At 44.4% G+C, this 129,012-nt stretch overlaps 2 protein-coding genes across 2 annotated transcripts; both read left to right on the forward strand.

The window, feature by feature from the left end:
- Window positions 1-265: 265 nt before the first annotated feature.
- On the forward strand, window positions 266-26,425 carry LOC141116731 (CD48 antigen-like). The gene is made up of 5 exons (XM_073609128.1): window positions 266-365; window positions 10,223-10,543; window positions 18,048-18,329; window positions 20,266-20,358; window positions 25,610-26,425. The coding sequence occupies exons 1-4, from the start codon at window positions 317-319 to the stop codon at window positions 20,352-20,354; spliced, it is 741 nt and encodes a 246-aa protein (XP_073465229.1). The 5' UTR covers window positions 266-316; the 3' UTR covers window positions 20,355-20,358; window positions 25,610-26,425.
- Window positions 26,426-57,222: 30,797 nt separating this feature from the next.
- On the forward strand, window positions 57,223-96,017 carry LOC141117770 (uncharacterized). Its single transcript, XM_073610798.1, has 3 exons — window positions 57,223-57,557; window positions 71,109-71,414; window positions 95,467-96,017. The coding sequence occupies exons 1-3, from the start codon at window positions 57,281-57,283 to the stop codon at window positions 95,523-95,525; spliced, it is 642 nt and encodes a 213-aa protein (XP_073466899.1). The 5' UTR covers window positions 57,223-57,280; the 3' UTR covers window positions 95,526-96,017.
- Window positions 96,018-129,012: the final 32,995 nt, after the last annotated feature.

The raw sequence follows: 129,012 nt of genomic DNA on the forward strand, positions 1-129,012 counted from the left end.
GGAAAACTTAGACGAGCAAAAAAAGGCTTCACAAAGTATTTTTCCTTAAATAACAGTCAGGTGCGTTAGTAGGAATTGAGAGGGAGGGACGAATATGCTTTTTGCTTTGCCTAAGAATGTTCTTTAAAATACATACAGCAACTGGTTTCATTTTAAAACACCACGTACCTTGTTGTGAATTGAAACCAGATTCAAAAATATTCCATGCTTCTCATATATAAGTGTATTAGGCCACATGACCAATCTGTGGTTTTGCTGTGTACTTCTACCTAAGCGTAGAGAGGAAATAACATTACACATAAATCTGAGTAGAAAGATGAATATGCTTTCCTTTGTATTGCTGGTAGCCTTTCTCCAGGTTTCAGGTAAGTTGAACAAAAGTTAATCTATTACAAAACATATATCTGCATTTTGTACTATAACATATATAACAAAAATATAGATACCTTGTGCCATGTAGTAGTGTTGAAGTTTTATGTAAGTGTCTCTAGTCTATACTTTTCCATAGACTTAAAGTGAATTTATGCCTTGAATACGAAAGTTAACTTGGGTGCACCCTCCTCTTCTGCAGCTTCCCTTTGCTTTGTTGCTGCTCAATTTCCACCTCTGAGACTAAAGAAAAATGCCCAGCATTAACGGGTATGTGGATCATATGTGGCTAACGCCATTTCATCCCACATGACAATCCTTATATTTGGTAATTGGTCATTTAGGAAACCAGGGCTGTCACATAAGAGCAGAGAGAGAGTCCTCAGCTCTGTGTAAGTGAAATTAAGCTTACATAGAGTTTCCTACCAAAGCTGTGAAGTGGGGAAAAAATGAAAAGGTAATTTTATGCTCCTTGAGAGGATGGTAGTTAAAGTCTATGTATAGTAAAAATGTTAAACAATAATAATAACATCTGGAAAAATTAGACCCTCTGTCAAGTTTTTTTTGCTGTCTTTGTCACAGCTACATAGGTTTATCCTCTCGCGCTTTCTTGTCCTGATGACCATTGCCACTGAAAAAATGATGTGAAATAAAAAATGTTTTGGCTTGTCACCAGAATAAGAGGTGGGGGTAAATGGGGAAACCTTTTCTAGTGACAGATGTCTAATAGAGAAGTTCTCCTCACTTTTGTACATATTTTTTCTCTCTCGCGCTTTTTGGGACAGGAATTTAAAGTAAAGTAAAATCTCCCCAACAGAAACAACAACAATGGTCTATGCATACTTCTTAGGGCTCATGTATGATCTCATCTATCTATCTATGTGCAGAGGCCCCTTGGTGACTTTTGGTCTTCTCACCACATGCGCAGATTATTAATTAAGTGAAGTAAATGGATTCTAGACCTCTGTCGGTTACAATACTGGATAGATCCCAGATCCCAAGTAGACAACATAAATATACAGTAAATTGAAAAACACACCAAAATCTCCTTTGCAATCATACATCTTATTCAAAAGTTGTGATAAGGTTGGACCCAAATGTAACATTTTGGGTACTGTTTTACTAGCTTATTCCCAGTGGTGTTTGAATAGAATAAACACCTTTCTGGGAGTTAAATTCTGTTTAAGGTAGATTTTAAGATAGGTACTAGGTTTTAATAGAAGGTTAGGTGTTAAGGGTTCAGCAGATGGAATATCTCAAGCCAAAGATTTTTTATTTTGGGTTTGGATAACATATGGAAAACTTAAAAATCTTGTCAGCCTTTAATTTGCTGTGTTCCTTTGGAAAGATTTACTTACACTTCCTGTCTGGAAAATAAACAAGGGAATGAAAAGAAATTTCTCCAAAGTGAGGGCATATACCTTCTTAGGGCCAGTGTTGATGGGATTCAATGGGCAAATGCAGTGTGATTTTGATATCAGTTCAAGAGGCTTCTGAGATCATTAAGAGTTCAGTACAGGTGCAGTTTACCTGCAGTTGGCCTGGCTTTGACCTGCTTCAATTGCTTTTGAATTCCAATAGAATTGTATTTAGGAGAAGTAAATCTAGAATAATAAAAAAAAGCCAATAAAAAGAGGCCAATGGAAATGCTCCTTTCTATTCCTGTTCTAGATTATGAAATGTGATTTTTAAAGCATTTGTGCACTTTTTACACCCATGACAGGTCAGAACCATATAAAGTCTACAGAAAAATGTATATATAATCCAGTGTAGCACTGACCCCCGCAGGAGCTGCTGTATTTTAATTGGGCCTGGACTCTGCTTCGTTTCCCCTTTGATTTCTCTCAGTCCCCCTGACACAGCTGTGGTGTAATAGTGTGCAGTAAAGACTCTAAAGACAATTTCACAATATACAATGTAATATACCTTTTTATCTTTACCTTTGGTCTCCACTTGGTCGATAATGCAAAGGAAAACAACACTCACACAATTCTACTTAAACAAGAACTTTGTTTACTGTATTTGCTTTAAAGTAGAATACTACAATAGTTGTACTGTCAGACCAACGTAATCTGACAGTCAACTGACTTTAGCTTACAAAGATATTATACAGATGTAAAGTGTTTGAAATAACTTGCTAGTAATGTGCTAAGGAAAATAAGACAAATGGCAGAATGACTTGATTTCACTATGAGCACTGTCCTATCCTTTGCACGCTTTGTAACTATAAGGAAATCAAATGCTTATTTAATAAAGTATAGTACAATATTTAGGGAGCTCCCATTATCTGATATCACAGTAACACTTAATATGGCAATGAAACACAAAGCCTTGTGTTTTATTAGACAGTCCTTCTTTTCTTCTTTCTTCTGCTAGCTATGAATAAAGTGAATTTGTAATCCAATGGTTAATGACTCCTGATAAAAGCAAGCTGGATATTTAATCAAAGTTATGATAAAGCAGTACTGCAGCTATCTCTAATGCCAATGACACAGTACCAGATCCTCAATGAGACACAGGCCCGGGGCCTAGTTTTAGCTCAGTCTAATCCTCTTGACTTTGCTTGTGGGACTATGGATCCCAGCAACTCTGTATTGTACAGATAAATGTGTAAAAGTGCATCAAGAAAACTTTTTGGGCAACAGCCCTCTCACCGAACCAGGACAGTGTTGTCAGAAAGTTCCACTCTGGTGTACAGGGTCCTGTCTCCAGCCGGCCGGCACCTCTGCGCTGCTCCGCTCCATACAACGAGACGCTCCGACACTCAGATGTCTCCGACGGGCTCCTTTGGCCCCTTCCCAGTCTTGCCCCGCCGTCAGCCCAGCTCTCTGGTGTGTCACAGTATCGCTGCTCGGATTGCTCTTCCGTGGAGGTAGGCCACACTGCGCTGGAGACCTCACACAGATCCTCCCAGGCTGGCCATGCGTTTCCAAGAGAGCCAAGATGGCTGCGTCAAGCTCTTTCATAATCTTCCCACAATGCAGTTCTGTTCTCCTGATGTTCATGGGAGTTAATGGGCATTATGGGTAGGTCAAGTTAATGTCCAATGTAAACAAACAAACACTTCCATGTTAACTTCTTGAACGATGAAAAATAAAGATGCAGTCCTTTCATATTTTGGCCGCTAGATGGCGCCAGATGCTAAGCTATAACATACATTAAGTTATATATCAAAAATGTGACCTCTACACCAGTACATATCTTGAATGTTCTAGCAGTTCCCGGCAGGAGCCCACATCATCTGACAGGGGTGCAGAACAAATACTGCTCTAGGCCAGCACAAGCCTGGTAGTAGAGAGATGAGTCTTTTATGTAGAACATGTAGTTCACTACATTTAACATTTTGGTTGTGAGCAAAGGAAACCTTTTCTGAAAAAACATGGAAATCCCCATTCCTTCTTTTTATCAAGAAAGGTTTACTTTACATATTTCTTGCCTACTAAGTGATTCAAATGCATAATTATCTGGTCATTTCTAATGGTATAACCAAAAGCAAAATGAAAATATAGGAAATAAGCTTTCACTTACGCACTCATTGCTGGGGATTTTCTGAACTCCAGCCAAACAGATAAACACACAAATAAAATACATATATGGTCAGTGGTTGACTTGTCAAAGGATTTGCATTTCTAAAGAAATAAAAAGAGAGAGGGGCGCACCGGCCATGTGCATTATCTTTTGTAAAACATTTATTGAATAAAATGATAAAAGAAATTACTCACAAGCAGTAGTAAAATCTGGTGTCATAAAACTCGAGCAACAACAAGCAGCTTAGTGGTGATGATGAGCGAAGCCTTCCAAAGGTCTTAGAGGAACATGTAAGCTTCACTACTAGCTGACGCGTATTATGGTTGCAATACATTATTGTTCAGAGGGAACGTAATCTAGTTAAAATTCGTGCTGCTATTAATACCTTGCAAGAGAACCTGTCCACATTCTTGGATGTGACTACTTTTGAGAGTTGGGATCTCAAGATCAATGAACAGATGATGGCCTATGAAACTAGCCTTATCAGCAAAAAGTCAGGGAAGTTTGAGCGAGACAGGTTGGACTACCTCAACAATAGGGAGTTCAGCTGGAAGAAACCCAGGCTTCCTGCCGATAAGGTCAAAGGTCCAATTAATTCCAATAATAGGCCCGACAAGAGTAACAATACTAATACCAACAAAAATAAAAACAAAAACAAAAATTATAAAATCAATAGAAATAATCACATCAATAATGGGCTCATACATCCCACCATTTCATCTCAGGCTGTACATCCATCCCAGCCTCAGCGTACTGGGTACACTGATGACCCTAGTCACACCAAGAATGGTAAACTACACAGTAAGATTAATAAACATTCGCTCATTAAGAGCAACCTAAATGTACACAACAGACGTCAACCGTCCACTAGGGATTGCACAAATGGGAATAAAGACTCCCATTCAGCTTCATTTTCCAACCTAGCTGGCCCTTCGATAGCGGAAGGTCCAGACATTAGACCTACCAACCCCTCACCTCTTGGGAGAGAGTATCCTGTTACTTGTGCAGTCGCACTACCGCCCCCTACTAGTAGGCCTGGGGTCACCCCTTTAGCTATTGACTGTGGGATAGTGTTTGATCCGTCCTTAACCACTCATAATCCCTTCACTATTCTGGAAAATCTAGAATCTGACCTCAACAGTGGTAGCATAGCAAATGTTACACCCCCATTGACTTTTTTAGAAATGGAAGTTGCAAGAATGGAGGGGCCTGCAACGGAGAACGAGATCTTGTACCCTCCGCCACATGTTCTGTCAACAACAAAAAAGTCAAGGAAACGGGAGGAGGAACAAGAAGGGGTAGAAGAGGAGGAAAGGGGCATAAAAAGAGGCAGAGTTTAAAGTGCACTCATGCCACTATTAAAATCTATAATTTGTCTAGTTCCGTGTTTACTGATGCTGAGCTAGATTTGCTTAAAAAAGGTCTCAACTATGCTCCTCCTAGCGTTCCCAATTTATTTGAGCTATTTGTCGATCTCAATAAGTATATACGTAAACTTACCCTCCAACGGTATTACTTATTGAAGGACAATGGCAAGACCTCTGCAACCATGAATAAGATCGCTGAGTCATCACCCTGTTCCTCTACGAGCAGGGATATAGAAGATGACTCTGCCCTGGATATCTTAGAGGAACTATATGCAGAGGCAGAGCATAACGAGCTACCACCATCCCTCCATAAGCATCCTAGCGATACAGCCATAGTCCACACCTCCTTTGCACCTAAATCCTCATTCTTCCCACATTGGGCCAAAGGCAAATACATATCGACCTTTTATGATGTGGTCTTTGAATCTTTTAAAACAAGATTTCATAACACCAATACCAAAGGTAATAAATTCAACAAACATCTTGATCCGCTGGGGCTATCTGTCAATAGCCTTAAACAGAATCAAGATGTCATCATTCGGAAAGCCGACAAGGGCGGTAGCCTGGTCATCCAGAATAGAGAGGACTATATTGCCGAAGCAATGAGACTATTGGGGGACACGGATACCTATGTCAGACTCAATAGAGATCCCAGTATTGAATACACGAAAGATCTGAAACTACTCCTAGACAAGGCCCTACTGGATGGGGTCCTTACCAAAAGCGAGTATCACTTCCTCTACAACAGACATGCTTTAACCCCACATTTCTATCATATACCTAAGGTGCATAAGAGTGAGGTCAATCCTCCGGGTAGGCCTATTATTGCAGGTATTGATAGTATTACAAGCAATGTGGGGTGCTATGTCGATCATTTCTTGCAGGGAATAGTGACCAGCCTTCCATCTTTCGTCAGGGATTCGAGCCATATGCTGGAAATACTGTCCCATTATGTTTGGCAACCTAGGTACAAATGGCTTTCCCTAGATGTAGCCTCGCTCTATACATCTATTGACCACATCTATGGCCTTAGGGCGGTCAATCACTACCTGTCCAAAGAGGGTGCACTCAATTCAGTGCAGGCTAAATTTGTACTCGACTGTGTTGAATACTCCCTCACGCACAACCACTTTTCTTTTCTTGGAGAGCACTATTTGCAGAAGAAGGGCACTGCTATGGGGGCCAGGTTCGCCCCAAGCTATGCTAACATCTTCATGGGTTATTGGGAAGAACAGTTCATTTGGAACAATAACCCATATGGGGCGAACCTGGTCCTCTACTCCAGATATATTGATGACATCCTTATCATTTGGGATGGGTCTGATCAGGAATTAAATCTCTTCCTTGACCACTGCAGAGAGAACCCTTTCGGGATCAGTTTCACTCATGTCATCAGTAGTGAGAGCCTTGTCTTTTTGGATCTTGAACTTAGGAGTGACTTTGATGGTAATATCCTCTCTAGAACACATTTTAAACCCAGTGGTGGTAACTCCTTCTTGCATGCTGATAGCAATCACCATCCTAGATGGATCAGAAATGTCCCGTTTGGACAGTTCTGCCGCCTGAAGCGTACTTGCACTAAGAAAAGTGACTACTTAGAGCAGAGCAAGGTCCTTAGTAATAAGTTCTTAGACAAGGGATATGATCCCACCCTCATTGAGACTGCCTTCAATAAATATGCTCTTTTGTATGATGAAACTGCGATATATGATCCACCATCTGGTCCCACCATCAACCAGGACACCATACAAACCCGGTTTTCCACACAATACACCAACAAAGCCTTTGAAATACAAAGTATTTTACGGAAAAGCTGGAGTATTTTAAAGCGTGATCCAGTGCTAAGTGAGTACCTTTCTGATGGACCAAATATAGTATATAGGAAACCACGAGACCTGAGAGGCCTTATAGCCCCTAGTATGGTGAGGGAACCCATAAATAGGTCCACAAACGCATGGTCAACTATTTTTGACCAAAAGGGCAGCTACAAATGCAGTGTCAAGAACTGTGGCACATGTCAATACATGTGGCACAGAAAAAAGACAGTCACTGGCAGAGACGGGAGGATCCACCATTTGAAGCAGTTCATCAACTGCGGGACGGACTACGTAGTCTATGGCATTCTTTGCCCATGCGGTCGCCTTTATGTTGGCCGCACTTCCCGCCCCATGAGAGTACGCATTGGCGAACACAAATGTGACATCACGAATACACGGGTCAAGTATCCAGTCCCCCGGCATTTTCAGGAAGTCCATCAAGGTGATCCGTCAGGTATGAAAGTATTTGGGATAGAGTCCATTGGAGGTAGCCTCGATAGGGGTAGAAGACACCAAAGGCTTTGCAAACGCGAAGCCTATTGGATCTTCACCCTCGGGAGTATGACCCCCGGGGGCCTGAATGAGGACCCTGAGGTCCATAAAATCACGTGATTCCGCAGTGCCCACCCATGATGCTACCATATGCCACTGCCATTCTCTCCACACACACTCATACATACACACCTTTCCGTGCCCCTTCTGTCTTTGAGATCAGGTCGGCTTTGTCTGTTGGTATCTACTAGGTTTTGTAACCAGTGTATTATATTACTCATGTTCTAGTGATCTATGATTAGTGTACTACCATTAGTGTTTTCTAGTTCTCTACTCATTTTTACTAATATAATAACATCATTGCTGTGTTACCTTTAGTGATATGTTTAGCATCAATATGATAAAGGTATTCTTTTGTTAGTGACAAGTCTGTCACTCTGCATATGTTGCACACAGTGGTGAGGAAGGGGCCGCTTGGTATTTTGCCCATGCTAGGGTAACACGGTCCCCCCCCCCCCCCTCCCCCTCTCCTGTGGGGTTTATTAGTATTATCACCTGCATACTAATACCAAGCGGTCATCATGCCAGCTACTGGTTGTGCCACATGTGTCCACTCCTTCGATACCACCCCTGTGTACATATACATATATATTAATTTCCCTTGATTTACACAACCTCCTCATTCACCCGGGGTTGGTTCATGATATGTCAGTGATATGGGCACGTACATGTGCTGATTGGCATATGGAATGTGCACCTACATTAATTAATGTTTGATTTATCTATACACATTATATGCGTGTATATATATGTATGTGCATTTATATGTATAATATCAACAATGGTTTCAATGCTATGTGTGATATAATTTAGTATTTATTCACTTTCCCACTTCTCTTCAGGTGCATACTCTGCACTATACAAGAGAATGAACTATGCATAGTGTATTTTCTGTATGATAGTGGCGTCCTTTACTTCATCAGTACCTCTAGAGTTTTTGTATGTCACACTTTTGGCAATGGGTAGCGCAGCTACAGTCAGTGGGGCGGACCTATGGTTGGGCTGGCGTCGGGTTGATTCTGCGCTGTGCCAGCCCCTTTTCCATTGAGTGTTTGCCCCCAGTAACATGGCGCCGAACGACTCATTGCCGCTTACGTCACTCGCAAGCGACAGCAGGCGCGGAGGAAGTGACGCGCACTGCCTCTTCCTCCTGTCTGGAACGCAAGCACACTGGCGTGCGTTCCAACATAGAAAAACACGCGGAAACGATCGGCGAGCGGCTCTCATACACAGAGCCGCTCACACAGAGATCAGGATCGGGCATGGAAGGTACAGCGCCTTGTTACATTAAGTTAGCCTGCTATCTACAATGACTACTTCCCCTGCTAAAGGTGCACTTTCCCCGTGCCACTCTGGACATTGTGCCGCTATCACTGTATGTCATGTGTACTTCTGGTTTACTTTTGCTGTGGTTTGTTGACATTTTCAACCACATTGACACCCTTTTGATTGTAGATTATACATTTATATCCTACATCATTCTCAATTCCTTATTTACATTCATTTACTATGTATTATTCTTTATTCAATCTTTTACATTGAATTTAATTTAATTTTAATTTTAATTTTAATTTTATCTCATTTTATTTATTTATTTTCATCTATTTAGCATTTATCACCATCTATTCACTTGCACAAGTGAGTTGCCTATGAGGGAGGGATTCTTCAAGGGGGAGGGGCCCCACAAGTCCGCCCTACTCCACTGACTGGGCCTTTTGGCACATACACTATATATATATACAGGGAGTGTTGAAGGAGGGTTCACTGCTGAGCTCTGATGAAGAAGGGACGTGCCCTTCGAAACGCGTCAGCTAGTAGTGAAGCTTACATGTTCCTCTAAGACCTTTGGAAGGCTTCGCTCATCATCACCACTAAGCTGCTTGTTGTTGCTCGAGTTTTATGACACCAGATTTTACTACTGCTTGTGAGTAATTTCTTTTATCATTTTATTCAATAAATGTTTTACAAAAGATAATGCACATGGCCGGTGCGCCCCTCTCTCTTTTTATTTCTTTGTTTGTTAGGATTCCCCATCCTTGAGGGCAGCAAGGCCTGTGTCGTCCTTCCATCCATCTGGTTGACCACTTGTGCGCAGGAGTCTATTTCTTCTTTTTTTGTATCGATTTGCATTTCTAGTCTGGAGATTTAGACAGTCCTGACAGTGCAGCCAGTCTGGAACAAAATTGGTGCTAGGCACTGTACTTAGATCCTAATCCTGTAAACAACAACAGCAGTAGAACTTCATGCTCGAGCACAAAAATGGAGATTATCCCAAAACGTAGGACCAAAGAGTAGAGCTAAAAAGACCATAATGAAATTAGCAAACAGTGCACTGATCTAAAAATCCATAATCCTTTATTGTTGGTGACAATGAGACAACAAGAGAACAAAGGTAACCAATGCGTTTCACGGACCAGTTTACCCTCCTTCATCAGGGTCTGGGCTTAATGTTAAGGTTTCCCAGATGGACTCTATAGAATCTCCAGTAATCTCCCTTAACAGAAGTAAGCATGCCATTGCCTTTTTATATATATGCCTGAAATTTAGCTTTGCTTAATGTTTTATAAGATTCTGTATTGTTTTCTGCAGCTCAAGATCATGCCACGGAGAAAGTGTTTGGACTTCTAAACCATTCTGTCCAGCTTTCCAGCCACCAGACTCTGACAGCCCCTACAGAAGAATTTGTGTGGACATTTACATCTGAAGGGAAGACAGTCAAGGTGGCAGCAATAAAAAATGGCAAGCTGGCTAAATACGCTGATCAATTTGCTGACCGTATAAAGACACTTCATAATGGAGCCACACTGGTTATTGAACAGCTGACACTAAAGGATTCTGGGAAATATATGGCTGACATCACACTTACAACTAAACAATCCCATGAACAGTCATTTATTCTCTCTGTATATGGTAGGTATTTACTTTTAACAGATATATAAAGTGCAGGGCCCAAACAAATTGGCATTTCTGTCTCCCTTTGTGGCCTCACTGGTAGCATATGCTCTTTGCGTTTTAATACTTTTCCTCTCTGAAGTCTTTAGGCCAGTCATGGGACACTGCAGAGTCTTTTTTATCTTTGACTCTTCTTTTGGTTGGGCAGTCCATACTGATATAAAGAGGGGTGCTGATTTATGTCAGTGACGCTCTCTGCACCAGTAAATTACAGTATGAATGAAGGGTATTGTAGTGCCAGGATGCCCAGAACTTACAGCATGTGCTCAGTCTCCTGGGTTGAGTAAGACTGGGGTTCATCCAACGTGGACATCCTGTGGTGAAGTACAGCAGGGAACAGCTCCAAACAGAAGGTGCGTATTGCAGCCTAAGCTTTTTCTTCTTCTTGCTCAGGCTGGGGGACATGAGCAATACAAGTTTAACCCATAGTTAGGCTTTAGGAGTCTGAAGGAAGAATTGTTCTACTTGAACACAGCAACCAATATGGTACCCTTTTACCTTTCAGTAAAACTTTCAAATGTTTTGCTCAAAATGAAAACATACTTGATTGGCTTCTGTCGGTACCAAAGAAAGTTCTTGTTTTTAGATATTTTCCACTCAGAGGTGTAACAGTGCTCTTTGTACCTACAGTTCACTCTGAGTCCACCTATAGCTAAACTGCTAATATGTGTAATGGGGTGGCTGGATGGAGAGTTTTATACCCTTCAGATGTATACAGCAATTCTTTGTTTGTTGTATATAGCGCGAAAGTTGATAATGCAGAAATGGTTCCCCCAACTTACTCTTTGTGGGTAAAATCAGTAAATGAAGTTTTGCAAAGCGAACATATGGTTTATTAATATAGGGGATGCCCATATAAATTTATAAAACTCTGGGGCAAATGGTTAGACACTCCATGGCTGATTTCATCACAATTAGAGATAGGTTGTAGCACATAAACAGGACTCTCCTGCGCCTTTTTTTTCTTCTTGGAATTGGAGGGGAATAATAAAGTACACAGAAGCGAATGAATGGAAGTTTGTAAGATTATCACACATGTTAGGATTGGTGGAGGTGTTAGGATATACTATACAAGGAGATTTCAAAAATGATTTAATACTAAATGGAATATGGGAAATTGTGGAGAATCTCTCAAATATTTAGAGAGTCATACATATGTTATATTTATAAAATATATATACTATATATATATATATATATACATACTGTGTGTGTGTGTGTGTGTATATATATATATATATATATATATATATATATATATATATATATATATATATACACACACAGTGGGGACAGAAAGTATTCAGACCCCCTTACATTTTTCACTCTTTGTTATATTGCAGCCATTTACTAAAATCATTTAAATTCATTTTTTTCCTCATTAATGTACACACCCCATATTGACAGAAAAACACAGAATTGTTGAAATTTTTGCAGATTTATTAAAAAAGAAAGACTGAAATATCACATGGTCCTAAGTATTCAGACCCTTTGCTGTGACACCCATATATTTAACTCAGGTGCTGTCCATTTCTTCTGATCATCCTTGAGTGGTTCTACACCTTCATTTGAGTCCAGCTGGGTTTGATTATACTTATTGGACTTGATTAGGAAAGCCACAAACCTTTCTATATAAGACCTTACAGCTCACAGTGCATGTCAGAGCAAATGAGAATTGTGAGGTCAAAGGAACTGCCTGAAGAGCTCAGAGACAGAATTGTGGCAAGGCACAGATCTGGCCAAGGTTACAAAAAAATTCTGCTGCACTTAACCACTTGCCGACCGCCTCACGACGGTATACGTCGGCAGAATGGCATGGGCAGGCAGAATCACGTACCCGTACGTGATCTGCCTCCCGCTGGCGGGGGGTCCGACCGGACCCCCCCGGTGCCCGAGGCGGTCGGCTTTTGTCCAGCGGCGATCGTAGGTGAGGGGGAGGCCATCCATTCGTGGCCCCCCCCCTCGCGATCGCCGCCGGCCAATGAAATCATTCCTATGCTGCTGTATGGTAAACAGCAGCAAAGGAAATTATGTCATCTCTCCTCGGCTCGGCATTTTCCGTTCCGGCGCCGAGGAGAGAAGACTGTAATGTGAGTGCACAACATACACACAGTAGAACATGCCAGGCACACAATACACCCCCGATCTCCCCCCGATCCCCCCCCCCCCGTCACACTGACACCAAGCAGTTTTTTTTTTTCTGATTACTGCATGGTGTCAGTTTGTGACAGTTAGTGTGGTGGGGCAGTTAGTATTAGCCCCCTTTAGGTCTAGGGTACCCCACTAACCCCCCCTAATAAAGTTTTAACCCCTTGATCACCCCCTGTCGCCAGTGTCACTAAGCAATCCTTTTTCTGATCGCTGTATTAGTGTCGCTGATGACGCTAGTAAGTGAGGTAAATATTTAGGTTCACCGTCAGCGTTTTATAGCGTCAGGGACCCCCATATACTACCTAATAAAGGTTTTAACCCCTTGATTGCCCCCTAGTTAACCCTTTCACCACTGATCACCGTATAACTGTTACGGGTGACGCTGGTTAGTTCGTTTATTTTTTATAGTGTTATATGCGTTGCCCCAGGCAGTGTCAGATTAGCTCCAGTACCGTTAACACCCACGCACGCACGCAGCATACGCCTCCCTTAGTGGTATAGTATCTGAACGGATCAATATCTGATCTGATCAGATCTATACTAGCGTCCCCAGCAGTTTAGGGTTCCCAAAAACGCAGTGTTAGCGGGATCAGCCCAGATACCCGCTAGCACCTGCGTTTTGCCCCTCCACCCGGCCCAGCCCAGGCCACCCAAGTGCAGTATCGATCGATCACTGACACTTACAAAAGACTAAACGCATAACTGCAGCGTTCGCAGAGTCAGGCCTGATCCCTGCGATCGCTAACAGTTTTTTGGTAGCGTTTTGGTGAACTGGCAAGCACCAGCGGCCTAGTACATCTCGGTCATAGTCAAACCAGCACTGCAGTAACACTTGGTGATGTGGCGAATCCCATAAGTGCAGTTCAAGCTGGTGAGGTGGCAAGCACAAGTAGTGTCCCGCTGCCACCAAGAAGAAGACAAACAGGCCCGTCGTGCCCATAATGCCCTTCCTGCTGCATTCGCCAATCCTAATTGGGAACCACCACTTCTGCAGCGCCCGTAATTCCCCCATTCACATCCCCAACCAAATGCAGTCGGCTGCATGAGAGGCATTTTCTTTATGTTCTCCAGAGTACCCCTACCCAACGAACCCCCCCAAAAAAGATGTTGTGTCTGCAGCAAGCGCGGATATAGGCGTGACACCCGCTATTATTGTCCCTCCTGTCCTGATAATCCTGGTCTTTGCATTGGTGAATGTTTTGAACGCTACCATACACTAGTTGAGTATTAGCGTAGGGTACAGCATTGCACAGACTAGGCGCACTTTCACAGGGTCTCCCAAGATGCCATCGCATTTTGAGAGACCCGAACCTGGAACCGGTTACAGTTATAAAAGTTAGTTTATTGTTAACCATTTTTTTGTCTTCAGGTACGCCATTCACGACTTTGAGTGGTTATACCAGAATGATGCCTGCAGGTTTAGGTATCATCTTGGTATCATTCTTTTCAGCCAGCGGTCGGCTTTCATGTAAAAGCAATCCTAGCAGCTAATTAGCCTCTAGACTGCTTTTACAAGCAGTGGCAGGGAATGCCCCCCCCCACTGTCTTCCGTGTTTTTCTCTGGCTCTCCTGTCTCAACAGGGAACCTGAGAATGCAGCCGGTGATTCAGCCAGCTGACCATAGAGCTGATTAGAGACCAGAGTGGCTCCAAACATCTCTATGGCCTAAGAAACCGAAAGCTACGAGCATTTTGTGACTTAGATTGTAAACAGCGCCATTGGGAAATTGGGAAAGCATTTTATCACACCGATCTTGGTGTCGTCAGATGCTTTGAGGGCAGAGGAGAGATCTAGGGTCTAATAGACCCCAATTTTTTCAAAAAAGAGTACCTGTCACTACCTATTGCTATCATAGGGGATATTTACATTCCCTGAGATAACAATAAAAAGGATTAAAAAAAAAAATGAAAGGAACATTTTAAAAATAAGATAAAAAAGCAAATAAAATAATAAAGAAAAAAAACAAAAAAAAACACCCCTGACGCCCCCTGCTCTCGCGCTAAGGCGAACGCAAGCGTTGGTCTGGCGTCAAATGTAAACAGCAATTGCACCATGCATGTGAGGTATCACCGCGAAGGTCAGATTGAGGGCAGTAATTTTAGCAGTAGACCTCCTCTGTAAATCTAAAGTGGTAACCTGTAAAGGCTTTTAAAGGCTTTTAAAAATGTATTTATTTTGTTGCCACTGCACGTTTGTGCGCAATTGTAAAGTATGTCATGTTTGGTATCAATGTACTCGGCCTAAGATCATCTTTTTTATTCCATCAAACATTTGGGCAATATAGTGTGTTTTAGTGCATTAAAATTTAAAAAAGTGTGTTTTTTCCCCAAAAAATGCGTTTTGAAAAATCGCTGCGCAAATACTGTGTGAAAAAAAAAAATGAAACACCCACCATTTTAATCTGTGGGGCATTTGCTTTAAAAAAATATATAATGTTTGGGGGTTCAAAGTAATTTTCTTGCAAAAAAAAATAATTTTTTTATGTAAACAAAAAGTGTCAAAGGGCTTTGTCTTCAAGTGGTTAGAAGAGTGGGTGATGATAAGCTTCTAAATGTTGTGCAAAAAAAATGAGGACAGTTCAAAACCCCCCCAAATGACCCCATTTTGGAAAGTAGACACCCCAAGCTATTTGCTGAGAGGCATGTCGAGTCCATGGAATATTTTATATTGTGACACAAGTTGCGGGAAAGAGACAATTTTTTTTTTTTTTTTGCACAAAGTTGTCACTAAATGATATATTGCTCAAACATGCCATGGGAATATGTGAAATTGCACCCCAAAATATATTCTGTTGCTTCTCCTGAGTACGGGGATACCACATGTGTGAGACTTTTTGGGAGCCTAGCCGCGTACAGGACCCCGAAAACCAAGCACTGCCTTCAGGCTTTCTAAGGGCGTAAATTTTTGATTTCACTCTTCACTGCCTATCACAGTTTTGGAGGCCATGGAATGCCCAGGTGGCACAACCCCCCCCCCCAAATGACCCCATTTTGGAAAGTAGACACCCCAAGCTATTTGCTGAGAGGTATAGTGAGTATTTTGCAGACCTCACTTTTTGTCACAAAGTTTTGAAAATTGAAAAAAGAAAAAAAAAGTTTTTTCTTGTCTTTCTTCATTTTCAAAAACAAATGAGAGCTGCAAAATACTCACCATGCCTCTCAGCAAATAGCTTTGGGTGTCTACTTTCCAAAATGGGGTCATTTGGGGGGGTTTTGTGCCACCTGGGCATTCCATGGCCTCCGAAACTGTGATAGGCAGTGAAGAGTGAAATAAAAAATTTACACCCTTAGAAATCCTAAAGGCGGTGATTGGTTTTCGGGGCCCCATACCCGGCTAGGCTCCCAAAAAGTCCCACACATGTGGTATCCCCATACTCAGGAGAAGCAGCTAAATGTATTTTGGGGTGCAATTCCACATATGCCCATGGCCTGTGTGAGCAATATATCATTTAGTGACAACTTTTTGTAATTCTTTTTTTTTTTTTGTCATTATTCAATCACTTGGGACAAAAAAAATGAATATTCAATGGGCTCAACATGCCTCTCAGCAATTTCCTTGGGGTGTCTACTTTCCAAAATGGGGTCATTTGGGGGCGTTTTGTACTGCCCTGCCATTTTAGCACCTCAAGAAATGACATAGGCAGTCATAAACTAAAAGCTGTGTAAATTCCAGAAAATGTACCCTAGGTTGTAGACGCTATAACTTTTGCGCAAACCAATAAATATACGCTTATTGACATTTTTTTTACCAAAGACATGTGGCCAAATACATTTTGGCCTAAATGTATGACTAAAATTGAGTTTATTGGATTTTTTTTATAACAAAAAGTAGAAAATATCATTTTTTTTCAAAATTTTTGGTCTTTTTCCGTTTATAGCGCAAAAAATAAAAACCGCAGAGGTGATCAAATACCATCAAAAGAAAGCTCTATTTGTGGAAAGAAAAGGACGCAAATTTCGTTTGGGTACAGCATTGCATGACCGCGCAATTGGCAGTTAAAGCAACGCCGTGCCAAATTGTAAAAAGTGCTTTGGTCAGGAAGGGGGTAAATCCTTCCGGGGCTGAAGTGGTTAAGGTTCCTAAGAGCACAGTGGCCTCCATAATCCTTAAATGGAAGATGCTTGGGACGACCAGAACCCTTCCTAGAGCTGGCCGTCTGGCCAAATTGAGCTATCGGGGGAGAAGAGCCTTGGTGAGAGAGGTAAATAAGAACCCAAAGATCACTGTGGCTGAGCTCCAGAGATGCAGTCGGGAGGTGGGAGAAAGTTGTAGAAAGTCAAGCATCACTGCAGCCCTCCACCAGTCGGGGTTTTATGGCAGAGTGGCCCAACGGAAGACTCTCCTCAGTGCAAGACACATGAAAGCCTGCATGGAGTTTGCTAAAAAACACCCGATGGACTCCAAGATGGTGAGAAATAAGATTCTCTGGTCTGATGAGGTCAAGATAGAACTTTTTGGCCTTAATTCTAAGAGGTATGTGTGGAGAAAAACAGGTACTGCTCATCATCTGTCCAATACAGTCCCAACAGTGAAGCATGGTGGTGGCAGCATCATGCTGTGGGGGTGTTTTTCAGCTGCAGGGACAGGACGACTGGTTGCAATCAAGGGAAAGATGAATGCGGCCAAGTACAGGGATATCCTGGACGAAAACCTTCTCCAGAGTGCTCAGGACCTCAGACTGGGCCAAAGGTTTACCTTCCAACAAGACAATGACCCTAAGCACACAGCTAAAATAATGAAGGAGTGGCTTCACAACAACTTTGTGACTGTTCTTGAATGGCCCAGCCAGAGCCCTGACTTAAACCCAATTGAGCATCTCTGGAGAGACCTAAAAATGTCTGTCCACCAACGTTTACCATCTAACCTGACAGAACTGGAGAGGATCTGCAAGGAGGAATGGCAGAGAATCCCCAAATCCAGGTGTGAAAAACTTGTTGCATCTTTCCCAAAAAGACTCATGGCTTTATTAGATCAAAAGGGTGCTTCTACTAAATACTGAGCAAAGGGTCTGAATACTTAGGACCATGTGATATTTCAGTTTTTCTTTTTTAATAAATCTGCAAAAATGTCAACAATTCTGTGTTTTTCTTTCAATATGGGGTGCTGTGTGTACATTAATGAGGAAAAACATGAACTTAAATGATTTTAGCAAATGGCTGCAATATAACAAAGAGTGAAACATGTAAGGGGGTCTGAATACTTTCCATCCCCACTGTGTGTATATATATATATATATATATATATATATATATATATATATATATAATATTTAAAATTAACTGATGTTTAACAGCTTTTTTTCTGATTGCAGAGCCTGTCCCAGCCCCATCTTTAGAACCTGAATTGGAGAAGAAAACCGACAACTGGTGTAATATGACTGTTCATTGTTCTGTCCCAACAAACCTTTCAGTAGTGTCCTATATCTGGAAATACAGACATGGAGGCTCTGCTTATCAACAGTATAATAGTACTGGAGACACAGTTCAGATGTCACTACAGCCTGAGTCCTGGGACATGGACCTCCTGTGCATAGTACACAACCTTGCGGACCAGAAGAATGTTACTTTAAATTTACAGCCAATCTGTGTACTAGGTAAGACAATGGGAGGGTAAGCCAATTTCACCCACTAGTATGACCAATGTTGTTAGATGCTGGAGAGATGGACCACCCAACAATTTAATTTATTTCCTATGGGCACAGAGGGCATTGTGCTCAGATCTGAATGCTTACAGAGGAGTGGCACATCCTCTATCCCTAGTTTGTGCGAACACACCTTTGGAAAATGAGGCAGGAACTATGGTGGGGAGATCTCGCTGCTGGAGTTCTCAAAACAAAAAGAAGCCCATGGGGGACTTGGCAACTGCTCATTGTGGAGAGTGGGATGGCCTTTAAAATTTGATGCTGTGTTATAACTGCTAATTAAATTAGGAAACGTTTGGTTTAATTCTGCTCTCATTTAATAACTTCATACTACAATCTATCATTGTCACCAGCTAGGAAACACCCCTGCAAAAACTGCTGATAAAAGCCTATGTGTGCATGGACACATAGGATAACATGCTGGGGAGTTTATTGACTGCAGAAAAAAAACGTCTGAAGCCAAAAACAGCAGCTGTAAAAACATCCAGTGTGCATGAGGCCTAAGACACACTCATAGTTCACATAGACTTCCAACTTGTAAAATTTCTGTGCCATAGCACACTAAAAATTGAAGAAAGCAGATGTCTCCACACATGCTATATCAGCTGAGACACAAGATAAAATGGTTAAAGGATCTATTGGGTCTGGAGTTAGCACCAGATACTGGCCAGAAGGAACTTTGCATTTTCAGTAGGTGGGCTGGCTTACTATATAAATATTTGAAAATGTGAATTAGGATATATGTATAGAGGGACATAATTTATTTTAGGCAAGCACAATGTCCTGTTGTAACCCCATGATCTTGCTCTGAACTCTAGTCCCAACGAGCTGTTCCAGTTTTTTGGGATCCACAATATACCAGTACTGGCACTGTCATAAGGACTACAGCTTTTAATGTGCAAAACCTAACTTTTGGAAACCTAATTCCAGCTCTATGAGGCACATCAGTCATTCTGGGAAAGCATAACATCCTGTTGTCACTCCATAATGCTTGCTCCACACTCTTGTTCCAACAAGGTAGAATGGTCTTTTAGAATTCACACATTGCCTGTTTTGATATTGTCACAAGGGCTACAACTTTTGGCATGCAAAAACATAGTAGAAACCCAACAATTAAAACCTTAGTGTTGGCTGTTGGGGTTCACAACTTCAAATAGTTGAAAAACACTTTCCCAAGCAGTTTACTAATATAAAATTACCATTCCTTCCAAATTTGATATTTCAGTGATGGGTAAAATTACTGTTGGGCTGAATCACCCATAGTTTTCTGATATTTTGTAGTGACTCCAGGGAGGGGGTGTCCTGTCTCATTGCCTTCTTCTGTTTAAAAGGTGGGAGGAGATGAGAACTCTCATAGGGAGATCTAATCAGAGACTCTCAACTGTGGATTTTTGTTCGACGGATGTTGGCTTCAACTTGTCTTGCATACACACGGCCACACAAATGTTGGCCAACAATTACGAACGTAGTGACGTACAAGATGTAAGTGATATCTCCATTACAAACGCTTCTTGATTCCAAGCATGTGTGGACTTTTGTCCGACGGACTTGTGTACACACGATCGGAAAGTCCGACAACAAACATTTGTTGGCAGAAAATTAGAGAACCTGCTAGCTAACATTTGTTTGTGGAAAGTCCGACAACAAATGTTCGATGGAGCATACACACAATCGGACTTTCTGCCAACAAGCTCACATCCAACATTTGTTGTCAGAAAATCCGACCGTGTGTACGGGGCATAAGAAATGAGATGCCAAATGATGTTGAGTTATCTGCGTCTGGAAAAAAGAGACAGTATTAATTCAGGGGAACAGAAACCCTATCAGCTACATTACATTGTGGTTTTTGCTGGCTCAATTTCTCTTAAATTCATTTTTTTTTTTCTAGGATGTGCATTCTATTTGAGATTGGCCCTGACAGCAACATATCTGGTATTAAGCATCTGCTTTATATGTCTGTCCCACAGATATAAATAGAAAGGTAAAAATCACTATCACACCATAAATATCTTATTGTTGTGTAATGCTGGCCAAACATGAAGATATTAGAAAAAAAATGCCAAGGTTGCAGTAGTAGCCATTGTAGATCATTGGGCTCATACCATTGTTCTCTCCAGTCCCATTTGAACATTTCATTTAACAGTATTAACAGGTTAAGGAGGTGCTTTGTCCATGAAGGGCAAAACAACAGATCAAGTTTATTTTTGTAGAGGCGAGGAGCCTTGGGTAAGCTTCAATTTGCCATGTTAGGAGTCCACATAAGGTTGAATGCCAAGCAAACAGCTGAATATACAGTTGAAAGATATGAGAGCTCTTTTTCATGGTAAAGAATTTTTACTTTTGTCCAACCATGGCTCTGCCAGGCAGCAGAGATAGATTGGTGAACTGACTTTCCTCTTCCGTAGTTCTGTAGTAAAGCCTGGCCACTTCCCCACCCACAGCCTGTGACTTGACAATCAAGAAGAAACAGCATAGGACAGGACAGAACAGTATGATAGGCTCATAGTTTCTTGCTATGGTGGCATTCAGTGTGGGAGGAAGGGGGTCAGGAGCACTAGTGGGGGACTGCAGAAGAAGAGGATCAGGGCTGCTCTGTGCAAAACCATTGCACAGAGCAGGTAAATATAACTTTTTTTTTAATTTTTTTAATAAAATGTAATCCTTAACAATCACTTTAAGAATAATTAGAGTTAGCCTTTACTACCACTTTAAGGACTCCCTCATGTGCCTAAAGCTATACTTAAATGATGCCCCTAAACTGTTGTTGATGTTTAAGTGTAGACAACATTTTATTAGCTTTGTACAGAATAGGATTGAATTAGAACCCCTTTCAATTGTTTATTGATGTCTGTGTCCCTGTTATATAAATTCCTCTCTATTTTTCCTGGTACTTATTGTCACCTAGACGGTGAGCGTTGGAAAATCCAGCATTTTAAAAAAAAATTAATTTATTGATGATTTTACATTACAAAGATACGGTGAGAGTGACAGGGAACAGGGACAGGGATTCCATGTCACCCGAAATGATTTTTTTTTACAGAGTGCTGTTTACAGAAGGTTAAACAATAAAAATAATAATGATAACAAGACCCTGCCATTAGAGTCTTAGAGAGTTAGTAAGTAGGTAATTAAGTCATTAAAGCGGAGTTCCACCCAAAAGTGGAACTTCCACTTATTTGATTCCCCCCCCTTTCCGGTGCCACATTTGGCACCTTTCGTGGGGAGGGGGGACCTGTTTTTGACAGGTCCCTGTCCCCACTTCCAGGAGACGGTGCCATGGTGGTGTCCCTCGGAAGTTCGCCCCCCTCCTCCTTCCTCTGTCGCTGGGCCAATCAGAAAGTTCAGCGCGCATGTACAGTAGGGAACCGGCCATGAAGTCGAAAGGCTTCACTGCCAGTTTTCCTTAGTGGAGATTGCGGCAGCAGCACCCGACAGTTGATCCAAATATCGGCTGGGGTGCCGACATTGCGGGCTCCCTGGAGTGCACATATAGTAAAAGTCAGTGGCTACAGTATTTGTAGCTGCTCACTTTTAATTATTTTTTCCTCAGGCTGGGCCTCTTCTTTAAGTAAATAAGTAAATCCAGCATATTATAGTTTGCACCAGAAAAGGGGTGAGGAAAATGTTTTAATGGAGAAACTTGCCTGTTAAGATGACAGCTAAGAGCAGACTTCCCCATCACTTTGTAGAGACTTCCTCTCAATTCCTGTTGTGTCTCTGTGACAGGAAGTGAAGGGAAATCTCCCCCAAAAGGGAAAGACTCAACACCTAAACTTACTGTACAGGTTGAGGCGTAACTACAGATCATGGGGCCCCATAGCAAGATTTTGATGGCTCCTGCCTATTAATCTTCACGTAAAGTATGTCATTGGCCCATTCACAAGTAAATATCTCCTATGTTTAGGAGATATTTACTGTACCTACAGGTAAGTTGTATTATAGGCTTACCTATAGGTAAAAATCAACCATGGGAGTTTACTCCCACTTTAATCTTAATTTTTCAGCTAATGTCCTCAGTAGCTCACCAGCCTTTTTTAGCATGTCAGATCTCAGAACTCCATGTAAATTCTAAACACACCATACCTTCAATTCTAACTGAGCACCACTAACTAAAAACACTATTTATTTCTTTTTTAATATTCAGAGCAAACTCACCCATCCATCCATGTCTCCGTGCTTTATTTTGTTGAGAAATCATTTTGAAAAACACCCCCCCCACCACCACCACATTTCTGGCTGTGGCCATCTTGAGTAAGGGCAAATGATGTGTGTAGTGTTTACTTCCTGGAATTCATCTAACCTTAGCACAGGATATGCAGGCAGGAGGGTGTGCTTAGCTGAGAAAATCCCTCTTCCCCTCCTCCAGATGAAAAAAAAAGTTCCCATGTAGACTTATGGGATATATGACATAATTTTGGCCTTGGCCAGAAACCAGGAAGCAACTGAATAAATGTAAAAAAAAAAAAAGTGTAAATATGATGTACCTTTTATCTATTTACTAATGCTAGCAGTATAAGGATTAAGAAAAACAAGTTATTGTTGATTCAGAGAGTTTAGTTCCACTTTAATACAAAGTTCTTCAAAATGTGGGGCTTTTTTGCAGAACTACTGTACAAACAACTATCAGTATTTAGCTGAGGAGACACTGGGATTTGTTTTTAAGGAAGGCTGTGTTAGGCGTACAGGATTAATTACAGTGTTGGCCCGGATGACCAGAAGCTCAGAAGTCACAAAAATCTAAGCCCCAAAAATCCTGCCCTCCGCATGTAAAAATATCAGGCATTTCTTCTCACTGTCTATTTTTGCAGCAGTTGTATTCCCCAAACAGGCCCCCTATTTCAACTTGCCACCAGCGTTTATGGCCATTAGTCGTATTAGTCCTCCTAGATGTAGTTGGAAGAAGGTGAAGCATGCTTGATTATGTTATCGGCACAGCACCCAGTCACAAACCACCCACATGCACAGCTATCAAGAGACAGCCCTCATTTCCACCTGCATACGTGCCTATCACGCTCAGCATTTTCCGGGGTGTCGGGGAAATTTTAAGCTTCTCCCTATAAGCATATCATTTCTTTGCGCTTAAAAGCACAAATACAGCTCTCTCATATAATGCCAGGAAAGCGCACTTGTTTATCTCTCCAAGTAACACAATCAGATGCTGGTATCACCTTGAGCTCAATATAATACTGAAAAGATTAGCCAGGCTGCTTTTATTTATACTAAACACATGGATAACAAAAGAAGGTGGTGGCTTCAGAATCAGCCAATCAGACACTTGTATTCATTCAAAAGAACCAATCACACACATGTATATATTCAAATAGAAATACGGTAGTGACGTGTGCAGATGTTCGTTTGCATTGCCATGCGGCAAGCACATGATTCTGAACATGATCGTGTGCATACTCCCACTGCTACCAATGACGCGAGCCATACCCTATCATGGCTCAGTGGGCCATAATTTTGCATGGTTATGCTATGGTTCCCATGTACGCAGATCTGCCTAATAAGGAGTTTAAATGCGGTCGCCATGGAGTGGCCAGTCCCTTGGTGAGGCATAAACAAACATACTTAAAAGAGCAAACAGATCTGCCCTGTCCACGGGAAGGTTTCTGCAGCCAATGGTCTTCCACCAACGTCTGTATGTGTGAATATCCTCACATGAGCGTATTACAGCAAAACTGACACTGTGGGACATCTAACAACATACATTAATAAAAATTTCCACAACAATGGGAAATTTAGTTCTCTTTCCTCAAGCCAATACGACATGCAACAAAGAGCTTATGTCTTTCACCTTAGTGCCTATAAACAGTACATTTATCCTAAGAAGTTGATGAAGTTGTTAAGATGAAAATTGTTTTACACAAAGGGTCCTCTCAGGCTTGCCTGTCGGTTTTCAGATGGACCTGGTTAGACCCTCTATTCACCCCTATGAATGGATGGAGGTAAACGGACTTGTGTCTTCCTGTTATTCCTCACCCCCTTGCTGGAAACTCTCCCATTGATGTAATGCAAAGGAAATGACATTTCATAGCCCAATATGTTTTAAAAAAGCTGTATCTTTAATAATAGCAGTGCAGATTTTCTACAGTAAAATCGTATTAAAAGACGCACAAAACAGTTTCCCGAGCAGACAATCTCCAAACGCTATTGTTCCGGCAGTCAGATATAAAGACATCACGTGTAGGCCCTGTCCGACATATGTTTCGTCAAAGAATAACGTCTTCAGGGCAATTGTCCAAATTCCCCTGAGGATGTAATTTTTTGACGAAACATGCAGACATGAAATCTGAACAAAGCACATATTTCTATAGTGTTTACTTGCTTCTCTCCAAAGCAATAAGTGACATTTCTCTTTGCTGTCTAGTTCCTTTGCTATCAGCATAAGTCAATTCTGACAAGTTTTCCTGACACCAAGAGCTAAAAAGGTGTCAGGGGAGGGATCTCCAGCACACAGCCTGTGATTGCAAGCCTCAGCTCACTTCTTGTAGGCTGTGTGAAGAGGAGTGTGTTCCTTCCCTCCAATCAGTTCTCAGAGGCTTTGTATAGTATGTAACTGCAGCTCGCTGCCCCCTGCTTTGTGAGCCTGTGAAAAAACCTTTTTCATCTCTGAGTTTTACAAGAATGTACAGGACAAATGGCTTCAAATAAACAGGTACAAATTATGTAGAAGGATTGTTTTAATCTCTGTGTATCATATGAGGCCAGTCACTTCACTGGGTGTATGTAAGGGTTTACAATCACTTCAAATGTAATGTGTTTCACCAGGTACCACATCTCAGTAGCTTTGAACCAGGTGTGAAGACCACAACAATATTCTTGGAGTGTGTACAGGAGTTCAGTCACATGATAGCTCAAGATAATGAATAATTTTCTGTGAGCTTTAGACACCTTTTCATTTACTTTCCTGAGAGTGGTTCTCTCCGCTCCTCTGTCAGTTGAGAGAGGCAATATGTCTACTTGGACAGAAAGTCCGTGACATAGGAGAGTTTCCTTGTATTTAATAGTGTTGAGGTAGCTCTCGGTTTCTCTACGGTGTCTATTGCCTATGTTGCGAGTGATGACTCCTGGTACTTCTGTATACCTATTTTGTTGCTGTCTTGTTTGTTTTCCTTGTTTTTATTATTTTCTGGTCCATTTTTTTTATTTGTTCTCCCACAATGCTGCCTAAAATAAAGATAATTTAAAAAAATGTAATGTAATATGTTTCCTTTCGATCACTTTCCCAGATTCTTTGTCAGTGTCAAGCAATAACCTGTTTACCAGTTTGGGTGTCAAAACTATGACCGAAAAAAAAAACCCCATAAAACACTGAAGATAGCTCTGGGGGATGCGTCCATCCGACATCAAGATTGGCTGTGTTCTGAAGGAGCTGCATCCTAGCTACCTGTGAAGCGAGACTGCTCAGAATTAAGAAGGCCTCTCGGCTCATTCAGAGCCTGCATGACCCACTGTCATCCTCAGTGATGCCAAAGAAGGGAAACCTGTGGTTACAAGCTGATGGATTTCTTTCCCTTTACCTTGACCATGACATCTAAGATGGTGGCAATCTCCCCATGTGTTCTTCCTGGATAAGAGACTCTTGGCCTAATGACATCAGCTCATCCTCTTGCCAACATTAGAGCAATTATCTGCATATCCACTGCCTGTTTCTGTATCTGACCTAAAAGATATGTTGATTTCTCTTAGAGACTCCTTGCATGCGGATATGGTGACTATTATGACGTAAGTTAACACCTCAGTGCAAGATTTACACCAGAGAGTTTTACATATTGAAACCAAGATGGTTGATGCTTACAAAGCATATTCTGATCAACAATCTGATCTGCACGCTATTAAATCCAAACTTAAGACAGCTCTACTCTGAAATGGAAGTGAGACTGGGATGCTTAAACCAGTAAACTGAAACCTCATCGATCATAATTTTAAAGTGGAGCTTTTGGGGTGCAATGGAACCAATCCCCCAAAGAGCCTCTCTGTTAACTTGGCAGGGAGATCTTGCCATCTCAACTGAAAATGAAGCTGCTGAAAAGAAAAAGAGCAGCGCCATCTAAGTGCAACAATGATATAACATTTTATTCCAAGGATATATGATAAAACTCACAAGATCACAATGATATCATCGCACATGTAGTGATGTACTGGGTTCATCCACTTCTGGGGAGGACAGGCTGCGGTAAGGGATGATGCTGAAACTGGTTCTGGTGGCTCCCAATGCTTCCAGGGACTCGAGTACACTCAGACAGAGCCGCTGTTGTCACTTCCGGGTTGAGGGTGGAGTGGGCAGTGCACGCGTTCGGAGCATGTGTGCTCCTTCGTCAGGTATACATCGCCCACTCCACTCTCAACCCAGAAGTGATGCCAGCGGCTCTGTCTGAGTGTACCCGAGTCCCTTGAAGAGTTGGGGGCCACCAGCGCAACCGGAACCAGTGGCAACCTCATCCCTTACCACAGCTCATCCTCCCCAACAGTGGATGAACCCAGTATATCACTACATGCTCTTATAGCATTGTGATCTTGTGAGTTTTATCATTTATCCTTGGAATAAAATGTTATATCATTGCTGCACTTAGATGGCGCTGCTCTCTTTCTTTTGTGCATTTCCTACAGAATCCCTTCTAGCTCTTACCAGAACCTGCACCTCTCCCCCAGAGACTATTCCTTTTATGAACCTTTATTTTATGAACTTTCATGTTAGAGACTCTGATTGCCCATGCTCTTCCTACCCCGCTAACCGTGCGCTCTTGAGTGTGTTTTTTTTGTTTTTGAAAATGAAGCTGCTCTCTGTGCCATCCCAGGGTGGGGAGAGGTCTCCATGCCAGGTTAATTGGTGAAGAAAAATAAATTATGCCGTCAGAAGTGAAAAGCTCACCTTAGAAGGAGTTCCGCTTTACTGCTACTATGCAATATCATAGACACTATCATCAAAAATATTATATTTATTTGTACATGCTGGAGAAATAGATTTCTGTTATTACCCAAGCTTTTATGGAGTTTGTGCCTGGACTAATCCCAATCATTTACTTTTGATTTTGTATATTATTATATAATATATACTGTGTGTGTGTGTGTATGTGTCTATCTATCTATCTATCTATCTATCTATCTATCTATCTATCTATCTATCTATCTATCTATCTATCTATCTATCTATCTATCTTTCTATAGATAGATTATAGATATATCTATATAGATATATAGATATCTATATATATAGATATATATAATCTCACAAAAGTGAGTACACCCCTCACATTTTTGTAAATATTTTATTATATCTTTTCATGTGACAACACTGAAGAAATTAAACTTTGCTAAGTAGTGAGTGTACAGCTTGTATAACAGTGTAAATTTGCTGTCCCCTCAAAATAACTCAACACACAGCCATTAATGTCTAAACCGCTGGCAACAAAACTCAGTCCACAAACACACCTCCAAGATGACCACTACCTTGCTAAAGAAGCTGAGGGTAAAGGTGATGGACTGGCCAAGCATGTCTCCCTATTGAGCATCTGTGGGGCATCCTTAAACGGAAGGTGGAAGAGCTCAAGGTCTCTATCATCCACCAGCTCCGTTATGTCATCATGGAGGAATGGAAGAGGACTCCAGTGGTAACCAGTGAAGCTCTGATGAACTTCATGCCGAAGAGGGTTAAGGCAGTGCTGGAAAGAAATCGTGGCCACACAAAATATTGACACTTTGGGCCCAGTTTGGACATTTTCACTTAGGGGTGTACTCAATTTTGTTGCCAGCGGTTTAGACATTAATGGCTGTGTGTTGACTTATTTTGAGGGTACGGAACATTTACACTGTTATACAAGCTGTACACTCAATACTTTACATTGTAGCAAAGTGTCATTTCTTCATTGTTCAGATATACCTTATTTATGTATATATATTTTTGATAACGGATCGTAATTCTGAAAGTCGTTTGTTTATTGAATCCATTAACACACACACACAATGACAATGTCTCTTCTGCTGCTTCTCAAAACTCGTCTCCTCTGCTCAAATGCAATACAACACCCTTCTCATCAATGCACCTTACCAGTGGTTGTGCTGTATCACTGCTGCTGGTATCAGGAGAAACTTAAAGTTTAGAGCTTGAATCCATTAACACACACACACACACACAATATCTCTTCTGCTGCTTCTCAAAACTTGTCTCCTCTGCTCAAATACAATACAACACCCTTCTCACTCAATTCTCAGGAATGCACTTTGCTAGTATTCCAACCTCCAGCACAAAAATAATCAGCTGATTGAGCTGTAAAATTTACTCTGAGTTGAACTTTTGTTTCATTAGACCTTTAATGAATTAACAAATCATGCCGAATTCATTCGTTATTTTCGTTATCATTTCTTTCGTATTCGTTGAAATTCGTTATTTTTTTCTTCGGACATTCGGATGAATCTCCGAAAGATGCAAAATCCGTCCGAATTTTTATTCGTTACGAAACAAATTGCACATGTCTACTACAAAATCAAAGTGCTTGCATTAAAAAAAAAAAATCAGGATGCGGTAATAAATACAAAGCAGTAATAATTTGTATTGCTATAACAATCAAAGTGTCTTCTATATTTTTGGTAGCATGTCCCATTTTATTTTAAACCTAGAGCAGTTAGTATGGGATTGAAGTTTAGATGCTCTGGCTTATATTTCGCACCTTGCAAGTGGTGGAGCAAACTAAACCACTGGAAAAAACTCAGACAAACCTTGTACATCATTCAGTGGAAAATCTTACTCAGAATTTACAGGAACTTCTAATGTTCTAGTGACCTTTGAAGGTGGCACAATCTGATATATATATATATATATATATATATATATTGTCACATAAAAAGATATAATAAAATATTTACAAAAATGTGAGGGGTGTACTCCCTTTTGTGAGATACTGTATAATATATAGATAGATAGATAGATAGATAGATTTGTGTGTTTTCAAATTTGTGATAAAAGTTCAATCCACTGCTGGTCTGGAGTTCAGGAAGCCATGCTTTGTCCATAGATTCATATCTGCCTCCAGTTAGGACTGCATTTACCCTAGTAATGCACTTACTACAACAGCAAATATGAAGGATTACAACTTGTGATCATTTTTTCTTTATTTTGTTTCCCCTCTTTTGACCACATCTGGAAACGTGTGGCTAAATTTAGGATGACAACTGTAGAAGGAAATAAGTGTAGAAGGAAATAAGTGCGGGGGGATGCGAGAAGAGTCAGATGACTCATTATTAAGGTGACCAGATTCTTAAAACAAAATCCAGAGACACTCTACTGACAGGGTCACTTATACCACACTCACAAAATCCCACCCCAATTTGTAGCCACAACTACTAATCCCTGCCCCTATTTTTTACATACCCTTGAAAAATTGGTCAGAAACTTTTGTAACAAGAGGCAGACAATCAAGTGTAGCACCCGCCTAGTTAGTTTAGGTCGTTAGGTAAATTTAGTTTGGCTCCTCTGTAGTCAGTGGAGCAGGGGTTGATTACTCTGTCCTGCTCAGTGCCCCACAGGCAGTTGCTCTGATTACCTCTGTATTCTAGAGAATTCTAGAATTATAGTGGGAGAAAAATAGGAGAAGCAGCCTGAATATTTATGAGCAGCCAATTCCTGGGGTGGCATGCACAGAAGGCGCCTGGAGAGCATATAAATAGCATGAAGCCTGAGGCAGGGGATTTTTGGGTCTAGTCCTGCCAGAATAGACCCCTGGGGCAGGATTATTGGAAGTCCCAGCTGGAGCTTTAGCTGGGGGGCCTATTTGCCAAATCTGGTCCTGGAGTCCATTTGGGTCTGAAGAAACTCATTGGAGAGTACCAGGAACAGTACCAGGAAGATGGGGGGAGAGTGTCCAGCTGTCCTGTGGTAGTGTGAGTCTGTGTCTCCCTCTCTAAAGAGCGCCCGGTGGATTTTGGAAGGTGGTGGCAACCAATGATCCTGCGGCATTGTGAGTAGATGACCCAAGTGCTGGATGTTAGTGACTGTGTGTGTAGCTCATTGAAAGAAGTCATAATCACCCATTGTTATATATATAAATATTCCACGCTTGGGACAGATACCAATATGAACTGCAGCCCCCCCAAAAAAGGAAAACACCTAGGTGAAGTAAAAGTACTAAAAACTAAAAAAGGGAAATTGGCGCTGTTCACTATTCAAATAATGATAACATATCTCACCATCAGGAAATGCATGTGCAACAAAGTGTATCATCAAAATCAGTGAAAAATACTGAAAAAATGTGTGTAATCACATAAATATTAAATGTGCTAATCACCCCAAAAAATACGTAAGAAATAATAAAAATTGCAAAATTACTATAGGTGTGGCTAAAACACCAATAATCATAAAAACTGCTCACAAAAAAAAATAAAAATAAAAATAAAAAATATTAAGACATCTGAGAGCAACCTAAAAAAACATTAAATTATAAATCGAAACAGTCCAAATTGTGTTGTAAAAAATGTATATATTATAAAAATATAAAATTGTGTGTCTGTAGCAAGAGTGAAAAAATAATGAAAATTTAAAAAAAAAAAGATATTAAGTGATGTTTATCTGTGCAAACAAATACGGTACTTCAAAGGTGTAATATATATGTCCAAAGATTGTCCTATGTGTGAAAAAAATCCTTGTACAAAAACATAGTGTGCATCCAAGCGATCCCAGATAGGTCTGCTGTGGCTGGTATAAACCGTCCCAGGTGGAACCCCCACTTGTGCCCTCACTCATCGGAGCACCCAACCCCTGCAGGGGTAATGGGCATGTGAATGTAGATCCAGTAGCCGGATATCCAAACGATCGATGTCCCCCTCACCGACTCCTTCCCAACTGTGTCACCGAGTGCAGCCAAATGGTGGCGCCCAACCTAGGATCCAAAGGAAGAAGAGGGACAAAGATGATCATCTCACCCGGGGCTGAGGTGAGGAATCCCATCCAAGCCAGAAACAGCAGCCAGGTGAAACCACATGGTCACCTGGTCTTCACCTGGCTGCTGTTTCTGGCTTGGATGGGATTCCTCACCTCAGCCCCGGGTGAGATGATCATCCTTAACCGCTTCACAAAAACTATAAAAAAATGTATTTAGAGAATTTTTAATATAATTCGAGTGGAGTGGATAGCATTAAAAAACGTTTATATATTGCTTTAAGGGGGGTTTAACCTTTATGTATTGCTTTAAGGGGTGCAGATTAAGTATTAAAATCCACTTTAATTCTAGAATGCCCCAATGTACAAAACAAGATGTCTGCTGTATATACAGAGGAATTTTTTAATTTCACAAACCAGCAAATTAGAGAAAGCAGAGACAGGATCATGCTTTCTGAGCTATAAAGAGTAGGATGACCAGCCATTCCTGATTTATGGGGACCGTCTCTGAGGTTAGGAGGTTGTCTCTGGATAAAAAGTGTCCCCATTTTTTAGTAATAGAGTCCCTGGCCTAGCTGTGACATGACTAACTCCTGAAGTGACAGCTAGATCTGCCACAGCGGGGATGTAGAGTACTACAAGCACTACATTTTTCTTCTCAATACATTCAAGGACTCCCTCCTAACTATGCATGTATATCTTGGCGCCTCTTATTTTAAATCTGTTTATTTTGTTTCTATATCTTGTGTAGTGGTGTAGCACATCCCCTAAGGAGCCGCTGGTAAAACTGATGCTTTCCCCCCAAGATTAGTGCACTCTTCTCTTTCACACTGAGCTGCACAAAAGGTCCCATGGGTGACTATAAGCTAAAAAAGGGAAATTGGCGCTGTTCACTATTCAAATAATGATAACATATCTCACCATCAGGGAATGCATGTGCAACAAAGTGTATCATCAAACTTGGTGAAAAAAAAAAGTAGACCTCTATTCACCGCTAGTGGAGCCTTGTTCTTCACTGGGTGTATCCCATTGTGTCTCCATATGGAAACTGCTTTCAATCAGGACAGGGGGGCTGGAATGTGAACATGTTAGCTTGTGAGGATCAGTATAGAATTGCAAAATAGACTTGTGCACAGCAGAAAATTTTGTTTTGTTTTCATTCATAAAATACATAATTTTGTTCTGTTATATTCGTTATGTTACGTTAATTAGTTTTCGGATAATACCTTATTTCTGTAGAGTATAGATATTCGTTATAACAAATTGATCTGTTTAATTGTTTGGTTTTCAGTAGGGTTGTCCCGATACCACTTTTTTAGGACCGAGTACAAGTACCGATACTTTTTTTCAAGTACTCGCCGATACCGATTACCGATACTTTTTTTTAAATGTCACGTGACAGTGTGTTTTTTTTTTTTTTTTTTTAACAGTGCTTTCTTTTTTTGTGGGGTGGGGGGGTGGGGAGGGGGTGAACGGTGTATGTGTGTGTGTTTTTTTTTTTTTTTTTTATTATTATTTATTTATTTACAATTTTTATTTTTTTAAATAATATTTTTTTTTATACTTTATTGCAATATGTGTTTTTTTTTTTTTTTTTTTATCAGCCCTGTTGGGGGGCTTTGGTGAGATATCAGGGGTCTTAACAGACCTCTGATATCTCCCCCTTGAGAAAGAGACAGAGGATAGAGATTCCCCAGTCCCTTTCTCTGCAGCCTCAGCTGCACTGAGAATGAATGGAGAGAAGACAGCGGCTCCTCTCCATTCATAAACTGAGACATCGTAATCACAGAAGATTACAATTTTTCAGTTATGTGAATGGACAGAGTCAGCTGACTCTGTCTATTCACAAAGCAAGGAGGAGGAGGACAGCGGAACGGAGGGGGAGAACGGAGGGGGAGAATGGAGGGGGAGAACGGAGGGGGACAGAAAAGGAGAGGGGATCGGAGGTGACAGTCACAGCGGAGAGGCACAGAGAAGGAGAGGGGATCGGAGGTGACAGTCACAGCGGAGAGGCACAGAGGAGGAGAGGGGATCGGAGGTGACAGTCACAGCGGAGAGGCACAGAGAAGGAGAGGGGATCGGAGGTGACAGTCACAGCGGAGAGGCACAGAGGAGGAGAGGGGATCGGAGGGGACAGTCACAGCGGAGAGGCACAGAGGAGGAGAGGGGATCAGAGGGGACAGTCACAGCGGAGAGGCACAGAGAAGGAGAGGGGATCAGAGGGGACAGTCACAGCGGAGAGGCACAGAGAAGGAGAGGGGATCGGAGGTGACAGTCACAGCGGAGAGGCACAGAGGAGGAGAGGGGATCGGAGGGGACAGTCACAGCGGAGAGGCACAGAGAAGGAGAGGGGATCGGAGGTGACAGTCACAGCGGAGAGGCACAGAGGAGGAGAGGGGATCAGAGGGGACAGTCACAGCGGAGAGGCACAGAGAAGGAGAGGGGATCGGAGGTGACAGTCACAGCGGAGAGGCACAGAGGAGGAGAGGGGATCGGAGGGGACAGTCACAGCGGAGAGGCACAGAGAAGGAGAGGGGATCGGAGGTGACAGTCACAGCGGAGAGGCACAGAGGAGGAGAGGGGATCAGAGGGGACAGTCACAGCGGAGAGGCACAGAGGAGGAGAGGGGATCGGAGGGGACAGTCACAGCGGAGAGGCACAGAGGAGGAGAGGGGATCGGAGGAGAGGGGATCGGAGGGGACAGTCACAGCGGAGAGGCACAGAAAAGGAGAGAGGAACGGAGGGGGATAGCGGAGAGGGACAGAGGAAAGGAGGGGACATGGAGGAGGATGCAGTGACAGTCAGCGGTGAGCGATCACCGCTGTGTCACTAAAGCAGCTGAAAGCCGGCGGGGGGGAGAATCTTGTAACTCCCCCACCGCCGATCACAGCTGTCCTCCAGGTATCGGGTGAAGCATCGGGAGCATTTGCCCGAGTACAAGTACTCGGGCAAATGCTCGGTATCGGTGCCGATACCGATACTAGTATCGGTATCGGGACAACCCTAATATATATATATACATACATATATACATACACAGTATATATATATATTTATATATATATATACATACACTATCTCACAAAAGTGAGTACACCCCTCAAATTCTCAAATTCTTGTAAATATTTTATTATATCTGTTCATGTGATAACACTGAAGAAATTACACTTTGCTACAATGTAAAGTAGTGAGTATACAGCTTTCTTGTGCATCATCTTTAGAAGAGGCTTCCTTCTGGGATGACAGCCATGCAGACCAATTAGATGCAGTGTGTGGCATATGGTCTGAGCACTGACAGGCTGACCCCCACCCCTTCAACCTCTGCAGCAATTATCGCAGCACTCAGACGTCTATTCCCAAAGACAACCTCTGGATATGACGCTGAGCACGTGCACTCAACTTCTTTGGTCGACCATGGCGAGGCCTGTTCTGAGTGGAACCTGTCCTGTTAAACTGCTGTATGGTCTTGGCCACCGTGCTGCAGCTCAGTTTCAGGGTCTTAGCAATCTTCTTATAGCCTAGGCCATCTTTATGTAGAGCAATAATTCTTCTTTTCAGATCCTCAGAGAGTTCTTTGCCATGAGGTGCCATGTTGAACTTCCAGTGACCAGTATGAGAGAGTGAGAGCGATTACACCATGTAACACACCTGCTCCCCATTCACACCTGAGACCTTGTAATACTAACGAGTCACATGACACCGGGGAGGGAAAATCATTAATTGGCCCCAATTTTGACATTTTTACTTAGGGGTGTACTAACTTTTGTTGCCAGCGGTTTAGACATTAATTGACTGTGTGTTGAGTTATTTTGAGGGGACAGCAAATTTACACTGTTATACAAGCTGTACACTCACTACTTTACATCGTAGAAAAGTGTAATTTCTTCAGTGTTGTCACATAAAAAGATATAATAAAATATTTACAAATATGTGAGGGGTGTACTCACTTTTGTGAGATACTGTATATATACTGTAATATATATATATATATATATATATATATATATATATATTTTACAACTGGGCCTTTTTTGGCAAGTTTTGATGTGACCAAGGCATTGAAACACCTTCTGTTTCTTATAGATATTGGCATAGCTCCCAGCTGTCCCTGATTTCGATGGATTGTCCTTGATTTGGAGCAATGTCCCTCCGTCCCTCATTCTTCCTCATTTGTTTCTCATTTTGGTCTGATCTATATAGATGTATATAAAATGCACTTTTTATCTATCAAAAGAGAAGTTTGGGAATAGTGATATTTTGGAGTTGTCAATAGCCATAGCACCACTCATGGTTCTAGCATCCATGTCCTTGTAATTCAATAGTTTGCACAGAAATGGGCGAGGCTCGTTGCCTGGTGGCAAAGGGCGTGTTGGGACTCTATGCGCCCTCTCAACTGCACACAGGTGGGAAAAGGTATATTCACCCCTTTAAGTTCATCAGCAAGGGCAGAGATAGACATATTGCAGGATGTTACAGCAGAGAATATATCACGTAGAGTGGCCTCTGGTTCTTCTGCATCTGGGGAAGATGCATGTGGCACAGCAAAAATGTCCCCAGGAGTACTCAATGTGTTCCACTCAGGGGGCAATCTGCCTGCATCCTCCAGTGAGACGGTGTCATCGGCCTCCAATTGACCCCCTGAGACATCTCCCTGGGCAGAGGAGGAAGTCAGGTGTTCTTTAGGAGTCCTCCTGCCAAAGAGGAGCTTCTGAGCAGCCTTCTGAGCAGAGCATTTCTCCGTGGAGGAGCATTGCGACCAGGCGCCATCTTGGCCAGGATCCTCCATGAGGCCTCAGTTGTCTTTGAGCCGTTTTGCCATATCAGCAGTGATATCGGAGTAGCAGGAATGTGGGTGCTGGGATGTAGGTACTGTGCACTGGGGTCCATAGAAGAACGATTTCAGGTGGGTTCAGGATAATAGCACGGATTTTCGTAGGAGAAGGAGACAGATGCGACCAGCTCCATCCTCTGCTCAGCCACACCCCCATCCAGCATCATCCCGCTCTTCTTCCCCCTCAGCCTTACTGTCCTTAGCCTGCCTCTTTCAATTATGGAGGTACAGCATTACATGTGGGCATTACGTAGGGTGGTCTCTATGCAAAGTCTGCCTAGAAGCACCCACTCATCCAGACTGACATCCACCCATCAAGGAATTGTGATACCTAACTCCTCTCAAGAACCATAGCTTCCAAATGTCCTGATTTCAGGGGACTGTCCCTGATTTGGAACAAAGTCCCTCTGTCCCTCTTTCCTCCTCAATTGTCCCTCATTTTGGTCTGGTCTATATAGTTGTATATAAAATGCACTTTTTATCTTTCAAAAAGTGTTTCCCAGTGCTAAACCTTTCATCCAAATTCTAAATTGTTTCATTTGTAAATTCCAAAAGCCAATATAAAGGAATAGTAGTGGTAAAAAAAAAGCACTTGTGGGATTAAAAAATCATTTTTTTTGTATATTTCTCCTTTAAGGGGGCATGGTAGGGGGTGTGTCATATACAAAATAGAGAATACTTTATTAATCCCAAAGGGAAATTGACAAATTTTTGTGCCACAGACACACTTAGCAAAGACAACACAAGATCACAACAATGAACAGAACAATATACAAAAACACAACAAAATCAAATTAAAACTACACTACAAATAAAAGCATCAATACAATTAAAATACAACATATTACCACCTGATTGCCACCTATCAGTGCCAATCAGTGCCGCCTATCAGTACCCATTAGTGCCGCCTGTCAGTGCCCATCAGTGCCGCCTGTCAGTGCCCATCAGTGTCGCCTGTCAGTGCCCATCAGTGCTGCATATCAGTGCCCATCAATTCTACATATCAGTGTAGACTACATGGCAAATGAGGTTCAATGTAGAAAAATGTAAAATAATGCATTTGGTGGCAAAAATATGAATGCAATCTATACACTGGGGGAGAGAACCTCTGGGGGAATCTAGGCTGGAAAAGGACCTGGGGGTCCTAGTAGATGATAGGTTCAGCAATGACATGCAATGCCAAGCTGCTGCTAACAAAGCAAACAGAATACTGACATGCACTAAAAAGGGGATTAATTCCAGAGAAAAAACAATAATTCTCCCACTCTACAAGACTCTGGTCCGGCCGCACCTGGAGTATGCTGTCCAGTTCTGGCAACAGTCCTCAGTACTGTACTGGAAATAGAGCGAGTACAAAGAAGGGCAACAAAGCTAATAAAGGGTCTGGAGGATCTTAGTTATGAGGAAAGGTTGTGAGCACTGAACTTATTCTCTCTGGAGAAGAGACGCTTGAGAGGGGATATGATTTCAATATACAAATACTGTACTGGTGACCCCACAATAGGGATAAAACTTTTTCGCTAAAGGGAGTTTAACAAGACACGTGGCCACTCATTAAAATTAGAAGAAAAGAGGTTTAACCTTAAACTATGAAGAGAGTTCTTTACTGTAAGAGCGGCAAGGATGTGGAATTCCCTTCCACAGGCGGTGGTCTCAGCGAGGGGCATCGATAGTTTCAAGAAACTATTAGATAAGCACCTGAATGACCACAACATATAGGGATATACGATGTAATACTGACATATAACCACACACATAGGTTGGACTTGATGGACTTGTGTCTTTTTTCAACCTCACCTACTATGTAACTATGTTAGTATGTAAGTACCTCCTCATCAATGCCCATCAGTGCCACCTTATCAGTGTCAAATCATCAGTGCCCATCAGTGAAGTTGAAAACAACATTTTATGACAGAAACGAAGAAAAACTTTACTTTTTTGCAAAAAGTAGTCTTTTTTTAGTTTGTTTAGCAAAAAATAAAAACCCCAGAGGTGATCAAATACCACCAAAAGAAAGCTCTATTTGTGGGAAGAAAATTATAAAAATGTAGTTTGGGTACAGTGTTGCATGACCGCGCAATTGTCATTCAAAGTGCAACAGCGCTGAAAGCTGAAAATTGTCCTGGGAAGGAAAGGGTGAAAGTGCCCGGTATTGAAGTGGTTAAACAATGAAATAACCAATTTTTTTTAAGTTATTAAAAATTTTCTGTGTTAACAATGTTGGAAAATGTCAACTGAGAAATTAATAAAAATGTAAAGTTGAAAAAAATAAAAATCAAAATAGAATATGATTTTTTTTTTTTTTTTTAAGAAAAAAAAAGTTTTATTATGTTACCATCAGTTCCTCATAAAACATAGTTTAGTCTCATCTTCCTCTTGCTAGGATTCTTTATGAAGTCTTATCTAAGTAAAGAAGAAAGGAGAAGTTATACTTTCAATATGAAGTATTAAAAATAATATTTCTATATACTATAGAAATAACCAGAGAAGGGGACTTTACTTCACCAGTCCACAATACTTCCTCTCTGGGTGATAAACAGCACTAAGACCCCTTTCACACTGAAGCGCCGCCGCGTTTTAGAGGTGCTTTCCGGATGCTAGTGAGGTGTTTTTTTTTTAAGGTCACATGACAACGTGACCTTAAAGAAGTCCAAAAAACACCCGTTTGCGGTGCTTTTGAATCGCTTTTAAGGCGCTTCGGAAGCACTGCCCATTCATTTCACTGGGCAGGGCCGTTTTTGGAGCACTATTACAGCGCTCCCAACCTGCCCCAAAGATGCTGCTTGCAGAACTTTTTCTAACACCCCGCAAGTGCACCGCCCCAAATCTGCCTCAGTGTGAACGGGGTCTAAATTTGTTAAAAATAATCACTATTTACCACTTGCCCACCAGCCGTCGCAGTTTTACTGCAGCAGAATGGCACGGCTGGGCGAAACGACGTTATGTAACGTCACAGAAATAGAGAACCGACATGATGGATTGTATCGGTACCAGAGAGGAACTTTTTATACCAATTAATTAAAAATAAATTTATTATAACAAAGTTTATACATATAAAAAACACATAAAAACATCCAATTCAATCTGAGGTTTAATACAATAGTTACAAAAAGTATCACAGAGGTTGACGCGTTTCACTTATTAGCTTCTTCAGAACCGATTATTCAGTGATTAGTAACATCAGGTTATGTAACGTTGCTTCGCCTTGTGGCCACTAGGGGCGCGCGCCCCCTGCTTGCCCCCGGAGCTGATATGAGTGCTCGGCGGTCGCAATGACCAGGCTCCCGCGATCGTTGCTGACACACCGAGAACCGGGATCTTTGTGTGTAAACACACACAGTTTCTGGTTCTCTGAGGGGAGAAGAGACAGATCGTCTGTTCATACAGAGTATGAACAGTGATCTGTCATCTCCCCTACACAGTCCCCTCCCCCCTTCAGCTAGAACACACACTAGGGAACACACTTAACCCCTTGATCGCCCCCTAATGGTTAACCCCTTCCCTACCAGTGACATTTTTACAGTAATCAGTGCATTTTTATAGCACTGATCGCTGTATAAATGTCACTGGTCCAAAAAATGTGTCAAAAGTGTGCGATGTGTCCGACATAATGTCGCAGTCCCGATAAAAATTGCAGATCGCCGCCATTACTAGTAAAAAATAATTGTAATAATAAAAATGCCATAAAACTATTCCCTATATTGTAGATGCTATAACTTTTTCGCAAACCAATCAATATAAGCTTATTGCGATTTTTTTTTTTTTTTAACCAAAAATATGTAGAAGAATACATATTGGCCTAAAATGAGGAAAAACATTTTTTAATATATTTTTGGGGGATATTTATTATAGCAAAAAGTAAAATATAATGCGTTTTTTTTCAAAATGTTCGCACTTTTTTTGTTTATAGTGCAACAAAAAAAAAACGCCGAGGTGTTCAAATACCACTAAAAGAAAGCTCTATTTGTGAGAAAAAAAGGACGTCAATTTTGTTTGGGTGCAACATCGCACTACCGCGCAATTGTCAGTTAAAGCGATGCAGTGCCGAATCGCAAAAAGTGCTTTGGTCAGGAACGGGGTAAAATCTTCCGTGGCTGAAGCGGTTAAATAAACGAAAAAAGTGTACCTGTTCCATAAATGGCCATACACACTACAATCTTATTGTACAACCTCCTTTATATCTATTATTAACTACACAGTACAGGGGTATGCCTGATTGGATACTAATTGATTTGATTGTTTAGATTTGTCTTCATATCACATAGTTTTGGTAAAGTTAAAGGAGATTGTACAATCATATTGTACAGTGTATTAGCTTTACATTTAACAAAACTATGAAATATGAGGACAAACCTAAACATTCTGATCATTTTGTATCCAATCACACATGCCCTTATATTACATAGTTGATGGTAGATCTAAGGGTCACCATACACGTTACAGTCTGGCCATTCAATCTTTGTACAATTAACTTTAGATTTACCAAATCTTTGGAAACTGAACGGAAACTGAAGGGAGCACCGACCCTCACTTCACTTCAGGAAGTGAAGGGAAATCTCCCCACACAGATGCAAATCTTGGGCACGAGAGCCAGAATGGGGATGTGTGTGTGTAAACACGCACATCTCCATTCAGTCAGGAGAGGAGAGACAGATTGTCTATTCCTACTAAGTAGGAACAGTGATCTGGCTCCTCCTCTAGTAAGTCACATCCCCATACAGTTAGAAACACACAGTGAGGGAACACATATAAACCCTTGATCGCCCCCTAGTGTTAATCCCTTCCCTGCCAGTGACATTTACACAGTAATCAGTGCATTTTTATAGCACTGATCGCTGTATAAATGTCAATGGTCCCAAAATAGTGTAAAAAAAATGTCCGATCTGTCTGCCGCAATGTCACAGTACCGCTAAAAATCACAGATCGTCGCCATTACTAGTAAAAAATATATATATATTAAAAATGCCATTAATCTATCCCCTATTTTGTAGACTCTATAACTTTTGTGCAAACCAATCAATATACGCTTATTGCGTTTTTTTTTTTTTTTTACCAAAAATATGTAGAAGAATATATATCGGCCTAAACTGTTGAAGAAGTTTCTTTTTTTACATTTTATTATAGCAAATAGTATAAAATATTATGTTTTTTTAAATTGATGCTTTTTTTTGTGTATAGCGCAAAAAATAAAAACCGCAGAGGTGATCAAATACCACCAAAAGAAAGCTCTATTTGTGGGAAAAAAAAGATTGTCAATTTTGTTTGGGTACAACGTCGCACGACCGCGCAATTGTCAGTTAAAGCGATGCAGTGCCGAATCACAAAAAATGGCCTGGTCATTAAGGGGGAAATTCTTCCGGGGCTGAAGTGGTTAATACAATAAAATGTTGTGCTCTGTTCTGCAAATAAGTATTTACTTTTTCAGATGCTAAGTACATTGTTCTCCCATCTCTGTCCAGCAGATGGCAGAATGTAACCAGTGTTGGAAGCACACTGGTTATCTGGAAACTCACAATCAAGCACTTTCGGCTTTGTTCTCTTCCCACACATACACTCGCTTTCACTCTTGCAGAACACTGAGCTCCAAGGGCCGATTCACAGCATATTTGTGTAATCCAAATGCTTTTCTGCATGCACTGTTCTGATGCATTTTGGATACATTTTAGATGCATTTTTAATGCTTTCCAGTTTCCCTGTCACTTAATATGGTCCACAGGATCACCGCCCCCTCCTATGTGCCAAATGCTGCGCTCACAGACCTACCCCTCACTGACAGCTGCTGCTTAAAATTCAAACAGTGCAAAAATAATAATAAATGATTCACTAAAACCTGCCCTTACCTCACGTGAAATCAAATAGCAGCGCTAAAAATAGCAAAAAAATGTGTACATGTGTATATCTACCACAATAAACTAAAAGGTGACAAATTTACTAAAAGGTTAAACTAATTTAAACTAAACTAATTTAAATTTAAACTAAAAGGTTAAAATTTTATAATTTTTATAAAATGTTTTATTAGATGACACTCTATACCTGCAATATAGAACACACGCGAGTATGATTGGTTATCTGCACTGCCTATAAGATGGTCTTGCGGGACTACCAAGCAGTTCTCTTGCAGATATATAGGGGCATATTTAACATTTGCAGTAACAGAAGATTTTAAATGTATGTTGACTTGTGCACACAAAGCAATGTACACGTATGGTGCGAGCGGAGACACAGGGAGTGCGCAAGCGCGGTGTCATCATTACCGCGCGTCATACGAGAGAGGGGGGTATTTAAGAAAGATTGCCAGATAGTGCAGCCAATCCCATGAATAAGTCCCTTGTGACGAAACATGTCGGGGCGTGGCTACGAGGCAATCTGACGCGCTAGACGTAGGACGCTGTGACAGGAGGCGCCATACGAGAAAGCGGGGAAGCGGCTCCAGGAGACTCGGGGAACGGGTGAGAGTGTTTCCGAACACCTAGCTGCCTGGGTCCGCTGTGACCACCATACTCCCGTATACCATTTGGAGAGTGTTTTTTGGTGATGACCATGTTTGCTGTGCTATTCTGCTTGATTCAAGTTTATAAAATGTGAGTTCAATGGTGGAGGAGAGTGTTGCTTGTATTAAAGTTTATTGCGTTACTGCACTATTGGATTGCTTTTCTTTTTTTCATGTGGAGAGTACGCTTGTGTATATACTCTGGACATCCAACAGGGATTGAGTGGAGGTTATCACTGTACCCCCTACTGTGTGGGAATAGCCTGTGAGCCGAACACGAGAGTGTAAGGCAAAAGTAGCTGGTGAGTTTGCTCGCTGAAGGGGAGTGGAGATCACAGTTCACAGCGGTGTGGTGGAAGATTTTTTTCACTGAAGATCTATATCATATTATTTATGAATCATCACTCACATCACTACGTCACTGCTTATTGGACTTTTTATGTTACTAACCTAATATATACTGTATGAACTTAATAACACTAGATTATTTTTGATTATTTTTGAGTGATACTTAATAGGTTGTCACCTTTTAGTTTATTGTGGTAGATATACACATGTACACATTTTTTTGCTATTTTTAGCGCTGCTATTTGATTTCACTTGAGGTAAGGGCAGGTTTTAGTGAATCATTTATTATTATTTTTCCAGTTTCCCTGTCTTGTTTTTTTTTTCAAAGTTTCCTGGGTTTTGGTTGTTAGGAGCTGGCATCAGCTCCCCACTGACAGCAGAATGTAAACAACATAGCCATCATTAAAAAAAAAAAAAAAACAGCACGGGACACCCCGCCCCCCAATCCATACCAGGCCCTTCAGGTCTGGTATGGATTTTGAAGGGGATCCCATGCAAAAAAATCCATACCAGACCCACTGGTCCTGGTGTGGATTGGAGGGGGACCCCTGCTTCTTTTTTTTTTTATGAGCTCCGCTTTAAGCTGGCCGTCCACAAGCAGAATTTAGTTTTTTTTTTTTTTCATTTTAAGAACATTCTATCTATTTTGTAAACATTAGTTGAGTCAAATCGACATTCGTTTTTCAAGAAGACAAGAAAATTTGAAGGAGAATGAAAGTTTTTTCTCAAATGAATGAATTTCTAACAGCAAATGTGAGCTGATGGGGAAACCTGTCTTAGTGGAACTTCCAGGTGCCTCCACCCTACCGGGTTTTGTGTTGGCTCTACTAATGAGCCTCTAAGTGGGGGATTCCTAATATAATAGTGATCAAATAGCTCTATCTGGTATCTAGCAGGCTATACCTAAAGGGTATGTGAAAGGGACACTTTTGTCTCAGTGGATTTTTTTAAGGTTGTTCCCATCTATGACATTCAGATCTGAATTGATGGGTTCAAGTCATTTACTCCACAGTCGCTACCTTGAGCTAGTTAGATACCTTATTCTATCCACACCATATACACTGACTATTTTGTCACGGTTACCAGAGAGGGTGGAGTTTGCCGAACCTGGGGTCCTATATGGGTTTGCAAACAATGATAACCTGTGAATTTCTAGCCCCGTAGTCCGTCTTGTGTGGTGTTGCCCATTACCCAATGTTCAGGGTCAATCAGCACCTACCCATTTTTGTCCTGAGGAAGCAATTTAATGCGAAACGCGTTGACTAACAAGTTTGGAGGAGTTCATGGGCCCTATTTCTTGATACACGTATATATTTCAGAATGGATTGCTTTATAATTATTGAAATTAATCCATGCCTTCTTGTTTGATATTTGGGTATCTGTTGACCCTGTCCAGTTGAGGGCATTGTTGTCTGTCTTTTTCCTTGTCAAAAGAAGTTTATTGAGTATACAATATTATAAAGATACATAAAGTAAGTTTACAAGGATCTATAAAGTAAGCTCATTGTTTTACAGTAGGGTTTATATAGGTAAATATCATGAAATTTCAAATATTAAACATTGGGTTCACGTAAACCTAAATTAAAGATATATATCATTTCCTTAGTTACTTTTGTAGGTATTTAAATGATTTATACCTACTATACATATTGTTTACAGGTAGAGTGTATATAGGTCAAATAAATTCTGATAATGAGCTTTAATCGTAAGGTGGAGAAAAGGAAAGAGAAAGAAGAAAAAGGGTTGAAAGGTAGAGGTATGGTCCACAAGGTTGTCCCGCTCGTCAGTTTATTATTCTTTTTAGGTCTATCTTTTTATGTCAATTTTTGTCTGTGTATTTTTTGTATTTTTGTAATAAAGACATATATTTATATATATATCCTTTCTGCCTCATGTTGTGCCCACAAAGTCCTTTTTTTTTTAGAAAGTATTTACTGTCTCAATCCCTTTCATATAACAGCAAATGTTGCTTTCCATTTATTCCAAAAACTGAATGTTAACCTCCCTGGCGGTATGATTATTTCTGATTTTAGGTGCTGAAAGCGGTACAATTATTTTGCACAGAAATTTGGCGTTTTATATTGTAGGCCTGTAATTCTTAGGAATAGTTCACTTAAATCTGTCCAAACAAGAGTCTAGTAGATATCCCGGGTATGATAAAGTTTGAAAAACGAAATAAAAAATTATAATATAATAAATAACTATAAATAATTATAACAAATAATAATATAATAATAATAAAAATTATATAATAATATAATCAAATCAAAAACACTGAAATTTGCTCAGTTGCAGAATTTTAGCTTTCGTTACTTTAATGCCGCGTACACACGGTCGGACTTTTCATCTACAAAAGTCCGACAGCCGGTCCGACAGACTTTCGTCGGACTTGCGGCGGACTTGCGGCGGACTTGTTGCAGACTTTCTAACGAACGGACTTGCCTACACACGACCACACAAAAGTCCGACGGATTCTTACGTGATGACGTACACCGGACTAAAATAAGGAAGTTGATAGCCAGTAGCCAATAGCTGCCCTAGCGTGGCTTTTTGTTCGTCGGACTAGCACACAGACGAGCGGATTTCGGGGTCCGTCGTAGTTACGACGTAAAGATTTGAAGCATGTTTCAAATCTAAAGTACGTCGGATTTGAGGCTAAAAAAGTACGTTGAAAGTCCGGAGAAGCCCACACACGATCAGATTACCAGCCAGCTTTAGTCCGTCAGCGTCCGTTGGACTTTTGTAGCTGAAAAGTCCGACCGTGTGTACGCGGCATTAGTGTTTGATGACGGATCTCCCCACAAATCACTATCGCTCAATTCTGCGAGTGATTCTAATTTATTATCGCTTTTTTCTAGCTGCTCTAAAACCACTTTTGATGTAAAGAGACAGTTTTGGTTGCTATGGACAATCTCCAGTTTCCTGGCAGAAAGAACAGTTTTATATATATAAAACTGCATGCAGGACACTGGGCAGACCACTAGGGACAAAGGGGATGTGTAGTTATTTGATACAGTACTGTAATCTGTAAGATTACAGTATGCTGTATCTATACTGTGTGTTTCACTATTTGAATTTCCCGCCGAACTCCGTCCCCGTGCGTCGCACCGCTCGCAGGGAACGGAGCCCGTCACTGTGAATCGAGCGAGACACAGCGGCTCGCCGATCACAGCGGGGAGACATCGCAGGATCCAGGGGACAAGGTAAGTATGCTCTTCCTGGATCCTGCGATGCAAGCCCGAGTCTGGCTCGGGGATACCGCTTTTGGTATGTAAAATCCAACCCGAGCCAGACTCGGGAATACCGCCAGCGGGGTTAAAAGCAAATGAGTTTTTGAACGACATTCGTCAAGTCATTAAATGTACTGAGAATTTTTATATGAATGTCTGTATGAACATCTATTAGAAAATCTACTTCTGTGCGGCCAGCTTTAGTGAGTGGGTTGTGAACACAAAAGGAGTCACGGAGACAAAAAGTAACAGAGGTCATTGTTAAAGTGTCGGTAAACTCCCATGTATGATTTTTACCCAATAAGACTTACCTATATTTCCATTAAATGTCTCCTAATCCTGCACCATTTAGGAGATATTTACTTTAGATGCAGCCGGTGATGTTACCGGCACATGCTCTCTGAAGGAATGGCATACCCGTGCCGTTCCTTTAGGGCTGTGCCGTAAACAGCGACTCCTGCACGCATGCGTGGGAGTGACGTCTTCGCTGGCTCAGCAATTTACATCACCGTTTTCACCGTCATAATACAGTATGCTAGTAAGCGATGCATACTAGTACATTATGACTTAAAATTCCCAGGGCCTTTTTTTTTTATGTGGTTCACCACCGCTTTAAGGTTATAGAAAGGATAATATGAAAACAGCTGCATTTGATTAAGTGAGAATAGTTGATGTAGAGGAGTGGATACACAGAGATGAGGGCTGTGGTGTGACAATGTGGTTTTAATACTGCATGAGAGAATATCTATCATTAACTTTCCACAGTATCTACTGTATATATACATTCTTTGTTTCACAAATACATTTAAAATACAGGATGAACCATAGGCGTGCACACAGGGTGTGCCAGGTGTGCCTGGGCACACCCTAATCCCCCTGTGTGATGCAGATTCCCCCCTTTTAGACCCCCCCTGATATTTCACCAAAGCCCCCTAACTGGACTCCTAACAAATTGTAAAAAAATTATAAAAAATTGAATAATAAAAATAAAAACGACTGACACCGTCCACTGCCTTACTGACACCAATCACTGCCCTACTGACACCATCAGTATACTGTGTATACACATGCACACACACACGCATATGTGTTTGAACTTTGGTGTGCACACCCTAATGCAATAGGCTGTGCACACCTATGGAATGAACCAATGACTCTCCTCATATGGATAAAATTTAGCATGAGCTATTGGTCTCTGTAAATAATTGTTTTTTGTTTTTTTAAACAGATCACCAAAATGGAATCCTAGAAAACATGAAAAAAGAGCCTAATGGCTGCATCTTAAAACACATTTTAAAGGGCACCCAAAGGTAGCATGAGTCTATTTAAAGTGGAACCAAGGAAGCCAATGAAGCTGCCATTTTAGCTTCTGTTTGATCTGCAATTGCTATGGTGCTGCATGTGTGATCAGTTATTACACCATATTTCATGGCTTGACAGTGAGTAGAAAAGCAACTGTGACAACTGTGACAACTATCATACATGTATGCCTTGGATTTTTTGAGAAACAGTTAAATTGGTGGGTTTAGTTTGACTTTAATTATTTATCCCACCAGAGTCCCAGATCTAACACAGTTTAGCAATAAAACTGATCCGGTACTGTTAAATGTGTCAAGCTTTATAAAGAATTGTTTGGGTGAGAAGCCACCTTGCTATCTCACACCATTCTTTTTACCCTTCTGAAAGTCCAGAGCAACAGTGGTTTAACCAGACCAGTTCACAGACACATCTGACATCTTGCTAGATATAAGCCCATTCATTGAGGTTTGTGGTTGTGATAGATTGTTTGCTAAAAGGAATTTGGTCAAATTTCCAAGAAATAATGAAACCATTCAGCAAATAAAAACAAAACTGCCATTAAAAAAAAAGAAAATAATAAGCATTAGGGCTCAGTCCACCCAAAACGATATTATAGTTTTGGGTGGATGCTAGAGAGTTAAGATACCTGACAAGGTTGGTACTTTGTTGGTCTGCACACCTTTTGTGGCCGTTATGAGTGGTTTCCACCCTTCCTATCTGATTTTTTCATTTTTTTGGGGGGGGTGGAAAACACAAGGAAGAAGGAAGAGTGTTAAGACCATAATGGGTTGATTTACTAAAACTGGAGAGTACAGAAACTGGTGCAGCTCTGCATGGTAGCCAATCAGCTTCTAACTTCAGCTTGTTCAATTAGGCTTTGGCAATAAAACTTGGAAGCTGAATGGATTCTAGGCACAGCTGCACCAGATTTTGCACTACTAGGTGGACAGGACAGCACCAGGAATTATAGCATTTAGATTCCCCAATGGTGAAAACAAAAATGGGATTTTGGATGAAACATTAAAGGTAAAGCAGGACAGCAGACAAGCTGGAAGTGGATGAAAAATACAAAGAGAAGAGGACTGTGAGCCTTAGGCTGGGTTAACATATGTGCAGCCACGGTTTGTAGCCTGGTACGTTTCTGTTCACTGGTTCGGTGCCATTCAGGTCCAAATTTTTGCCTGAATTTGTACCTGAACCGGACCCAAAAATGCACAGGACCCTTTTGGAAACCGCACCGTGGCCACCCCGGACATGTGTGAACTGACTCCATTGAGAGCCGGTCACATTCACATGTCATGCAAATTGGATGCAGTGAAAACCGAATTCCAATTAGCACATATGTGAACCTGGCCTAAATAGAACAGGAGAATGACCAGACAGAGTGGGTATGGATAAAAGAGATAGGGAATGATGAAAGAGAAGAGCTGGCATGGATGGAAATGAAGGCGAATGACCAGAGAAGAAAGTGGGTATGGATCAGTGGCGGCCCATCCATAGGGGGCGCCTGGGCACCCCCCCCCCCCCCCCTCCTGTAGTCACCAAAAAAAAAAAATGGAAAAAAAAACAATTTTTTTTTTTAAACGGCCCCTTTAAGAAAAAAAAAACGAAAAAAATGTCCTTTAACTAAGTGCACGGTGTTCGGCCGCTAGACACAGTGCACTATGGGAAGCGCCCCATCAATACAATCATGAGATTGCAGACGCGGCGCTTCATTGGGGTGGGGTTTGGAGCTGCTTTGTGGCGTAATCTATTGCGCCAAGCAGCACCTGCCCGGCCGGGTGTTTTGTTCTCAGTGTGAGAACAAAGTCTCTTCCGGTGGGCTACAAAAAGATGGCCGCCGTGAGGACTAATAGTAATCCCCTTGTGTTGTGAACACACGGAGAAAGCCAGGAACTAGCACAGATGCAGCTTGAAGGAGGGCTGTGCTGCCGGGGACACAGATGTGAGGAGGATCCTGCTGCTCCACTGGGGACACAGATGTAAGGAGGGGCTCCACTGGGGACAAAGATGTATGAAGGGGCTCCGCTGGGGTCACAGATGTAAGGAGGGGCTCCACTGGGGACACAGATGTAAGGAGGGGCTCAGCTAGGGACACAGATGTAAGGAGGGGCTCTGCTGGGGATGCAGATGTAAGGAGGGGCTCCACTGGGGACTTAGATATAAGGAGGGGCTCCACTGGGGAAACAGATGTATGGAGGGGCTCCACTGTGGAAACAGATGTGTGGAGGGGCTCCGCTGAGGACACAGATGTAAAGAGGGGCTCCGCTGGGGACACAGATGTGAAGAGGGGCTCCGCTGGGGACACAGATGTATGAAGGGACTCCGCTGGGGGACACAGATGTAAGGAGGGACTGCACTGGGGACACAGATGTAGGGAGAGGCTCCGCTGGGGACACAGATGTAAGGAGGGGCTCCACTGGGGACACAGATGTAAGGAGGAGCTCCCCTGGGGGAACCTCATGTAAGGAGGGACTCTGCTGGGGGCACCTGATGTAAGGAGGGACTCTGCTGTGGGCACCTCATGTAAGGAGGGACTCCGCTGTGGGCACCTGATGTAAGGAGGGACTCCGCTGGGGTCACCTGATTTAAGGAGGGACTCCGCTGGGGGCACCTGATGTAAGGAGGGAAAGGAGGGACTCTGCTGTGGGCACCTGATGTAAGGAGGTACTCCGCTGGGGGCACCTGATGTAAGGACGGACTCCGCTGGGGGCACCTGATGTAAGGACGGACTCCGCTGGGGACACCTGATGGCATTTGGTGGCAGGCGACATGGCAAGTGACACTGATTCTGCATTATGGTGAGTTGAATGATTTAATTTCATATTACAATGTAATATTAGAAATAATGCGCTTCAATCATCCTGACACCATAACAACCATGGTGCCGGGATGATTGAAGTGCTAACACCAGGTGTTTGGAGTATCTTTATCTGTTGATTGTTAAACTTTCTAGAATACACATATTTCTATTGTTGTGCAGGATCTGGGCCTGCTGTCCCTCCCTCCCTTTCTCCCTCCCTCTCCCTCCACACCACCTTAGAGCCACGCCCCCTATTTCACTGAACCCATGCCCATTTTCACCAAGTGGGAGGGGTCAAAAAGGAAAGGCGGGGTCTGGTGCCCCCCTATCCTAAAACTTCACCTGCCGCCACTGATCTTGGGACTAAGGAACGTTGAAGCAGAATCACTGAGAGCACAGAGAGTTTGAAATACAGAGTCAGGGAGAAAATGACAGCCCAGCATAAGACAAAGAGCAGGAGTGGAACCATAAGGGTGGTGAGGATGGCAGCACGCAACTTGCAACATGAAGCCAGAAATTACCATGGAAAATCGGAATGGTGTAAAAGGCAGCCATCGGAAGAAGGAGCCACCCTGGAGGGGCATGGAGCTCTCAGGATGATAACGCCATGCCCCACAAGCAGGGTTGCCAACCTTCAGTACATTTACGGACAGTTTGTAAAAATCTGTGATTTTTTACAACTGTCTGTAAATATCAGGGGCTAATAATTTGTCATGCTGGGTTGACTTTTTAAGTGTAAACCAGGCAAATTACTTGCTATGGGTATTGTCAGTATTTCCATAATGTGGTTATACTATTTAAATATCGGTTGTCTTAATTTTTAATCAGAGTTTTTTAGGTTGTCAGTAAAAATTGTGCTCCGTGAGTAAACTTTCCAGTAAAAAAATGCTTCGGGAGGTTGGCATCACTGCCCACAAGGTGCAGGAGAGGAGAATAGAAGTTTAGGAGAGGAGAGGAGAAGTGGAGGAAGTTGAAAGAACCCTCAAGTACTCCAAACAGGAAATCTAAACTACCCTTTTATCTTTATATTATACAGGATAAAGGATGTAGGATTCCAGCTCGAGTTGTGATCAACCCTTGTCAAGAGGTGAGTTTAGACTTGTAAGAAAAAAAATGAACCATATAACTGTCATTTAATATGTTTAAGATGTTTTTAATTAATAGCATTATAATCTTTCATTAAGAGAGCATGTGCATTATTATATCTTCATAGGTTTATCAATACTTTAATACACCTCTCCACCATTTTCTATTGTGCGCTAATACAGTGGACCTAAACTTTGATTGTAGGTCCAACTTAATATCACTTTTTTATTATAGTTTTATATTAACAATACAGAAGTATATGCAGCTCTTTTGACTTCATATCGTTTTTATTCAATTTATGTAGCATGGACTAGTTTGTGTTCTGCTTTTCTTTTTCTTTTTTTTTTCTCTTTTTTTTTTTTTTAAGAGGAGGAGTTTTTCTAAAGAGTATGTCTAGTAAAAGTAACATTTCCGGGGTGGAAAATGTAATAATTAGAATTTACTGTGATGGTTTACAACACCTTCTCTGCTGATGAGCTATGCATCTCTTTTACTTGTTTCTTATTTTTGAAGGTAAGAGCTATAAGGCAGTCAAACGTGCTACTTCTAATGAACACCTAGTAATGTTCTGTGGTCACGTGGTTTAGTTGGGCATTCTTAACAAATGTTTAAAATATATTTTGCAGACTAAGGCTATATACACGTATAAATGAAATATATGGGTTCCCATTGCTGATTCCTGCTTTTGACAGTGCCGACCACCTTACAGTCATTGGTATCATTATGTTTTATAGTCACAGCCAGACTCATAACCCTTACAGGATAAAACTTAAAGATGATGATGATTATATGAATTTATAAACAGTTGCTTGTTGCCAGTTGCCAGTTTTTATTACTACCCCATAACTGTATGTAGATACATACAGTTGCGGGGTAGTAATAAAAACTGGTACTACTGGTAATATAAAGTAGTGGTATTCATAGTTAAATAACATGTGTAATCTGATTTCATTATATATATATATATATATATATATATATATATATATATATATATAAATTTTTTTTATATAGAAAATATATTTTTGTATGCTAACACTGCTGAATCATGTGTTAATACGTGAACAACAAGGAGGTTTAACAATTCAACAAATTAACTTTTTTTTTTTGGTTTGCCAAAAGTTAGTTAAACTAAAACTTCCTTATTGCTGTGATCCCTTCAATTTAGGGATAATAATATTGATGCAGATACTTCTAAATGATAGGTAATCAAATGTTATATATTTTTTTAACCACTTCAGCCCCGGAAGGTTTTACCCCCTTCCTGACCAGAGCATTTTTTGTTATTCTGTACTGCGTTGCTTTAGCTGACAATTGCATGGTCATGCGACATTGTACCCAAACAAAATTGACGTCCTTTTTTTCCCCCACAAATAGAGCTTTCTTTTGGTGGTATTTGATCACCTCTGAGGTTTTTATTTTTTGCGCTTTAAACAAAAAAAGAGCGACAATTTTGAAAAAAAAGCAATATTTTTTACTTTTTGCTGTAATAAATATCCCCCAAAAATATCTAAAAAAAATATTTTCTTCCACAGTTTAGGCCGATATGTATTCTTCTACGTATTTTTGGTAAAAAAAATCGCAATAAGTGTATATTGATTGGTTTGCACAAAAGTTATAGCATCTACAAAATAGGGGATAGATTTATGTAATTTTTTTTTTTTTTTTTTTTTTAATAGCAATAGCAGCAATCTGCGATTTTTTTTTTTTTAATTGTTTGTTTATTGAAAGTTTACCATGTTATACAATGATATAACAATATACACACATATTAAATGGAATAACATAAGAAAGAAGTCTATCTCAAGGAAACCACTTCATCACATTCTATGAATAAACAAGGGTAGGAATAGTATAACTAGTGATTGACATATAAAATATACACATCTAGTGTAGGAGAGAAAAAAAAGACCAGCATTAAATTATTCTAGGTATTGGTTAGCTACATGAACATCATGTCTGATTGGGTTTCTCCAAATTATATTCAGAAGCATCCCACGGTTCCCATGTTTTATCGAAACTAGGAAGGGTTTCTTCAATAATAGCAGTAAGATGTTCCATCCTACGAATATCACCTGTGTTATTTAGAAATTGAGCAAAAGTAGGGGGAGCTTTGGTCAACCAGCATTGGGGAATGGCCCGTTTAGCTGCTAGTAAGACGAAAGCCATCAAGCGATCTGCGATTTTTATTGGGACTGCCACATTATGGTGGACACATCGGACACTTTTGACACTATTTTGGGACCATTGTCATTTATACAGCGATCAGAGCTACAAACAGCCACTGATTACCGTATAAATGACATTGGCAGGGAAGGGGTTAAACACTAGGGGGCGATCAAGGGGTTAAGTGTGTCCTAGGCAGTGATTCTAACTGTAGGGGGATGGGCTCACTACAACATGACAGAGATTACTGCTCTCGATGACAAGTAGTAGATCCCTGTCATATTGCTAGACAGAACAGGGAAATTGTTTACATAGGCACCTCCCCGTTCTGCCTCTCCTCGCCACAATTGCGGGCCGCCGGCAAACATCGAGTTTGTGGGACCTGCGGGCACGCTGAAAGGCGGCAAATTCAGAGGGACATACAGGTATGCCCATTTGCCTACCTGTACCATTCTACAGACGTATATGTGTGTGCGGCGGTCGGCAAGTGGTAATTTTCTCATTCAAATACTTTTTTATTATAGTAAGTTGAAAGATTTCTTCTATTGATTGTATATATGTTTTGTTGCTTACAATTGCGTGTTATTAGTTGTTTGTTTTCCACAAACAAACCAATTACCATCTGTAGTCTAGTTCAGAGACATTCCCTGGGTCCTAAAAGATTCGTGGCAACCTGAGCACCTAGACTAGGCACCGGTTCACACCAGAACATGGTGCAGGAGAGGCGCACAGGTGAAAGCTCTACACTTGCAATCTGCAATCCAATGTGTTGTTAATAGCGGCACAAACGCAGATCACTGGGTTGCATTTGTGGACAACAAGGCACGTGGTACCGGAGTACCATTTAGTGCGTTGTTAAAAAATTGTGTTCACGCTACTCTTTCCATGATCTAATGCCTTTTGCAGCTCATTTAAATGAATAGGCTGTCAAAACGCAGTGCACGCAAACGCGCGTGTTCTGGCATCAACCAGCCCCTAATTGCTGTGGAGGTTATAGTAATAATATAATGAAAAGCGAGCGAGGCTGTTTCTTGTCCCCTCAAATTACCACTTTATCTACCTTTTTTGTTTCTTATCGCTGTCCTCTCTACCTTTGGTGTCTTGTCTCTTGCCTATATTCTGCTGTTCTCCCATTGAATAGAACCATTATAATATAGCTGTGGCCATTTGTTAAACGTGCTTTGCAGCCAGAGAAGCATATCTCCCAATTGTATGTTGTAACACCACTCCTTCCTTCACACATAGGAATTGGAATTAAAATTGGTATTAAAAAAAATTCCTTAGTGTCAGGGCTGGGTCTAAGAATAATATATGAATTGGTCTTGAAAAATCAAAAGGGTCATTTTATAAATATGGGTGGTATCTTCAAAAAAATATATTTGCTTAAGAAAAAAATATAGCGTATGCATAGCCATTTTCCAGTTTAGTAGGGAAGGCTAAAGGTTTTTTTAGGCTGGCTATGTCCCACTGAGGAGATTTCCCTTTTGTTCCTGTCCTGGAAATACAACAGAAAATTACAACATAGGTCTTTTTTTACATCTCATCGTGATTTAACAACATCCACTTCTCAAGCCCTGAAGAAGGGGGAGGCCTTTCCCCGAAACGCATTGGGTATATGTCAGAGACCGATGTGACCAGAAATATGTGGCCTGTCACAGAAAATGCCAAGCCCAGGTTCGGTAAGTAAATACACAAAAGTGATATGGCAAACAATATGGCAAACAGTGTAACAAACCAACAACCAAAACCACAGTGACACACAACAAATAACCTACCTAAACCAAATGTACATATAGATGTGGGATACAATCGTGATTGTAGCAAGCCGGGGCCATACACGGGAGATCAAGCAGATAGGGCTGGGAGCAAGACAGGACAGGGAGAGGGTGACAGGAGACAGAAAGAGCAGACAGGAAGGGATCCGGCTGCAGGGCAGGGGTCCAGGAGCGGATGCAGGTGACAGGTGGGATAGCTTCTTGCAGGAGGAGTTGTTGTCGGCACTCTCTCCTTGAGCAAGTCCATCTCCCTTAGCAAGATCGGCACCACAGAGGTCCCCAGCCTGTACACAGGTACGGAAGAGGAAGATTTAAGAGAAGTGCACACAAGGAGTTAGTGCTAGGTGCACGGCAGGGCTCCATACTGTTACTGGGAGTGAGGTAGTGGCGATACGCTGGACAGGTGAAGAGTGCATTGGCTCCAGGCCCGGACTGGCCATACTGCAGACCAGGCGTTTGCCCGGTGGGCCGAGGGCCACTGGGCTGCCAGGTCGCATGTCTTAAAAAGAGCTGGCAGGGCCGGCTGCAGAACAATATGCATGCATATTCCTGGTGATGGTGGGAGGATCAGAAAGTCTCTCCATTCCCCCGCCCACTATGGCAACTGAAAGCCGCAGTTTGCGCATGTGCCCTGCAGTCACCAGTCACCTGGCAACCAGGACGCAAGGGGAGGAGGAGGGACAGAGAAGCCGGGGCCATCACCTTCCCTATATGCGGCCGCAGCACCTTGCTGGCTTAAAGTGCGGGAGGCGGGTCTCATATTCGCCTCCTGCGAATGAAAGCTGATGAGGTGCTGCGGCCGCATATAGGGAAAGCAGTGCACGCCCACTCCTCTTCCCGCCTGTGAAGGGATTAGATCTGATGCTCCAGGGCAAGAGAGTGCTCCTTTCCTTAATGGTAACTATGATCTTTTTTATACTTGGCTCTGTGAGTAATAATTTGTACCTGGCTCTTTGAGTAATAATTTGTACCTGGCTCTGTGAGTAATAATTTGTACCTGGCTCTGTGAGTAATAATTTATACCTGGCTCTGTGAGTTAATAGTTTATATTGTACCTGGCTTCAACACACAAATCAACACATCCTGAAACCCCAAATCACTAACCGCCCAGACCCCCCCCCCCCGCCGTGAACGCCTCCTACAACCCCCCCCCCCCGCACGCGAGGGCTGCTCAGTCTAAAATGCCCAGGCCTTTTTTTGGGCCCAGTTTGGGCCTGATTGGCTCTGTGTGTCCCTTCTAAATGCATCAGTAACCGTGGTGATGTACAGTATATTACATTGAGAAAATTTAATAGAGATCAGTTGTCTGTTCAAGTAAAGGTACCTCATGTATAAGGCAGTGACCCTGTTCAAAGTGGCTAGCATAGCCCAGAAGAACCCACCCAAGGTAGGCATCTCATGTGACCCTTGCTTGGCAACCAACGAGGAGAAAGTGTCACCCGCCTACCCCTTACAATTCCATGTAGTTATGCCTGAGTAGGGCTTTATTATATCGCAAAGAATTGCCAGAGCACTATGAGTTATCTAAAGAAAAGTACAATAGAATCTACCTGCCTTGAGGCTCAATTTCTCTGTCTGAAATCTGTGAATGAGCTTCCCATTAGGAGATGGGTCTCTTCTCTGACTCGTTTATGCATGTGCTTTTGAGCTCTGTGAAGAATAGACTTTTTTCTTACAAGTACAAAGCAAATAAAGGAAACGTGAAAAGGAGCCTTTTTTTAAGCTACCTGCTGGCTGAATATAAGGATACAAAAGATACAAAATGTTTTTATGGTTTTTTTTTTAGATTTAGCTGACTTCAAAAAATGTTTTTTTTTTTTTTTAAATATGTATTTATTTATTTGATTATTCCTGACCATTATATAGAAAATATAATTAAACCACTTTTTTAACTAGAAATGAAGCAATAATGACTAATATACGGTTAATTAATTTTATTTTACAGGAGTAGCTATCAAACTATGTCATCCTTACATATTGACGTATGCTCCTTCTGGAGGCATGTTGAATATTTCGTGTTTGGTCAACAATGACTCACTAAATGGAACTAGAATGTTCTACTGGTTTCGGAGGACTTGGAGGGACCCTAAAAAGCTGGAAAAAGTTGCATTCTGTAGACGAGGCAATTCATCTGAGAAGTACAACTGTAAGCAGGAGGACACTGGCCCTGTTCTAGAATTACACAATATAAGCATACAGGACTCTGGAAAATATTACTGTTCCCTCATTCAGAAAAATAATCTTATATTTGGCAATGGAACAGCTCTTATTACTGGAGGTAATATATTTTTACTTTTTGGTTTTTTGCTTAATCCAGGTTTATGCTACATAAAAAATGTTGTGTTCCATTTTATATTCTCTGGATCACTCAGTTTGCAGCTTTCACCCTATAAACATTGTAGAATACAGCTAAACATATCTATTGTAGACTCCTTCTATCAAAACCATGTCTTTTATTCTTACTGAAAAGTGATGGAGGTTTTGCCTGTAACAGACACCTAAGCAGACTGTATACTTTTAAAGTAGATTTTAGTTTGGTATTGTGCATTAACAATTTGACAAAACACAGATGGGGTGGGGTGACAGGTAAGGTAAATACCATTGTTACAGAAGTAGGCAATACAGTTGTGAAACAGTGGCGTGAGTAACCATACAAATATCAAAGTCCCAAAACTAAATACAAGGCACCACCCTATATCTCTTTCTAAACTTTTTTTGAATGTATTTATAGACATACAGTATCTCACAAAAGTGAGTACACCCCTCACATTTTGGTAAATATTTTATTATATCTTTTCATGTGACAACACTGAAGAAATTACACCTTGCTACAATGTAAAGTAGTGAGTGTACAGCTTACATAACAGTGTAAATTTGCGTTTCCCTCAAAATAACTCAACACTCAGCCATTAATATCTAAACCGCTGGCAACAAAAGTGAGTACACCCCTAAGTGAAAATGTCCAAATTGGGCCCAAAGTGTCAATATTTTGTGCGGCCACCATTTTCCAGCACTGCCTTAACCCTCCTGGGCATGGAGTTCACCAGAGCTTCACAGGTTGCCACTGGAGTCCTCTTCCACTCCTCCATGACGACATCACGGAGCTGGTGGATGTTAGAGACCTTGCGCTCCTCCACCTTCCATTTGAGGATGCCCTACAGATGCTCAATAGGGTTTAGGTCTGGAGACATGCTTGGCCAGTCCATCACCTTTACCCTCAGCTTCTTTAGCAAGGCAGTTGTCGTCTTGGAGGTGTGTTTGGGGTCATTATCATGTTGGAATACTGCTCTGCGGCCCAATCTCCAAAGGGAGGGAATGCTCTGCTTCAGTATGTTACAGTACATGTTGGAATTCATGGTTCCCTCAATGAACTGTAGCTCCCCAGTGCTGGCAGCACTCACCCCAGACCATGACACTCCCACCACCATGCTTGACTGTAAGCAAGACACACTTGTCTTTGTACTCCTTACCTGGTTGCCGCAATCTAAATCAAATAAGTTTATCTTGGTCTCATCAGACCACAGGACATGGTTCCAGTAATCCATGTCCTTAGTCTACTTGTCTTCAGCAAACTGTTTGCGGGCTTTCTTGTGCAATATCTTTAGAAGAGGCTTCCTTCTGGGACGACAGCCATACAGACCAATTTGATGCAGTGTGAGGCGTATGGTCTGAACACTGACAGGCTGAACCCCCACCCCTTCAATCTCTACAGCAATGCTGGCAGCACTCATACATCTATTTCCCAAAGACAACCTCTGGATATGGTGCTGAGCACGTGCACTCAACTTCTTTGGTCGACCATGGCGAGGCCTGTTCTGAGTGGAACCTGTCCTATTAAATGGCTGCAGCTCAGTTTCAGGGTCTTGGCAACCTTCTTATGGCCTAGGCCATCTTTATGTAGAGCAACAATTCTTTTTTTCAGATCCTCAGTGTTCTTTGCCATGAGGTGCCATGTTGAACTTCCAATGACCAGTATGAGAGAGTGAGAGCGATAACACCAAATTTAACATGCCTGCTTCCCATTCACACCTGAGACCTTGTAACGCTAACGAGTCACATCACACCGGGAAGGGAAAATGGCTAATTGGGCCAAATTTGGACATTTTCACTTAGGAGTGTACTTACTTTTGTTGCCAGCGGTTTAGACATTAATGGCTGTGTGTTGAGTTATTTTGAGTGGACAGCAAATTTACACTGTTATACAAGTTGTGCACTCACTACTTTGCATTGTAACAAAGTGTAATTTCTTCAGTGTTGTCACATGAAAAGATATAATAAAATATTTACAAAAATGTGAGGGGTGTACTCACTTTTGTGAGATACTGTATGTATGCCATGCATAAACCCACTTGTCTACACTCCAGAAAGGGGGGAGACAACATGGGTCTCCAGTTAAATATTAGATAAAGAATAGTAATTACATGCCCCTGTTGAACAGGGTCAGAAAAAATTGGGCCTTTGGTGGTGGACGGTGTGGTGGTGTTGCCACAACACTGTAAGGCCTCACAGTTACTCTTGGTGGGTGCAGAAACAGGTCCTGCTGTGAAATATTAGATCAAGAATTGTTATTACATGACCCTGTTAAACAGGGGCTGAAAAATTGGGCCTAAGGCACTGGTGCTGTTGCCACAACACTGCAATTCCTCACAGATACTCTAGTTGGAGCACAGGAATGAGCCCTGCTGCAAAGTATTGCATCAAAAAGTGTAATTACACGCCCCTTTTAAACAGTGGCTGAAAAATTGGGCCTTAGGCACTGGTGCTGGTGCCACAACACTGCAACCCCTCACATATACTTTAGTTGGAGCGCAGGAATGAGCCCTGCTGCAAAGTATTGCATCAAAAATTGTAATTACACGCCCCTTTTAAACAGGGGCTGAAAAATTGGGCCTTAGCCACTGGTGGCAGTGCCCAGAACCAAAAATGTTCTTACAAGCTATCAGCATGAACATTGAGGAGGAAGAGGATAGTCACTCAGCATAACAGGATAGTCACTCAGGTGCTTGGTAGCTGGTGATCCAAGACTGATTCATTTTTATGAAGGTCAGCCGATCGACCGATTCGGTGGACAGGGGCACCCTGTGATTGGTTACAAAGCCTCCAGCAGCACTGAATGTGCGTTCCGAAAGAACGCTGGATGCAGGACAGGCCAGTAGATCAATTGCATACTGTGCAAGCTTTGGACAGTGATCCATCCTCAAGACCCAGTAACCCAGAGGATTTTCGATGGGAAAGGTATCCAAGTTTGATCTTGCCCCTAGGTATTCCTGCACCATGTGAATCAGACGCTGGAGATGGTTGCTGGAACCGATCATACCTTGGGACTGCGGACTAAAAAATTGTCTGAACGCATCGGTCAGACGGCCACCTTCTCCACGACTCCTTCTGTGACTGACCAAAGCCTCAGCAACACGTTGTCCAGGAGGACCAGGAAATTGTAACCTCCCAGGCTCTGGAAATGCGTTGCACAAACCTTTCTGCAAGGCCCCCCGAAGATTTTTCATCCTCTGCTCCCTCTGCGACGGCAAGATAAGGTCCGCAACCTTACCCTTGTAACGTGGATCAAGGAGGTTTGCCAGCCAGTAATTATCCCTCTCCTTGATACCACAAATATGAAGATCCTTCCGCAGGCTTTGCAGGATCAGGGAGGCCATCCAGTGTAGGTTTGCTGAGGCATTCGGTCCGGAGTCCTCTGGGTCACTAAGAACGACATGATCTGCAGCCACCTCCCCCCAGCCACGTACAAGTCCATGGGTTTCTTCAGACTGTAAATGATTCCTTGAAGACTGCTGCTGATGCTGAATGCTAGGCTCCACCTCCATGCTGACACAATCCTCCTCCTCTTCCTGTGTGATCGGCGGGCACGCAGGAACACTATCTGGATAAAGGGGGCCTGGAGAGCTAAGGAAGTCCTCCTCTTCCTGCCTCTGTTCTGCCTCAAGTGCCCTGTCCATTATTCCACGCAGCGTGTGCTCCAACAGGTGGACAAGAAGGAGGGACAGTGTCACTGATGCATGCACTGTCACTGCTCACCATCCTCGTGGTCTCCTTAAATGGTGACAGGACAGTGCATGCATCCCTGATCATGGCCCACTGGCGTGGGGAAAAAAAACCAAGCTCCCCTGACCCTGTCCTGGTGCCATAGTCGCACAGGTACTCATTGATGGCCCTCTGCTGCGTGTGCAGCTGCTGCAGCATGGCCAACATTGAGTTCCACCTGGTGGGCATGTCACAGATTAGGCGGTTCTTGGGCAGGTTAAATTCCTTTTGGAGGTCAGCCAGCCGAGCACTGGCATTATATGACCAGCGGAAATGCACACAGACTTACCTGGCCTGCCTCAGGACATCCTGTAAGCCTGGGTGCCTGCCCAAGAACCGCTGCACCACCACGTTACGGACGTGAGCCAAACAGGGCGCATGGGTCAGTTGTCCCTGTCAGAGGGCGGAGAGGAGGTTGGTGCCATTGTAGCAACCCACCATTCCTGGCTTAAGCTGGCGTGGCGTCAACTACCTCTGAGCCTGCCCCTGCAGAGCTAACAGAATCTCTGCCCCAGTGTGGCTCCTGTCGCCCAAGAACACCAGCTCAAGCACCGCATGGCATCTTTTTGCCTGCGTGCTTGTGTAGCCCCTTGAACACCTACGGAGCGCCGCTGGTTCCGAGGACAAATCAGCACAGGAAGAGGCCATGGAGGAAGAAGAAGAGGAGGGGGTGGAGGGGAGAGGTGTGGCAGAATCACCACTAGTAGAATTTTGGAGGCGTGGTGGCAGAACAACCTCCAACACTACTGCACCCTGTCCTGCATCCTTTCCAGCTGCCAGCAGAGTCACCCAGTGCGCGGTGAAAGATAGGTAACGTCCCTGTCCATGACTGCTGGACCATGAGTCAGCGGTAATATGCACCTTACCGCTGACCGCCCTGTCCAGCGAGGCATGGACATTGCCTTCCACATGCAGGTAGAGAGCCGGAATCGCCTTCCGTGAAAAAAAGTGGCGTTTGGGAACCTGCCACTGAGGTACCGCACATTCCACAAACTCACGGAAGGGGGCAGAGTCTACCAACTGAAAAGGCAGCAGTTGAACTGCTAGCAATTTAGCCAAGCTAGCATTCAACCACTGGGCATGTGGATGGCTGGGAGTGAACTTCTTTCGCCGGTGGAGCAACTGGGGTAGGGAAATCTGCCTGCTAGAATCAGACGTTGGTGTATGGATAGCAGATTGCCCACAAGTACTTGGCAGTGGCACACCTGATTCTACACCTTCATTCCTCTCAGTGCAGGTTTCTGAGAGGACTAAAGGTATAGTGGGGTTGGAGATCCCAGCTGATGAGGAGGAGCAAGGAGAGGTCCGCTTTGTTCTTTGGTGTGAGTCTTTTAGGTAGTGTTGCCAATGGGCTGCATGGGAGCTCGACATATGTCTGATTAAGCATGTGGTGCCCAAGCGCTTGCTGTCTGGTCCACGCTTGATACGCTTCAGACATATGTTGCAAATAGCAGCGGTGCGATCTGCTGCACACGTCTCAAAAAAGGCCCACACCAAAGAACTTTTGGAATAAAGTGCAGAGACAGCAGCGCCCTACACTTGCGGAGCTATGCGGTGGGATGCAGTCAGTTGGCTGCCCTTAAGCTGGCCCCTGGAGGACATCCTGCCTCATTGGAGATGTGCCTCCTCCTCCTCCTCCTCTGCCTCCTCTCTCCTATCAGGCACCCATGTAGAGTCGGTGAGCTCATCATCCCCTCCCTCCTCGTCACTGGAGCAAACCTGGCAGTTTGCTGCAGCTGGGGGAACATGACTGCCAGTTTGTTGTCCTTCTTGGGCAACCCCTCTCTCTGGGCTCACGTTACTGCCTTCCTCAAGCTGGGTACCATCATTGGAGCCTTCAAAACTCTGCACATCCTCCTGCAGCATGTACCCGACACTGTGGTCGAACAGTTCGGGGGACTCCTCTGGTGGGGCTAGGGAAGGAGTAACTGATGATGACCTCGAGTCCAAGGAATAGGCCACTTTGGCACCTGCATTGGCAGCCAAGGTAGCCTGGGTGACAGAGGATGAGGAGGATGAGGAGGATGAGGACGGCTTGGTCATCCACTCTACCAACTCTTCGGCATGTTGTGGCTCAACACGGCCAGCTGCCGAAAAAAAGGACAAGCATGCCCCATGGCCACGTGCTGATGAGGATGCACCGTGTCTACAACCAGCACTGTTGCCTCTAGACACAGAGCTTGCCCTCTTTTATTGGCCTGTGACTGTCTGCCTCTCTGGCCTTCCAGACATACTGTCTTTGATGTATTGGAACAGGTACACAAGGAATGGCCTGCAGTTAGATGTAGCTGTACAAAGCTGGGATGTATATATGTACTGATTATACTGCAGCTAGCTGAATCGCCTGCTTGCCTGTAGTTTTATTAGGAAGAGAACACCAGCAATTGTCTGCAGTTAGCTTTAGTTGCACACTGTGCACAGGATACAGTACACTGACTGAAAATACTGCAGCTGCCTGCCTGTGGTATTATTAGTAAGAGAACACCAGCAATTGTCTGCAGTTAGCTTTAGTTGCACCCTGTGCACAGGATACAGTATACTGACTGAAAATACTGGAGCTGCCTGCCTGTTGTATTATTAGGAAGAGAACACCGGCAATTGTCTGCAGTTTGCTTTAGTTGTACACTGTGCACAGGATACAGTACACTGACTGAAAATACTGCAGCTGCCTGCCTGTAAGTATATTAGGAAGAGAACACCAGCAATTGTCTGCAGTTAGCTTTAGTTGCACACTGTGCACAGGATACAGTACACTGACTGAAAATACTGCAGCTGCCTGCCTGGGGTATTAATAGGAAGAGAACACCAGCAATTGTCTGCAGTTTGCTTTAGTTGCACACTGTGCACAGGATACAGTACACTGACTGAAAAACTGCAGCTGCCTGCCTGTAAGTATGTTAGGAAGAGAACACCAGCAATTGTCTGCAGTTTGCTTTAGTTGCTCACTGTGCACAGGATAGAGTACACTGACTGAAAATACTGCAGCTGCCTGCCTGTGGTATTATTAGGAAGAGAACACCAGCAATTGTTTGCAGTTTACTTTAGTTGCACAGTGTGCACAGGATACAGTACACTGACTGAAAATACTGCAGCTGCCTGCCCGTGGTATTATTAGGAAGAGAACACCAGCAATTGTCTGCAGTTAGCTTTAGTTGCACACTGTGCACAGGATACAGTACACTGACTGAAAATACTTCAGCTGCCTGCCTGTAAGTATATTAGGAAGAGAATAACGGATCTAGCTAATCTGAAGTTTGACTCGAACATCGGCCGTTCGACCGTTCGTCGTGTGTGTGTATATATATATATATATATATATATATATATATATGTATATATATAACACCTGGGATGCATATATATACTAAATACACTGACTGCAGCTAACTGACTCGCCTGCCTGCTATATCTAACTCAAATGAAATGACACTGTCTCTCTCTCTCTCTCTATCTCTCAGCACGCTGGAACACACTACACAAGGCCGACTTCCAGGCGGCCTTATATAGTGTGGGGCCTGTACTAAATCCCCTGAGGCATAATTGGCCAAAGCCACCCTGCCTTTGGCCAATTATGGGTCTCCGTTCTTACCGCGCTGTGATTGGCCAAAGCATGCGGGTCATAGTGCATGCTTAGCCAATCATCAGCCAGCAATGCACTACGATGCCTCAGTGAATTATGGGCCGAGACGCGCCACTCGAATTTGGCACGAATGGTCCATAATGTTTGTAATTCGACGAACGGTCGAACGGCCGATGTTCGAGTCAAACTTACGTTCGACTCGAACTCGAAGCTCATCCCTACTCAAGAGGTAGTATAGATATATCTTCCTTTCTCCTCCACCGTCCCTCAATCAAAATGAATAGGCATCCATTGTGTAGTATTAAAACTTAAGACCTTTTTTAAACAGCATGCACTTACATTTAAACGCGTGTCATCACTAACACATTAACACATTACTTCCTCAGGGGTCCATGAGGAAGTCACAGTTTTGGTGGAGAAAAGTGTGAAGATCGATGAATTTGTCTTATCACATATGAACTTTGTTTGAATATCATTAGACAGACTTTATGTTTAACACTTCAATAGATGAGCGGATACATTTTTTGATGTTGCAAATTTTTTGAACAAGCGCAACCAATAGACAATTATACATTCAGTATAATATCAAGTTGTGGGAACACAATTACTTGGTTGCAGCTGTTTAATGTTAGTTTTTAAAATGATAGCGTGGGATCACACATTGGTTTATTTTATTTTAAATTACCAGAATTATGATATATTCTTAAGCCCACTTAAGACTGTCAAATAAGACCTGACCTTAAGAGCTAAGGGAATAGCCCCATCTGTTTTATGGCATGTGCAGATAATGTCTGAATCCTCAAAAAACTGTAACAGTAAACCTTGGGTAGTCCCTAATGAGCTGTCTATCAAAAGAGACCAGATGTTCTGAAATGTTTTTGAAGTACCGCAACCCATGTAAGTCAATTTCTGAAATGATAGCACAACATCTTTGCCAGCCCCTCTTCCAGGGTGGATGGAGGATGCCACATTAATTTTCATGCAGTAAAAAGGGCCCAGGATACCACGATTAGAACAGAACAGGGCAAGGAAGTGTTGAGATGTTTGAGTATCCTAAAATACAAGTAAGGGAGTTATTGGCAAGATTTGTATTGAATACCATATTCACATATCATATTACTTTGTCCCAGTATTTCACCAGATTTGGACACCTCCATATTAGATGTACTAGATAACCCTGCTCTGCTCTGCATTTAACGTATCTTGTGTCGCCTGTCAGTGCCAAAATTCTGAATGCCAGTTATTCACTAGGGGGAGAACTCCTTGGGTAATAAAAGATGGATCACAGGCTCATAGATCACAGACTCAGCAATAGCATGCAATGCCAAGCTGCAACAAGCAAGGCTAGGAGACTATTAACATGCATTAAAATGAATATTTACTCCAGACATAAAACCATAATTCTACTACTTTACAAAAATCTGGTTTGGCTGCATGTTGAGTATGCTGTCCAGCTTTAGTCACCAGTCCTTTAGGAGGGATACGATGGAACTGGAGAGACTCTAGAGAAAGTTAAAAATAAGAGGGCTGGAGGACCTCAGTTATGAGAAACTATAAAATGAATCTTCCAGGAGAAGATAAAAGGAGACATGATATTTAGCACAGTCTGTCAATTCCTAATGGGGCGTACACACGGTCGGACTTTTCGTCGACAAAAGTCCAACGGACGCCGATGGACTAAAGCTGGCTGGTAATCCGATCGTGTGTGGGCTTCTCCGGACTTTTAGCAGACTTTTTCAGCCTCAAATCCGACGGACTTTAGATTTGAAACATGCTTCAAATCCTTACGTCGTAACTACGACGGACCCCGAAATCCGCTCGTCTGTGTGCTAGTCCGACGGACAAAAACCCATGCTAGGGCAGCTATTGGCTACTGGCTATGAACTTCCTCATTTTAGTCCGGTGTACGTCATCACGTACAAATCGGTCGGACTTTTGTGTGGTCGTGTGTAGGCAAGTCCGTTCGTTAGAAAGTCTGCCGCAAGTCCGCCGAAAGTCCGCCGGAAGTCTGTCGGACAGGCTGTCGGACTTTTGTAGACGAAAAGTCCGACCGTGTGTACGCCCCATAAAAGTTGTTTGATGGTATTTCACATTTTCCCCATGAAGTAGCTAAAACATATTTTGTAGGAGGGTGAGCATTGGTTAGATGGATCCCACCTTACTAGACGCTGTAGCTAAATGCAAAGAAATTAATCCATGGGCCTGGGGTTTGTAAATTATCCCATTTCCTTTAAGTGTTGTAGAGCCTTTAGGTCTGTTCTAGGTTTTTTTTTCCAGATCAAGTCCTTATATATAACATTTATTTATTTTTATTTTTTTAACTATAACTGAGGGATCCATCAGGGAGAATTACTCAGTAAATAAAGAAATTGTGGCATCCAAACAATTTTTAGTAGATTAACTTTACATTCCACAGAAGGAGGAAGTAGCTTTGAACTCCTGTAATTGGTTTGAGATGTTTAGGGAGATGTAATCAGATATTACAGAGTTACAGATATGGATGAACAGGTCATAGACAATACTTTAATATTAGCCAGGGATCCCAAAAGAGGGTGTGGCAAGGGGTCTATTGGGAGGAGATTCAATTTACCTAGTTCTCCACAGCACATTTGTAGCCATGTACTTGGCTAAAGACAGCAATTTAGGACACTGTGCTACAGTGCTTGCTCTCTGTGCTTCCAAAGGACTTCAGCTGAATGGGTTAACACTACCTTGCCTCCATCCACCGGGGGGAGCTGACAAGCAAAAGCATTCCAAGAGATTTGATAGCAGGATTGAATCGTGGGAGATGACGTTTGGGAAATAAACTTTACTATGGCAGTCTATGGATTATTGGACCTCAATTCCCAATGCGAGCCAGATATAAGGGGAGAGGGAGTTGTATTTTCTCAAGCTCAATACCAAAGAACTTTCTCACTTTGCTGTGAGAAGACCGAGGTGTGCACATTGCTGCTCCTGTGTGGACTGGGGTTGCTTCAGGCACATCCAGAAGTGAGCTGACATCAGTGGGACTCCTGTTGCTGTATTGCTGGAACTGTTAAGAGGACACTGCTGCAATAAACCTGTTCCTGTTAGCAGAGACTGAGCATATAGGGACTAGACATCTAACTAGCAGCCTTGTTTACTGCACGCAGACTTTACTGGGACTGTACGCATGTGCACCACCATAAAGACTGAGCCCCTACGCTAGACAGCTGAACTAAGGCTAACGACTACTCATTCAGATTGCTGCTTCACAAGAACTTTGCCTATTATCCCTCTTTAGGGAGATTTACCTTTCATAGCTGCCATTCATATACGTATAGTGCACTCTAAAATTAATATAGCCTTCTGTTCACAGAGGAGTTAATGCAGTATTGATTATCAATGCTGTTACTGTTTTCTAATACCATTATGTATTGCTGATTTTGTGGATTACCAAGTTTACTCTAATTTAGCTGTGTAGAACTCCATTCTATGCTGTTATAGCTTAGCGAACATATTGTCTAGTGCAGTGTTTCTCAACTGGGTTTCCGCAAAGAGTCCTCAGGGGTGCCGTGGCAAGAAGACAAAAAACTGTCCCAACCCTTGTACATTTGGATCTGAGAGTGATCCTGTGTTAACTCTTGTATACAGGAGGAAGAAAGCACAGTCCACACCTCCTTCCAACTCCCTGCTCTTCCCTGCTGCCATCCTTACCAAAGTCTGCAACCTAGAAAGTTGTGCGGGCTGCCCATCCGTGTCTCACAAACTGTTAAAGTCATTGGTTGCTAAGGACATGTCGGGCGCACCCACACAGCTTTCTGGGTTGCAAACTATAGTACAGATAGCAGCAGAAAAACATAGTCTTGAAGGGTATTTTGTGTGAGCAGCAGGGGTTTAATACTTACCCCTTCTGCCGCCCCCTGGCGCTGATCTCCGCTTTCAGGAGTTTTACTAGGTGAATCATCTTCAGCATCTAAAACACTTCCAAGTGTGTTCGATTCCTGCCCCCCCCCCCCCCCCCCCCACTGCACTCTGTTGCACCATCTACTGGCATAGATAGTAGTTATGGCGCATTAGCATAGAGTCTGCTGATCCCCATATGTACAAAGCGTTTATGTATGGATTTCAGCAGGAAAAGTAAAAACTCCTCAAATGGAAATTCCTGGCTGAATTCTTGCTGATCTCCAAACACTGTGCAGCACCTCTATGAGACTGAAGGATATTTAGGAGTACAAATAAAAATAGCAGAGGGCATGATCTGAGTGTAGTAAGTAAGGTACATTTATTAACAGAAACAGCAAATTGGCAACTCACATATATCCAGTAAAGGCTAACTTATAATCAAAGTCAGGCTTGGGTGTTGTAGATCCCAGCACAGTAGTGAGACAGATTCCAGTCCAGGATAAAGAGGTCAGGTCTGTCAGCTGGGTATACCTATAAGGGTAAGAAAACACCACAAGGCACCAGACTGTGCATCATATAAAGGCATGGTAAACATAAAGTGGGCACCTCACAGTTATGTGGAAGAATCAGTGTGTTTTAATGAGTCTAGGTCCGCAACTCAATAGTATCCTTATCAGTTATATCCTATTCCAAAACAAAGTTTGGCTCGAGAAGGAGGCTGGACCACCTCAAAACATGTTGCCACACACCCCCTTTAGTGATGTTTATGGACGTGACGTCACTTCCGGTCTGCTGTGCACTCCACCAGCTACTTTCTGATTCCACCAGCATCTGAATCATACCTCCCCACTTTTTGAGATGGGTATGGGGGACACCTATTATCAAAAATATGTAAGTGTAGGACACACCCCCTGCCACACCCCCTTGAAGGAGAATTATACGAAAAATTATTAGTTAAACCCACAAGTGCTTTTTTTTACTACTACTATTCCTTTGTATTGGCTTTTGACATTTACAAACGCAGCCATTTAGAAACTGGATGAAAGGTTTAGCACTGGGAAACACTTTTTGAAAGATAAAAAATGCATTTTATATATAGATCAGACCAAAATGAGGGACAAATGAGGAGAAAAGAGAGAGTTTGTTCCAAATGAGGGTCAGTCCCTCAAAATCAGGGACAATTGGGAACTGTGTCTGAATGTTACCAACAAAACCTCTGCCAAACTGGGAAATTTGGAACAGGACACACTTGTGGATGTGGATACTATGGAACTGTGGACCTGGACTCTTTGATATGTACTGATTCTTCCACATATCTGTGAGTTGCCCACTGTATGTGTGTGTACCATGCCTTTACATGCTGCACTTAGTCTGGCACTCTCTAAAGTTTTCTCTTAGCCTGAGAGGTGTACCCAGCTGACAGCCCTGAACACTTTATCCTGGACTGGAATCTGGCTCACTACTGTGCTGAGATCTACAGCACCCAAGCCTGACTTTAATTATAAGTGAACACTGAATGAGTGACACCACTGGGCGGGCAGAGCTTTGCACGACCATGTTTTGATTTTTTTCTTCATTTTGATAGCAGGTACGGGGAGAAGATCCCCTCTAGTTGTCAGTTCAGGGTATCGGGGGGAGGGGGGGAGGGAATGGGGGGGAATATGGGTGTAACATGTTACACCCATATATCCTTTAAAAGCAAAAAGGAACTATTTTTTTGTTTATATAATAAAAAATAAAAAACCCAGTGGTGATCAAATACCACTAAAAGAAAGATCTATTTGTGTAAAAGAAGGATTTCAATTTGTTTGGGTACAGTGTTGCATGACCGTACAATTACTAGTTAAAGTAGCACAGTGTCCTATAGCGAAAAATGGCCTGGTCATGAAGGGGGTAAAACCTTCCAGAGCTGAAGTGGTCAAACTCCATACACAGCCACAGAGGCTGTATAGCAGCATAATTCCAGCAATGGCTAGCATTTATTGGTCAATGTGGTCATGTGACAGCACTGACCAATGAGAGTCTCTTTTTACTTCTGAGACACAAGAAAAAAATCTCATTGGTCAGTGCCCATTGACCATGGTAACGGTAAACAAATGCATACATATAATTTTCAACTGTGCATTTAGCTATATTTCTAGAGTTATGATTTCAAGCAAAAATCTTGAACAAAATATATCCTACAGGTGACATTCATTTTTTAGGCATTACCATGAAATAGTTACAGGTATATTTGTTCTCAAACAAAGAGATGTATATTTGCCTTAGAAATAACACTTGAAGTGTACAGGATCTGACTAGATAATTGACTTTGTTAACTCCTTCTCCCATGCATGTCTTTAGATAGCCCCAGGACCAACAGCACTGTGACACTGTTGGCTTCTTCACTGCCTCCTTCTGACACCCTTCTTCTGGCTTGTGCAATAAATGTGAGTTGTAACATCACTCAATTGACATGGAATATCTCTGGAATATACCACAAAGGTAAAATGATCTGTAGGGAAGGACATGATAGGAATTGGACTTGTGTAAACCTGATCTCACTATCAAGTCACTTATGGAGCTACAGAGATAATGTGATCTGTGAAGTTTGGTGCAATTCTTCTCCTATCCAGGTCCAATGGAGGATTCCAGAAAAAGGTACAAGAGGTAAGCCTTTGTTAAAAAAAAAAAGTAAAGAACCTGAATACTAAAGCGCTATGGGGCCCAGATCCACACAATGGCAAACTAATACCATTTCAGTGCAGGAAGATTTTATAGACCAATTCTATAGCATAAGACAAACAAAACAACTGCCCATCTGAGCTACGTACTAAACGTTGGTAAGTTCCTAGCTAACAAGGATGTGGACCTAGGAATAGAGGCCTCATCCCACATGAAGCTCAAACTAAAAGTTTGTTTCCTCCATCTCATTCTTAAACTCTATAGCCCTGCACTATGTATTTGTGTTCTTTATTTAACCAAAAACTTTTTATTAGGAGCTTTGACTGCTAAATTTTGGTTAATCACTATTTTTTTTTTTTTTTTTCTTGTATTCCTAAAAATTAGGACTTTTTTCTTAAACCACTTCAGGTCAGCATGTTACATTTCAACCTTTCCTGTCCAGACCACCTTTCAGTTTTCAGTGTTACTTGGTCTATCAACATTGTACCCAACTGATTTTTAAAATTATTTTTGATACAGATAGAACTTTCTTTTGGGGGTATTTAATAACCATTGTTTTTTTTTTTTTTTGCTGTGTAAAGGAAAAAAAAGACAAACTTTGGTGAAAAAAACTGTTACTTCATAGTGAAACACATAAAAAATAACAGGACAATAATAAAAACCCCAACCCCAAGGTCTAATTTTTTGGCATACTTTTATCGAAAGGAATAAACATACATACATTGAGGTGGTTAAAATATCAATTGAGGAGAGGCGTGGTCTGCCAGCGAGCGTGATGGCCGCTTAGACTCAGAGCGCCATATCCTGGGGAGAGCTCCGAAGCAACACGGCCCACATCCACGGACAATCTACTGCCATCTAGCTTCCTAAGGCACCGGACACCCTCTCACATCAGGTCCCACAAAAGAAAAGAGGACGCCCGGCCAAAGAAACTGACAGCCTTCTTTCTGAAAACATCTCCTCAGGTCAGTGCTGCTCAAAATGGTGCCGCCATGACTGCAGCGCGGACCTCATACACAGATCTCCCTGATGACTTGGAGGGAGATCAGGAGTCACAATTGCTCCCCCTGTCCCCTGATCACTCGGCCAGTGGAAGCCCGCATTCAGGGAGCCCGGCAAAGGCCCACATGAGGCTTGATGATCTCCCATCTCCAGCACAGAGTGAGGCCTACCTGATTAACCCCCTCCATTCAAACCAGGCCCTTGAAATCCTCAGTGGCTGCTTATCCTACATCAGGACTAGGGATGAGCTTTGTGTTCGAGTCGAACCCATGTTCGACTCGAACATCGGCTGTTCGGTCGTTTGCCGAATTCCGAACGTTTCTGGCGGAAATAGCCAAAGAGAAATAGGGGAAAATCAGCTGTACACGGCGCCTGTAAGAGGGCCCCTCGCGGGCTCGCTTCACTCACCACGCTTCGGGCACGGCCTCGCTTCGCTCGGCTCTTTTAAATTCCCCCTCTAGGTCCACTTGGATGGTCGGGAAGGAACCTGGACCCAGAGCGCAGGCACTGTGTACAGCTGATTGTAGATTTTGTCGTTCGGCTATCTCCGGCGGCTGCTAGTAGTTGGTACTGCGCAGTACAGGGGGGGACTTATCCGCCGAGGGAACTTTCTCGGCAAGACACCGGCGTTGAGATGCATAGATAGACAGGGAGACAGTGTCATTTCATTTGAGTTAGCTAGATTAGGCAGGACAATCAGTGAGTTAGCTGCACTTACAGTGTATTGTGTATATATATGCATCCCAGGTGTTGCATATATATATATATATATATCTATATCTATATATATAGATATAGATATATATATATATACACTGTATTCAGTTTAGCTAGATCCATTCCTGTTATCTTCCTACTGACAGGCAGGCTTGTCTTGTTACAGTATTTACAGCTACCTGAAGAAAATTGCTGGTGTTCTTTTGATCCTATTAGTACCACAGTCAGGCAGCTAGACTATTTACAGTTAGTGTAGTGCATCCTGCTCACAGTGTTCAGCTAAAACTACAAGTTAGTGTAGTGAGACCTCTGCACAGTGTTCATCTAAAGCTACAACTTAGTGTAGTTTGTCCTGCTCACAGTGTTCAGCTAAAACTACAAGTTAGTGTAGTGAGACCTCTGCACAGTGTTCATCTAAAGCTACAAGTTAGTGTAGTGCGTCCTGCTCACAGTGCAGCTAAAACTACAAGTTAGTGTAGTGAGACCTCTGCACAGTGTTCATCTAAAGCTACAAGTTAGTGTAGTGCGTCCTGCTCACAGTGTTCAGCTAAAACTACAAGTTAGTGTGGTGCGTCCTCCTCACAGTGTTCAGCTAAACCTACAAGTTATTTTTTTGCGAGCTATGCACAGTGTTCATCTAAAGCTACAAGTTAGTGTAGTGCATCCTGCTCACAGTGTTCAGCTAAAACTACAAGTTAGTGTAGTGAGACCTCTGCACAGTGTTCATCTAAAACTACAAGTTAGTGTAGTGCGTCCTGCTCACAGTGTTCAGCTAAAACTACAAGTTAGTGTGGTGCGTCCTCCTCACAGTGTTCAGCTAAACCTACAAGTTATTTTTCTGCAAGCTCTGCACAGTGTTCATCTAAAGCTACAAGTTAGTGTAGTGCGTCCTGCTCACAGTGTTCAGCTAAAACTACAAGTTAGTGTAGTGAGACCCCTGCACAGTGTTCATCTAAAGCTACAAGTTAGTGTAGTGCGTCCTGCTCACAGTGTTCAGCTAAAACTACAAGTTAGTGTAGTGAGACCTCTGCACAGTGTTCATCTAAAGCTACAAGTTAGTGTAGTGCGTCCTGCTCACAGTGCAGCTAAAACTACAAGTTAGTGTAGTGAGACCTCTGCACAGTGTTCATCTAAAGCTACAAGTTAGTGTAGTGCGTCCTGCTCACAGTGTTCAGCTAAAACTACAAGTTAGTGTGGTGCGTCCTCCTCATAGTGTTCAGCTAAACCTACAAGTTATTTTTTTGCGAGCTCTGCACAGTGTTCATCTAAAGCTACAAGTTAGTGTAGTGCGTCCTGCTCACAGTGTTCAGCTAAAACTACAAGTTAGTGTAGTGAGACCTCTGCACAGTGTTCATCTAAAGCTACAAGTTAGTGTAGTGCGTCCTGCTCACAGTGTTCAGCTAAAACTACAAGTTAGTGTAGTGAGACCTCTGCACAGTGTTCATCTAAAGCTACAAGTTAGTGTAGTGCGTCCTGCTCACAGTGTTCAGCTAAAACTACAAGTTAGTGTGGTGCGTCCTCCTCACAGTGTTCAGCTAAACCTACAAGTTATTTTTCTGCAAGCTCTGCACAGTGTTCATCTAAAGCTACAAGTTAGTGTAGTGTGTCCTGCTCACAGTGTTCAGCTAAAACTACAAGTTAGTGTAGTGAGACCTCTGCACAGTGTTCATCTAAAACTACAAGTTAGTGTAGTGCGTCCTGCTCACAGTGTTCAGCTAAAACTACAAGTTAGTGTAGTGAGACCCCTGCACAGTGTTCATCTAAAGCTACAAGTTAGTGTATTGCGTCCTGCTCACAGTGTTCAGCTAAAACTACAAGTTAGTGTAGTGAGACCTCTGCACAGTGTTCATCTAAAACTACGAGTTAGTGTAGTGCGTCCTGCTCACAGTGCAGCTAAAACTACAAGTTAGTGTAGTGAGACCTCTGCACAGTGTTCATCTAAAGCTACAAGTTAGTGTAGTGCGTCCTGCTCACAGTGTTCAGCTAAAACTACAAGTTAGTGTGGTGCGTCCTCCTCATAGTGTTCAGCTAAACCTACAAGTTATTTTTTTGCGAGCTCTGCACAGTGTTTATCTAAAGCTACAAGTTAGTGTAGTGCGTCCTGCTCACAGTGTTCAGCTAAAACTACAAGTTAGTGTAGTGAGACCTCTGCACAGTGTTCATCTAAAACTACAAGTTAGTGTAGTGCGTCCTGCTCACAGTGTTCAGCTAAAACTACAAGTTAGTGTAGTGACACCTCTGCACAGTGTTCAGTACATATATATATATATATATATATATATATATATATATATATATATATATATTCAGTATCATCCCAGCTTAGTGCAGTATATATCCCAGCTTAGTGCAGCTACAGGCCATTAGTATGTCTGGAAGGCCAACAAGGAGAGGCAGACAGTCACGAGCCAATAAAAGAGGGCAAGCAGGCTTTGTGTCTAGCGCTGGTCGTGGAGACGGTGCATCCTCATCAGCACGTGGCCGTGGGACACGCTTGGCCTTTTTTTCGGCAGCTGGCCGTGTTGAGCCGCAACATGCGGAAGACTTGGTCGAGTGGATGACCAAGCCGCCCTCATCCTCCTCATCCTCTCTCACCCATGCTCAGGGTACTTTGTTTGGCAAAGCAGCAGGCCTCTTCCCTCGGCTCAATGTCATCAGTGACTCCTTCCCTAGCCCCACCATGTCCCCCTAAGGAGTCCCTCGAACTGTTTGACCACAGTGTTGGGTACATGCTCCAGGAGGATGCCCAGCGTTTGGAAGGCTCTGATGATGATACTGAGCTCGATGTAGGCAGTAACGTGAGCACGGAGAGAGGGGGTGCCCAAGAAGGACAGCAATCTGGCAGTCATGCTCCCCCTGCTGCAGCATACTGCCAGGTTTGCTCCAGTGATGAGGAGGGAGGGGATGATGAGGTCACTGACTCAACGTGGGTCCTCGGAACCAGCTGTGCTCCGTAGCCGTTCAAGGGGCTACGCAAGTACGCAGGCCAAAAGATGCCATGCGGTGCTTGAGCTGGTGTGCTTGGGAGACAGGAACCACACTGGGGCAGAGGTTCTGTCAGCTCTGCAGGGGCAGGTTCAGAGGTGGTTGACGCCACGCCAACTTAAGGCAGGAATGGTGGTTTGTGACAATGGCACCAACCTCCTCTCTGCCCTCCGACAGGGACAAATGACCCATGTGCCCTGTTTGGCTCACGTCCTTATCTTGGTGGTGCAGCGGTTCTTGGGCAGGTACCCGGGCTTACAGGATGTCCTGAGGCAGGCCAGGAAAGTCTGTGTGCATTTCCGCAGGTCATATAATGCCAGTGCTCGGCTGGCGGACCTCCAAAAGGAGTTTAACCTGCCCAAGAACCGCCTAATCTGTGACATGCCCACCAGGTGGAACTCAACGTTGGCCATGCTGCAGCGGCTGCACATGCAGCAGAGGGCCATCAATGAGTACCTGTGTGACTATGGCACCAGGACAGGGTCAGGGGAGCTTGTTTTTTTTCCCCACGCCAGTGGGCCATGATCAAGGATGCATGCACTGTTCTGTCACCATTTGAGGAGGCCACGAGGATGGTGAGCAGTGACAGTGCATGCATCAGTGACACTGCCCCCTTGTCCACCTGTTGGAGCACACACTGCGTGGAATAATGGACAGGGCACTTGAGGCAGAACAGAGGCAGGAAGAGGAGGACTTCCTTAGCTCTCAAGGCCTCCTTTATCCAGACAGTGTTCCTGCGTGCCCGCCGATCACACAGGAAGAGGAGGAGGAGGAAGATTGTGTCAGTATGGAGGTGGAGCCTGGCACTCAGCATCAGCAGCAGTCTTTAAGGGATCAGTCCCAAGAAACACATGGACTTGTACGTGGCTGGGAGGAAGTGGCTGCGGACCATGTCGTCCTTAGTGACCCAGAGAACCTACGCTGCATGGCCTCCCTGATCCTGCAAAGCCTGCGTAAGGATCCTCGTATTCGTGGTATCAAGGAGAAGGGCCAATACTGGCTGGCAACCCTCCTTGATCCACGTTACAAGGGTAAGGTTGCGGACCTTATCTTGCCATCGCAGAGGGAGCAGAGGATGAAACATCTTCAGGAGGCCTTGCAGAAAGGTCTGTGCAACGCGTTCCCAGAGACTGGGAGGTTACAAACTCCTGTTTCTGGACAACGTGTTGCTGAGGCTTCGGTCAGTCAAAGAAGGAGCGGTGGAGAAGGTGGCCGTCTGACCGATGCGTTCAGACAATTTTTCGGTCCGCAGCCCCAAGGTATGATCGGTTCCAGCAACCATCGCCAGTGTCTGTTTTACATGGTGCAGGAATACCTAGGGGCAAGATCTGACTTGGACACCTTTCCCACCGAAAATCCTCTGGGTTACTGGGTCTTGAGGATGGATCACTGGCCAGAGCTTGCACAGTATGCAATTGAGCTACTGGCCTGTCCTGCATCCAGCGTTCTTTCGGAACGCACATTCAGTGCTGCTGGAGGCTTTGTAACCGATCACAGGGTGCGTCTGTCCACCGACTCGGTCGATCGACTGACCTTCATAAAAATGAATCAGTCTTGGATCACCACCAGCTACCGATGCTGATTTTTTTTAAATCTCAGATCCCTTCAAAGACTGCCTATGCTGATGCTGAACGACTATCCTGAGTAATTATCCTCTTCCTCCTCAATGATCACGCTGATAGCTTATAAGAACATTTTTGGTTCTGGGCGCCACCACCAGTGCCTAAGGCCTAATTTTTCAGCCCCTGTTTAACAGGGGCATGTAATTACAATTTTTGATGCAATACTTTGCAGCAGGGCTCGTTCCTGCGTTCCAACTAGAGTATCTGTGAGGGGTTGCAGTGTTGTGGCACCAGCACCAGTGCCTAAGGCCTTATTTTTCAGCCCCTGTTTAACAGGGGCATGTAATTACAATTCTTTATCTAATATTTCACAGCAGGGCACAACTTGAGGGTAGACAGTACAAATACAATACAATTTGATACAGTAGGAATCAGAGGGCCTTGCTCCTTAGAGCTTACAATCTAAGAGGGAAGGTCAAGAGATACAAGAGGTAATAACTGTGGGTGATGTGCTGATTGAGAAGATAAATGTGCAGTTGTTAGGTGGGGGCCAGATAGGCTTCTCTGAAGAGATGAGTTTTCAGGGATCGTCTGAAAGTGGATAAAGTAGGAGAAAATCGGACGGATTGGGGTAGAGCATTCCAGAGGATGGGGGAGGCTCTGGAGAAGTCCTGAAGGCGAGCATGGGATGAGGTGACAAGGGAGTTTAAGAGCAGGAGGTCTTGGGAGGAGCGAAGAGAATGATTAGGTTGGTATTTTGTGACTAGGTTAGAGATGTAGCTGGGGGCCAGGTTGTGACTGAGTGGCAGCCAATGGAGGGATTGGCAGAGAGGTGTGGCAAACGCTGAGCGGTTTGTGTGGTGGATGAGCCTGGCAGCAGCGTTCATGAAGGACTGAAGTGGGGATAGCCTATTTAGAGGTAAACCAATGAGGAGGGAGTTGCAGTAGTCGAGGCGGGAGATGACCAGGGAGTGGATTAGAAGCTTTGTGGTGTCATTGGTTAGGAAGGGGCGTATCTTGGAGATGTTGCGAAGATTGAGGCGGCAAGCTTTTGATAGTGATAGAATGTGGGGTCGAAAGGTTAGTTCAGAGTCCAGGATTACACCTAGGACCTTGGCGTGGGGAGATGGGTTGATAGTTGAGCCGTTGATCTTGACAGGGAAATCAGGGGAAGTGGCACCTTAGGGAGGAAATATCATGAGCTCGGTTTTGGATAGGTTGAGTTTGAGAAAGTGATGTGACATCCAGGCTGATATGTCTGCTAGTAAGTTGGTAATGCGTGAGGAGACAGATGGAGAGAGCTGGGGGGTGGAGAGATAGATTTGGGTCTCATCAGCGTAGAGATGATATTTAAAGCCGTGCGAGGCAATCAACTGACCCAAGGAGGTGGTGTAGATTGAGAAAAGGAGAGGTCCAAGAACAGAACCTTGGGGGACCCCAACGGAAAAAGGAAGAGGAGAGGAGGAAGTAGAGTTGTAAGTGACACTGAAGGAGCGGTGGGATAGGTAGGATGAGAACCAGCGAAGAGTACAGTCACGGAGACCAAAGGAGTGGAGTTTTTTGAGGAGGAGGGGGTGGTCCACTGTGTCAAAGGCAGCAGAGAGATCCAGGAGAAGTAGTACAGAATAGTGTCCATTGGCTTTAGCCATTAGTAGGTCATTTGAGAGTTTAAGGAGAGCAGTTTCCGTGGAGTGTTGAGGGCGAAAACCGGACTGAAGGGGATCAAGAAGTTTATTCATGGTCAGATGGTCGCTTAGTCGGTTGTAGACCAGTCTTTCAAGAAGTTTGGAGGAGAAGGAGAGTAAGGAGATGGGACGTAAGTTGTTGAGATTGGTGGGATCCAATGAGGGCTTTTTTAGTATGGGGGTGACTAGCGCATGTTTTAGAGAGTTTGGGAAGATGCCACAAGAGAGGGAGAGGTTGAAAATGTGAGTTAGAGAGCGTAGAATCGAGTCAGAGGGTGAGCGTAGCATTTGCGAGGGAACAGGATCCAGGGGGCAAGTGGTTAGATGAGTGCTAGATAAAAGTTTAGCAACCTCAGTAATAGTAGCAGGGTTGAATGAGGGAAGTAATGATTGTGTCTGTGGACATGGGGTGTTGCATGGGGGGGGTTTTTGCGCATTGGTGATCTCCTCATGAATTGTATCAATCTTAGTTTTGAAGTGATTGGCAATCTCCTGGGCAAGTGAGTGAGTTGGTGGGTGGAGCCAGTGGAGGACAGAGTAGAGTGTTTAAGGTAGAGAAGAGTTGACATGGACTGGGTGAGAAGGTGTTAATGAGTGTGATAAAGTAGGTCTGTTTGGCAGTGTGAAGGCAGGAGTAGTATTTTAGGAGGGCAGATTTATATTATGTGAAGTCTTCCTGGGTCTTAGTCTTATGCCACAGGCGCTCAAGAGCGCGGCTACGTTTTCTGAGACTTCTGGTGTCATCTGTTTGCCAGGGTTGTAGCAGTCGGGGCCTAATTCTGCGTGTAGTGAGGGGGGCAAGCTTGTCTAGGGAGGAAGACAGTGAGCTGTTGTAGATGAAACTAGCTAGGTTGGGGCAGGACAGAGGTGAGATTTTGTCATAGAGGTGATCAGTAGCAGAGTGGAGAAGAGAAGGATTGAGGTGGCGAAGGTTTCTACGTGTAATTGTTAGGCAGTTGGAGGGAGAAGAGGTGGAAGACAGGGAGAGAGCAAAACTAATAAGGTGGTGATCAGAGAGTGGGAGTGGATTGTTGGAAAGGTTGCACGGAGTGCACAGATAGGAGAAGGCAAGGTCAAGGGTGTTGCCGTTGGAGTGGGTAGGAGCCTGTATCCATTGCTTCAGGTCAAGCGATGAGGTTAGACTGAGAAGTTTAGAGGTAATAGTAGTGTTAGTGTTGACAGGGATGTTGAAGTCCCCAAGAATAATTGTGGGGATTTCAGAAGAGAGAAAGTAGGGTAGCCAGGCAGAGAAGTCATCAAGAAAGGCTGATACCGGTCCAGGGGGCCGGTAGATGACAGCAATTCTTAGAGAAATGGGAGAGAAAAGACGAATGCAATGTGCCTCAAAAGAGGAGAGTGTCAGAGAGGGAGGTGGGTGAAGAACCTGATAGGTGCTGCATGGGGCTAGAAGGATTCCCACTCCACCTCCCTTCCGTCCACTTGGTCTGGGGGAGTGAGTCCAGAGAAGGCCCCCATGGGAGAGGGAAGCAGGAGAAATAGTATCCGATTCATGAAGCCAGGTTTCAGTAATGGCAAGTAGGTTAAAGGAATTTGTGATAAAGAGGTCGTGAAGGGCGGTGAGTTTGTTGCAGACAGAACGTGCATTCCACAGGGCACAGGAAAAGGGGGGGGCTGGTTTTGGAAAGAGGAATAGAGACAAAGTTTTGTGGGTTGCGGCTTCTGCCAGAGGGTGTAGGGGGATGGGAGCGATGGGCAAAGACAGATGATGGTGGCCCAGGGTTTGGGGATATGTCACCAGAGATTAGGAGAAGCAGGAGGGTGAGGGAGGTAATGTGGGACTGTGATTTATGTGAAGGGACATGTCTCAGAGTACTGGAGGTTTTATCAGTGTATGGATGTAGAATGAGCGAGAGTTGGTAGGAGCAGTAGTAGGGAGAAGACAGAAGGCAGGGTGATATGTATAAGCAGGCGGGTGGAAAGGGGGGTTGAAGGTAAGAGAGTTTGAGGAGAGAGGAGAGGAGTGTCAGAAGCAGTGGTAGAGAGTGCATGTTACAGAGTGGAAGGAGAGCCTATTAGAGAGACAGGGTCACCTGCAGTCTGTTAGCTGCTTTCCAGTGCAGATTGCTGTATTTGTTTGCTTCGTGCAATCGCTGAAGTGCAGAGATTGAAGTGCATATCACTTGTAGAAAGGATCACTTAGAGATAGAAGCCTTAAGGATAGAAGCCATAGCAATGTGCTCCTCGAGCAATGTGCTCACCCCTTAAGGATGCTCAAATTTATACTGTTATAAGGGTGGGGTTGAAGTTCGTTAATTAATCATGAGTGACTATAAGAATGCCTAACAATCAAAGTGGACTTTTTGCTTCAAAAGTCAGAATAGCAAGAGGCCAAGATAAGATCAACACATAAAACTTAGGTAAGACAGTCCAGAGCAACAAATAACAATGTCATGGTTGTGCGCACAGGGCAACAGATAGAGAAGGCCACATACCAAAGACACACACACACAGACAGCAGGCAGATCCCAATTTCAGTTAACGGTGGAAGATGTGGTTGAGCTGACACATACCAAAGACACACACACACAGACAGCAGGCAGATCCCAATTTCAGTTAACGGTGGAAGATGTGGTTGAGCTGACACATACCAAAGACACACACACACAGACAGCAGGCAGATCCCAATTTCAGTTAACGGTGGAAGATGTGGTTGAGCTGACACATACCAAAGACACACACACACAGACAGAAGGCAGATCCCAATTTCAGTTAACGGTGGAAGATGTGGTTGAGCTGACACATACCTGTAAAGAGACAGAGAAGGAATGATCAGGTGAGGCAGAACTTAAAGCAGAGATTGAAGTGCATATCACTTGTAGAAAGAATCACTTAGAGATAGAAGCCTTAAGGGTAGAAGCCATGGCAATGTGCTCCCCCAGCAATGATCTAATATTTCACAGCAGGGCCCGTTTCTGCGCCCACCAAGAGCGAGTGAGGACTTACAGTGTTGTGGCACCAGCACCACCACCACCGCCAAAGGCCCAATTTTTCTGCCCCTGATCAACAGGGGCATGTAATTACAATTCTTGATCTAATATTTCACAGCAGGGCCCTGTGAGGGCTTACAGTGTTGTGGCCACAACAACACCTAAGGCCCAAATTTCTGCTGAGTATATAGGGCAGGCCCCTACTTTCAAACATTTAACTTACAAAAGACTCCTACTTGCAAACGGAAGGAGACAACAGGAATTGAGATGAAATCTACCCCTAGGAAGGGAAATTCTCTCCTGTAAGAGTTAATATGGGAAAAACATTTCTCCTTTCCACTGATGCTTTCCAATCCTTGTTCCACAAAAAACCCCAAATTTTCAAAAAACATTTGTCATTGGGACAAAAAGTGAGGTGAAATCTTCTGAAGAGGAGGACAGACAGCAAAACAAATGTCACAGGGGTGATAACCCTTCCCTATGTTTTCCAAAAAGCTTAAAAAAGATTTTTTGGCTGGAGCTAAATACGTTAAAAATGTACCCGTTCAAAATTACAAACAGATTCTACTTAACAACAAACCTACAGTCCCTGTCTTGTTTGCACCGCCTGTATACTGCTGTTCAGAGTACAGAGCCTGTATACTGATGTTTCCTTTTGCAGTATACCTGAATCAATACCACCTGCTGAACTCCCAAAATTTGCGAATGACCTCATGCATCCTATCCTTCCCAGCGCCACTTCACTTGAAATCTCCATAGACTGCATACATAGAATTTCTAAACCGCCTCTTCTAGCTGCCTCAGTACCTAGAGATGTGCTAATGAGAATACATTTTTCAGAGCTAAAGAAATGCTCCTGGCGGCCGCCAGATCAGCAGGAACTGCACCATTCGCTGGCATACAGCTATATTCTGATCTTTCTAGATACACCCTACAACAGCGCAGACAACTAAGCCCGTTACTAAGGCCATGCATAGCCATAAAATACAGTACAAATGGCGTTACCCAGCTACCCAGCTAATCACAGAAAATGGCACCGATCACACTTTATCCACCCATACAGGAGGACTGAAACTCTTATACACCAGGGGCATTATTATTGACCAGCCGCAAGACTCCAGCCTTCCTTTGCCACAACGTAAATCTCCATACAACCATCGCAACCAACCTAAGATCCAAGAATGACACGTGGGGCCTTAAATTCCGTGGATGGGCCTCTCACATACATACTTTCTCTCCCCGGTTACTGAAATGTTGAATTACTGAACTACCGAATTTTAGCTATCCCAGTGATCTGTTCAACAATTGTTGTTACTGACTGCTCTCCCCACATTGCAGATTCGATATCCCCAGGCTATTTGATCTGCCACCGTTTATTTTATGATAGCACACCTTCGTTATTTTCCAGATCATCTCAGTTGACTTTGCTTTGTATTTTTATTTTTTCTTTCCCCCCTTTTTGCCCTTCTCTTTTGTTGTACCTATACGCAACTCAGCTCCCCAGCAACATAGTGAAGCTCCTCGGACATCCCTTATCCGGCTCCACTTCACCACAGCAGAAGAACCGGAAATGTCGATCGGAACACCTCTGCTAGTACCAACTAGCTGTAAGTTCCTGCACTCTTCACACTGACCGTTTCCACAAAATATGCCACTCAACATCCTATCAATAAACGCAAATGGACTCAACCATCCTGCCAAGTGCCATTCCCTATGGAAAACTGCCCAAAACACTAACTGTGACATTCTGTGTGTCCAGGAGACACACTTCTCCTCATCCGCGACCCCAAAATGTTCTAACGAATGTTTCCCACACATCTTCCAGGTATCCTTTTCTTCTAAAAAAAGAGGAGTCCTAATTGCAGTCAAAGACTCAGTAAACTTCCAATCCCATTAGGTGACTCTAGACCCGAATGGGCGATATATTATTCTACATTGCACTATTAATGCGATCGCCTACACCCTGATAAACCTATATGCACCCAATGTCCAACAAATGCGCTTTTTAAGGTGCCTCATGAAATCCATCAAACCTATCCAAAGAGGCCACATGATTATGTGCTGTGACTTTAACTTGATACCTGATATTCACATGGACTCATCTACACCGTCCAAGAGAACGAGAGAAGAAAATCCCTTCTGAAGAAATTCCTACTTGAACAGGATTTGTTTGACATCTGGCAATGTCATCAGGGATCTGAAAAGGATTACACATATCTTTCTCCATTACACAAAACGTATTCAAGAATTGACCTTTTTCTTGCAGATAAATGGCTTCTTCAAAAAGCCGCATCCTCGACTATCCATACCATGTTGTGGTCGGACCACGTGCCCATCAGCATATAAATTGCAGACTCCCCACCACAATCTAAAACCAATCTCTTGCGAGCAAACAACTTCCTACTGCAACAGCCAATGTACTCTGCAGAGATTGACACTTTACTCTCTGAATCTTTTAAAAACAACCTGGGTTTGGTACCCGACCACAGCACGGTATGGAATACACATAAAGTATTTATAAGGGGTGTATTAATGCAAATTAACTCTTGTATGAAAAAAATAGGACACAGCGACTAGACTATCTCACGACGACCATAACAGACCTTGAAAACACCAACAAAGCACACCACAGGCCATTCATTCAGCGAAGCTTCTATCTCTGAGACAGAGATAGAGATAGAAGAGATAGAACATACTGCCCACCCTAATTCACTGCGACCAATTCAGTTTCATCATGGGTCGTCAAGCCCCTGACGCCACTAGAAGGCTTATAGACATTATCCATCACACTGAATCCAATGGAACGCCTTCTCTGCTTCTATCTTTGGATGCAGAGAAGGCGTTCGAAAGGATTCACTGGACTTATCTACATAGAGTCATCCTTAAATTTGGTTTCCAAGACAATATACTGCAAGCCATCCTAGCCCTGTACACAACACCCTCCGCTAAAGTATACTCCTCTGATACCCCAATTATTCCAAATAACCAACGGTACGCATTTTTAATCTGCTTATGGAACCCCTAGCAGAACATATTAGAACTAACCCCCTCATCTCTGGTATTACAATCAATAGAACCCATCATAAAATCAGTTTATTTGCGGACGATGTCATCCTAATGGTCAATAACCCATCCTCTTCCCTAACTGCAATTCAAGACACTCTTTTAGCAAGATTTCGTATTACAAAATTAATGACACCAAATCATTCATACTCAACCTAGGTATAGATGCTACGACTACACATCTGTTACAAGCTAAATTTCCTTATACATGGGCAGAGAAAAGTATCTCATATCTTGGTATTCAGCTCACCAAATCAGTTAAACAACTTTTTGCAGTTAACTACACATCGTTTACCAAAAAATACAAACTGATCTGCAAAAACTAGCGCAACATGAACTTTCATGGTCAGGATTCAGGAAGACTAGCATCATTTAAAATGAACCATCTCCCACAACTGCTCTACCTTTTTGGAACAATACCCATCCCGATACCTCAATCCTATTTTAAGTCACTACAAACTATTCTAAGTAAGTTCATTTGACAAGGTAAAAAACCACTTAGTGCCCACTCGAAACTTATCAAACACAGACTAGCAGGAGGATCAGGGTACATAGACTTCGCAGACTACTACCAAGCCACCATGCAAACGTAAATACAAGAATGGTTCAGCCCTATCCCTAACAAACAATGGAGTCAAATAGAATCCTCTTCACTTATAAGATCAGACCTGAAAACCTGGGATCCCTTTGGGCATCACTATACCGACCGCTCTTTCCCCTACAATGAAAGCCTCTGCACGGGTATGGAAATCAATTACGGACTTAAAACTACCACCCTCGAAAATCATATCACCCCTCCTCCCGATAGGAACTACAATGCTGCGTACACACGAGCGTACTTTATGGCAGACTTTGTCCAGCGTACTTTTAGATGGACTTTACAACGGACTTTCTGAATGAACGGACTTGCCTACACACAATCAACCAAAGTTGGACGGATTTGTACGTGATGACGTACGACCGGACTAAAACAAGGAAGTTCATAGCTAGTAGCCAATAGCTGCCCTAGTGTCGGTTTTTGTCCGTCGGACTAGCATACAGACGAGTGGACTTTTCGACCGGACTCGAGTCCGTCGGACAGATTTGAAACATGTTTCATTTCTAGGTCCGTCAAACTTTTGAGAAAAAAAGTCCGTTGGAGCCCACACATGATCAAATTGTCCGACGGACTCCGATTCGCCGGACCAAGTATGCCGCAAGGTCCGGTCGTGTGTACGCGGCATTACACAACTCACACCAGATCTCCAGTTGTCCCAGTGAACAAGCAAAGGCATCCTCCACATTCAAGACCTATTCGTTGATTCCAAATTAAAAACCTTCTCCCAACGAAGAATATGCACTCCCACCCTCTGAATATTTCACTCACATATGAGTGACCCATTATGTATCCTTCCTATCCAAATCTAATCCAATATACTTCTTACCTTCCACCATATGGTCTTTTGTAACCCACCCATCTCCAACAGGAAAAGGTATCGCATTGATCTACAACACCTTACACCAAAAAAAGGACTTTATTAAACACACCTCACATCTGCACTGGGAATCAGATCTGGGAGAACCCTTCACAGACGACCAATGACAAAAAGCATTTAAATCGATATACCAATCTACCAGTTGCTCAGCCCTATGGGAACTATACCAAAAGATTTCACAACGATGGTACCTGACTCCTACCAGGTTATCCTCTTTTGACTCCCAGACTTCTGATTCCTGCTGGAGGCGCCAAACTGCAAGAGATTTACTCCAAATCTTATGGGCATGTCCCAAAATACAACCTTACTGGTCCACTATATTCCAAATCCTACGTAACGTTTCCAATTGCCACATCCCCCTCTCTCCCGCACTGGCGCTCCTAAATCTAACAATTGAAGACATCCCTACCCCCCTAAGAATAGTAATCACTCACATTCTTTTAGCATCCAGACTCAACATTACTTGCTTGTGGAAATCGGTCATAACCCCACTATTGAAAACACCCTTGAAATGGTGCACACACATTGTAGTTACAAACTCATGATGGCCTCTAGCAGAGGTAACTACCACAAAAATGCTCTCTTTGTGGCAGCCATGGCTACAATGGTCAGGCGCAGCAAAACACTTGCACCCAAAGAAAACCTCCTGACATGTCTCTAACACAGACAGCCCCAATGCACTTATGAGCAGTCTGACTACCTTTAGCTAATACTGACTATGACTCATAGGTCCCCCTCACGGACCATGTCACTAGAGAAATAAACTCACAGGAAAAATTTGCTTCCCTCTTGACTTACTCCTAATAACATAAACCTAAAAGTCTGATACAAAAATGACAAGTTCACTCCAGAAATATCAGAGAAACACCCTGAGATGGCTACCAGCACCCGTCTCGCCACAGTTTGCTCCCAAAGGGGTGGCGCGACGGAAGCGGTCATCCAACCCCAACTTTATTTCAAGGAGTAAAAATAAACCACCCCTATAGGAAATCACTCACTAGGACTAATAGTGTATAGTGCAACAATTTTTTATATATATATATATATATATATATATATATATATATATATATATATATATATATATTGTTTTTTTCTTTTTACCCCCCTTTATACTTTCTATTATTAGTTTTGTGTAGAAAGTTCTCGGCTATTGTTGTTAATGTTCCTGTTTAGTTCTCGAGACAACTTGATGTACCAGTGTTTATGTTCAGGCACAGCCAGTCTGCTAAACTGAACATTGTATGCCAATATGTTCAGTTATTTGATTCCCAACGTTTTGTATTTCTTTGCAAAATACTCAATAAACACATTGATAAAAAAAAAATTATCAATTGAGGTGGGCTTAGCCTTTAAAAGTTGCCTACTGAAGGCTCATGCAAGTCTTCCGTTAGTAGTGAAAAAAAAGCTGAAGAAGTTGAAATTTCAATGTATGAATGAATAAACCCAAAACACTTCACCCCCCAAAGAAAAAAACCAATCCCTTAATATTTGGTAGCCAATAGCACTTAACCCCCTTAAAGCAGTGTTCCGGCCGCAAAAACACTGTAGCTGCTGACTTTTAATAAGCACATTTATCCATCCAGGGAGCCCGCGGTGTTGGCCCCCCTGAGGCCGATCCGTCCATTGGATTGGGTGCAGGCGCCGACATTCCTACTAAAGGAAACTGGCAGTGGAGCCTTGCGGCTTTACTGCCGGTTTCCGACTGTGCATTGCGCGAGTCCTGCGGCGCTTTGTGATCGGCCAGCTTGTCTTCTGGGACACACATAGGTCCCAGAAGACAACAGGGGTGCTCACCCGAAGAAGAGGACGTTGCGTCCTGGGCCATGGCCATGCTGAATCGGGAGTACACTTGTACTTCCAAAAAAAGTACTAAAGGAAAATTTTTTTTTTTTTCAATATCCAAAAACGAGGAGTGGAGAGTTGGTCTTTTGTTTAAGACCACCTCTCAAAAGTGGGTGGAACTCCGTTTTAAGATGATCCCACAAACACTGCTGGTCAGGGGCATTTTAAACCCTCCCCAGTGCTATCATTGATGGTCAGCAGCATTTTAAAGTGGTTGTAAACTCCTTCATCTACTTTTACCTATAGGTAAGCCTAAAATAAGGATTACCTATAGGTAGTGGAAATATCTCCTAAACGTGTGCCATTTAGGAGATATTTACCTTGTATTGCGCCGATGATATCATCGGTGCATGTGAAAAAAACGGACCTCTGTGCCGTTTCTTCACTCGTATGTGCTGTGACTGACAGCTTTCATGCACATGCATGGGAGTGACGACCCACGGCTCCGGCCATTCACAGATCTGGAGTCTGTGCCCCACAGAAGGAAGAGGGCAGAAGATGGATGCTTTCACCAGCAGGGACAGCGCGGGCTTCGATTGCAGGTAAGTGTTACATAATGGGATAGTATGGTATGCATTTTACTTTGCAGAGAACGACAGAGGAAGTAAAACCCACCAGGGTTTTGCTTCGTCTTTAAACCCCTATCATAAACAATCCTATAACATTGTTGGTCAGTGGCATTTTAAAGCCTTCCGAAACAATTAAGCAATCATGGGTGATCAGTGGCATTTTAAAACACTCTTCAACTCCCCCATCACTGGTAGTTGCTGGTACCTCAAAGTGGTTGTAAAGCTCAGAAAACACATACACCTACTTAAATACATAAATGTTCAGTATGCATTTCATCAATTCCTCTTTAGATTTTTTTATAAAACTTGCCAATACGTTGTTTTTCATCTTGCAAATGCAGGTCACGTGATCACTGTTTATTTATATAAAGGATTATTATAAAGGACCTGTGGGTGGGCAAGCATTTAGGTGGGCATTCACATTTGCAGGAAGTGACATTTGCCACCCAGCATCAGTGTTTCTATAGTAATGAGACGCAGTCTTACTATATGGCATGACATCACTTCCCCCTCCTCCCTTGATTGATGGCGACAGGGATGCATATCTTATAACCAAGAGTACTCCATGAGATACCCTTTTACATAGGAATAAAGAAAGAGAATACAAAACATGCTAATTGGGATCCGCTTCTCTATAGTATAGAATTTGAAGAAATAAAACACATTGTAGGCATTTGCCAATTTTACATGGAAATATGGGTTTAGGGCAGGGGCGGATCCAGAGTATAGTCTTGGGAGGGGCACTGCCAGAAAATATATTTTTTTGGGTACATCTATAGGGGCAAATGGTTGGTGTTGGCGCTTCAATCATCACGGCACCATGGTTGTTATGGTGTCAGGATGATTGAAGCGCATTATTACTATTATTACATTGTTATAAAAAATTAAATAGTTTAACTCACCATAATGCAGAATCAGTGGGAGCCCCGAGTGTGTCACTTGCCACATCGTCTGCCACCAAATGCAGATTGTCACTTGCCATGTCACTTGCCACGTCGCCTGTCACCAGATGCAGATTGTCACTTGCCACGTCACCTGTCACCAGATGCAGATTGTCACTTGCCACGTCGCCTGTCACCAGATGCAGATTGTCACTTGCCACGTCACCTGTCACCAGATGCAGATTTTCACTTGCCACGTTGCCTGCCACCAAATGCGGCTTGTCACTTGCCACGTCACTTGCCACGTCACCTGTCACCAGATGCAGATTGTCACTTGCCACGTCACCTGCCACACGTTGCGGATTGACAGTCACGTGCTGTGTCACTTTCCTGCTAAGGTGGACTCTTGTGTCCCAGAGTCAGGCAGCAGATTACCAGTCAGGCAGCAGAGAGATGATGTAATCTCCCTGCTGCCTGTGCTGCCTGCACCGTGAGGGGGGAACTGCAGGGATGCAGGCGGGCGCCGGGCGGTGAGAGATGATGTCATCTCTCTGCTCCCCCGCCCGTCGGCTCCCTGATTGGCCAGCAGCCCGCAAACACATCGAGCCACACAGCTGCTCATCCGCTCTTTCACCTTCCTGCTCACCAACTGAGCCACTGGGCCCGCCCGCTGTCTTTCTCCTGCGGAGCCGCCCGCCAGCTCTCTCACCTACGGAGCCACCCGGTGGCTCTCTCATCCGCAGAGCCACCCGCCGGCTCTCTCACCCGTGGTGCCGCCTGCCGGCTCTCTCACCTGCGGATCTGCCCGCCGGCTCTCTCACTTACCCACATTCTCGGAGGGGGCAATTGACCTGTTGCCCCGCCTTGGATCCGCCCCTGGTTTAGGGGCAGTTTTAGACATGGATAGAGACTCCAGGGAGCAGGTACCCTGCCCCATTCCCTTGTTCTGTGTAAAAGGTGGAAGGAGATGGGAATAACCATGGGGAGATCTAATCTCTGGAGAAACTAGGAGTGCCAAAAAGTGACTCAGTTGTCAACATCTGTAAAAAAAGTCAATATTAGTTTTGGGAACCCCCCCACTAGTTACACTAGATTTTGCTTTTCCCTGGCTGAATTTAATTCATTTAAATTCATTTTTATTTTTTATTTTTTTTATTTTTTTAGGATATGGAATCAGTTTGAGATTTGCCCTAACAGCAACCTTCATGGTATTGAGTATCTGCTGTATATGTCTGTCCCACAGGTGTAAATTAACGTTCCATCATGAATATCTCATTGTTGTATAACGTTGGATAAACTCAAAAATATTTTGTGCTAATTATGAGATTCAGACTGAAGTAGAATTTGGTTTGAACTTTGCCTGTTTGACAAATGGGCAAACTAAATGGTTTGTTTTCCAGTCCGCCAAGCGGAACCTCCAGCTAAATGGGAGCTTCTCGCTTAGGCTGGTTGTTAGGATGTTGGTTAATACACCCTACTGATGTCCCATCTTGTTCACTGAAGCTTATTTTGACCACCTTAACCGGGGGTCAAACCTATCTGGTAAGCCCCTCCCCCCTTCTAACACAAGGTTGACTGATTTTTTTTCTAGAGGGCTTTCCAGGGTATCCTCACATCTTTCTCTCTGGTGATATGTTTCACTTATACATGGACTGCTGTACATTGGTTGGTTAGAAATTCCACTTTCTATCGTCTCTGAAGGACTACTTCTGGGATTAATCTCTTTCAAGTTTCTCTTGGGACTTTTGTTACACACGTTTTATGTGGAATGTTTATGAATTCTTTATACATTTGTTTTTTTAATGTGATTGTGTACACATTTTCTGCACTTCACTGGAATTAATGATATGTATGCTACATATTGGATGAATTTTATGTCATTAGTTGATTCGCACTTTGCACTTTATTATTTACAGCACTGCACATTTTTTATATTGGTTGTTAGGAAGACAACAACCAACCAGCTTCCTAGCAGCCAGTGACACATTACTGGCTAGACATTCAGCTGTCTACCGGTAAACAAATGGGTGGGGTGCCATGCCCATATTTGGTCAATAACCATGGTGGTTGGTCAGGTACCGTTCCCACCCCTTTGTTTACAAACCAACTGTCGACCGGGAAATTTTTTGGTGAGTCAGTGGATGTATGTGTTAGCATTGTATATATACCTTTTTCTACATATTGTATTTGTAGCACTACCCCCGCAGGGGTTACAGATGACTGGGTTCCCCACTGCTGCACAGCCAGGCACACAACAACATAAGCTTTCATCCGAACACAGGGAACAGTCCTTGAGCTTTGTTTTGTGTTTTTATTAGGGGGTAATAACTTGGATGGGGATAGGAATTATGGGATACCCAACTTGACAGTAACAAAGCCAGGGACAACTTCCTCCATATTTACAGCTCCGAATGATTCTTCTCCTTTATCCTGTACAACTCCAATTTAACAACTTCCCGCCCACCCTATAGCGGATTGACGTCCGGGAAGTGGTTCCGTTATCCTGACTGGGCGTCATATGACGTCCAGCAGGATAACATGCCCCCGTGCGCCCCCGGGAGCGCGCATCGCGGCGATCGGTGGAGCGGTGTGTCAGCCTGACACACCGCTACACTGATCTTGGTAAAGAGCCTCCGGCGGAGGCTCTTTACTACATGATCAGCCGTGTCCAATCACGGCTGATCACGCTGTCAATAGGAAGAGCCGTTGATCGGCTTTTCCTCATTCGCGTCTGACAGTCGCGAGTAGAGGAGAGCCGATCGGCGGTTCTCCTGACAGGGGGGGTCTGCGCTGATTGTTTATCAGTGCAGCCCCCCCTCAGATCACCACACTGGACCACCAGGGATCGCCACTAGGACCACCAGGGAAGGGGCAACATGTGGATGGCCAGGTATGTACCCTATGGCCATCCACATGTGCCCAATGTGCCCAATCTGTGCCAATCAGTGCCCACAGATGGGCACTGTTTGGCACTATTGTTCCAGATCTGCCCAGCAATGCCCCCAATATGTTTTATCAGTGCCACCTGTCATTACCCATCGGTGCCACCTGTCATTGCCCATCGGTGCCACCTGTCAGTGCCCATCTGTGCCCATCAGTGCCCACCTATCAGTGCCACCCATAAGTACCTATCAGTGCCACCCATATGTACCAATCAATGCCACCTACGAGTGCCCATCAGTGCCACCTATGAGTGCCCATCAGTGCCGCATACCAGTGCTACCTATCAGTGCCCATCAGTGCCACCTATCAGTGCCCATCAGTGCCGCCTATCAGTGCCCATAATCAGTGCCCGTCAGTGCCACCTCATCAGTGCCACCTCATTGGTGCAACCTCATCGGTGCCCATCAGTGCCGCCGTATCAGTGCCCGTCAGTGCAGCCATATCAGTGCCCGTCATTGAAGGATAAAACATACTTATTTACAAAAAATTTTAACAGAAACAAAGAAAAACGTTTTTTTTCGAAATTTTCGGTCTTTTTTCTTTATTTGTTGCGCATAAAAAAAAAAAAATGCAGAGGTGATCAAATACCACCAAAAGAAAGCTCTATTTCTGGGAACAAAATGATAAAAAATTTGTTTGGGTACAGTGTAGCATGACCGCGCAATTGTCATTCAAATTGCGACAGCGCTGTAAGCTGAAAATTGGCCTGGGCGGGAAGGTGTCTAAGTGCCCGGTATTGAAGTGGTTAACCAAAACTATCAGCTGTTCCTCATATGAAGGGACTTTCTTTCTTTTGAGACCAAATCCTTCTGTCCCTTGTGCAGCCTCACTTGTCCTGCCTCACCTGTCCCTCTTTTTGGCCTGAAGTGTACATCTCTATACAAAATGTACTGTTTTACTACCAAAAGTATGCTGCTGCACTAAACTTTTTATCCAACCGTTATATTACCTCTGTATTACTGAGCTTGTTCTTTTACATACAGTGTGCCAAAAGGTGACCCTCTTTATAATTTCAGAAAGCTCAACAGGTGTTCTAATTCCTATCCACGCTATTCAAAAACAAGTTTTAGCTTTTAGTCATACCTAAATTTAAATGTATTCCTTTCATAAGAATGTTGACTTGTGTAAGAGAACTGTTGTAGCGCATCGGGCGCCCTCGTGCACGCATGTACACATACAGAGCTTGGCTGATCACAGGTGTGCCAATGCGCATGCCACACCCGTCTGGCGCTAAAAGGGAGCGCGTCCACAGCTCCCTTTAGCGCCAGATGGCCTATTTAAAGGACGCTCTGACCCTTGCTCAATGCTGACTGGTCTTCAGCTGTTTCACTGTGACCTGCCTGTATCCTGTTTAAATAATCCATTGCTGACTTGGCTTACTACTGACATACCCTTGGATTCCGATTATACTGCTGATTACTGGTTCCTGACTCTAGCTTATCCCTGACGTTGCTTCTGTCTGATGCCCTGGTACTTTACTGCCTGCTCACTCCTGACTCTGACTGATCCTTTGACTTCGCTCCTGTTTCCTGTTTGGCTCCACATCTCCTCCAAGCACCCAAGCTGGCTTCCTCTCTTCCAAGCTACATTGAACACAGTGTACTCCTGGCTCCTGTCTGCTGGAAGCTCTGGCAAGCCACATTTCCTGAAACTGCAAGCCTGGTGGATTTCCCCTTTAATCTTGGTTGATCTACCCAGCATCATCACAGTTCCAGACTTGATGTTCTGCCTGAATCTCTGAGGTTACGACTTCTGACACAAGCTCTGCAACTTAAACCTACAGGCACTCATGTTCCACCTGTCCCTTGCCACCTTATGTCTCACTCCCAGTGGGGCCTGGGCTGGAGATACAAGGGAGGCTCACCTCGTCACTTCAGACTCCGACCAGGTACATGACAACGTGTCTCCTGTATGACAGTATTTGCTGGTGGAAATATACCCACTTTGTGCAGTTATTAGGAACCTCAGACCCCTGATGTCTTCACTGTGTGCTTCAGATGTAAAGAGGGGCACAGTCTCTAATAAACTTCTCACCTACCACCCAGTGCCACATTGACCATTAAACTTGAAGTACCCAGGACCTGATAACCTATGTTCATCTATAGCAAAAATAATGTAAGGAGATCATTGGCATGCTAATCGAGGGTGAAGAAGTCATTGGTATGCTAATCCCTTCTACAGTTTGCACAGTAAAGGCACACTGAGGGTGTTTTCTTTTTTAGGAATGCATTGCACAGCAGTGTGCTGCAAATACATATGGGATTTTATGTAAAAGAACTGTAAGTACCGATACTCATTAAGTAAATAATGATGCGTGTGAAAAGTTTTGCATTATCTCTCACAATTTTTTGCATGATTACAGATGCTTTGCTCTTCCCCTCCCTCCTGAGGAAGCGGGTCAGGTCTGACGAAATACGTTGAGGCACACAGGATCCCTTTGAACATTGATATATTGAGGAAGCTGCTCAAAGTGGTTTCAAGTATTTGATATATGACATTTCCAGGTATCCATAAAGAGAAGGGAGCTTTATAGCTTGAATTGTTTTTTTTATTTTATTTTTAAAGGTTGTTAAACACAGTGTTTTTAATGAAAAGTTGTCTATGAATGTGTAATTTTTATTGTGTAGTCCATAAGCACCTAAAAGTCAATTTGCAAATAGCACTGTGTATAGAATATTTTACAGTTGGGATGTGGTGTCCCCATAGTTAGACCATTGTAATTGACAAACACGGTCCTGTGGAAGTCTTCGACCTAACTGAGGATGAACACCAGAGATTGTATTCGGGTGCGGTGTGGGATCACCTGGGGATCCCTCATATAATGCAGGATGCTAGTAACTAAAGTCGTGGATCTACAGCTTGTAGAACAGTGTAAATTTGCTGTCCCCTCAAAATAACAACACAGAACCATCAATGTCTAAACCGCTGGCAACAAAAGTGAATACAACTTCTTTTAACTCTATGTAAACTGTAGTTTGTAAGTGAAAATGTCCAAATTGGTCCAAAAGTGTCAATATTTTGTGTGCCCACCATTATTTTCCAGCACTCTCTTAACCGTCTTGGGCATGGAGTTCACCAGAGCTTCACAGTTGCCACTGGAGTCCTCTTCCACTCCTCCATGAGGACAGCACGGAGCTGGTGGATGTTAGAGACCTTGCACTCCTCCACCTTCCGTTTGAGGATGCCCCACAGATGCTCAATAGGGTTTAGGTCTGGAGACATGCTTGGTCAGTCCATCACCTTTACCATTAGCTTCTTTAGCAAGGCAGTGGTCATCTTTGAGGTGTGTTTAGGGTCGTTATCATGTTGGAATACTGCCCTGCGGCCCAGTCTCCGAAGGGAGGGTTTCATGCTCTGCTTCAGTATGTCACAGTACATGTTGGCATTCATAGTTTCCTCAATAGTAGTAGTTCCCCAGTGGCGGCAGCACTCATGCAGCCCCAGGCCATCACACCCCCACCACCATGCTTGACTGTAGGCAAGATGCACTTGTCTTTGTACTCCCTCACCTGGTTGCTGCCACACACGCTTGACACCATCTGAACCAAATAAGTTTATCTTGGTCTCATCAGACCACAGGACATGTTGTGTGCAAACGAGAAAATCCGGACAGCCGCACTCCAGGAAGTAATAATCCAAATTTCTTTATTTTAAAATCAGGAACATGTTAGATACAGGACACCATGGACAGAGTGTACAGATGATAGGCTAACGCGTTTCGCACTTATCCAAGTGCTTACTCATAGCTCTTACTGGTTCCAGTAATCCACGTCCTTAGTCTGCTTGTCTTCAGCAAACTGTTTGCGAGCTTTCTTGTGCATTGTCTTTAGAAGAGGCTTCCTTCTGGGATGACAGCAATGCAGACCAATTTGATGCAGTGTGCAGCGTATGGTCTGAGCACTGACAGGCTGCCCCCCACCCCTTCAACCTCTGCAGCAATGCTGGCAGCACTCATATGTCTATTTCCCAAAGACAACCTCTGGATATGACGCTGAGCACGTGCACTCAACTTCTTTGGTCAACCATGGCGAGGCCTGTGCTGAGTGGAACCTGTCCTGTATGGTCTTGGCCCCTGTGCTGCAGCCAGGGGTGGACTGACAACTCATGGGGCCTCCGGGCAATAGAATATTATAGGGCCTCCAGGCTTACAGGTGGCAGCCATGCCAGGAGTAACAAGTAACAAACAAAACAACATATAGAGTACAGCAGTCAGAATGAGTGCCACGCTCACATCAGAGTCCTCCCTTACATCAAAGTCCCAACATTCTCCCTATACACCACAGTCCGCAGAGTCCTATCTTATGGCAGAGCCCCCCCAGTGTCTCACCTTATATCAGTGTCCCCTTACACACACCTTTGCACCTTAGTGCTTGGTGTGGCAGGCAGCTGGCAGGAAAAGGCCTTTAAATTAGAAAAAATCCACTTGTTGAACTGCACAAGTGAGTCTAATGCCGTGTACACAGGGTCAGACTGTTCAGCTACAAAAGTCCGACAGCCCGTCCGAAAGACTTTTGACAGACTTTCGATGGACTTTTGCGGACTTTCAACGGACTTTCTAACGACCGGACTTGCCTACACACGATCACACCAAAGTCTGATGGATTCGTACTTGCATCGGACTAAAATAAGGAAGTTGATAGCCAGTAGCCAATAGCTGCCATAGCGTCGGTTTCTGTCCGTCGCACTAGCATACAGATGAACGGATTTCTGGGTCCGGCAGAGTTACGATGTAAAGATTTGAAGCATGTTCCAAATCTAAAGTCCATCAGATTTGCGACTGGAAAAGTCTGCTGAAGGTCCGGTGAAGCCCACACACGATCGTATTGTTCGCCGGATTTGGTCCGCTGGCGTCCGTCAGACAAGTCCGGTTGAAAAGTCAGACCGTGTGTATGCTGCATTAGAGCCAGCGAAATAGTGAACTGCTGTGGTTGGCCTCAGATCTGGCAGTGGGGCGTGTGAATATAAGCCATGCTTGATGTATGCCATATCACGGCACAGGCACGCACCCAGACCTGCCCTGCTGCGTGATCCGAGGCCGGGCTCAGCAGGTCACCATTCAGCTGCCTCCGAATGGCAACAAGTGGATTTTTCAGGGGCATAGGATTGTTAGATTGACTTCTGTTTAGCGGCAGTAGGCACAAATGAAACTTACAGTATACATACACATAGACACACACATTATACTGTACATATATACACATAGACACCAGTGGCGGCTGGTGCTCAAAATTTTTGGGGGGGAGCAAACAAACTGAAAAAAAACCCCATAAATTGCAGCCACTGTGCCCATCAAACGCAGCCACTGTGCCGATCAAACGCAGCCACTGTGCCCATCAAACGCAGCCACTGTTCCCATCAAACGCAGCTACTGTGCCCATCAAACGCACCCACTGAGCCCATCAATTCCTGCCAGTATGCCAATCAATTGCCGCTACTGTGCCCATCAATTGCCGCTACTGTGCCCATCAATTGCTGCCAGTGTGCCCATCAATTGCCGCTACTGTGCCCCATCAAATGCTGCCAGTGTGCCCATCAATTGCTGCTATTGTACCCCATCAAATGCTGCCAGTGTGCATCTCCTGGCACTTACCTGTCTTACAGCGGGTTAGCGGCGGTGTCCTGCACGCTCCTCGATGTCTTCTTCCGTCCTCTCTATCAGGCGTCCAATCACAGCGCCTGACGCTTCAGCCAATCAGATGACAGGTAACAGACCCGAGCACCTGATTGGCTGAGAGGCAGTTTAGTGTTAGCAAAGTGAATTCCTTCGCTTTGCTAACACACAGCTGAGTGAACAGCAAACGCACAGCATTGCACCCGCTGTTCACCTTCTTGGGCACCTATTAGAGACTACAGCTCTAATCAGGTGCTTCCCAAAAAGACCCCCGCCGCTGTGATTCAGGTGTCCGGCGCCCGAAAAGGGGCCAGGCACCTGAATAGGGGGTGTCAGCGGCGACCATAGATTGATTCATGCAATGCATGAATCTATCTATGGTGATAGAGAGGTGCCAGGAGAGAGGGGGCAGCGCCCATGCGCCCCTTATGGACGCACCGCCACTGATAGACACACAGTATATATATATATATATATATATATATATATATATATATATATATATATATATACACATAGACACACATAGACACACAGTATACATATATACACACACAGACACACACCATACATATATACATATACACACACACAACAGCACTTTTCACCCAAAATTAGCCTAAAAGAAACACACTGCTGTTCCCATCTCCTGACATGCTGGGACTTGTAGCTCCCCAGCAGCTCCCAGACACATTAGGTGGTAATGTGGGAGAGGAGGGGACTGTGCCTGTGTACTGGTGGGCAAGTAATGAGTAGGCAGGGTAGTAGAGATTGGGGGAGAAGTTCAGAACATCCTTCCTCCAGAAGCATGGCACTTCTCACACAGAAAATCGATCTAGCAGCTTCAGAGACAGGAGGAGCCCTGCTAGAGGAAAAACACATCCTCCCCCTCCCTCCTGCTCACCAGGGTAACCCACTGACAAAAATATAATCAGTTCAGCTCAGTAAGCTTACCTTCCAGCAGGTTGCAGCCCCTCCCACACTGCAGGCTGTGTCCCCTCCAGCAGTCGGCAATCTCCTGCTCTGAAATCAAATGAGCCACGGTGAGGAAGGGGGCTTGTACACTGTTCCCATTGGCTGAGGAGGCAATATAGAGGCGGGGCAGCTATAGCCTTGTTTTTTTTTACAGCAAAATTATGTTGGCAAGGGACATTTCAGGGACAGATGTAAAAAAAAACACAGATTTTTACATACTGTCCCTGCTTTTACTGAGGCTGGCCACTCTGATGGGGCCCCCTAGTGGCATGGGGCCCTTGGCCCGTGCCCGAGTGCCCGAATGGTCAGTCCGCCCCTGGCTGCAGCTCAGTTTCAGGGTCTTGGAAATCTTCTGGGCCATCTTTATCTTCATGTAGAGCAACAATTCTTTTTTTCAGATCCTCAGAGAGTTCTTTGCCATGAGTTGCCATGTTGAACTTCCAATGACCATTATGAGAGAGTGAAAGCGATAACACCAAATTTAATACACCTGCTCCCCATTCACACCTGAGACCCAGTGGCGGCCCGTCCATAGGGGGCGCCTGGGCACGCCCCCCCCCCCTCCAGGCAGCAAAAAAAAAAAAAGTAAAAAAAAAAAAATATTTATTACTGGCCCTTTAAAAAAAAAAAAGAAAAAAAAGGTCCTTAAGTGCACTGTGTTCGGACACCGGACACAGTGCGACACCGGACACAGTGCACTTATGGGAAGTGCCACGTCTATGCAATCACGAGATTGCAGACGTGGCGCTGCATTTGCGGGCGTTTAGCCCGCCTTGTGGAGTTTTCTGAAGCGCAGAGTAGCTTCTGCCCGGCCATAGTAGTAGATACTACAGGCGCCAGGTGGAAGCTACTCAGCGCTTCAGATTTGATTGACATCTGCACTGAGTTAGATGTCACTTCCGGCTTCTCTCTCTCATTGCGCTCGAGAGAGGAAACAGGAAGAATGCTGCTGCCACTGTGAAGGAGACACCGCAGGAGACCCAAGGTAAGTACCGCTGTGTGGAGAATGGGGGGGTTTGAAGTGACAGAGGCTACATTTGGGGGGGACAGAGGCTGCATTTTGGGGGGGATAGAGGCTGCATTTGGGGGGGACAGAGGCTACATTTGGGGGGGACAGAGGCTGCATTTGGGGGGGACAGAGGCTGCATTTGGGGGGGGACAGAGGCTGCATTTTGGGGGGGGACAGAGGCTGCATTGGGGGGGGACAAAGGCTGCATTTGGGGGGGCAGAGGCTGTATTTGGGGGGGACAGAGGCTGCATTTTGGGGGGGGACAGAGGTTGCATTTTGGGGGGGGACAGAGGTTGCATTTGGGGGGGGGGGACAGAGACTGCATTTTGGGGGGGATAGAGGCTGCATTTGGAGGGGCAGAGGCTGCATTTGGGGGGGACAGAGGCTGCATTTGGGGGGGCAGAGGCTGTATTTGGGGGGGAGAGGCTGCATTTGGGGGGGTGAGGCTGTATTTGGGGGGGCAGAGGCTGCATTTGGGGGGACACAGGCATGCTGCATTTAATGGGACACAGGCATGCTGCATTTGGGGGGAGGCAGAGGCTGCATTTGTACCGCTGTGTGGAGAATGGGGGGGTTTGAAGTGACAGAGGCTACATTTGGGGGGGACAGAGGCTACATTTGGGGGGGACAGAGGCTGCATGTGGGGGGGGACAGAGGCTGTATTGGGGGGGACAGGCAGCATTTTGGAGGGATAGAGGCTGTATTTGGGGGGGACAGAGGCTGCATTTGGGGGGGACAGAGGCTGTATTTGGGGGGGACAGAGGCTGCATTTTGGGGGGGACAGAGGCTGCATTTTGGGGGGGGCAGAGGCTGCATTTGGGGGGGACAGAGGCTGTATTTGGGGGGCAGAGGCTGCATTTTGGGGGGAACAGAGGCTGCATTTTGGGGAGATAGAGGCTGCATTTGGGGGGGACAGAGGCTGCATTGGGGGGGAGAGAGGCTGCATTTTGGGGGGCAGAGGCTGTATTTGGGGGAGCAGAGGCTGCATTTGGTGGGGCAGAGGCTGTATTTGGGGGGACAAAGGCATGCTGCATTTAATGAGACAGGGGCATGCTGCATTTAGGGGGGGCAGAGGCTGCATTGGGGGGGACAGAGGCTGCATTTGGGGGGGGACAGAGGCTGCATTTGGGGGGGCAAAGGCTGCATTTGGGGGGGCAGAGGCTGTATTTGGGGGGGCAGAGGCTGTATTTGGGGGGGGGCAGAGGCTGCATTTTGGGAGGGGACAGAGGTTGCATTTTGGGGGGGGACAGAGGCTGCATTTTGGGGGGGGGTAGAGGCTGTTATTGGGGGGAATAGAGGCTGCATTTGGGGGGGCAGAGGCTGCATTTGGGGGGACAGAGGCTGCATTTGGGGGGACACAGGCATGCTGCATTTAATGGGACACAGGCATGCTGCATTTAGGGGGGGGCAGAGGCTGCATTTGGGGGGGCAGAGGCTGCATTTGGGGGGGGACAGAGGCTGCATTTTGGGGGGCAAAGGCTGCATTTGGGGGGCAGAGGATGTATTTGGGGGGGACAGAGGCTGCATTTTGGGGGGGACAGAGGTTGCATTTTGGGGGGGGACAGAGGTTGCATTTTGGGGGGGATAGAGGCTGTTATTGGGGGGAATAGAGGCTGCATTTGGGGGGGCAGAGGCTGCATTTGGGGGGACAGAGGCTGCATTTGGGGGGCAGAGGCTGTATTTGGGGGGCAGAGGCTGCATTTGGGGGGACACAGGCTTGCTGCATTTAATGGGACACAGGCATGCTGCATTTGGGGGGAGGCAGAGGCTGCATTTGTACCACTGTGTGGAGAATGGGGGGGTTTAAGTGACAGAGGCTACATTTGGGGGGACAGAGGCTGCATGTGGGGGGGACAGAGGCTGCATGTGGGGGGGACAGGCAGCATTTTGGGGGGATAGAGGCTGTATTTAGGGGGACAGAGGCTGCATTTGGGAGTGGACAGAGGCTGTATTTTGGGGGGAAAGAGGCTGTATTTTGGGGGGGACAGAGGCTGCATTCTGGGGGGGGGCAGAGGCTGCATTTTGGGGGGACAGAGGCTGCATTTGGGGGGGACAGAGGCTGCATTTGGGGGGGGACAGAGGCTGTATTTGGGGGGGACAGAGGCTGCATTTTGGGGGGGACAGAGGCTGCATTTTGGGGGGACAGAGGCTGTATTTGGGGGGACACAGACATGCTGCATTTAATGGGACACAGGCATGCTGCATTTAGGGGGGGCAGAGGCTGCATTTGGGGGGGCAGAGGCTGCATTGGGGGGGACAGAGGCTGCATTTTGGGGGCGACAGAGGCTGCATTTGGGGGGCAGAGGCTGTATTTGGGGGGGACAGAGGCTGCATTTTGGGGGGGGACAGAGGTTGCATTTGGGGGGGACAGAGGCTGAATTTTGGGGGGGATAGAGGCTGTTATTGGGGGGATAGAGGCTGCATTTGGGGGGGGCAGAGGCTGCATTTGGGGGGGGACAGGGGCTGCATTTGGGGGGGCAGAGGCTGTATTTGGGGGGCAGAGACTGTATTTGGGGGAGCAGAGGCTGCATTTGGGGGGGACACAGGCATGCTGCATTTAATGGGACACAGGCATGCTGTATTTGGGGGGAGGCAGAGGCTGCATTTGTACCGCTGTGTGGAGAATGGGGGGGTTTGAAGTGACAGAGGCTACATTTGGGGGGACAGAGGCTGCATGTGGGGGGGACAGAGGCTGCATGTGGGGGGGACAGAGGCTGTATTGGGGGGGACAGGCAGCATTTTGGGGGGTAGAGGCTGTATTTGGGGGGACAGAGGCTGCATTTGTGGGGACAGAGGCTGTATTTGGAGGGGGACAGAGGCTGCATTTTGGGGGGGACAGAGGCTGCATATTGGGGGGGACAGAGGCTGCATATTGGGGGGGACAGAGGCTGCATTTGGGGGGGCAGAGGCTGCATTTGGGGGGGCAGAGGCTGTATTTTGGGGGGCAGAGGCTGCATTTGGGGGGGCAGAGGCTGTATTTGGGGGGGCACAGGCATGCTGCATTTAATGGGACACAGGCATGCTGCATTGGGGGGGGACAGAGGCTGCATTGGGGGGGGCAGAGGCTGCATTTGGGGGGGGGACAGAGGCTGCATTTGAGGAAACAGAGGCTGCATTTAATGGGACACAGGCATGCTGCATTTGGGGGGACAGAAGCTGCATTTGGGGGGCACAGAGGCTTCATTTTGGGGGGCAGAGGCTGCATTTGGGGGGGAATAGAGGCTGCATTTAATGGGACACAGGCATGCTGCATTTGTGGGGGGGACAGAGGCTGCATTTGGGGGGGGCAGAGGCTGCATTTGGGGGGGCAGAGGCTGCATTGGGGGGGACAGAGGCTGCATTTGGGGGGGCAGAGGCTGCATTTGGGGGGGACAGAGGCTGCATTTGGGAGAACAGAGGCTGCATTTAATGGGACACAGGCATGCTGCATTTGGGGGGGACAGAGGCTGCATTTGGGGGAACAGAGGCTGCATTTAATGGGACACAGGCATGCTGCATTTGGGGGGGGGGGCAGAGGCTGCATTTGGGGGGGGGACAGAGGCTGCATTTGGGGGGGCAGAGGCTGCATTTGGGGGGGACAGAGGCTGCATTTGGGGAAACAGAGGCTGCAGTTAATGGGACACAGGCATGCTGCATTTAATGGGAACAGAGGCTGCATTTAATGGGACACAGGCATGGTGCATTTAATGAGACATAAGCATGCTGCATTTGGGGAGGGGAGACAGAGGCTGCTTTTGGGGGGGGACAGAGGCTGCATTTGGGGGGGGTAGAGGCTGCATTTGGGGAGGGGACAGAGGTTGCATTTGGGGGGGGGGGCAGAGGCTGCATTTGGGGAGACAGAGGCTGCATTTGGGGGGACAGAGGCTGCATTTTATGTGACAGAGGCTGCATTTGATATGACACAGGCTGCATATAAGGAGGGACTCCGCTGGGGGGCACCTGATGTAAGGACAGACTGCTGGGGACGCCTGATGGCATCTGGTTGTAGGCGACCTGGCTAGTGACACACTCGGGGCTCCAACTGATTCTGCATTATGGTGAGTTGAATGATTTAATTTTATATTACAATGTAATAATGTAAAAAAAATGTATGGAGTATCTTTATCTGCTGATTGTTAAACTTTCTAGAATACACATATTTCTATTGTTGTGTAGGATCTGGGCCTGCTGTCCCTCTCTCCCTCTCCCTCCATCCCTCATTCATCTCAGACGCTAACCACACCACCTTAGAGCCACTCCCACTATTTCGCTGAAACCACGCCCATTTTCACCAAGTGGGAGGGGTCAAAAAAGAAGGGCGGGGTCTGGCGCCCACCCATCCTAAAACTTCACCAGCTGCCACTGCTGAGACCTTGTAACACTAAGGAGTCACATGACACTGAGGAGGGAAAAAGGCTAATTGGGCCCAATTTGGACATTTTCACTTAGGGGTGTACTCACTTTTGTTGCCAGTGGTTTAGAGATTAACAGCTGTGTGTTGAGTTATTTTGAGGGGACAGCAAAGTTATACAAACTGTACACCCACTACTCTACATTGTAGCAAAGTGTCATTTCTTCAGTGTTGTCACATGAAAAGATATAATAAAATATTTACAAAAATATGAGGGGTGTACTTACTTTTGTGAGATACCGTATATAGTGACTGAGTTACAGGGTGCAAGGAGATTTAGTGGAGAGAGCACAAACTTAGGAGCTCAGCTCTGTAGTTGGCCCCCCATGGGCTTTAGTGGGGCCCTTCTTGCCAATATGTAAAGCGTTGGGTTTCTGGTGTTCCCCTATTGGGGAATACCTGGTAAAGTCCTGACAACATGAATGGGACTGAAATTGGGGACAGGACTAGCAGCATGCCAGACTGGGAAAAGTGCAGAAAGCAGTCAAATGTCAGATGAGAAGCCAAGTATGGAACATACTGTGCTCTGAAGTTGTATAGCTGCTGGAATTAGATGCTCTAAAGTTGTACAACACCGTTATTTTATTGGTTTGAAATTTGTTATTGATGTATAATATTGAATAAACTATTTTTATGCCTTTTTTATTGTTATTTTGTTGCCGCTAAAGTCCCATCATTTTGAGGGTACTTCCTCTTATCTAAAGTTGTACATCTGGTATCATTGTCCACCCTGAAGTTGGAAAATAAAGCTTTGCTAAATGCATTGGACTTGCCTCCATTATTACTTGTGGCCTATCTGGGACATTGTTAATCGGTTCAACCAGGAGGAAAGTGGGCATGGGACTGTATATGTGCTGGTAAAGATACACAGAGTGGCTCCCTTCGGGAGTGGGGACACACACTAACATGAGAGAAGGGAAATGAGGCCTGTTAGCGTTGCCAGTGAATTGAACATTGTGCCTCCATGTGGATAGCCCTGCCTACAAATGCTGTGTCCATATACTGATATCAGCCTCCAGTCAGGGCTACTATAAGGCACTCATGGGTCATTGCCTAAAGATATAGGGTTAATGCAGTCAGATGACTCTTAATATGAAGAGATAGTTGAAATAAAATCCATCCAACATCCTACTGACCATGCCCACTTATAACCACACCCATGAAACCCCACCACCAATGGTAACTACACCCACAAAGAGGGATTCCTTGAGTGTATCAAGAGGAAGAACATGCAGAGTATGTAGTGTGGCGGCTATGGTGGCTCTAGTTGTGATTGCCAAGGTTAGATATGTGTCAGCCCAGCCGGAGATTCATTTCTAAAATTGGAGACACAACTGGGGGACACATTTTTCATCCAGGGACAGCCTCCTAGAACCGGCAACTGTCCCCAGAAAAATGCTAAAAATAGCCCTGTATATAAAGCAGACCTCATGCTTAATCTAATCCCAGCATTAAAGTGTCCTTAACCTGCATCCTATCCTATACATAAAGGTGTTTGAAACTTTTTCAAAGCTTCATAAAGTGGTCAGATGATCTCTATTTACTGCTGTATCTGCAGCCTGTGGTGGATGGGAACAGTCCCTTCTTTTGAGTTTATCAGAACAAGTCTCTATATGGGAGCCGGTGTCAACTAGTACAGGGGGGACTGGAGTTTGGACATGCCAGCCAATGATGTCACTGGCTGACTATGGGACTGCAAACTCACCGTGCTCCTGCAAAGTTGAAGTGGGCATGTCTGTCAACACTACCACTGGTCTAAACCCATTACATTGGCAGAAAAGAACAGGAAGTTGCCAGAGACCTGGGAGACTGGCAGGATTTTCAGGTATTTTGAGTGCATGTGCATTAAAAGTAGATATAAAGGCATGAATCATGAAGATTAAAAAGTACATTTCAGTTGATTTAAGCTGATTTTTTATTTTTAGGTGTCTATGGGTATCACTAAAAAAAAATCACATGACACAAGGGACAGAGTTTGTACAAAAGGGATTCACCAGTCAAGTGTGTTTAGGGCAGAACCAATGTTAGGGAGTTTCTTTTTTTTTTTTTTAAGACACTTGCTGCTAACCCTGACCGCTAGGTAATTAAAATGTATGGATCGGTCATTATCAGTGCAATCAATTTAGTGCAGGTGTTTTTTTTTTTATCAATATTTTTATTGATTTTATAAGTGAAAAGTACAATGAAATACACACACGGAGTCATATACAAGAACAAAAGGGAAAAGGGCGCTGGAACAGATTACACTGAATTAGGTAGTATGCATTACTGCAAGTACATTACAAGACACCAAGAAGTGAAAGAAGAAAAGGAAACTAAAAATTAAAAAAAGGTAATTGAAGCTAATTGCACTCGGCTCATAAATTCCATTAATGTAGAACTAATGATAATGGTGGTTAAAGAGGGTACTCTAGTGCCAAAACCAACTAAAAGACAGGAATGAATATGGTGACAACCACAATAGTAAGATGATAACCAGATAGCTACACTGCAAGCTCTTTGTGACACTTAAAGAAAGCATGAAGGCTTGAAATAAAATCATAAGATAGGTGGAGTTAGATGCTTGCTGTGCAGTCCAGATGTGTCAGCCAGGGATGCCATTGTGTCCAGAAGTTTGTGCGCTTGCCATTTTTTACTGCAAACATCAGCTCAAACTAAGTTTTTGTATTATATTGCAGGAAATTTACTGTACATGCAGATGTTGTGGTCAGGGCCGGTACAAGGGGAGGGCAGAAGGGACGGGTGCCCTGGGTGGAACAAATTACCATGGGAAGGGGGGCGCAGTGCTGGCAGTGTGCTGCTAAAAATGTTTTGGGCATACTGTGATTACAGCCAACCGGCCACGCTACAATCCCAGACAGCTGCCTGCAAGGATGTGCTGAGTGCGCTCCTGCACCCGACACAAGAATAGGACCAAGTCTTCCCTTCCCTGTCAGGTGGAGCAGTGGAGTGATCTCCGCCCGACAGGCATTTCTGAGTCCCGGCGTGACGTCACTGGGAGGCGGGAAGAGAGAGAGAGAGAGGACCACAGAGAGCTGCCGGGCACTGCAGTGAGTGCGACCCAGAGAAGGAACCAACCAGGCAGTGCATCAATAGTAAGCAGATGAACATGTACAGTACAGATGAACCGGCTAACTCTGGGAGGAGGGGAGAGGTGATAATGGTATCAGTAATATGCAGCATGAAGGGGGTTATTGTGTTGCCACTGGTCACTAATGCATTAGTGACCATTGTCAGTTAACCCCTTTGTGCTGCATTATTGGCACAAGTATAAGTGTTCATTAAACCCTTTATGCTGCAGCATAGCACTGACACTTGTGTCACTAATGCAGAACAAAGGGGTTAACTGACACTAATGTATTAGTGACCAGTGGCAACACATTAACCCCCTTCATACTGCATATTACTGATACAATTGGTAATTAACAACTTCGGATGGGCTTGGGCGTTTTCAAAACCCCACGTGCCAGATCCCGCCAGGAAGCTGACACTGTGTAGCGCTAATCACAGGCAGTGAGACATTTCCCGATCTGCGGCTGCACAGATTGGGAAATGTCTCACTGCCTGTGATTAGTGCTGTGTCGGTTTCCTGGTGGGATCAGGTACATGAGGTTGCATAAATATACTGCGACGGGGCTGCAGCTATAGTAACCGCAGTGTACCAGTACATCGCTACCTGTTTCTGGAGTCTGCCCTCACCCAACTCTCCTGTGATTGTACACAGCGAGAATCTGTCAGCAGGTCTCAGCCAATGATTCATGGGCAGGACATGCTGATACTGAGAGTTGTCATTTTCTAAACTGGCACCAATGCTGGGCGATATAATTCCAGAAACTGGGACTGATGCTGGTGGTCATTATTATTAGCTTGCCGACCGTATCACATGTACGGTGACTCTGCTGCACTGGATCATGTACCAGGTACATAATCCAGCACTCCCGGGTAAGGGGCACACGCGTGCGCCACCGGTGACCCAGCTGTGCTGTGTGGGTGCTGGCCAATGGATGACCACCTGCACCCACCGATCTTTGGAAAGACACACAGGACAGACCTGTGCCTATGCATAGTTGCCAACATTGTAAAAAAAAAAAGTGGGACACTTTTGTGGCTGTTGGCGGAGCTGTCCAATAATTAGGGGGCGGGACATTTGTCAGTAGGCGTGGCCTAGCCAAAAAATACAAGTGCGGCGCGCGAAGCGTCAAAAAATGGGCGTGGTTTACGCAAAATAGTGGGCGTGGCTTAAATGGGTGTGTCTCAAGAGGGTGTGGTTAGAGTCTGAGATGAATGAGGGATGGAGAGGGAGAGAGGGAGAGAGGGAGAGAGGGGGAGAGGGAGAGAGGGGGAGAGGGGGAGAGGGAGAGAGGGGGAGAGGGATTAAAAATATGTGTATTCTAGAAAGTTTAACAATCAGCAGATAAAGATACTCCAAACACCTGGTGTTAGCACTTCAATCATCCTGGCACCATGGTTGTTATGGTGTCAGGATGATTGAAGTGCATTATTTCTATTATTACATTGTAATATAAAATGAACTCATTCAACTCACCATAATGCAGAATCAGTGGGATCCCTGAGCGTGTCACTAGCCACGTCGCCTGCCACCAGCCGTCCGTCCTTGCTTCAGATGTCCGAGCAGAGTCTGTCCTTGCATCAGGTGCCCCCAGCGGAGCCCCCCCTTACATCAGATGTCCCCAGCGGAGCCCCCCTTACATCAGATGTCCCCAGCGGAGCCCCCCTCACACCAGGTGTCCCCGGCGGAGCCCCCCTCACACCAGGAGTCCCCGGCGGAGCTCCCCCTCACATCAGGTGTCCCCGGCGGAGCTCCCCCTTACACCAGGAGTCCCCGGCGTAGCCCCCCTCACACCAGGAGACCCCGGTGGAGCCCCCTCACACCAGGAGTCCCCGGCGGAGCCCCCTCTCACACCAGGAGTCCCCGGCGGAGCCCCCCTCACACCAGGAGTCCCCGGCGGAGCTCCCCTTCACATCAGTTGTCCCCGGCGGAGCTCCCCCTTACACCAGGAGTCCCCGGCGGAGCTCCCCCTCACATCAGGTGTCCCCGGCGGAGCTCCCCCTTACACCAGGAGTCCCCGGCGGAGCCCCCTCTCACACCAGGAGTCCCTGGCGGAGCCCCCCTCACATCAGGAGTCCCCGGCGGAGCCCCCCCTCACATCAGGAGTCCCCGGCAGAGCTCCCCCTCACATCAGGTGTCCCCAGTGAAGCCCCCCTCACATCAGGTGTCCCCAGTGCCCCCCCCTCACATCAGGTGTCCCCAGTGCCCCCCCTCACATCAGGTGTCCCCAGTGCCCCCCCTCACATCAGGTGTCCCCAGTGCCCCCCCTCACATCAGGTGTCCCCAGTGCCCCCCCTCACATCAGGTGTCCCCAGTGCCCCCCCTCACATCAGGTGTCCCCAGTGCCCCCCCCACTCACATCAGGTGTCCCCAGTGCCCCCCCCCACTCACATCAGGTGTCCCCAGTGCCTCCCCCACTCACATCAGGTGTCCCCAGTGCCCCCCCCACTCACATCAGGTGTCCCCAGTGCCCCCCTCACTCACATCAGGTGTCCCCCCCCCCCTACCTCAGAAGTGTGTCCGCAGCATGGCTAGAACCCCTGCCCCTTTCCATATCAGACTGGCAGCGGGGCGGGGTGAAGCGGAGCGAGGCGAGGCGGAGCGGGGCGGGGCGGAGTGGGGCGGGGGTGGGCGGCCACGCAGAAGCTCCGTCTAGCCCCCCCAGCCGTCTTACTGAACTTCAATAAAATGGCGGCCCGGGACATTCCCGGGACTTGGACTCCATTCCCGAATTTGTGGTGTCCCGGGAAATGTCCCGAAAAATCCGGTTCCCGATTTTCAAAACCGCCGCCGGCCGCCGACCTCTAGCGGCGGCGGCGGTTTCAAAAATCGGGAAACGGATTTTTCGGGACATTTCCCGGGACACCACAAATTCGGGAAATCCGGGACAGTTGGCAACTATGGCCTATTTTTGCAAAGCACTTTAAGTACCTCTAATAAAATACATATATTTAATGTGTGAGTAAACTCTGATTCTATCGAATTAAACCTAATTTAATTTGTATTGTTTTAAGTAATATTTTCCTGTTTTGAAATGACACTGACTCTTTCTTTACGGGGGGGTGCAGTTTGCCATCTTCGCCCTGGGCTCCGGATGACCTTGTCCCAGCACTGGTTGTGGTGAACTTCCATGTGCCAAAAAATTACCTGACACCCACACTGGTATTGGCAAGTTAGTACAATATTTATTTAGATAATATAATATTAGTGTAAATTACAGTTGCAAGCTTAGAGGTAGAAGTAGGCTCAGGTTAAAGTGTAACTACGGGCAAAATAAAAGAAATGTTTTGGTATAGTCTGTTATAGCATTAATACAGCTGTTTTAGTTTTTCTGAGTCCCCCTGTCACATAATTACCGGTATATTACCCGATTATCTTCTCAGGAGATCTGTTATTTATTTTTCACTTTATGTATCAGGCCAAGCCGTCTGGCAAAAGTGTCAGTTGCAGTGGTTAGGTTTTGTATTTTTATAAAGTCCATTTAAAACGACATGTCCCTCTATGACTACCTTGCCTTCATGCCAGCAATGCTGCTATGCAATTTCATTGAAAAGGAAAAATTAACAGATATACTGGCAGAATCAATGGGATAATAAAAATATGTTATGAGGGGCTTAAAAAAACCAAAATCAGCTATAATAATGTTAGCTTAAACCAAAGAAATACTTCTTCCAAAACTGTCCGATATGGATCCCGGTCTCATTTTTCAGAGAAATCGATCAATGTGCGGGGTCCTTTCTCAGGCATGGCGGCGTCCCTCGACTGGCACGATCTACCCTGTGGCTTTCGGCTCACCTGGGAGGATTGGTTCTGCCCGATTTCAGGGTCTACTACTGGGCTGCAATGTTGGTGACAGTCCAGTGGTGGTTCATGGGCTCAAAGTCAAACGCGGCCCCCTGTTTGGAGGCAGTTAGCTTGGGCTCCCTGGATTTACAGAATTTTTTATATAGGGACCCGAAGGCATACACAGAGGTCCCTGGCCCAACGAGGGCTACCTGGAGGGTGTGGGTGGCTGCTAGACGGAGGTTTGTGCGTCCCAACCAGTGGTCTCCGGCCCACTCACTCTAGGGTAATCCCAGTCTACCACAGTTCTGCACCCTGCCGGTTCCCCAGGTCTGGGCCAAAAGTGGTGTCCTCACCCTGGGAGATGTTATGCCTCAGGGTGTCTTACTTCCGATGAATGACCTATTTCACAAATTTCAGTTACCTCAATGGATGCAGTTTTGATACCTACAGCTGCGACATGCCACTAGAACACAGTTTCCCCAACTGGCCGACCCTGTTGAGGAACTTGTATCCCCCGGAGACTTAGACAAGCCCTTATCAACCTTATATGCTGCACTTCTGAGCACTGACTCCCCTAAGGTGGACGGGCTGTGAAGGGTGTGGCAGAGTGACATACCATCCCTGGACAGAGAGGACTGGGATGACTGTCTAGAACAGGGTCCCAGGTAGGTCATCTCCTCTAGGGATAAGCTTATTCAGGTAAAATTCCTGCACAGAATCCACTACACTCCCCAGAAACTGTATCGTATTTTCCCAGTCCAGGATCCCTTATGCCCCAAGTGCAGGACACAAGTGGGGACGTTTTTCCATATGTTCTAGGAATGCCCGATTATAACATTGTGTTGGTCAGAGGTCTTCAGCTAAATAAATCTTCGGCTGCAGTTGTTCCTCCCAGTTACACCCAAATAGCGCTATTGGGGGTTCATGATGATGCGCAGCATTCCCATCATTTAAAACTGTTGGTATCCTATCTCCTGTTTTATGCTAAAAAGGAGATTCTCCTGAAATGGATCTCCCTCCCCCCTTCTCTTTCCTCCTGGGAAACCTTGATAGACACTGCCCTGCCCATGTACAGATTAACTTATATAAACAGGTATTGTCAATGGAAATATGACAAAGTGTGGGCCCCATGGACCAATACATAGAAGCTTTTGGAAGGAAGGGGGTCATGTATTATCTATGAGTCTTCTTCCTCCTATTAAACCTGCTGCTGTTTGCGATTACTGACTAGTATGTAATGAACTGCACTGACAAACTACAGTTGTGTTCTTTTCCTGCTTCCTGTATGAAATCCAAGCATTTTGTATTGTTTTGTTCTAAGTCAATCTGTATGCTTTGTTTTGACCGTTTTGACAACAATAAAGCACCTTTGATTGTTAAAAAAACAAAAAAAAAACAAAGAAATACAGAAAGGAGTTCCAAACACCAAACGGATGAAAGAATCGTACAGAATTTAAATTGTTGAAAAATTAGTTATATAAAATTGTCCAACACATTTTGAGGGCGACAAAGCTCCCTCTTTATCAGGGCAAGAACAAACATAAAACATAGTCAAAATGATGCAAAATGATGTCTAAATATGCGTGCATCTGAATATACAATTGATTGCCACCCCAGAAGATGTCATATGTGACAAAATGCATAGGGTGGAGCCGACATTCGTGACATCATCGCACTCTGGAGTCTGGGAGTGACCGGTCATAGTTCTGAGAATGACTTTTTCATTGTTATTGGCACTGATTCTTTTATACTTGTGAGTACCTTTTACTATTTAAATAAAAATCTGTATATACGGTCTTATGCTATGTGGATTCCTTGGCTTTATTTTCATTGGCAACCCTGGGAGGATAACTAGCAGAGATTCAAATAGGGGGACGGCTGTACTGCACCACAGAGGATCCTGTACGTACAGTATCTCACAAAAGTGAGTACACCCCTCACATTTTTGTAAATATTTTATTCTATCTTTTCATGTGACAACACTGAAGAAATGACACTTTGCTACAATGTAAAGTAGTGAGTGTACAGCTTGTATAACAGTGTAAATTTGCTGTCCCCTCAAAATAACTCAACACACAGCCATTAATGTCTAAACCACTGGCAACAAAAGTGAGTACAACTTCTTTTAACTCTATATAAACTGTAGTTTTTGCACTAGGTGATTTATATTTGAATTTAAGAGGGACAGAGGACAATCCAGGGGACAGTTTGGAGCTATGGAATGATAAGGTTTACCAGTGTAGCACTAACTCTTGGTGGAGCTGCTGGTTTACCTTCACTCTCGACACCCCTCTTTCACCGGCACCGGGTCTAGGGATCCGTTGAGTTTACCTCTGGACGATTTAAGCACCAACACTTGAGTACGTTTTCAATGCTTTATTGAACCAAGTAACGAAGGAAGCAGCAGGAAAGAGGCAGGAGGGAAGCTGCAGGGAAGCTTAAATACCTTTCTTTAGGATTCTTGAGAGCGTCCTTTAAAGTTGAATATTGTAATCGGATGCAATCCCCTTGTGGGACCCAATCTTTGCCCGCCTGGATAGGCCTCTCTCACTAGCCTAGCAGCCAGTACGTAGCACGAACAAAAGTCTCTGCCACAGATTTGCTTGAAATAAACCCGTACAATCCTCTGCCACAGGATGTATTAATTTTTGCAGTGAATGTCAGACACAGTACTTGGACCCCTAAGCCAACCCGGCAGTACTATGCAGTAAGACTACTTCAGGATACGTCCTCCAACCGAGTCACCAGGCCCCTCTCCAGACCAGCACTCTGCATGATCCTTCCATGACGGGTCCTCCCCTGGGATCTTCTCGGTTGTCCAGCTTCTTCACTCTGGATAGACAGCTCAGGACCATTCCTCGGCTGCTGCGGTAGGCCCCAGACATGCTTCTGGGCCCACCCACACGCCGCAGCGACGCGGGCCTCCGGAACGGAGGACCACGAGGTAGCACTCTAACGCATACCTGTCGGCCAGGAGGGCCAGCAGGTGGCTGTAAAACAAACTCAAAAACATGGCATCTGTCCCTTAAATACCCTCTCCCAGAATGCAACTCGGAGGACCACCTCCACAGAGTTGTCTCCGGGACAGAGGAGCATCCATACGCTTCGACACGTTGCCCTTCCAACACCAGCTAATGGTAATAGCAACACCCACCGGCTCAGTGTGGAACCACACGCAACGTCAGCCAAGATGGAACAGAGGCAAATCTAACTTCCCTAACGAGCAATTTACTAAATTTACCTATCAGTTGGTAGATCATAAATCTACCAGCGCTACACCAGTATGTAAAAGCTGTTTTAACCACTTGCCGACCTGCCGCAGTACATATACTGTGGTGGGGTGGCTTGTACCAGCACAGTAATGTACCTTTTTTTTCGGGGTCCGCTCGCTCATGCGCACCTTCATAACTGAGCTGTCATTCGCTGCAGCACAAGCCGATCAGCAGGTCTCAGCCAATAATTTATGACCGGGACCCATGAATGGCAGAAGAAAGCCCTGTGTTGGTAAAAGACACAGGGCTCTCTACAGACAGCAGTGATGTGCCCTTTTTTTTTAGTAAAAACCAGCACGTTGGTTAGTAAAAACAGCATACAGTAAACATTGTTAAGCACCTACTTAACCCCTTGAATGCCCCAAATGTTAACCCCTTCTCAGCCAGTGTAATTTGTACAGTGACAGTGTATAGTATTATCACTGATCACTGTACTAATGTCACTGGTGATGTCAGTAGCAGTTGATCAATCCCCCCCTAGCATCAGTTAGTGTCAGATTGCCAACCACAATCCACAGTTCTTTTGAACAACCACAGACTTACTAGCTGGATCAGTGAGCTACAGCACATTATACATCACCATGTAACTCATAGCACATCTCCTCACAATGAATCACACCCCTCCATGCAGCTCATGGCACACTTTCCTCTCCATCACACATCTGGTCTCCCTCTACAACTCACCACCCCCTCCCCCCCCCTCTGCTGTGGTACGGCAGTGGTGCAATGACACTCATGTAGCTCTTCTTGCTCCCTCTGCCCATACATACCTCTCCTGCTATCACCATAGCACAGAACATGGTCAAGTGGCGCAGCTCATCACCGGCTGCTCTGCCTCATCTCTGGGCTTTCTGACCAATGGAACGAAGCGGCTGCACAAAGGCAACCCCCAGGCAAACAAACGCCCACTTCTCCCATGGCAATAAATTGGCTGTTCATTCCCAGGCCAAGGGAGGTGATTGGCCACCCTTCCTGCCAGTCTGTGAGTCAGTCCCGCAGCTCTTTCTCCAAAGAGTTGTCTGCTGAGTCAAAGTGCTGTGTGTGATCTGGAGGAGGTAGATGGTGCCGGGACAGTGCGAGGACACTGGGCGCTTTGTCCTCCTAGAGAAGTGCGAGAAGCCTTTGTGTGCCCGGAGCTTCTGCATGCTCACAGAGAGGGCTCTGCGTACCAGCTGTGGCACGAATGCCATAGGTTCGCTATCATTGTCCTAGATCTAACCCAATTTTGGCAATTAAAACTGATCTGGTGCTATTAAACTTGTCAGTGGAACATAATTATTTAGTATCAAACACATCTCTTGTGGTTTCATCGAGCTATATGGAAAAACTGTTTAGGTGTGAAGATACATTGTTACCTCACACCATTCTTTTCACTCTTCTGAAAGTCCAGGGTGACAGTGTATTCTAAATGAAATCTAAATATAGATTGCAAGCACATCTGACATCCTGCTAGCTATAAGCCCATTCTTTGAGGTTTTGTGGTTGTAATAGATCACATGCTAAAAAGAATTCAGTCAAAATTTTGAAGAAAAAAAACAGAACTGCCATGAAAAAGGAGCTGTAAAGCTTACTTCACCCAAAAGCGTTATTACAGTTTTGGGTGGATACCGATGAATTAAACCACCTGACAGGGTCTCTGTGCTTCTTTGGTGGTCTGCACACCTTTTGTGGCCATTAAACACAAGAGGAAAAGTGTGAGGACCATAAATGTCTGCTAGGTGGACAGGAATAGCACCAGGAATGATTTCAGCGAGATCCCCCACTGGTGATATACAAAGCCAGGGAGTGACTTTCACCCAAAATAAAAGCTTTTTGGGGAAAAGATCTTGTACATACAGTGCAAATGACAGTTGTGTGGTTCCTTTATGTCTAGAAGTCTAAATTTGCTTCTTGTAAAGGATTGATGAGAGCTCCAGCAGGAATCCCTTATCTGCAGTATTATCCTGTATGATATTAGGATAAAAGGGAATGTTAGTTTTTTTTTTTTTTTTGACTATTTAAGGGTTCTTTCAACTTTTTACCTTCAAGGATCAGATACCTCTTCCACCTCTTCTCTCCTGCACCTAGAGGTGCATGGAGCCATGATCCTGAGAGCTCCATGCCCCTCCAGGATGGCTCCTTCTTCCTATTTCTCTATGTTGTCATTTTCACCATTCCGCTTTTCCATGGTGACTTCTTCTGCCCTGGCTTCATGTTGCTCATTGTGTGCTGCAGTGGCGGCTGGTGAAGTTTTAGGATGGGGGGGCGCCAGACGCCGCCCTTCCTTTTTTACCCCTCCCACTTGGTGAAAATGGGCGTGGTTTCAGAGAATAGTGGGCGTGGCTTTAAGGTGGTGTGGTTAGCTTCTGAGATGAAGGAGGGATGGAGGAAGAGGGAGAGAGGGATGGAGGGGCAGCAGGCCCAGATCCTACACAACAATAGAAATATGTGTATTCTAGAAAGTTTAACAATCAACAGATAAAGGTACTCCAAACACCTGGTATTAGCACAATTAACCCGGCACCATGGTTGTTATGGTGCCAGGATGATTGAAGCGTATTATTTCTATTATTATATTGTAATATAAAATGAAATCATTCAACTTACCATAATGCAGAATCAGTGGGAGCCCCGAGTGTGTCACTAGCCATGTCGCCTGCCACCAGATGCCATCAGGTGTCCCCAGCGGAGTCCGCCCTTACATCAGATTCCCCCAGCGGAGTCCCTCCTTACATGCAGCCTGTGTCCCATCAAATGCAGCCTGTGTTTCATCAAATGCAGCCTGTGTCACATAAAATGCAGCCTGTGTCACATCAAATGCAGGCTGTGTCCCATTAAATGCAGCCTGTGCCCCATTAAATGCAGCTTGTGTCACATCAAACCCCCCTTCTCCGCGCGAGCACAGTGGTACTCAGGGCTGCTGTTAAAAATGATGGGGCCCCATACAGCAGACCCGTTGGGGCACCCTTCAACCCCACTCTCGACCCCACACCGGGCCCCGCTTCAAAACAAAATACAGATTTGACACCGTTTTCATATGCTTGCCGGACCAACATGAACGTTCACAACTGAGCAAGAGCATGAGGAAACGGGAGCTTTAAAACGTTTTTTTGATTTTATTACTTTGTTTTTACACTGTATCTTTACATTATTTTAAATCTCATTTATTGCTATCAGAAGGGATGAACAACATCCCTTCTGATAGCATGGGCCATGACAGGTCCTCTTTATGGAGAGGTCTGGGGTCTCTTACACCCTATGTCTCTCCTCTGGCCTCCAAAGCATCTGAACAAACCAAAATCGGCTTGATCAGATGCTTGTTAAAACCGGTAATGGCTTGGTCACACAAGACAGAAACCAGAAATGATAAAATCCTCACCGCTTCTGGGTTCTGACATCACACAGTGGGGGGAATAACTTCAGTTCCTCTCACTGTGTCCCAGGAACTGAATGGCGCTGGTCGCACCCTTACTGGGCTCCCCGATCGCTTGGGACTGGGAGAGCTTGGTAAAGGTGGTAGCAGGAGGGGGGAAGGACCCCCTTCTGCCACCTATAAAAGTAATCCAGTGACTTCTACCAGTAATCCTGCCACTAGGATTACTTATACTTTGTATAAAATCACTGGGGCTACAAAATAGCATGATCATTGCTGCAGCCATGACCTAGATATTACCAGTCTAGCGACATACCAGTACATCACTGGGTGGGAAGGGGGTTAAAGCGGTGTGTGGGGGGGTAAAAACACAGTTCAGCTGCACAGTCCAAATGCAAGGCTAACGTAGTGCCTCACTGTGTATTATGATCATCATTATGAAAATCACACAGGCGGCACAGGCAGCACAGTCAGCAGGTGCTCTGTCACAGTGTTACATGGCTGCTGGGGGTGCTGACTTTGTTATAGCTGTACTGTGTTACATTCTGTAACACTCATAGCTTAGCAAAGTCAGCACCCCCAGCAGCCATGTAACACTATGACAGAGCACCTGCTGACTGTGCTGCCTGTGTGATTTTCATGCTGATGATCATAATACACAGTGAGGATTCTATCCTCTATTCTTCACTCACTGTGTCCAATGCGGACACGCTGTCCTCCTGCTGCTCCCTGTCAGCTGCTGAGCTACTTGCCGCCTCACACCTGAGGATGGGAGGAAGGAGCTGAGCGGAGCATTATTGTATCCCTCCTCCAGGCAAGGCAGAGGGCAGCAGCAGCCGGGACTATATGGCAGCAAATCAGTGCGGGACTACAGTGTACACATGCACCCCCGAAAATGAAGAAAAAGTATCTCCATTGCACTCACCTCCTGGGCCCCTCTGTTGACCTAATGGGGCCCAGGAAAAAGTAATTACACCCCCAAACAAGTAAAAGTAAGGGAACATTTTAGAAAGTCCTATTTTCTTTAACATGCAGAAATTACCTGTAATGCTGCCGGCCACCTTGTGGAGCCAGGCCCAGTACAACAGGGTCGGTTCGTACTGCCCTATGAGTGGCCCTTGCGGTACTTACCTTGCTGTGTTTGTGTCTCCTTCCACTGGCACGGCAGCGGCGATGGAGGAGTCCGCTCCTCATACTTCCAGTTTTCTCTCTTTCGGGCCAATGGGAGAGAGAAAACAGCAAGTGACATAAAACTCAGATGTCAATCAAACCGCCCGGGCGTAGTAATAGATACTACGAGCGCCAGGCAGAAGCTACTCGGCGCTTCGGAAGGCGCCGCAAGGCGGGACAAAAGCCCGCAAATGAAGCGCTGCGTCTGCAATCTCGTGATTGCATAGACGTGGCGCTTCTCATAGTGCACTGTGTGTCCAGCGTCTGAACACAGTGCACTTTTTGTATTTTTGTTTTTTTTAAAGGGCCAGTTTAAAAAAATTTTGTTTTAATTGTTTTTTTTTTGTGACTGCCTAAAGGGGGGGGCGGCACCCGTGCGTCCCCTATGGATGGGCTGCCATTGGTGTGCTGTTATTCTCATGGTTTCACGGCTGCACTCTAGGCTTCAGGCTGGGCTGTCATTTCCACTGTTCCCTACTCCATATTCTATTCATGATTATGTCTATGTTTTTGTTTTGGTTTGTATTAATTAGGGGTGGGTGAACGGATCGCCATGAGCAAGAGTTTGGGCCCAACAGTGGCTGTTCACCCGTTCTGCAAACACCCAAATTATCAGGGCGTTCAACCATTTGTTCGGCTCGTCGAATGACGTCAATGCACTGTGCCACTGCACGGTGCATTGGAGGCCCTGATTGGCTGAAGGAATGAAAGCTTTGCCCAATCAGGGCACAGAGCACTGTCAGAGCCATGATTGGAGAAAGTAATGATGACTCTATTCAATCATGGCTCATTGCTCTTAGTCCTGCCTCACACTATAAAAGTATTTTTTCAATAGCGGCCATTTGCAGTGTGATATTGGCGTGGAGAGAGATAGAACAGGGCTCTGTTCAGTGCTATTAGTGAGTTAGTGTGCCATAGTGCGCTATTCTGATTCTTTTGTCCGTGTAGAATATCAGTTTAGTGTTAATCTAGTGATAGTTCAGTCCGTGTGGGTGTAGTGACTAGGGATGGGCGAACGGTTCGGCTCGAGCATGAGTTCGCCCACAATGCACTGTGCCGCTGCACAGTGCACATTGAAAGCCCTGATTGGCTGAAGCAATGAAAGCTTCGCCCAATCAGGGCACAGAGCACTGTCAGAGCCATGATTGGAGGCTGTCATGATGACTGTATCCAATCATGGCTCATTCCTCTTAATCCCACCACACACTATAAAAATATTCTTTCCATAGCAGCCATTTGTAGTGTGATAGTGGCATGGAGAGAGATAGAACAGGGCTCTGTTCAGTGCTATCAGACAGTTAGTGTGCTATTCTGATTCTATTGTCAGTGACGTTTAGTGTACATCTAGGGATAGTTCAGTGTGAGTGTAGTACGACCATTCATCTTTACATCAGTGTGAATGCAGTGGTAGTTCAGTCATAGTGAGTAGTGTGAACATTCACCTTTAAATGTAAATTTAAGTGTAAATGTAAGGATAGTTCAGTCAGTGTGAGTGTAGTGACCGTTTAACATATAGTTACATAGTTAGTAAGGTTGAATAAAGACACCAGTCCATCCAGTTCAACCTGAGTGAGTGTCTACAATCGTCCCTATACCTATACATTGTGTCTCATTAGGATGCTCATCTATTATTATTATTTATTTAAGGTACCCATATAGCGCCATCAATTTACACAGCGCTCCACACATACATCACACACTTACATCGGTCCCTACCCTCAAGGAGCCCACAGTCCAAGGTCCCCAACTCACATTCATATACTAGAGCCAATTTTTTGGACAGAAGCCAATTAACCTACCAGCATGTCTTTGGAGAGTGAGAGAAAACCGGAGTACCCAGCGGAAACCCACACAGGCACAGGGAGAACATGCAAACTCCAGGCAGGTAGTGTCATGGTTGGGATTCGAACCAGCGGCCCTTTTTACTGCTAGGCGAGAGTGCTACCCACTACACCACTGTGCTGTCCATTTAACGCCATATAGTTCTGTGCATTACTGCACGTTTAACGCCGTATATTTTTGTGCGTTATTGCAAGTTTAACACCATATATTTCATTGCGTTACTGCAAGTTTAACGATATATAGTTCTGTGCGTTACTGCAAGTTTAACGCTGTATATTTCATTGCGTTACTGCAAGTTTAAGGCCATATAGTTCTGTGCATTACTGCAAGTTTAACGCCATATAGTTCTGTTATATTTCATTGTGTTACTGCAAGTTTAATGCTGTATATTTCATTGAATTACTGCAATTTTAATGCTGTATATTTCATTGTGTTACTGCAAGTTTAGCGCCATATAGTTCTGTGCATTACTGCAAGTTTAACGCTGTATATTTCATTGCATTACTGCCGGTTTAACGCCATATATTTCATTGCATTACTACAAGTTTAATGCCATATATTGCGTTGCTGCAAGTTTACGCTGTATAGTTCTGTGCGTTACTGCAAGTTTAACGCCATATAGTTCTGTGTGTTACTACAAGTTTAACACTGTATAGTCCTGTGCGTTACTGCAAGTGTAACGCTGTATATTTTATTGCGTTACTGCAAGTTTAATGCCATATAGTCCTGTGCGTTACTACAAGTTTAACACCGTATAATTCTGTACGTTACTGCAAGTTTAAAGTTGTATATTTTATTGCGTTACTGCAAGTTTAATGCAAAGGATGCTGCCCTTATGGCATTTGGAGTCACACCCACTGTCGGGGTCACCCAAGTAGCGGGGACAGATTCCCCTCATCAAGAGCAGTGGGATATAGAAACTTTAATTCAGTTGCAGAACCGGGCCCCTGAGAGAAGGATAAGTGAATCAAATGTAATGCTATCCAAAATCAGCAGGGCCTGTGGAGCGCTGACAACAGGTGGTGTCTACTCAGGAGTTTGTACACAGTTTTAGCACAACTGGCACATGGCATCAGTCATCTTGCTAAGGGCGCGATGGTGGCACTTACTGACTGCTATTGTATAGCACCTGGATTAAGTGCATTTGCAGCCAGGTTTTGTGCTTCATGTCTCACTTGTGCTCTGTACAATGCAGTGACCCCTGTCCATGTTCCCCAAAAGCATTCTCCTAAGCCAGATTTACCTTTCCAAACAATTCAAATAGACTACATTCAGATGTCCAGAATAGGCACCTATGAGTACACTCTAGTGTGTTGACATGTTTTCAGGTTGGCCTGAGTGCTGGCCGGTAGCTAAAGCAAATGCAAAAACAACAGCAAAGAAAATTTTGAATTAAAGTTAGTAGATATGGAGTTCCTGAAACTATTGAGAGTGACAGAGGAACCCATTTTACTGGGGAAGTAATGAAAGAGGTAATGGAAGCCCTTCACATACAGCAAGCTTTCCATACACCTTATCATCCACAAAGTAGTGGTAAAGTTGAGAGACTTAATGGAATTTTGAAAAACAGATGTGCAAAAATTAAAGCAGATGCAGGAAAAGGATGGGTGGAAGCTTTGCCGTTAGCCCTATATTCTGTACGTGCTACCCCTAAACAATCACATGGGCTGTCCCCCTATGAGATTTTTTTTGGAGGGCCACCCAAAACAGGGCTATATTTTCCCCAACAGTTTCAGGTTTCTCACTCTAGTTTGTTAGAATATGTTAAGATTTTGCAAAGAACATTGAATAAAATATATGAAGGTGTTTATGAATCGATCCCAGACCCAGATTCTGTTTCAGGTATAAACAGAATCGAACCAGGTAACTGGGTGGTGGTCAAGGGACACGTCAGAAAGCCTCTAGAACCAAAATTTGACAGACAACATGTGGTGCTTTTGACAACCAGTTCCGCTATCAAGTTGGAATGAAAGCCCACCTGGATTCACGCAAGTCACTGCAAGAAAATCCTGAAGTGATGATATCCTTTGAAAAAATGATGGTTTCTATTCTTTTTGTTGTTTGTGAGAACTGAGACATGGAAAAATAACCCTTTCATCCAAATGTTAAAATTGTATGCAACCCATAGCAATGCTAGTAACTGCTAGGTGTGTTCTCACTTACATCCCCAAACAGGAACAATACCCATGATAGCAATGCCTCTCAACTTCACTGGTCTAAACAGGACCAGAATAAATGGCTCATACATAGCTCTCCACAGCTAATGAGCACAGATCAGTAACTTTGATGGTTTCAAAACAGATAGACACTCCACAGATTTGTTTAAACATTACATGCCCGTTTAACACTAAATGTACATGGTTGAACAATTCAGATTGCACTGGAGCAAAGATTACAGTTTATGGAGGAAACTATGGTCAATATTATTATATCCCTGATCCAGAACTAAATAGAACCCTTTATAGTACAAATTGCTCACAGTTCCCAATATGTGAAAATATCGGTTACCGGAGATTACATGTTATTGCTTCTAGTATTTTAGGCGCAGGTATACCATCCATACGTAGAGGGTTATATTATATATGTGGAGATAAAGCTTACGCCTGGCTTCTTACTAATGTTACAGGTACATGTTGTATCGGGAATATTTGGGTTAGCACCTGCTTTGGCTGTTCGCAAAGATACAGTGCGACCAGATCAAAGTCCAGAATATCCTTTAGTGTTCAAAAGAGAGCTGTTCACTGAAGGTGACATGACATGGTCATGGTTCCCTTCCAGGACAGGATGGGGAATCGAGGCAATGAAAAGAATAACTAATTACACTAGAATTGTAGATGAGATTATTAACCTTACTACCACTGATATCGGTTTATTGAATGAAGAAATGGCTCAGCTTAAAAAAGTAGTATTAGAGCATAGATTAACGCTAAATTATCTCACTGCAGCTCAAGGTGGGATGTGTAAGGTATTTCATACTGACTGTTGTATATACAATTCTGATAATGAGGACATTAATAAAGGGCATCTTGCTAAGATAAGAAAACTACAGAATAAGGCCAGAGATATTGCTAAAGATAGATGGAACCCCTTTAAGGGATTAGGAGGTTTTGGTGACTTTTAATATGGCATAGCAACATGGTTACAGAAACTAGGTGCTTACATTGTGATGTTCATATTTCTCATATTTGTTATTTACTTCCTCATCAGGCTATGCCTCTGTGTGACTACCCACTGTACCAATAAATGGTCCACCAGCCCTGAGGAACCCATTATCATGAGAAAACTAGGGGAGAGCTGAACAAGACGCCGTCTCTCTGCGCCAATGTAACAGGAGTTACCAGCAATCGGCTGAATGTAATGCAGAGAAGAATGGTGTCAAATAAACAAAAGGAGGGAAATGACATGGACATTCACTGTACTGTTCATTTAAGCACAAGAGACTCCATTTTGTTCACGCTGTTGAAATGTGTTCTGTAACCTTCACCTAACACACAGACACATCTTCTGCTAGAAGCTCTCTCTGTCTCTACTCCCCCCTCCCCTCTCAAAGTTTTACTTTTGCAATTGTTCTATTCGCTAGCTTTAATTAATATATTTATATTTGTTAGCTTTTAATAACATATTTATATTTGTTAGTTTTTAATAACATCTCACACCACCCCTTTCTTTTAATATGTATAAAATAACATGTAATAATAAACTTTGGCTCTGAACAGACATTTTACAAACAGTGATTGCGTCCTGTGAATCTGTTTTTACAGCTGCAGTATTAACTTATTAACTTCCGTTTTTAGTGTCCCAATCAGAAATAATTCCATAACATTCTGTTACTCCACGTTTGACGTACTATATTATAGTGTATCCGTGGAGTGTGTCTGTATAGTGAATACTCAAATTATAGTGCACCAAACACCCCTTTCCATTGATTAAAGTGCATCCACATGCACATTTCCACATATTTATTACATTTTGTTAGTAAGCACCCCCCCCCCATCATGTCTAGGAAGCCAACATGGAGAGGCAGACATTACCATGCCACTGTAGGGGCCAGCAGCATATGTGTCCACAGGCAAAGGAGGATGTGGTCAGTCCTCAGGCAGGGCATGATTTCCTTTGTTTAGTGATGTTGCCCATGCTATCCAGCCACAGCATGCAGAGGAGGTGGTGGACTGGCTTACTTAAACCACTTAAACCATCCTTATCCTCCTCATCCTCCGGCACCCAAGCAGAGACTAGTGCGCAGTCCACTGCAGGTGCCAGAGTGGCTAAAACTGCCTCCTTGTCCACAGCTATTCCTGCCATAGCGCCAGCATCAGTGAGGGTAAGGCACAACACTAATGAGGCAGCCACCATGGAAGAGTAGAGAACAGCCACCCTATACCATCACCTTGTGAAGCTGTTATCTCCCAGCCCACTTCCCACAGTTGTTTGGGCCTTTTTTAGCACATGTGCAGCTGATCACACTGTTGCAATTTGTAAACTTTGTCTCAAGCACATCAAGCATGGCAAAAACACCAGCCATTTGGGTACCACATGCTTAACAAGGCATTTAACCTCCTATCGCTTAGCCCATTGACAAGAGCACCTGAAAACCACAAAAAAGGGACTCAATTCTGTTCCTCCTCCTTACTCACCTCATTCTAACCCCGCTATACCTCATGACCTCCCAGCAGCCTCGACTGACAGGGATGATGGTATAGCGCAGGGTGTCCCAGGACCTTGCAGCACATCTGCCAGTAGCACACCACCATATATGGGGCAAATTTTTCTGCCCCATCTGCTGCAGCGGGAAAAAAAATACAGTCACTGCCACCCACATGCCCAGCGTCTAAATGCAAGCTTGTCAAAGCTGCTGGCTTTACAACTTCTGACTTTCCGTCTGCCCCTTTCTGTGAATTTGCAGAATGTACTCTACCACAATGGTGGGTTCCCAGTCGCTTTTTCTTTTCAAATAAGGTCATTCAAGCTCTGTACCATCACGTGGAAGGCAATGTTGTGGCATCTTTGGGCAAGGAAGTCAGCCGCAAAGTCCTAGTTACTGCTGACACGTGGTCCAGCAAGCATGGTCAGGGACGATATTTAAGTCACAGCACACTGGGTAACTCTGCTTGAAACTCGGAAGGATGCAGGACAGGGCTCAGTGCTGCAGCTTGTTGTGCCGCCACGTCTCCATACAGCTAGTGGTGATGATGCGAGATTTGTCAGCTCTACCCCCTTCTCCTCCTCCATGCCCTCCTCTGCTGAATCGTCCTATAAACCACAAGTACCCCTAATGCCGCGTACACGCGAGTGAACTTTTCGACCGGACTGGTCCGACGGTCTTTCCTACAGACTTTTGGTGGACTTCCAACGGACTTTTCTAAAGAAAGGACTTGCCTACACACGATCACACCAAAGTCTGACGGATTCGTGCGTGATGACGTACGACCGGACTAAAATAAAGAAGTTGATAGCCAGTAGCCAATAGCTGCCCTAGCGTCGGTTTTAGTCCGTCGGACTAGCATACAGACGAGCGGATTTTTCGACCGGACCTGAGTCCATCGAAAAGATTAGAAACATGTTTTATTTCTAGGTCCATTGGACTTTTGGGAAAAAAAGTCCGCTGGAGCCCACACACGATCGAATTGTCCGACGGAGCCCGGTCCACCGGACCAAGTCTGCCGGAAAGTCCGCTTGTGTGTACGTGGCATTAAACGCTCAAGGGGCTATTCAATGAGTCAGGCTAAAAAGTTCCATGCATTGCTTCAGCTGGTATGTCTAGGGGACAGGAACCATACCGGAGCACAGATTCTTGCAGATCTGCCGGGGGAGGTCCAGAGGTGGTTCACGCCACACCAGCTGGAGCCAGGAATGGTGGTGTGCGATAATGGCACAAACCTCCTGTCCACCCTTAGACAGGGAAAGTTAATGGGCTCCCTCATGCTTCAAAGCTGTGCGAAAGGACCCAAGAATACGTGGCATCCAGGAAAAGGATCACTATTGGTTGGCAATCCTCCTTGACCACGTTACAAGGGGAAAGTCTCAGAACTCATCCTGTCCCCACAGAGCGCAGAAGATGAAATATCTTGAGCACACCTTAAAGAGGAGTTTATCTAATGCTTTTCCCGACTCTGGAAGGTTATAGTGTCATGGAAAACAGTTTAGAGGCTTCTGTTGGTCAAGAGAGGAGCGGTGGAGAAGGGGGCCGCCTAAGTAATGCATTTTACAATTTTTTTAGTCCTCGGCGCCCAGGACTGTCAGCCTCCACATCCCATCGGCAGCATTTGCATCATATTGTGGATGATTATCTAGGGGCAAAAACAGAGATGGAGAGCTTTCCAGTTGACGATCCACTGGGTTACTGGGTCATGAGAATAGACCACTGGTCAGAACTTGCCCAGTATGCAATTGAGCAGCCAGGCTGCCCTGCATCCAGCGTGCTTTCCGAATAGGCATTCAGCGCTGCTGGAGGTTTTGTTATTGATAATAGAGCGTGTCTGTCCACAGACTCCGTGGACCATTTGACATTTATCAAAATGAATCAGTCCTGGATTAGCAGCAGCTATAAGGCCCCTGATGTTAATTTTGCTGATTAAAGTGGAGGTCTGCCCACCGCTGCAAAAATTAAAAACCAGCAGCTACACATACTGCAGCTGCTGGATTTTACTAACAGGAAACTTACCTGTCCTGGAGTCCAGCGATGTCGGCACCACAGCTGATGGTTTCTATTGGCAGGAAGCACAGGAAGCAAGCAGGAGACAGGTCAAGGACAAGCCAGGTCAGTAACAGGAGTCACAGGAACAGGAATATCACAGAGATAAAACACTGGAGGGGCTGAAGATCAACCAGCAATTGCAACCACTGACAAGCTTCCTTATAAAGGCCCATGTGGAGTGCTGGTAGAGATGCTGGGTCCTAGAGTCCTTCTCCTGCTGTTGGTGCCCTGACAAGTGCTGGTAGAGATGCTGGGTCCTAGTGCCCTTCTTCTGCCGTTGGTGCCCTGACAACCTCTATAGGGTTACATTGTGAAGGTTCCACGACACCCAAAGACCAATTTTTCCGCACCTGTTTGACAGGTGCATATCATTTCAATTTTTGACAGCAAGGCCAATTCTTGCTTTCATCAAGTGTACCTCTATAGGGTTACGGTGTGAAGGCACCTCCAACACCCAAAGATCAATTTTTCCCACACCTGCTACTTCTATCCAGTCTGCGGAAGAGACACCAGAATTTATCCAAAAAAATCTATAATCTTCTTCCCAGTGCACTACATTGTGGCCTCATCATTCAGACTGGCTCCCTAAGCCATTGTTTATAAAATAAAGAAAGCTTGCAGGGAAAGTATCATTTTTTTGGCTTTATAAATGCAATTATTGCTGCAGCAGCTTCTATACACAGTACAGATGTGCCACTTTACAGGTACACTTAAGGGACCCCCAAGGGCACTATATT

Source organism: Aquarana catesbeiana, linkage group LG13, assembly GCF_042186555.1.
Source record: "Aquarana catesbeiana isolate 2022-GZ linkage group LG13, ASM4218655v1, whole genome shotgun sequence".
NCBI classification, from domain to species: Eukaryota; Metazoa; Chordata; class Amphibia; order Anura; family Ranidae; genus Aquarana; species Aquarana catesbeiana.

Bases quoted from the DNA above. Each gene is read 5' to 3' on its own strand.
- LOC141117770 (XM_073610798.1), top strand. From the start codon at position 57,281: ATGTTGAATATTTCGTGTTTGGTCAACAATGACTCACTAAATGGAACT. The intron at 57,558-71,108 runs GTAATATATTTT...GCATGTCTTTAG, and splicing joins AACAGCTCTTATTACTGGAG to ATAGCCCCAGGACCAACAGC. The intron at 71,415-95,466 runs GTAAGCCTTTGT...GCATGATTACAG, and splicing joins TCCAGAAAAAGGTACAAGAG to ATGCTTTGCTCTTCCCCTCC.
- LOC141116731 (XM_073609128.1), top strand. From the start codon at position 317: ATGAATATGCTTTCCTTTGTATTGCTGGTAGCCTTTCTCCAGGTTTCA. The intron at 10,544-18,047 runs GTAGGTATTTAC...TTCTGATTGCAG, and splicing joins ATTTATTCTCTCTGTATATG to AGCCTGTCCCAGCCCCATCT. The intron at 18,330-20,265 runs GTAAGACAATGG...TTTTTTTTCTAG, and splicing joins ACAGCCAATCTGTGTACTAG to GATGTGCATTCTATTTGAGA.